Source organism: Protopterus annectens, chromosome 4.part0, assembly GCF_019279795.1.
Source record: "Protopterus annectens isolate FY-2018-M chromosome 4.part0, PAN1.0, whole genome shotgun sequence".
Classification (NCBI taxonomy): Eukaryota; Metazoa; Chordata; order Ceratodontiformes; family Protopteridae; genus Protopterus; species Protopterus annectens.
Window position 1 is genome coordinate 1,061,634,664 of NC_056733.1, and position 144,179 is coordinate 1,061,778,842.

The 144,179-nt window shown below is 44.4% G+C and overlaps 1 protein-coding gene across 3 annotated transcripts; it reads left to right on the forward strand.

Annotated features, from left to right (window-relative positions):
- The first annotated feature begins 4,787 nt into the window (after positions 1-4,787).
- On the forward strand, positions 4,788-71,941 carry MATR3 (matrin 3). 3 transcript variants are annotated; one of them, XM_044068993.1, is made up of 16 exons: positions 4,839-4,881; positions 12,931-13,031; positions 16,688-17,682; positions 20,433-20,494; positions 28,244-28,279; positions 28,401-28,540; positions 37,454-37,497; positions 37,811-37,936; positions 38,762-38,887; positions 39,293-39,436; positions 39,682-39,813; positions 40,568-40,608; positions 41,755-41,992; positions 51,079-51,265; positions 70,845-70,966; positions 71,596-71,941. In XM_044068993.1, exons 3-16 carry the CDS (start codon positions 16,855-16,857, stop codon positions 71,635-71,637), a joined length of 2,268 nt encoding a protein of 755 aa, XP_043924928.1. In that variant the 5' UTR covers positions 4,839-4,881; positions 12,931-13,031; positions 16,688-16,854; the 3' UTR covers positions 71,638-71,941. The 3 variants fall into 3 exon arrangements, with proteins under 3 accessions (XP_043924927.1, XP_043924929.1, XP_043924928.1); XM_044068992.1 differs by lacking the exon at positions 12,931-13,031 and having other exon boundaries at positions 4,788-4,881; XM_044068994.1 differs by lacking the exon at positions 12,931-13,031 and having other exon boundaries at positions 4,831-4,885.
- The last annotated feature ends 72,238 nt before the right edge of the window (positions 71,942-144,179 follow it).

Below are 144,179 nucleotides of genomic sequence, written 5' to 3' on the forward strand. Positions count from 1 at the left end.
ATCAGCTCCTTCTTTCCCAACTCCTGGTTATCCATTCCATATTATATCAACCTTCCTTCTGTCCTAAACTACACTCCTTGATCTCCTACTACACTTCTTCTAGGACTCTTTGAGGCTCAGGCCAAGACCTATTACAAATCCATCAACCTAATAATAAAACTGCCTGTGACCTTTACAGCTACAATCCAGCCAAATGATGGAACAAAAACTCCCACGGGAAATAACAACTCTCAACAATGTCAGAAAATGTAAATTGGCCACAAAGGAATACCTGTACAGTCAATGGTCCTGCCACTGTACCACCCACCATAACCTATTTACTATGCTATTCCTAGCATAGCACCCTTACCCACCTTATTACAGTAATTTAAACTTACTTACACATTAATCTCTTCCCACCCAGTCTAACCACACTCTTTACTCTAATGTCACTTCAGTCTACCATACCCTAGCTCTAATAACCATACTCTTACTGTCAGTCTCTTCTTTTTACTGTTATCTTATGGAGTCACCTTTGATCTAAATATCTCACATTTTGCTGTATAACAATCTCAGTACTAACTCTGATCACTTTTGTTCCTTGTGGTCATATTGAAAACTTAATTTTTAAAGTCTGTATTTTATTTAAATGCTACGCTGATCATTATAAATATGTTGCATTACTAATTTGTGGAGTTTTCTCTCCAAATGTTGTTTTTGTATTTTGTACCTTATGTACTCTTCTTACTGTAAAATGACTGTGGAGCTTTTCTCCCCGGGCCTCCGCTGAAAAGGGGCTATCAGCTCAGTCGGACAAACCCGGTCAACAAATGTAAAATAAATAAATAAATGGATAAATAACTTAATAAATGCCATAGCATCATGCAGTCGCAAAGCTAAACATACACAGTATTTCTTCCAAGGGAGACTGTCTCCCCACTTAAGACCCCCCCCCATTAAAGCAGATCGGCAATAATGGAGAGCACTGGACAGTGTGTAAGTGCAAATGCAGAATACCGTGTGATGTGGTTACGCAAGTCCAGTTATCACCATTACCACCCAAGACTGTTACTACAAATATGATAAAAGCAAAAAGTTTCCATTATCGCTAATCACATCTCCCAGGTTTCCTCTGTATTTTGGCTCAAACATTTGTTTACCTATGAACCTCTATAATTCATAATAAAACATCCTAATTCTGGTGCTTTAGGAAGAAAATGAGGTGGGTGCCAGTGCCCATGATTATTTCCCTGATTTTTGTGGTAAGAAAGAAGTTGAGAGATATTATCACCCAGAGATCTGATCTTGTGGTGTGTCTGTCATTAATATCCCTGACTTTGCCTTATTACAGTTAGCTATTAAGAGTTTCATACTTTTTTTAAAAGGTGTTGATGTTAAACCTGTTGTTCTGTTAACTTGTTTTTGTGACTTTAGAATAATTGAGTAAAAAACTGTGTAATTCTTCCCTTGGTACTTTTCTGTTAAACCCCTACCACGCGTCTCGCCATATTCTTGAAAAGCATAGCTATGTTATTGTTTCAACTGACCTGTTGCCTTTTCCAGTTGCTTTTTTACCTTTTACTATAATAGCGGACATTGCCTAGAACGTTTTGCAACAAAGTGTTGGTTTATGTTAAAAACGCAACCAACTAAAAAATGAGATTACATACTGCCTCTCGAGGTATAGTGCTAAGACAGCCATTGTTGACAGTAATTTTCTTTTAGGTTTTGAGGCAATTTCTGTACAAAGGTTTAATCACATATAGATCTGCCAGAGCTTTCTTTCCTAGTGAACTTTGTGTCACTTATGGTAAAAGTCGATTGCTTAAAAAAAAAAAAAAAAAAAATAGGTGAGCGTAATTTGTTTTGCTTTTCCCGAGGTGCCACTTTTATTGTTTGGTATCCGTAAACAGGTTTATGCATTTTAGGCACATGAATAAAAATGTGTATTGCTTTTTCTTTACGTTGATAAAGAAGTAAATCGCTTTCCCTTGTCCATTGCAAATATACATTTAATTTTGACAGTCTGTAGTATAAATATATTTTTTAAAATGTACACCTGGTGCCTGCGATTTGTGATATGAGTGAGGGAGAGCTATGATCAACTCTTCAAACTCTGAGGATGTTATAAGATCTGACTGATAATTGTAAATCATTTGAACTGCCTTACTTTTTCAGTTATACAAAGACACAAATTAAGGCATGTTTCGCGATATTGTGCTTGGTCTTGGTGTGCTTAGTTTGAACAGTTCTAATGTACATACAGATTGTTTTCTTTCCCATTTGATATTAGTCATTGTAGCTGTTCTGTTCATGTCAGTGGAGGATAATGATGCTACTAGTTTTTAATATATCAGGGTGGTTCACAGTCAGAGAGAGAAATGTAAAAAGCACAATACAATTCTGTGGTAAACTGCATTACAACCCAGAAGAAAAGCTGCCACTTCTATCTTACGAGAAGCTACACTTTTCTGCATTTGCTAGAACAAACAGTAGTACACCACTGAAGCAACACCAACTTATTTTGGAGGACCTTTTGAAAGGCTACCCATCTTAGTCTGTTACGGACCTTTCAGTCTTCGTTGGCCTCGACGAAAACGGCGAGACGTGTGATAGGGGTTTAACGGAAAAGTACCCTTCCATTTTCCATTCATTATTTTTGGCTTTGTCCCTGCTTCCGCCCTTATTTTTAGCTTTGTCCATGTTTCTTTAGCAAGGACGTCAAGAGCTAAGGACTAGAAGGTGTGCAGCAGCTCCTAAATGCTGCGCAACTGCCGTAATGTTCTGAGAGTTACACAAAACACTGGTGGGGTCTAATGTTCTCCATATCGCCAAATGACCTATTGCTCTGCTTCAGATTCAAGCAGAATCGTAGCAGTGGATTTAAGGGGGCGGCGGCGGCACCCCTTCTTACACGAAGTTTCTCATATTTTTTAATTAAAATACATAGTTATGACTACTATGATGTTATGTTTTGCAGTCTGTTCCCTCGATCTCTTAGTATAAGAAATCTGGACAAACCTCAAATAATGGGGTGGGGGGAGATTTTAAACATTACTCATAATTTTTGAAAATTGTTGGACTAACATGATTTGTGTTAGGACACATTTTCTGAAGGATATGAAATGGAAGACTGAAATGTATGCCGTTATTTAGTACCTTCAGTTCTGAGTATTTTTTCAGGAAAAAAAACTCAAATTTTATGAGGAAGATGCCAAAAATCTGGCCACTGCGAAAATCTGGGCAATTGAGAGGCATGAGTCTGTTTGATATCTACCAAACTCCTAACCAACATCCAATCTTCCCTTAAAACAAAACTTTCCTCCTGTTACAATAAAATTGCTAAATTCGCTACCAGCCATAAATCTTCTACCCACCATTGCTCTTCACTCCATAAATTAAAATGGCTTGAACTTCCTAACCAACTTATCTATTCTCCACTTACTCTTGCTCATAAGCTCATTTTCAAACCTGACCTCTGTCCATCTCTTTCTTCTGCATTTAAATTTCACCTTCCCAGTAGGGTACTTAGATCTAACAACCAAAATCTAATTGAATTGTATAAGCCAAATCGTCCCCCTGGTAAAAATCTCCTACACTTTAGCTTTGCACGACTCTGGAACTCCCTACCTCCTGCCATTCGCACCACTTTCAACCACCTTACATTCAAAAAATCTCTTCACTCTCATCTACTTTCCCAGTGGGAATGCTCATGCTCACATCATTCATGATCCATACTGACTTGACACTTTCCACTTTCCTCCTAAAAAAAAAAAAAAAAAAAAAAGAATTTTTGTACACTACATTGTCTGCTCTGTTGCAATTGTTTCTTACTTTCTAAATTGAAATGCTTACCTTCTCTAGCCTGTATCATCTAAAATGTTTACCACCAGTTGTTCTTCCTAAAAGTGTTTGCTCTAACTGTAATGTGAACAGTACTCTGTCTACCACATATTGTATACTATATTTGTAAAATTCTTGTAATTATTGTAATATGATGTAAATCCTACTGTAACCTTACTCCAACAGTGGTTAAGCGCTTTCATCTGAATCCCTCAGACTTCATCAGTTGGAGTATAATATGTTTTTACAATAAACCTGTGTTTTACTGATATCGGAGTATTTTTCCCTGACATCGGAGTTTGTTTGAAAATTGGAAGACATTGATTTTCCTTTCCTGTTCGAGCTGAGGACCTGAAACTCTGCTATTTCTCTGTGGTTTGGTGAATTGTTTCATTTTTTACGTTCTACTGTAACCTTATTTGGAGCTTTTCTCCCCAGGACTCCATTGAAAATGGGTTCATTTGGCCCAATGGACTATCCTAGTAAAACAACTGCAAATAAAATAAATAAATAAATAAATAAATACACGTCCCATGACCTCTCCGGAGACCAAAAAAAAACATGACTGCATCTTCTAGGGTACTGAAAACACAGGGGACATTTTAAAATAATTCAGGATTCAAAAATCAAGGAGGACATTGTTTTAATGGTTCTTTCAATTCCCATAAAAGTTACTAGTTAAACCAAAATAACAATGCCCAACTTCTAATTTTTCACAAGTACCAAGCAAAGGCCGAGTGGAGCTATTACAGTTCCAGCTACCACGGACCAGGACAGCGACACGATAAAGATTTTTCGGTTTAACAAATAACAAGCTTGCATCAGATAGGCTTGCGGGGTATCTTACAAATGTTGAATTTCGGTAAAAAATGTAAAGAGAAAAACATACGATCAGAAAAGCAATATCCAACTCACACTTTAGGATTTTATGGCTCCGCCCCTAGAAACTTAAGGGAAGGGGGACATAGCTGCAGATTTGAACGGAAGTGACGTTGTTTTTGTTCTTTCTGCTGTCTTTTCAGACGGCGTGTAGCTCTGTAGAGGTCTTTCTCTGTTTAGGTAGGTAAGAATTGCTTGTTTCATTAAATAGAATAGCTTTTTTTTTCTTTTGTTGTATGATCATTTATTTTATGGGGTTGACTAATGATTTTTGAGGAAATGGTTTTGCAAATAACGGCGTTATGTTTAGTTGCGTGTTGTTAGCCAAACGTTCTTTTTTCCGTTTTTGTGTTGCGGCGCCATTTTGGTTTTCTGATGGCGTTGAAATAATAAAAAATATCAAATTATTTTGAACTACTGATTTTTTTTCTGCAGTAAAAACGTCATGTTTAAATTTTAGACCAGCCTAATGCGGCGTTGGCTTTAATCTGTAAGATTTGCTTATGCGGCGCACGTGTGGGATTTACAGTCATTGGTTGTACTGGCCCAGTCACAAACTTCTTTCATTTGGTGCATGATTGGTTGGATTTGATTGTGCAAGTGTTATTAGGCACGACATTTGTCAATTTAACCTGCATGCACAGAGTAGTGCTAAGATTATATTTTTTGCTTTGTATGAGTGCATTTAGCCAGAAAGGCCTATGCATGAATTTTATTGCTTTTGTCGGTTACCGCCATTTTGTTGCATTTTTAAGCCTTTGTATGGATGGGAATTAGTTTTCCACGGGTTTTGTTCCGAATTTGGCTGTTAATGGTGACTGACGTGTTCTGTAACTTGGGACGCGCATAAAGATTAGGCGTCCCATATGTGTAGTAAAAAGGGGGTAAATGGGTGTACATGGACGTAGTAATGTGACTGGGGGAGATATGCTGCCATTGTGTTCATGTACATTTAAAACTTGCCGATTTTGTGGACTACTTGCAGTCTAAACGGAGGCGTTGAATGTTTAAACATGCAAGGCCCGTTAGCACATGGGGTGAACTTCCTATTGTATAGAGCAGTAATACGGTCACTTACTGGAGAACGTGTAGTTTTCTTGGCATTATCGTGTTAGGAGGACAACACAAGTTTTATTTACGATCATTTTAAAGGAATCGACGGGAGTTACTTGCTAATGTCCAATAGTGACACGTTGATCATTCAGATTTGCAAATTGAGGCGCTCGTGTGCAAGGCTACTTTTGAGGTTGAGTTGCCGTCCATTCTTAAGGGTACGGGATACGCTTCTGTTTTGGGAGAACGTTCAACCATGTCGATTTCGCACTACTTGGGGCTGGTTTTCGTTGACTGAGGCGAAGAACTCTTTTTAACCGGCAACGCGGAGAAGCTTTATTTGGTCGTGTGGTATTTTGACGTCTACGCGTTATAACGCGCATGTCACGCTAGCAAACCCTTGTGTGTTGTAGTAGTGCATGCCTAGGGGTGTTCGATGCCCTATGTTGAATGGGTGGTCTATATCATGTATAACAATAGCTGAACAAAATCGGTGCTTTACGAGCGTAAAATAACAATGACCGTTTTTTTCCAGACCGGACTCCACGGCACTAAGGGAAAGCTATCATTAGGTTTCTTTTCTGCCCAAGATATTGCTGTACCAGAAAACCTGCTTGTAGTTTAAAACTGGTATTTCCTTGCATTTGAGTCAAAGGAAGAGAAAGCCCTCCTTGTTTTAAATTCAACTTCTCATATACTTTGCAGGGAAAGCCCACCTACTTGTTTTTAAATTCAACTTCTCATACTTTGCAGAGAAATTAATCTCCACCTGCAATCTTAGATCGGTAATTAGTCCTGCTAATGTCAGAAATACAGCAGCTGATATAAAAAAAAACTGTGGAATTGTTCACTGTTTTTATTGCAGATGGGAGGAACACTCCCCTTTCATAGCAAAGCAATTAGATCAGAGGTGTTAAAGGCAATTAACTCTTCTGACATTTACATATGTAGCAACACAGTATTGAAATTATTAGCTTTAAATAAATGTTTAATAGTTTGTGTTTAAGCTAACATAAGAGTAGTAGCTAAGATTTCTTGTACAGTATAAATGAATTTACCTTTTCAAGCCACGTATACAGACCAGAAGTGCAGAAAGTCTCTACTAGGTGCACTGGTGTTGCTTCGTGTGACATCCTTCCAGAGAGGGATTCGCATCTGATACACGCAGATCCATTGTAAGAGAATCCCACTGCCTGAGTCAGTCCTTGCATTGCCAGAGCAACCACAATATAAAGCCGAATTTACTTTGCATTGCCAGAGCAACCACAATATAAAGCCGAATTTACTTTGCTCTTGTATTAACATTAAGAAAAGGAAATTCGAAGTAATTGTTCAAATGCGCACCCACACACTTCTGTACACATGCATACTATCTATCATATATATATGTATGTTTACAATAAGCAACATAGTATTACACACTGGTTACCAAAGTATAAATAAGGAGGGGGAACATGACAAACAATTAAGGAACTACTAAATCACATTAAGTCTCTTCGCTTTAAAGTGCGTCAGACCTTGAGACTTGTCCCTATTGGGAACATTACTAAACTATTGTTCAAAACACATTGCCTTATATTTTCTAATGTATCCAACGTGTGTAATCTTTGTAGTATTGCCTATTGGAGCTTTTCTCCCCGGGCCTCCGCTGAAAATGGACATGTATCCAGTCGGACTGTCCCGGTAAACAAATGTAAAACAAAATAAGTCTCCCATCATTCATGAGAGAAATCCTCCCACTGAAGGCATTGGGAAGTAGCAGAAAAGTGCAAGAAAATAAGATCCCGTTACCAAGACGGGCCTCATCCGCAATTTTGAGAGAAACTCATTTAAAATTGTGAAATACGCACTTGGGAGTGATTTTTTTGAGGCATTTCATAGCGGCCGTGAAGCTGCTGACTCGTTTCTCAGGGGACATTTATCTGTGAGTTAGACGCGTAGGTGCGGATCCAGGTATGTCCTTTGGGGGGTGTAATTTATTACCCCACGTGCAGTGTCAAAGCTCGTACCCCGATGTTTCACGTACCTGTCAACCTCCTAGCACTAGATGACGGACATTGAATGTGACTTCAAAATTTGAATGTTTAGAATTTTATTGTGCATCTTCTGAAGTATGCGAAAGCTATTAACTCTTCGGTTTGTGCAGGAATGGGCGTGGCCTGTTTTGACAAGGCAGCGGGGCAGAGTTTCAATATGTAAATACACCATGATTCTCCTTGGGGGGGGGGGGGGCACGTCTTGTGCAATGGTGCTGGTACTGCAAACAATTTCAGACGTTAATTACTGTATCGTTTAGAGAAACTGTTTTGTGGTGTGAACTCTGCCCGATTGATTGAAATGTGATGTACAAGAGGAATTTTAGTTTTATGCTCCTAGTAAAAACTTTCTTTTTTGGTAGCGAATGTCTACAATAATAGTGGGTTGCTTTCGGCACATATGCTGAATATTAATTACCTTGCAATGCGTCAGGCGGGGTTTGCTACTGCGCATCTGGTGAGTTAGCACACTTCATCACCGAATTTACTACCTGTCACTTGTGGATTTGTCTTCCGTAGTCTATACAAAGTCAATACAAAATTGAAGTACCTCGCAGGATCCGCAGTAGCAAGTCCCGCCCTAACCATGGCGACAGTTTGGGGGCTGTTGAGTCTGACTTCATTCCTGTGCTCAAAAATATTGCTAAATATGTTCTTTTGACGCAACGGGAGCACAAGAACTGTGATTGAAATATAACCAATGGTAGCAGGATGTAAAATATCCAGGCCGCTTAAACCCAATCTAAACCGATGTCTGACCAAAAATTTGAAAGCGCAGTCTTTGAGACAAAGCACGGAATGCTGGAAATGAGCTCCACCTCCATAACACAGGCTGTATTCTGCCAAACTTAAGCAGCAGTACAGATTCATAGGTTTATACTAGGCTATTTATAAGCCTAGCCCAGAGTTTTGTGGCTTACGCCACCCCTTATGTTAAAAAAATACTGTGCCCATTAGTTTGTTGTGCCTCTGTCCCGCAGTGACACAGAGATGATTCCCGGGGTAAACCTACGATCTCCCATCCACCGGTCAAGATTTCTCTTGAACAGAGCCAACGAGGTGCTCTGCCTCACATGGACCGGGATTTTATTCCACAACATAGGGAGTCTCTGGGTGACAAATCTATCCCTCCAGCATGTTCTATTTGTATCCGTGCTAAGGTTTAAGTCGCTTGCTCTAGTGGATCTGGTAGATTTGGATTTTTTGAGGTGGAGCATGTCCATTAATTCCGGTTGGACATGGCCTTGTATGTCGGGCACAGGTCACCTCATAACAGACTGTATAGAGCTGGAGTTTCTTCAGTCTGGCAGCATATGACAGATTTTTGGAGTCACTTTATCCTTTTGGTGATAAACTTTTGGGGTGTCTCCAATTGCTGCAGGTGTCGGGTGAGATGCATTCCGAATGGGGCATTTTATCATTGGTCTGATTACAGGGGAACAATGACCTCACTTGATCTGGATGTGAATTCCTTCATGATCAGGTGGGCAATGTAGAAGGTCTTTCTAACCACCTTAGCAATGTGTGTCAAAAGAAAGGCCACTGTCAACCTGGGTCCCTGATGACCTCTTCTGTGCTTAGTGGATTGCCACCAATATGGTAGCTTGGGGTTAACTTGTTTTTCCCCGAAGGGTATGACTATACATTTTTTGGCATTTAACTTCAGGCTCTGGCACCAGCTATCAGTTTCCGTGAGACACCTCTGAAGGATATCTGTGTCCGATGTACTTTCCACTATGGCGCCCAGTTTGCAGTCATCTGCAAACTTTGTCAGCCATAGTCCTCCTATGTTTGCCTGTACTTCTGAGAAGTAGATGCCGAACAACAGATAGAGTAGGTATGGATTTAGGGTACATAAGCAACCCTATAGATTCGGGTGAACGAATAAATCAAAACATGCTTCATTAATAGATGTCTTGCGTATTTGGATTTTTTAAGACTGTCTCTTCTGATTTGCAGAGTGATGTTTCTTTTGTAATTTTAGAGGCTAGAAAGATGATTTCTGTGACTTGTGTAATAACGTGATTACCTGGCTTTAATTTTCTGTAGTTCAGTAGTGTAAAAGTGCAAATGGTTGAGAAGCCCCACCATGATCACTCCGTCAATCAAGGCAGGTTACACATGTCTTTATCACAAAGAAACATTAAAATCTGCGCCAAGAAGGGTACTCAATTACACAGTAACGAAAGGATGAATGTCCTTAATTGCAGTGGTTTGAATTATTTTTTTTACTTCTGGAACTGCCCGCCACTTAGCGAGCGTTTAAGTTAAGGTATGTAGAATGTAACGTTTACTTACTTTGGATAGTAAGTTGACATTGTGCTAATGAAACCAGTCACATTTTGGCAATTTGAGTCTAGTTACCGTGTACTCTGTGTAAGGTACCACATTGAGATGTTTTGAATTGGAGCAGAGAGTCCTTTTCTTTCTGGTGTCATTGTTTATTTTTGTTCAGAAGTTGGGGGGGGGGCTTCTTGGGCTCCAAGTATCTGACTTGAACAGCAAGGTGCTTATTGCCTGCTTTCTCCCTAATGGGAGAACACTGTCTGCATTATAGGGTTACTTGAAATATGAGGACACCCAAGCTTAGAAGTTGCAAGATTTCTTTAGTGTCCCATGAAGGTAAAACTGTCACTGTCTTCATGCATGTCCAAATCTCCCAAACTATTGCAACATTCATTATGGTGTGAAAAATGTCTTTGCAAAAGGCCTGGAGCCATGACTGAAAGGGTGGGGGATATTTAGATTAGGTCTTTCATTTTTTTTCACGTTGATATACACAAAAATTAAAGAAGCTCAAGAAAAGGCAGTTGTGGTATGGTATGTCAGCATAGCAGTCTCAGTGAGATGTAATGTCCGTTTGCAAGACCTGGTGAACCTTGTACCAGTCTTCACATTTTAATGCAAAGGCTTGCTGTAGGGGGTGCTAACATTGATTGTTGAACTTATTCATGCTTGGTTATGATTTGTAGTAATGTTACAGCTCGGGGAATCTTCCCTGCCAATTAAGTAGTTATCCCTTGGCACAGTTTAGGGGGAGCTGCTTAGTTTTGCTAATGGCAGTCCTTTTAATGACACCGCGTATTTGATTTATGTAGGTAGTGGGAGGCCAGGGATTTGTTACATGGTTTCTTAATGAGAGCATACCCAGTCTTTAGATCACCACATACGTGGTGCTGGAATGTCAACTAGCAGCTACATATGTTATGAAAAATCAACTTTAAATATGGAATAGATATCAAAACTGTACAGCCAGTAATGTTTTCATCAAATGCTAATTATAATGCAGGCAAACCCAGGGTAAAAGTGTATTTTACTAAGCTTTCCCAGGTTCGTATGTTCATACTAGGCTATCTGCCCTAGGGCATTTATAAGCCTAGCCGGAATGTGTTTGGCTTTCGCCACCCATTTTAAATTTATTTTGCTATGCCCTTTTTCGAGGTTAGTATACTGTGCCTCTGTCTAACAGTGACACAGAAGTGATACCCGGGGTAAACCTAAGATCTCCCATCCACTCATCAAGATTCCTCTTGAAGAGAGTCAATGAGGGACTCTGCCTAACCTGGAATGGGATTTTATTCCAGAGTGAAGGGAGCCTCTGGGTTATGAATCTGTCCCTCCAGCATGTCCTATTTATTTCAGTGCTGATGTTCAAGTCTCTCGAGCGCATAGCTCGATGGGATTTGGATTTTCTGAGGTGCAGCGTGTCCATTAATTCCGGGTCGGACATGGCTTTATACGTCAGGCACAGATCGCCTCTGAACAGGCGGTATGCCACTGAGTAGAGCTGGAGTTTCTTTAACCGGGCAGCATATGGCATGTGTTTGAGCCCTTTGATCCTCTTGGTGAGGTACTTTTGGGGTCTTTCCAGTTGCTGCAGGTGTCTGGTAAGGTACATCCCAAAAGGGGCATTGTGATTATGGGCCTGATGAGGGATGAGTAAAGAGGCACTGTGACGTGGTTGTCAAGAGAGATTGCTATCAACTTGGGTCCCCAGGTCCCTAATTACTTCTGTACTTAATGGATTATCACCTATGTGGTAATTTGTAGGCACTTTGTTTTTGTCAAAGGGGATGACTATACACTTTTTGGCATTTAGCTTGAGGCTATGGCCCTGGCGCCAGTTGTCTGTTTCTATGAGGCCCTTTTGGAGGATGCTTGTGTCAGCTGGAGAGTCGATTATAGCACCCAGTTTGCAGTCATCTGCGAACTTGGTCAGCCACAATCCTTCCGTGTTGGCCTGTACCTCTGAGAAATATATACCGAACAAGAGAGGTCCCAGGACTGAGCCTTGTGGGACACCACTTGTAACTGGTTTGGAGTCTGACATGGCTCCAGCTATTCTAACCATGTGGGTTCTGTCCTTGAGCCAGTTTGCAATCCATCTAGTGACATAGGAGTTTATATTTAAGCTGGTGAGCTTGTCTATAATGCCCGAGTGGGGTATTGTATCGAAGGCTTTTGCGAGGTCCAGGTAGGCTGTGTGGACCACCTTCCCCTCGTCAGTGGCCAAGTAGTCATGCTTGGGTTGTAATTTCCAAGTTATGTCCGATAAATTTATATTACACTATTCAATAATTTGACTGAACTTTTATCTTAAGTGCATGTTAAAGTATTTGCAAAACAAATATGAAAATGTATGTTAGTGTAAATGAGTTTTTCAGTCTTTAGATTTTCACCCGCTGCTACACAATGGAAGTAATCATCACCGATAATGGTACAAATGGCAGTGTCCTAGTATGGCATTTCACGTCATGTACTCTTCAATAGCTTGTGGATTTTAGTTCTCAAAATATTCACAAATGTGAATTGCAAATAACTTTATTAATGTACCACAGCAGAAAAAATAAACATTGGCAATATTAGTGCTACTTGTCAAGTTCTTTTCCTATCTAATTTTATTAGCTGATAAATTGCTTGGTTAAAGTTGGACCAAAATGCATGGATGCCATAAGGAGCTGTGTTTTAGGCATGGGTTTGTTAAATTTGCTTTAAACAACATTAAAAACCATTTAACAGTTTACCAAAATGTTTTGCAGTGCCTTGGGTATTTGGTATGTTTTATTATTTGATGTTCACTGCTGTGCATTTGTTTGATTTTAATGTTGTGAAGAATTAACCTTTAAGTGTCATCATTTAGGAATTCATTGTTTACTTTGAAGAATGGCAATGCCTGTACTTTAAAGTCTTTTCAAGTTCAACAGACGCTCCTTCAGAGGTTTGAGAAGCACCTGTACTGAGGTATTTCACCAGTCCTGCTTTTCCTTTTGTTTCTCAGTTTCTATCCATGACTTGCCTTTAAATGTTCATCTTGTGTGGCTAGTGCTTGTCATCTCTGCCAAATTGTTTAAACTGCTTTTCAGTAATAGGAAGTTCTGTTTTTATTTTCAGTTCTTCATTCAGCTGATTTTCCTCTCCGTTTTCTTCCTCTGTTAGCTCTTGCCTTTCTACTGCTGCAGTCTTTTGTTCAGCCATTTTCATTGACTGTTTATCAGGACACCTGTTTGTCTAATTGTAACATTCATTTTTATATGCAAGATTCATTCAAAGTAGGTAACTATTCACTTCTACTTAAAATGTATTCTAGAACTTGTTAGTTACATTTATAGTGTAGTTCATATTTACATAATGTCCTTGTAGCTTTTTTGGAAGGAGTTGGTTGGAGCTGTTGGCAGATCTTTTTATTCTATAGAGAAACTCATTTGGGGTTATCAGGTTTTTTTAGAGTAGGGTAAACGCCATTACAACTGAAATGCATCTTACACCAGTGACTAGATGTTTGCATCAGTCATGTAAACTCTTGGAACATTCCATCTGTGGTATGCAGGTATGAGGCTGCAGAGCAGACATAAATGGGAGGTGGTGTTTTTTGTAAGTGGATGATGTCACTTGTATTTTTATAGCATATTTTGAGGGATTCCTGTTGGACTTGGTGATATTTTAGGGTTGGATCACTTAAGGTTAGGACATCAGTTTGTCCTTTAGCAGGTGTAACTTAGATGGGCAGACAATGGCTATGAGTAGTCCTCACTAAAACTGGTTTGGAGTGTATTGTTGCTTCCTCTGAATGGCTATTCTATTTGGTACAGCCACCTCTCATGACAGTTGGATGCTTGAATATTCTGTATAATAAATGCATTGGGTGGTTTAGTTTGTCAAACAGGAGAACTTTAAGGTAGTCTTGGGTGGAAGAGGAAGCTGTGCCGAACGAAGGCTGATGTTGCCCTTTTTTAACTCTACTAAAATATCCAGTCACCGTTGTCTCTTAGCAACTGTTAAAAGTCATTGATTTTTGCCACAAGTTATTCCCAGCATTATTGCCTGCACTAACAGCAGCCCCTAGGATTTAATGTCCAAGCTTACTAGACCACCCCTTTAGCACCACCTTGGTTCATAATTCTGACCAGGGCACTACCTCCCCACGCCTGTCTGGCAGATGTCTAAAGCTGTCTAAAGATGTTAATTGATTGTAAATTAAGTTATTTTTGACTTAAAAAGGCAGACTTGAGAGGACTGCCCTGCAGCTGATGTGATGGAAGTAAATTGCTTAATTGCTGTCTGCTTTTCTTCAGTAGCAAGTCCTCTGCATTTGTCTTGCCACCTTTTGTATTCTATAGTTGACCATGCAAGAAAGTCTTGGGTTTTAGGTGGTCAAGCTTTAGGCAAAGTGCCTCATGCAAGTTTCTGGGTGTGGGTTTAGTGCATTTGGAGTAATGCTGTTTTACACACTGAGATTGAGAAGCAGATCTGTACAAGATAAAATTTTTTGCCGATTTAATGTTCAAAAAATGCAGTTGTGTATTAGTTGTGCACAGGGATTAAGTAGCCTTTATTCCTGCAACATGCATTTTGAAGACAATTGTCCACTGGAGCTGTAATGCCTGAGAAGGTGATGTGACAGCTGATGTGTGCAAGTGCATTTGTCTGGGGAAACTGTGATCATACGTAGGAGACTGCTTTAATATGAAAGGGAGTGTAATAGAGGAAAGGCCGTTCAAAAGATCTTGTCCAGCAAATTTAAAAGGGGCACATTTTATTAGTGCTGGTTGGAACCTGACATACAAAAGAATCAGAGGTGGGAAGGGGGTTTGGAAGCTGGTTGAATTTACATTCTGTGTAGCCACATGTCAGACAATTGCATAACGGTTAAGCTGTGGACATGGTTTAACTGAAGGCTGGAATCTTGGATTCAAATGAATTTGGGTGTACTGTTTTCTTGTTCCTTCTCCGTACAAAGGTACTACTAAGAACAAGACTGGTTGATCTTCTGATTTCTGCCGAGTATATCTGGTTAGGCACCTGTCCTGTCTTTAGTGTCTGTGTAGCGTAGATTTAGGATTTGGGCGAGCGTCATCCCTGTAGTCTAATATTGCCAATCTGGAGTAGCTAAGGGTACTTGTGTCCCATGGTGCTTGTTGAGGAAAAGTTGAAGCTTCTTGTTTTTTGTTCTTGGTGAGGTACATATCAAAGGGTCCTTGTGATCCATGATTGGCATGTTACAATGTGTTTGCGCATGGAAGGACTTTGCAACCATAGAGGCAGTCTGTTATGGCAGATTAAGTAGACTTTTTGGTAAGCAGAAGTAATGCCAAAGTAACCAAGAAACCGTTTTTGGTAAACACACTTGATGCCCTGCTTTTGTTTGGTCTTGCTCCTTGGATATCAAAATGAGATTTGCTAATGTCCCTAAAGGGAATCCAGAGCCCTGGGGGGGGCACAGTTGATTCTCCCCTAGGGCAAGTGCCAATTTAACTTTGGCAGGGCTTGTACCTCTCCGTCCAGTGAATTGTGCAGTTATCAATGTTGAGATGAAAGTCCTGTAAACTAGTGGGGGGGGGGGGTAGTTCTGGTCATCTTGGCAAGATTGTGTAAGGAGGTAGTGTGTGTCTTGGGTCTTTAAAAAAAAATTCAGCTTAGGTTTTAAGTCTTGCTTGTTTTTAAGCTAGACTGGTGTACATCCAGAGATTCAATATCCTTTGTGTTTACTTTTGGGAAGGATATGGACTAAATTAGTGGAGTGGGTTCCTACGTAGGACTTGGCACTCAATAGCACGAGTTCAGAGATGTTGGGAACCATATAACTGATGTGTTTTAAAGATATATCCAAATGGATTTAGTGTGTGAACAGATTTACACTTGTGCATTAGATGTGGAAGAAATTGATACATTGGACTGGTCAGTTATGCAAATCTAGTTTTGTGCAGTTTGATCTGTAGCGTTTGGTTTAATTTGGTGGGTGGAGGGAAATTTACAGTGCTATCTTTAATACCAATGAGGCTCTGTCTTAGCTTGAGCACTGCTGTACAGTGATTGAATTGGTGGTAGTGGATCATACTTACAAGTTGGCATTAAGTCTACAGAAGGGTAATATTTTAAAGTATGTAGGTTTGCTGCAGACTGGTAAAAACTTTGTTCTTCATGGAGTATCCAAATCTTTTTTTTTACTTTTTACTTCAGTGCCAAGTTGTATGTGTGCTTCATGGAGTGTCTCTCTCTTACTTCAGAACCAATTTGTGTGAGACATCTGCTAATCTCCACTTCAAACTCGTCCCTGTCAGGTTTTGCAGTCTTTGGGCTTCCTGAAGTAGGCACAGCTTGTTTGCATTGCAGCCTTCATAGTCATAATGTTGAATCAGACTTTTCTGGTATTTAAATTAGTACAGGTTTAGTGATTGTGTCAGTATATTGACACGTTCTATTGCATGCTATTAAGATTTCAGCAGCTTTTAATTGACTGTACATCTGAATTTAATGTAGCATTTTGCTTTTTTCTGCTTTTGCAAGTTCTTCCACCAAAGTATTTGTTGGTGCATTTTTTTTTTTTTTTAAAGTATACTGCATCTCATCTTGTTTTTATAAAGTGGTAAATGACTAAATGAAATTGCTTTTTTCTACAGAATTTTTCGTGCTTCTCAACTTGAAGAAGATTTCTACTGATCTCTTTCCATTCTCGGGGTTAAACAGCTGATTGACATTCTACCTTGATTCTTTGAAATCCTCTTACTGGCAATCTTCTGGTCCTTTTGGACCAAAGTACATCAATTTTTTTCTAGTAAACACAACCATGTCAAAGTCTTATCAGCAGTCTTCCCTTGGTAGAGATCGTGACTCGGCAGGAGTAGGGCTTCTATCTCCTCCCCAATCTTTCAATTTGCCTGCTGCACTTGGAAGGATGAGCCAGGGTACTGCAAGGCTTGCAAATCTGATGAACCTTGGAACAGCCTTGAATCAGCAAGGATTGTCTAACACTGGTGGCACCTCACATGCTTTAAATACCTTACTAAATATGGGAGGTAGGGGTCAGTCCTCCATGTCTTCTCAACACCGTGGGGAGCCAGAGCGTGCCACTAATATTTTAGCCAGCTTTGGTCTTTCGGCTAGAGACTTGGATGAACTGAGTCGCTATCCAGAGGACAAAATAACTCCTGAAAATTTGCCCCAGGTCCTTATGCAGCTTAAAAGGAGGCGTGCTGAAGAAGGCACTCTGGGTTTTGATAGATCCTCTAAAGAGGACCAGAGCTACAGATCATCTAGGGATGATTGGGACGACATCAGGCGCTTTAGAAGAGAGGGGTTTAGTGAACGTAGTTCCACTCTCAACCCAGTGGTGGAATACGATCATGGAAAAGAGTCTAGTTCTAGGTATTTTGACAGAATGGACTATGATGAAGACAGAGTAGACAGGCGTAAAGATGATCTTCGTTACTCAGAGTCTCGTAGTTACTTACCTGAACGTGAAAGGATGGGTCCTGGCCCAATGCAAGAACGGTCTCTCTTTGAGAGAAAGAGGGGATCCCCTCCATCTAACAGCATTGAGGATTTCCATGGATTAATGCCAAAGATGTTTCCCCATTCATGCTCTCTGTGTGATATGCCTGTTCACTCTGCCAAGGTGAGTTGCACACTTAACGCATTTTTTTTACATTTCTTAGACAGTTCTATTCCCATATTCATGGGTATACTTGGTAGTGATCATTCTTTCTGTAGTGATGTGCTTCTGTGGAACTTAAGTATGCACATCAAAACCAGGGCTATACATTAACTTGCAACTTTGATCTTGTCTATCTTCATGGGTGGTACTTAAGAATTGCTTTAAATTCTGGATGTCTGACTTGGTATTGTTCACATTGTTCTCTTAGATTGATCAAACTTTCCAAATTGATGCCCAACTCTAATGCCTCTAATTACAGTGGATTCTAAAGACACTGTTTACATTACACTACCAAGGGGCAGAGTTAATGTGGAGCCCTGGAAAATTTCTGAGTTACATTTTTTTGCACAGTTGACTTCTGAACAGTCATTTATTGCCAAGATTTGCTTTGCATTTTAGTGATTCCCAGGTGTTCTTATTCATTACTTGTACTTCAGCCTTCTAGATGCATTTTCTCTCCTTATTCTATACAGTACATTGTTAATAGTGTGAATGTCTTGTTTCATTTCAATATGTTCTCTAACTTTAATGGTAAGTCTTCTATGCTTTGAAAGAAGCTGATTTAGATATCTGTAATGGAATTTATTGGATTGGATTCATGTTGCTAGTCCAGAATTTGCAGATCCAGTTACAATTTCCGCCTGATATTCTGACCCTCTGGAACATGCAGTGAAGGGCTGTTGTAGGTGAACAGTCTCGTCTAAATATTTTAGACGTCTGGTATTGCTAAAGTTGGGGTGCAGCAGGCCTCTTGGTTTTGGGCATATATTTTCTGGAGCTGTTGCGGTCTCCTCGTTCACATGAAAGTGTTTAAGTTGTCTTGGCGAGTATTTTTGCATGACCAACCTTGGTAGAGATCGTGTCCGGCTTCATGTGGCGTTAATTTTAATGGGCTTGGCCTCCACCGTGACTTGCTACTAAAATTTCTCCCCCCATTTGGGGGGGGGTGGACTTGTTATACAGGTCCTATTTGTAGACACTAGGCTTGTGCATTAAACCAGTTGTATGACATAGTTGTAGTATTTCCCAGGTTCATAATTAGTTGAACCTGGGAAATACAAAAAGCTGGTAGTGCATTGTGGTACTTTAGCTGTTAATCCCAATAGCTGCAGTAATCCCCCACCCCCGTGATTTTAATGAGATGAAATAGAAACTGTGGGGCCACTTGGTGATATGAGGGTTAAAGTTGTGGAAATGGTGAGGGATGTTTTCCTGGTGGAATGCTTTTTACTCTTATACAGACTTGGCTTGGGGGGAGTACTTCACTCTTCAGGGGTGCTACTTTTGCTAGGGCTGTTTTGGCTGCAGATTGGAAGCTTGCATTTGTAGTCTTTCTGACTAAAGCTTTGATATGGCTTGTGGCCAGATGAAAAGGGAGAAACAAATCTGCAGTCCCACATACTTTAGATTGTTTACGACCGATTTGTTGCTAAAGCTTGGGCTTGGAAAAGTGCTCAGCTGATTGTTACAGTGGAACATTACAATAGTGAAGCGGATAGTCTGCACCATATTTGAACATTTACTAGTTGGCAATCTTGGTACGTGGTGCTTGCTTTTAATATTGCCTTTGCCCATTCAGCTGTGCATGTTTAACAACATGTAACATCTGCTTGAATTTTTATGAATCTACAATCACTGTGCTTTGGTCAGCAAATGGGGTTGTTGCAAAAGAGACTTTGCAGGCTGTATTAGCACTAACCCGAGTCATTTGTCTGCTGGATGTCTCTCATTGATTAGACTTTGACAGCGTTGCTTTTTACGGCTTTAATTCTGCAGGTTGTATGTATCCAGAGGGTCGCATATTAAATCTTCAAGAGGGAGAGGGTGCTGCATTTTAATGGAAAAGTAACATAATCACACTAGACATTTTACCAAAATTTAAATGCTTCACTTCATGCGCTACTTTAAGTTTGTACAAGTCTTTGGTCTAGAAAATGTTCTTGTGTTAATTCTTTGCAGTTCTTTGTTCCATACTTTTTTTTTTTGTTTTTACACTCTGACAAAAGTTTCATCAGGGTTGTGGTTGTGGCAAAATGTTCAAACTTAAATGAAGTTGAGGTCTCAGGAATTTTCATTTTGTTTGTTCTTGTCATTTCTTCCTCCCTTCCCTTGTACAGTCATTTAAAATATCCCTTCCCATAAACTATCCTTTTGGGGTAGCGGGGCAAGTGAGTAGAAATCCCATTTTGTAAAAACACCTTTCTGCTGGGCTGACTTACAGCTTCTAGCTTGGGCCGTCTGGTGTGATAAATGCCACTTCTTGTTGACCAGTCAAAATCTTAAAATTTGGTTGCAGACTGGCTAACACTTTTTTTTGACCCTCTGCCATTATTTCGGCCAGATGGTTTACTGGTTCTTATTGTACAACTTTCCTTACTAATGTTCCCTTTCACTTCTCTTCATGTTTAACCTAGTTGTCTTTGTTCCTAACAACAGAAAATGCTGTTGGCTCCATGTTCTTGTTCTGGTGCCCTTTTATGCCTTAAGATTGTGGCTTTTCTCTTCAGCTTAAAGTGCCACATGTTTCCACTTGTGCTATTACTTTACTACCTTTAACATCTGTCTTTCCTTCCCATTAATGCTGTTTTTTATACTTGATTCAGCAGAGTTATAGATCAGGAACTGGGTTGGGATGTAGAGTAGATCATGTTGACAGTTTTTGACGTAAATGCTTTTGCTAACTTTTTTTTCTTTTTTTCTTTTTTTTTAAGGAGTGGAACCAGCATTTAAATGGACCTGTTCACAGAAGACGCTGTCAGCTTCTACTTGAATTGTAAGATGTATTCTATGCAAAATTTTATAAATGACTTTGCATGTATATTGTACTGACTGCTTGTGCAGCAACACTTCCTAAAAAGGAATGTGCTTTTGTTTGATGCCAGTTTTGTTGCTAGTTGGGTGTTTGTGGTCTTGCCTGAATTAAAGGAGGACAAAATTGCACCTTCAACATTTGCTACCCACCTGAGGCAAACATCTCTGCTTAGGTGTGTAGGCAAAACAAATAAGCCACCCAGCGAGAGTGTTGCATACTGAGGAACCATACAGATGTCTCTTCAGTAACAGACTTTCATGGAAAACAGGCACACAAATCTGCAGGGGGGTGGGGGTAGTGCTCCCTGCAAAGCAGTATTCTGCTATTGTGAGCTGATAAACTTGGGATTATAACCTTAAACTGTATGCCCTAAAGCTAAAATCTGCAAAACAATTTTGCTACTGAGTAGTCTGTATAGGATCATTGAGACTTATAAACTTTTTCCCCCTCTAGTCTTGTGTTGGGTAGATCTAGCAGCCCATTTGCTGGGTCCATCTTTTGCTAGTAACTGCTGTATTTGGGTTGGCACTTGAATCCTTGCCTGTGATGTGGCTCTAATCTTGGGGGGGGGGGGTGTAGATTAGTGAATAGAGTCCAACGGAAAACTTTAAAGCTGTCTTTCTCAAATGCAGAGTTTGCCTGATGCCAATTTATGCTCAAGGTCACTTTGATCAGATTTTTACTACGTGTGTGTGGTTGATGCAAGGAAATTATGTATGTATGCTATATTCATAGGCATGGTGCATACACCTACCAAGTTGTTTTGCTGTCCCACATTCTACTCTGGCTTTTGCTAGGTATGTGATATTTTCAATTTAAGGAGAGTTCAACTTGACAGTTTAGTGCTGGAATGAATGTACAAAACTGCAGACAGTGGTGTTGGGGGGGGGATTTGTCCATTTATGCATCGTGTGTCAAATGCTGGCACTTGGAGGGTCTGGTAAAACATTGGTGTTTAAGTTGGGGTTCATAAACTATTATCTCAGATGGTCGAATCTGATATTTTACTACCAGGTTGCTATATCCATAGTGCTAGTCCAGTTTAGTTTTGAGATGTTTGTTCTGCTGTCATGCATCATACCGAGAGTTATTTGTGTTGTCCCAAAGGCTGTTTAGATGCTTCCCTTATCAGGCTGTTGGAGGGGTTACAGTAGGACTTGAACATGCCTCACATTCCTTTTTAAAAGCTGGTCGTCTCGTAAACACATGGTCAGGGTAGCCATTGTGAAGGGTGCTATGCATCCACCCAAGTAGCCTAATTGGGGTGTACTGGTATTAATGAAAATATGAATCTGTAAAGAGAGCTTGCAGATCTACACCAGTAACTGTGGGTCCAGCTACTGGGAGACTGACAGGAGCAGCCAAAGCTTGGGCAACTGTTTCCTCTTGCTGCAGAGGGAAAGGTAATGTTTGGGTAGAAGTTTAGATGAACCATAGCTGTCTTGCAAAGTGGCTCAAGGGGCCCATTTGCCTCCCCTTTTTGAAATGGCACATTGCTACCCATGCATACTTGAGACCTTGTATGAAACTCTTTGGGAGAAGATGGCTGATACTGTGCCCATAAGTCTTAGACTAGTTCTGTGTGCTCATTTCTAACGTTGCATGAGAAGGTACAGCATTCCATTCTCATTTTACAGTGGATGTAAAAAGTGTACACACCCCTGTTGAAATGCCAGGTTTTTGTGATCTAAAAAGGGTACAAAAAACTTTCCACAGCATTGGATATACCATGGAAATGCAGTGAAAACAATCCTCCAGTGGAGAAAATGTGGGACAACAGTAACATTGCAAAAAACTGGGCATCCCTCCAAAATTGTTGAAAATATGAGATGAAAACTGGTTGGGGAGGCTGCCAAGAGACCTACAGCAACACTGAAGGAGCTGCAGGAATTTCTGGCAAGTACTGGGTGTCCTTCAAGAATGCAACTGCAGTCCTGACATATGGGTTGTCCTGCCTCAGGCAGCCCTTCGGTCGGCCGGATTCCAAAGTCTGGGTCTGGCGTCGGCTGATGTCGCCTCCTCTCCGGCGTCAGAGCGGCTGGGGTATAAAGGCATCCGCCAGTGCCATCTTCAGTCTTTCTTGCTGCGCGGTGCCCGAAGCAGAAGCAGTTCGCAAGTGCCGGTCGGTCAGCTCTTGTGTTTTCAGTTACCGAAGTAATCTAAAAGCTGCTTACCCCGTTGGGGAACACTTTTCTTGCCTCAGCTGATGTCAGAAAAAATTGAAAAAGTTAATAATTGTCTTGTGGTAAACAAATACCTCCATAAGGACTTCCATTCTTACTGCCTCCCCTGCCTGGGCCCAGACCACGACGTCTCTGCCTGTGCTCGCTTTAATAAGCGCACACTCAGGCACCGGGCAGATTTTGCCGAAGACTTTGATGATACTTTCGCTTATATCATGCCGTCGGAACAACCGACAGCACATATTAACAAAAACCGCAAGGACTGGGACCGACATCCTTGGCCCGTGCGTCCACCGATACCACACCCACGCCCTCAGAGTGCATTGGTCTCTTCGGAAGCGGTACTTCAACCGCTCCAGAGAAACGACACCGCTTTAGCGCGTACTTCGGTCCCGGAGATTTCACCGGTGCCGGTTGTTTTTCCTCCCGAAACCGAAGCTCTGGATTTACCTGACACCATACCAGTGGATAAAGTTACCCCTGCACGTGGGGCAGCTAGGCCTCCGGTCTCCATGTCCATCAAGGCCTTCACACGTGCTAAGGCGGCCAGCCAGGCCAAGGCCCATCCAAAATCTATTTCCCAGGGCCCCTCTAGCTGCAGATCTAATCTCTCTTATCAGAGGTTCTCAGCTGCATCCAGACAGAGGTTCTCAACCGCCTGCTGATAATAGGCCTAGAACTGAGCAGACAGACACCCTCTCTTCGGATGAAGCCTCTGGGGATTCAGAGCACTCAGATACCCAGGAAGAATCCTTCCAGGCCTACGAGGACTCTGACGCTGAGGAATCTATTCCTTCTGCCTCTCCTCCAGAGGATATTTATTTTGGTGAAGTTCTCCATTCCATGAGGGAACATTTTCAGTGGCAGGGTCAGGAATTTTCTGACACCAGGAAGAGGCTACGTACCTTCCTTAAGTTACCCCAGCACAGGCCTTTAGCTCTTCCTCCAGTGTTGGATGTTCTGGATGATGTATTCTCAGACTCCAGTGCTTGTCCTGATTCTCTCCCTCCAGCTCCTGTCAAGCCAGACAGATATTACAGGGTTCCTGAAACTCATAAGCATCTCTAGGCCCACTCTGTGGATCTAGAAACTATTTCACAGGGGCCTAAAGGAGTGGCTACCTTCTCGGCCAAAAACCCTCTGCCCACGGACAGGGAAGCTAGGTCCCTGGAGAGATGGGGCAACAAGGTTTATACCACTTCCACCCTTGCCATGAGGTCTCAACTGCCTTTTTCATATGTTTCAGTACCAGGATTACTTGATGGATGAGTTGCAGAAAAAATTGGCCTCTGCTGAACCTATAGATAGAAAGGCATTGCAGGATTTGGTTCATAACACCCAGCAGGTTAGCAATCATTTTCTTCAGTGTGGTTATGATGCATTGGAAGCTTCGTGTAGGGCAGCTATGACAGGGGCCGTTATACGTAGACATGCTTGGCTGAAAGAACAGCCTTTGCCAGACCATGTTAAAGTAAAGCTCCTGGATGCACCTCTGGAAAAACAGAAGCTTTTTGGTGCTAATGCTCAGGATGTGTTAGTCTATTGAGGAAAGGCAAAATCAGTACAGACAGTCAAGGATTTCCTCCAGGTTCAGCCACCCAGATTCAGAAGGAATTGGTCCTTTCCAGACACTGACAAGTTTTCAAAGGGGGGAAAAACAGGTGTGCTCGAGGTAGAGGGCAATACCGAGGCTCCTACAGGGGCCGCCAGTGGCAACCACCAAATCAGAGAAGTGGTGCAGGGAGTTAAGCACCACAGGGGCAATCACAATGACTTGACTTCCACACCGCCGACCAGGGCTCAGAGAAGCACCTCTAGGCGGAAAATTATCCTTATTCTCAAAGAACTGGCACGGACAAATGGATTCTGGACATAGTAGACAAAGGGTTACAGGTTCCACTTCCATACTCTACCAACGAGACAAGGCATGCCAAACCTGTGTCACAATCAAAGGGCAGAGGCACTCATACAAGTTTCAAAACTGTTACAAATAAAAGCAATAGAAAAGGTTCCTCCTCAGGAACAAGGCCAGGGATTCTACTCAAGACTGTTTCTTGTTCCAAGGAAAGAAAAACAATGGAGGCCTATACTGGACTTGTCCGCTCTAAACACTTTTCTCATTGTGCCAAAAGTCAAAATGCTGACGTTACAGCAACTCCTTCCCATGCTGGGCAAGGGGTCTTGGCTGGTTACTCTGGACCTCAAGAAGGCATACCTGCATGTCCCAGTCAGACACAGTTGCAGAAGATACCTCAGATTTCTTGCAGGGACAGAGCATTATCAATTCTCAGCATTGCCGTTTGGCTTATCTACTACGTCCAGAGTATTCACGAAATGCCTGGCATCAGTAGTTGCACATTGCAGGCTCCAGGGGATTCAAATATACCCTTACCTGGACGACTGCCTTATACAAGCAGACGGCAAACAAACCTTTGAGAAACTTGGATTATGTCATTCAATTGTTACAGGCTTTGGGATACACAGTCAACATTCAAAAGTAAAGACTACTGCCATCTCAACAGATTGTGTGTCCAGTTTTGCTCCTAGAAAAATAATCACAAATGGCTTTCCTCACAGAGGAGAAACAAGAGCATTTACCAGATTATTTCAAAAGCCTGGCAAAGCTTACCCAGCTGACCGCAAGGAAGACCCTGCAGGCCCTGGGGTTCATGGCATCTTGCATTCTTCTGATCCCTCTGGCAAGACTACACATGAGAAAGCTACAATGGTACCTAAAGCTTATGGTCTCAACACAGCCACAACCTAGAAGACATAATACCACTCATTCCATGCCTGCAAAGGGAATTTTTGTGGTGGGCTCAAGCAAGTCATGTAAACGAAGGCATGTCTTTCAACAAGGCTCAAGCAAGTCAAACCATTACAACAGACGCCTCAGATCATGGATGGGGGGCACACATGGAGGGCAGATGCATTCAAGGGCAATGGACTCCCATGGAAATGCATCTGCACATAAATCAAAGATGCACATAAATCAAAGATGTTGGCAGTGATGCATGCAATAGAGGCCTTTGGAAAATCTCTTCAAGGACATCTGCTAATAAGGACAGACAACACCACTGTCATGTGGTATATAAACAAGCAAGGAGGCACTCATTCGTATCCTCTCTGCAGACTAACAATGACTCTTAGGGCTCTGCATGGGACCTCAATTATGTCTTGGAAAAATTAACTCTTCCTCCTTTCGAACCAGCAGCATCTTCAGAAATGCAATTTCTCTCCTGGAAAACTGTTTTTCTGTTGGCAGTTACCTCAGCAAGAAGAGTCTCTGAGATACAGGCCCTCATGGCAGTACCTCCCTTTCTCATTTTCCATCAGGACAGAGTTTCTCTAAGGACCAATCCTTCATGCCAAAAGTGATATCCAGGGTGTCTCTAAATCAAGCAATTCACCTGCCTACTTTCTTTCCCAATCCTCAAAATAAGGGGGAAAAGCTGCTGCACACTTTGGATATACACGGACAATTAAGCTACTACTTGGACAGAACAAAGACCACCCGGAAGTCTGACCAACTATTTGTAGCCTATGCTGCTGGAGTGCAAGGAAAGGCAATCTCCAAACAAACCATTTCAAAATGGATTGGACACTGCATCAGATTCTGTTACTCTTTCCATGGAAAAGGTGTGCCAGCCAATATTAGGTCACACTCCACCAGAGCTATAGCCACTTCCACAGCCTTTCTAAGAGGAGTGGCTACAAAGGACATTCTAGAGGCTGCTACATGGAGCTCTGTGCATACATTTACCAAACACTACAACCTGCCTTTATACTCCAGATCCCGAGCAGGCTTTGCTTCGGCAGTCCTGCAGGGCCTTTTTAGCTACACCATCCCTTTCTTAGAACCTACCACCCCCAGCTTGGCTATGGTATTCAACCCATATGTCAGGACTGCAGTTGCATTCTTGAAGGACATAGTACAGTTTTGTACCTACCATAAATGTAGATGTCCGATAGATATGCAACTGCAGTCAGGTTTTCCCTCCCTCCTACCCCTCTGCATTATTCCTTTTGGGTCCATTTCCCCCTTTTCCTCTTTTAGCTGGGGATATCTGTTATGGTGTATCTGTTTATTACTGCTGTGCGTGTCTGGAATTTATCCATTCACAAAATTTAGCCTTCCTTGGAGGGCACCTGGCATCTGGGGCAAGAAACACTGAAGAAGATGACGCCGGCGGATGCCTTTATACCCCAGCCGCTCTGACGTCTGGGAGGAGGTGACATCAGCAGACACCGGACCCAGACTTTGGAATCCGGCCGACCGAAGGGCTGTTTGAGGCAGGACAACCCATGTGTCAGGGTATCGGACATCTACACTTATGGTAGGTACAAAACTGTACTTTGTACTACATGTGACCACCATCTCCTGTATTCTCCGTCTGGGGAAGGGGTGCAAGACGCAAGTCTTTTCTTACACAAACATCAGGCTTGGCTAAAATTTGCAAAACATAGTCTCCCAAAAGCATTTGGGGAAAAATGTGTTACGGTCTGAGACGAAAGTTGAACTTTATGGCCACTATTCCAAAAGGTACATTTGGCACACAAACATTTTGCATCACCCAAAGAACACACACCCATGGTGAAGCATGGTGGTTGCAGTATCATACTTTGGGGTTGCTTTTCTTCAGCTGGAACTGGGGCTTTAAGGTGGGGGGAATTATGAACAGTTCCAAATACCAGTCACCTTTGGACCAAAACCTTCAGGCGTCTGCTAGAATGCTGAAGAATTTCACTTTTCAACAGGACACCCAAACATGCATCAAGTCAACAAAAGAATGGGTTCGCCAGAAGAAAAGGAATGGCCCATGCAGAGCCCAGAACTAAATCTGATAGAAAATCTGTGAGGTGACCTGAAGAGGGCTGTGCACAAGAGATGCCTTCACAATCTGTCAGGTTAGGAGCCCTTTTCCAAGGAAGAGTGGGCAGATACTGCCAAGTCATCTTATTCTGCTGATAAGACTCCTACCCAAGAAAACAATACTGTAAATCAAATATCTGGTCTGAGTTTTGTTGAGGGCAGCCCAAGCAGTGAGACAGGATGTTCATATACTCAGATGGTCCTTGTGTGCTGGGAAGAGGTATGGCTGGAGAGCTGGTAGTAGTTCAGTTAGTCATGCAGTGCTTGTAGACAATATAAATGTTTTAGGAGATGCCACTTTTTGTCAGAAGGGAGCCACTTGGTCCTTCCCCACGCCTTAATCATGTGAGGTGGTTTACCCAGGTATTGATATGCCTGTGGTGGCAATGCAAATAAGGCTGGTCAAATGCAAGGCCATAATGGTCTTGTGCACAATGTGTAAACTTGCAGTTTCCTTTAGGATATTCATTTTTTTCTTAATAGCTTAAAAACTAATGGTTAAGGCACTTAAGCTCATTATAGGTGAATATCCTGAGTGGAAAGTTGCATTACGTTCTGTTGATTCAAGGCTAGAAAGTGAAATTTGGTTCTCTGTGCAGGGAGTGAGTGGTTTCTGTAATGCACAATCTCATTATGATTTGTGTCTGTTTTTAGATATCCAGAATGGAATCCAGACATGGGACCATCAATGTAAGTAACTCTGAGGTGGTGTCTTCTTAACCAGTCAAACATTTTGCAGTACCATTCACCTTTGAATATTAGAAGTTTTTCCATTGATTGAACTGCAGCATTTGTACACCTTTCTCTGTAGGTTTGAGCCTGGGTTTCTACAGTCTACAAACCCTGCTCCAGGGATTCTTGGACCACCACCGGCTCCACTGCATTTTGGCGGACCACCACCACCAATGGGCCCACCACCTATGGGCCCCCCACCTATGGGACCGCCACCAGGTATAGTATGGCTACCATTATAGATTATGTATTGAATCTTTGCCTTTTGGGAGTGTCTGTCAAGCATTTTTAGCAATTTTGCCTGTGTTTAGGATTAATGTGAGGTTTTGGGGTGCAACACTGACTTAAAGCCAAGTGGGTATGCAAAGTAGTAGAATTTCTTGTTCCCCTTTCTTTTCAACTGAGTGATATTCGTAGACTGAATTCTTGCCTTAGCTGTCAAGTTTGAGAACCTTACCAAAGGTGAGGGTATAGGATTAAAAATAAAAGGCTTTTAAATGCCAACAGATCCACTACATTAGAACTTAAAGGACAACCGCGCCCTCAGACTCAAACATATTAATTTCATCATGGTTTGATGTTTCCTACATTTTAATAGCACTCAGACTATTTTGAGCTTTTTAGATGCAATTTCTGACTCTGACCACATGGGGTCTGGCATATTGAAAAAATTCAGACTGTTTACACTGCCTCAAATAATGCAATTTAATGCATCAGATCTGCCACGTTTTGCCTTAAGCTGCTGTCACTTCATTGACTTAACAGGCATTCACTGCAGTCTTAAAATCCCCTACTTTTGGTTAAAATGTTATCCTTTTTCAATGACCACTAAAAACACAAGCAGTGCAAATGCTACAGAGCAGAACTGAAAGGTGCATTTTCTAGCCCTATTCATCTTAGAAATGCTAAATTGCTTTCTTTTGTGAAGGCTGAAATCTAGTTCTTCAAGGAATCTCCCCTCCCACTTCACACCTACCTTCCCTAGCTGTCAGAGCCAAGGGTAATTTGACCCATTATCTGTATGTGATTGACAGCTCGTCACAGCAGGTGACCAGAGTAATGTACTGTTTGCTTGTCAGCCTTTTCCTCCTTACACTGGGAGACTTTTTTTTGTTGCACTACTCCTGTCAAATTTAAAACCAAGCTACATAGCACTGGCAATAATCCCTGCTTTGCAAAGCAGTCTGCCACTTATTTTCCCTTCCTGTTTAAATAGCTAACAAATGATGCACTATAAACTTGAAATATTTTAGACTTGCATGACAGCACCCACATGCTTTTTTGAGTCAATATTTTAAAAAAATTATGGTAGTGCAGACACACGCACACACACACACTGCTTTACTTCTACAATGATTTAGATTTTTACATTTTATAGCAGTGTACTAACCAAGCAGAGAAATCTGGTTCAAAAGCAAGGATAAATTGATGAACCTCAGCGCAAGAAATTAGGACAAAGCCATACATAGAAGTGGGACAAAGGCACAAATGGAAAAGCGCAGTCTGGGTCTGAACTGTCTGCAAACAGCTACAGTTAACTTTGAGTATGTGTCTACCTGTTTGAGCCAATATTCATTTTCCCCTGGAGAGCACTCTGCTTTGGCTTGTAAGCAGCCCCCCCCCCCACCACACACACACATTCCACTTTCTCTTATTCCCTTCTGTTAGCAAATAGTATCCGCCATAACTCATCAAGCATTAAACATAACTGGGGAAATATAAACCCTGGATCAAAATGAAAATAAGTAGGCTAAGCTAAAAATGCAGCTGTGAAAGGGAAGCATGTGGCACCCTTACGAACAGAAAAAGATTAACTCCACTAATGTGCAATTAAAAACTTGGGAGGACACAATATCAGGTCTAGGGAGGCATAGAAACAGGGACAAATTACATTTAGGATACACTATTAAGAAGTAATAAGACTTACCTTACTTATGAAGTAGCAAAACGCTGGTGAAGAAGTGCTTCACATGAATAGAGTCGACCAGATTTGCTAACACAGAAAAGGAGTTCCACACAGCACCTAGTCCATTTATTAGGTTAACAGTGTGCTGGGAAAGGCAGTGTTGACATCACAATGTGGGAGGATCACAGGGATTCTGTACAGCATGCAAATAAGGCAGTGTTTACATCACTTTGGGGGAGGAAACCTCCCAGGATCTTCAGCAAGAGCTATGGCAGATGTGACATCATTATTTAAGAGACGACTAGACAGTTTTCATCTTGGTTTTAAAACTGAAAGTCAAACAGTACGGAAAAGTATGAAGCCTAAGCAGTAAAAGAGAATAGTGGAATTTTTTTTTAAAGCTGCGGTTATTTTTTTTTTGAGGCTGTATCACATAACAGGATTTTAGGGAGACATCAGGTAGAGATATTTGATTTGATATCCCATTGTTTTCCTTTAAGGGACAAAATTCTCTCAAAGCTGTAAATCTCCCCAAGTGGGAGGACTGACATAAGCCACATACCAAACTGTTGGGATGTCCACTTAGACTCGTGTCCCATTAAGTGTGGCATAACTTTTGAAAAATGGTATGTGTATTTTAATAGAAAGCAATACACTTTGTATCCTGGCTAAACTATTTTTTTTATTTACTTTTTGTAGTAAGCTTACAAATAAGAGAGATGCACTCCATCTTAAATTCTATCGAGCAACTCCCTCCTGATGTGATGTTTAGAAGAAAAAATATTACTTTTGAAATTTAGTATTAGCATTAAGTAGGTTTGTGAACCCTTCAGCTAACTTAATTCCGAGTATTGGCATTAAGTAGGTTTGTGAACCCTTCAGCTAACTTAATTCCGAGTATTGGCATTAAGTAGGTTTGTGAACCCTTCAGCTAACTTAATTCCGAGTATTGGCATTAAGTAGGTTTGTGAACCCTTCAGCTAACTTAATTCCGAGTATTGGCATTAAGTAGGTTTGTGAACCCTTCAGCTAACTTAATTCCGAGTATTGGCATTAAGTAGGTTTGTGAACCCTTCAGCTAACTTAATTCAGTATTGGCATTAAGTAGGTTTGTGAACCCTTCAGCTAACTTAATTCAGTATTGGCATTAAGTAGGTTTGTGAACCCTTCAGCTAACTTAATTCAGTATTGGCATTAAGTAGGTTTGTGAACCCTTCAGCTAACTTAATTCAGTATTGGCATTAAGTAGGTTTGTGAACCCTTCAGCTAACTTAATTCCGGTATTGGCATTAAGTAGGTTTGAGAACCCTTCAGCTAACTTAATTCCCAGTATTGGCATTAAGTAGGTTTGTGAACCCTTCTGCTATCTTAATTCCGGCTATTGGCATTAAGTAGGTTTGTGAACCCTTCAGCTAACTTAATTCCGAGTATTGGCATTAAGTAGGTTTGTGAACCCTTCAGCTAACTTAATTCCGAGTATTGGCATTAAGTAGGTTTGTGAACCCTTCAGCTAACTTAATTCCGAGTATTGGCATTAAGTAGGTTTGTGAACCCTTCAGCTAACTTAATTCCGTATTGGCATTAAGTAGGTTTGTGAACCCTTCAGCTAACTTAATTCAGTATTGGCATTAAGTAGGTTTGTGAACCCTTCAGCTAACTTAATTCAGTATTGGCATTAAGTAGGTTTGTGAACCCTTCAGCTAACTTAATTCCGGTATTGGCATTAAGTAGGTTTGTGAACCCTTCAGCTAACTTAATTCAGTATTGGCATTAAGTAGGTTTGTGAACCCTTCAGCTAACTTAATTCAGTATTGGCATTAAGTAGGTTTGTGAACCCTTCAGCTAACTTAATTCCGAGTATTGGCATTAAGTAGGTTTGTGAACCCTTCAGCTCACTTAATTCCGTGTATTGGCATTAAGTAGGTTTGTGAACCCTTCAGCTAACTTAATTCAGTATTGGCATTAAGTAGGTTTGTGAACCCTTCAGCTAACTTAATTCCGAGTATTGGCATTAAGTAGGTTTGTGAACCCTTCAGCTAACTTAATTCCGAGTATTGGCATTAAGTAGGTTTGTGAACCCTTCAGCTAACTTAATTCCGAGTATTGGCATTAAGTAGGTTTGTGAACCCTTCAGCTAACTTGTTAATTCGAGTGACTCCTCCAGGTGCGTCTGCATTAACTCCTACTGACTGACACCTCTAAGTGTCAAATATTGCCTCATACTTGCATCAATAATTTGAAAGTTGTCAGCTAGATGAAGAATAAAATGCTGATGAGTTTATAACTTATTACAAATGTAGTAACTGTTTACTGTGACTTAGAAAAATTCAGTTGAAGACATAAAATCTAAAAATGCTAACATTGTAAATGTAGTTTGTGCTGTAACCCACATGGTTCTGGAAATTAAAAACCTTTGAAGTATGACAACATAATATGATTCTGTCATTGGGGTCCAGCCATTGAAAGTTGGTGTAAACTTCCAGAGCTCCAGTGGAGTGAGGTACATGAGCTGTTAACGGCATGTTTGCTTTTTATGAAGTGACTGGTTGTTGGGAGGAGCCTGGACTGTGTATAAAGATGCCCACTGTAAGGGTAAGACGGCACTAATTAGCAGCTCCATCTAAACCCTTTGTGGCCTTTTGGTACCTACCTGCAGAATCTGAGGATATGCCACTTTCTTTGCAGTTTGTGCAGAAATCAAGGCATTTAACCTGGGTGGCACACAGTAGAAGCTAGTGGTTTCAGTATGAAAATATTAGACATGGTTCAGGTAACTGAGGCTTCTGGCTGCTGCTTACTTGTAGTCAGTTGTAACTTTTTTTTTTTTTTATATATATAAGTATCATGTGCTTAATTACCCTAAACAGGATAGGTCATACATGCCCCTTAAAGCTTAAGCAGGTGGATTGTGAGACATTTGGGCATAATACTTGGTCCCTTCAAGTGTTGCAGTGTGGGTGGTGTCAACATGGTGCAAACCTGACCTTCCAAAAGGTTAGCAGGCCCAGAGGCTTTTCTCTTGGCCAGTAACTAATTTCTTTCAGAGGTGCACTGTCAAAGGATTTGACCCCCCCCCCCATGCATGTGCTTTAAATGTTCCCCAAGGCATTACTCTATTCCTGTTAGCTTGGTTTCTGGACTGCATTTCAAGTTCTGGGTAACGCTTCCAAAATGTTCTGCATGTGAAGTAAACAAGATTTTGCTGGCCATACATTATGCAAGCTGAACAGAGTTGGTAACTAGTCCCCCTCTGGTATGACTGGTAGGTAGGTATTTTGTCTTTTTCCCCAAAGCTCTTGCTTCCTTTTGTCTTGACTTGGTTTTTGCGTACAGTTCTAAGAACTGTTGTCTAATGAACTTTTTAAGTATTGTAGTGAAGCTTTTTGCAGCTGTCTAAAGGCAAGTTGAGGCCTGCTGATGAGCAAACTAGTTTCTCTGGGTGCCCTCTTTTCTTAACCTTTTTGGGTTCTCACAGCAGGTATGTTCCAGTTGGAATGTTTTGAGATGTTTAAAGTGGGTCCCTGCCTCCAAGGTGCAGGATCCTCCTGGGCTGCAGTGGCCAATGGGGTAGTCTCCACTTCTCTATTTCGTATCTGCTTGACAGAACTTAAAGCAAACTCTCCTGTAATGACATTATCTCACTTTTGATTTTCTCATGAGTTCGTTGGTTGCGCTTAACCAAGATGTTAAGCCAACCAATAGTACAGGAAAGTGACACTTGTTTCCACTCATTGTACAAATCTGTTTCTTCTTCAGTGAATGGTGTCGCTGGCAGTTTTTCAATCCGCAAACGAGGAGTGATGTTTAAGCTGATATATTTCTCAAGCAAACGAGTGTCAAAATATAAGGCTATTTCCTTGGACATTAATTTGGTGAGTTCAAGAAAACGCTCAGCAGCATCATTACCTCCAATATTCCATGGATCCAAATTGGAATACCTTCTGTCACGTTCGGTGAAGAAATCAGTAAACAAGAATGTATCAACTGAACCGCTCCGTTCAGAGCTTGTATTCCGAAGCGACATGGTTATAAATAACAATGTCTAAATTACTGAACAGGTGAGAATAAGACTGAGTAACGAGTTCCAGAAAGCAAAAACATACGAAAAGTCAGCAATTCTGCCCAATACACACCAAAGCAGTCAATATTCCACCAAAGTTCTTTATTCCATCAACGATCTGGTACCTCGGCAATTCGCCTTCAAAGGATCACAATTCAACATTCAAAATAGGCTCATTTTATACTATTTCATTAATTAGCCAATTAATAAATTTAGTTCAATTAGACTTGAAAAGTTCAAATTAAAGTGACCTTTGCTTAATTTAATATTTAGACATCTAATATATATTTAAATGCTTGAATCTTGCTTAAAAATAAGGTTTATATTTTTATACATACGTGCACACATTATAAAACATATATGTATATGTGTTAAGTCCACTTTTTTATACGTTTTATACATTTTTTCATATATATAACACAGCTGAATTTATTATGAATGTATAATATGGTTTAAGCATTTAAATATATATTAGATGTCTAAATATTAAATTTTATGCAAAGGTCACTTTAATTTGAACTTTTTAAGTTTAATTGAACTAAATTTAATTGGCGAATGAAATAGTATAAAATGAGCCTATTTTGAATGTTGAATTGTGATCCTTTGAAGGCGAATTGCCGAGGTACCAGATCGTTGATGGAATAAAGAACTTTGGTGGAATATTGACTGCTTTGGTGTGTATTGGGCAGAATTGCTGACTTTTCGTATGTTTTTGCCTTGTGTGTGGAGTCTGCATATCCTCCCTGTGGTAGAGTGATGTTTAGAAGACATGCGTGGAATGGGCATGCCTTTGAAAGTTGGGTGCTAACCTGGCACCTGTTTAAAAAAAAAAACACCCTGCCAATCATTAGCGGGAGTTCACTGTGGCGACCCCTAACCAGGAAAAGCCGAAAGAAAAACAATTTTGCAGATTCTTGTCTGTGGAATCTCACTTTTACACAAGCTTGGATTCAAAGAGAACATTTGTTAAGGTGTCAGCAAGACACCAAGTTCAGAGCTTTTTTCCATAAGAAAAAGTAGATCTAAAGAGCTATATCCAAAGCGTCCCACACAGACGTGGGCCACTGCGTGGTACTTCAATTTTAGGTCTTGTGGCATCTGATTCTAATGATACTTGTGGCAGGACTCACCTGAATTCTCTCATCCCAGATTTGGCATCCCTTTACAAATCCAGTGCTGGGTTTTCAGAGAAATCACTTGGGGGGGGGGGGGGCAGCAGCAGCCGCCACCACCACCACCACCACCACCACCACCACCACCACCTTCCTAACCTCTCTTGCCTGTGCTCCAATGCAGTCAGTCATCCTTGTAACATGTTGAGATCCAGGGGGCCAGACAACGGTCATGTGATCAGTAAGCAAGGGGGGAGCGGGTCTTGCCACCTTTGCAGACTAGTCTTGTTAGCTTGGGATATAGCTTCACAGTACAATCTCTCTACAGGTGTCAGTTTTCTGACCGAATAAAATTGTGGCAGAAGCTGAGCAGGACAAGGCTACTCTATCAGGAGTGGTTTCAGTATTTGACCCATTTATTTGGGCAGGGGGGGGGGGTTCTTTCCTGCTCTCCAACATTCATCTGGTGAGTTTTTGCTCCAGGACTCCATGGAACGCTTGAAAGGCTGCCTTCTTTCTCGACAGGAATGTTCCCTTAAGCTTTTTAACTCTTTCCACTGGTGCGGGGATTAGGTCATTGTGGTGACTTCTCAACCAATTGTCTTGACATTCAGAATGAGCAGGGACATTGCCACAGTCTTACTCTAAAAATCTACTCAAAAAAGGGTGTTTGTTACACCCTGCCATCAGACCCCATTTGACTGCCAGGTTGATAGGTTCCTAAAAGGAATTTAAGACCCTGTTTTTAGCAGGTATTGATGGGGAAAAATGTTTTCTTGATGCCTACAAAACCTGTCCCCACTCTAGGCTAGTTCTATGGTTAATCTGTGCAAGTTAATGTCCTATAGCCTTTTTTAATATTCCAAGGTTCATTTTGACCAGTGTTTTCCAGTTTGAATGTGCTAGTGTCATTTTTTCTCCCCCTTTGGAAATGGGGGGGGGGGGTCAAAGACTTCAAGAAAAAAGTAGCACCTCCTTGTTGTGATCTTGTCCATTTGAACCAGCTAATTCTGTTGGAGGTTAACTGGGAGAACTTGCCGCTCGGAGGAAGTAATGTTGACTCACCACAAGTCTGCAACTCTTTCCACAGAAAAATTTTTTTAGTCTTTTGTACTGAAGTGGCTTCTTGAGTTCAATTCAAATGTTTGTCGCAATCTTAAACATGAAACTTGAGGGGAATAGGATACTTCATGCCTTGGATGTACACATACGGCTCTCATAGTATATTGACCGACTTAAGTACATCAGATGCTTGGATCCATTTATTTTTTGTGAAGGTAAAGGGAAACCCTGTCCAAGCGGACCATTTCTATTTTTTTTCTCGAGCCATTTCTTTTTTTTTTTTTTCTCCAGAAAAATATTCCAGGCAGGGTTAAGACCTGCTCTGGGGCCCCTGCTTCATCTGGGGCTTTTTTGGAAAGGGTTGGATTCTAGTGTTTTAGAAGTAGCAACATGGTCCTCACAAACTCCTTACCTAGGTCTGGATCGGGCTTTTCTAGCCCCATTCTCCAGGGGCTTCTGGACCCTTCCACATCCCATTGTTTATGTAGGATAGTGTTATCAAAAGTGCAGTTGTGCAAATAAACCTACCAGAGCAGTAGATGGTCCCTCCATTCCCCTTTGTTTCCTTAGTGTTTGGCAGGGTCGTATTGTGGTGGTTTAGAATGTGGCTCTTATCCTTGTAAGATGCCCCCGTTTAACAAGTAGTAGTACTACATCAGCAATCATGGTAAGGTTACTTATAAAACTGCACCGTTGACAACTTCTGTCCAAGGGCCTATAGATTGGCGTTGTGGGAGCATGGCCAGGTTGAACTCTGTGCAGTTTCTCTCACTTCAAGATAAGTATTTGGAACAGCTCCCAGCTCCCATTTGTTTTTGTTCCCGTGTGGTCCTGCATAGATACTAGATTGAATGTTTCTGCTGTTAACATTGTAAAGTACTATTTCAGTGACATTCATAACTAACTTGGTTTGCGCATAGGTTAAATCTTTGTATTCAACTTTGGAAGCAGGTGTTGCTCAGTATTAAACATGCTCAATGTTTTTCCTCCAGGTATGGGTGGAGACATGCACGGGATGATGAGGCCCAATAGAAAGGTAAGTCTATGCTTGGCTATTTAAATTTTCAGACTTCAATTTTGTAGTGTTGCTATGTAAATGCTGGTAGGGCTCTTTCTTTACGGACCATGTTAATGTTTTGTTTTAGCACTATTGGCAGTTGCAACTGATTTACACTTTACTTTGGTTTTACGAAGGCTATGATGGTACTACAACCTTGGTGGGGGTTAACAGAAAACAGCAGTCTTTAGTAGCTTAGGTTTGTTTTTCTCTCTAGGCTCGTTAAGTTAGCTTAGAAGTTTTTAGATACTTGTAAAATGTGCTTTTTTTTTTTTTTTTGTCTAATTCACAGGAGGCTGGCAGAGTGGTTCACATCATGGATTTTCAGAGAGGGAAGAATCTGAGACAACAATTGCTTCAGTTGGTTGAACCTTTTGGGGCTGTTAATAACTTCCTGATTCTGAACAATATTAATGAGGTAATCACTAATTCTCCAGTATTGGATAACGTTTTTCTACTGTTTAATGCTTAATTTTCTATGATCAGGGGTGAAATAACTTAAAATTGTCTGTAAAGCATACTGCTGAAATCAACACTTACAGGAATCCCACACTGTTTCAGATCAAATTACATGTCTTGTGTGGTTAAAAATGTAACTGCACACTTTTAAAACCAGAAAAAAAAAGTGGACTTTATAGTGGGCTTATTGTTTTTGAGATGTTTTGCCAACTCTGGTACCTGAATTGTTCGGCATGGCTTTAGAGTAAATTTAACTTAGAAGCAGTGTATAACTGGAAGGAGTTTCTAAACTGAGGTATAAATGAGCTAAAGTGCAAGTCTGAAATTGTTTCAGGATATAAGATTGTTCTTTTTTTCTTTGTGTTGGTGGAACATTTCTCCAAAATGTTCTGCTTGCAGAAGCTAAGCAGATTTTGTCCCAAGTTTAGTGGTCGAGCCCATTCTGCTTAAACTACCGGCAGTAAGTCTTCTGATAACATTTGTGAAGGCTACCAGTCTGCACTGCCATAAGACCAGATTTGTACAACTTGGGGTGGTTTGTATTTGCTTCAAATGTCAGTTTGGAATATTTTAACTATAATCGCAATGGTTAATGGGTAATGTACGTTTCCCTTTCTGATTTGGAACATGCAACATTTGGATAAATTGCTTGTCCAGTCTGATCTTGATCTGGTTTTTATGTACTGGACACTGGGTAGTAAATTCCTGCTCATTAGTACTTGGCAGAGGTGAGCAGCTGAAAGACTTATGTAATTGAGTTCTGCATTCTTTTTTTGTTTCTTAGGCATTTATTGAAATGACCACACCTGAAGAAGCCCAAGCAGTAGTTGAGTTTTACTGGGCTAGACCAGCTTTCATTTTTGGCAAGCCAGTGAGGGTCCACCTATCCCAGAAATACAAAAGGATAAAGGTATGACTGATAAATCTTACAGCACATTTGTGTTGTGCATTACCATGACTCTCTTCACTGCATTAGTGAACTGTATAGTAAAGTATGATGCTGAGGTGCCTTTTCTGCAGAGTCAGCATGTCTTCTCTTTGTCCTGGTGGGTTGTCTGTGGGTGCTCCATTCCAAACACCTGGCATAGGTGGGTTTGGCCATAGGGGTGGGTGTGTGTATGTGGTGTGGAAGAAAAGCAAAGGCACAGCTGGCCACCCCGTAGTGAGCCTTTGCTCTAGATTCTTACTGAAGTGACACCAGGACCCTCTGTGTAAACACTGGGCACAGAGGTTGTAAGTGCATATTTTGTGTAACTGCAAGTCTAGCAGTATGTGAACTTTCAAAGAGGCTGTAATGAATATGCTCTCTTTACAGAGACCAGAACAGAAGCAGGAGCTTGGCAGAGTGGTGCATCTTAGTAACTTGCCAAGTATGCAGTACTCGGATTCAGAGTTGCTAGACCTTATTGAACCGTTTGGAAAAGTGAAGAACTACATTCTTATGAGATTAAAGCATCAGGTACGTGTGTCGCTACAAGCACCTGGGAACATTCAGTTTATATACTTCTGATAAGTTTCAGGAGATGTGAGAAATTAAGTTAGTCTAGAGTTGCAGCTGATCTGCAGTGTTCAATATTTAAATTACCATCGGTGTTCAATACTTTAATGACCTTGTAAGCGGAAAGGCTAATTAGTACTTTACAACTGGGTTTTAAATTGCATGTTTGTATTTGAAATATGGGCTGACTTTATTTCTATCTGTAGGCTTTCTTGGAAATGGAGACGAGAGGGGAAGCTATAGCTTTGGTTGACAGCTGCAGGAAGAAGCCACTGCTGTTTAATGGTAAACCGATAAAAGTGGACTTGTCCGAAAAGTACAAAAAACTGATTTTGAGGGTATGTTTGCAGTCACTTCACTAGAAATTTTAAATTACAAACGTGCAACCTATGATACTGTCTTGTACCAATCTGTTTTGATAGTAATGTGCCCCCCCCCCCCCCCAAAATTTGTTTTTTGGGATTCTTTATTTCTAGAAATAAGTACTCTAACTCAAGTCGGTACTGGTCCCCCCCAGTACTGAGCATGAATGAGTAATGTATGGAAATGTGTCTGCACTGTACTTTTTTAATCTTAAAAGCCACCTTGTTAAACCCAAGGTTTTCCTCAACTTTAAGGTGATGGCTGGCCTACAAAGTTGCACACTAGTTGTAATACAAATACAAGATGAGCAGTCTAAATCTACAACATGGGACTAGGTTTGGCCTCTTGCCAAACTTATCTTATACTTCATATGCTCATCTTTACAGGAATGTCTGGCAGTGTTCTGTAAAGGCAGGGTATGTCTCAGAATAAACTCCTGTGCCTGAACTACACATCCATAATGAAGCATCTTGCAGCAGTTTTGATACGTAAATTCTGTGTCTGGCTTGTTTAACTGCGTTCTGAGAAGTAGTAGGAAGACCTTTCAAGGGCAGATCAGGGCAAAGGTGCACACACGCACTTGGTGGCCTTCCCATAACTGCATATTTATTGCAAGTGGCCCTGTGAACCCCCCCCCCCTCATTCCAGTGTGGTCCTATGAACCCTGAAAGCTAAAATTTTTGAAGTTTTACATGTTTGAATTGCAAGCTTTTTTTCTTGTCTTTTTAGATACCAAATAAAGGGGATTCTGAGCAGCAGAAGGATAACAGGTAATTGCATATTGTGCTTATGTGGTACGTTTTCTCTTAAGTATGTTGAGTAGGTTGTCATGAGTTGCGTGTATTGAGTACTTCATCCAGGAGAAAGATTTGTGCCAAGAGGTTAGTATAGGTCTCTTGGACCCCCACTCATTTTTGGAAGTGCTTCAGGTTATGTATTTTGCAGCCAGTCTGAAGTTCTAGAAGGCTGATACTTCCCTGTCTTCTCTCTCAATGTGCCCCTCAAAGACAAACTTACAGATGTCATGTCAACATGGTAAGCTTCTTGCAGCTTGTGTATATTAAGAGTATTGGGACAGTCTCAAAATGGTTGGTTAGATGCATATTAATGCTAGCTTTTTGTTACTTTTGTGAACATTTAAAACCAAAGAAAACCCATTTCTTGTACAGAGCACACACCTGTCATTATGTTTGCTCCACCAGGTGCATATCTGGGTGGTTTTCACTGCCGTAACATTTTAGGGGAAATTCTACTACATCAATACCCAAGCTTAGCAGCTTGGTGTGATTGACTGGAGATATGATTGTATAGATGGTGATATCTCGAGTGTAGTTCTTTGCCTCCCCATGAACAGACTACTTCCACAATTTTGTGACATGTGTCCCTCGCACACTCTGGTCTGGAAGATGGGTGCCCTTCCATCCCTTGGAAGGGGATGTTTCTGCATGCATTCCCCCCTTCCGATAATTCCAAAGTTCTGTTCAGCATTCAGCAGGACAAGAAAAAATCTTGCAGATAACGTTTTGGCTAAGACAGCATTAGTTCACTGGTGGCCATTGTTCAGAGAGAGATCCCATTTTGAAGCATCTGCTCGTGGGACTGAGTTGGGTGTTTGCCGCAATCTTGGTTGGGTGGGGATGTGCAGTGCCTGGGGTATCGCCTGATATTGGGCTGACAGCTCTCTCGTTAACTACAACAGAGAGGGATCTCTCATTACAGTCTCACTATTGGGTGGTCCTGTTGGTAAGACTACACTTGCATTCTTTGATTGCTGGCCTTTGAATGAAATGGGGCACAAGAATACATTTGATAGTATTTGTACCTGGTAAGATGAGTAAACCCTACTTGTAGAGTAGCTTTGTAGGGAGCCCTTCACTGGTTAAGTAAACTTAAAAAATGTATTTGATTTATTAAAGGAAGCGAGCTCACTCTCCAGAAGGCAAAGTGTCTGCAGGCGAGAAGAAGAAGAAAACTGAGGGGGAGACTCAAAAAGATGATGCAGAATTGGAATCTGACGATGAGGTGGTGAATGAAGAGGAGGCAGCAGAGATGCTTGAAAGTGCCAGCTCTGGTGATGAGGCAAAAGATGGAGATGACAAGAAATCCAAAGCTAAGAAAGCTGCACAAGCTGCTTCAAAGAAGAAGCTCCGAAAGGTAAGTCCCCCCCCCCCCCCTGCCGTTGTACTGTTAACGATTGAATACACTTTTTGTCACAAGATGACATTTCTGTTATTGCCTCAAGTTACTTCTGCACACCAGTTCAGCATCTGGTCCCCAATTTATTAGGGTTATGTCATCCAGTTTCAAGGAAGCTGCACTAACATTCTGTTTGGCCTTTCTCGGGTGTTTCATTGAATAGTGTCCCCTTTGGGGCATGTATCTAGTTACTCGCTTAAGTTGGCATGTCCAAAGGTTTCACCAGGAGAATTCTGGGCATAAGTACTGCCCTACACTGACTTGCTCTCAAGGCTGTCTGTATATAGTCTCCTACAGGGAATCTTTGCCTGGCGTGCAGGGCTTCCTCAGGCCCAGCCCTGACTTCTGTTGCACTTGCACAAAACAGCACCAGAAACACAGGGGCCAAGGCTCTGACCTTGTGACAGTGCTGGAGAGATGTCCCAAAAGATCCCAACACTGGAATAGGCTTCCCATCTGTGTAAAATTGAGTCTGACGAAACTGACAACTGGACAAAAAAATCAAGTTTACGTCCTTGACTAGTATGGTCAGTAACACCGTGTTACACGTCCTTACCTCCCTAATGGCCCCCCATTGATAGTGATGCTGTGGGGGGCGCAAGTGATTTAAGGTGCCTGGCTAGGTTCCCTTGGTGGGCATTAGCCTCGTAAAATCCTGTTTGGGTTTTAGTGCTAATGGGGTGGGGCAGGAGGGTGTTTTAACATGTCATCTTCAGTTTCAAGCACCATGGGAGGTTCTGAAGGCCAGTGGTTTTGGATAGAATAGACTTTGGCTATGTAGTGTAAACTGATCAGCCTTCATACCTGGATAGAGCCTGTTTTCTTTGCCATTCTATCTTTTTCCTAGAAAGTACAGCAGGACCCAGTGATTGCTCTGGTGTTCTGCCAGGTCGGTCTGTTTTGGGGAGGAGGTGGTCTGAAGATGACAAATGGCTTACTGCCACTTGTCCTGCAGAAAATTGATGCCAAAAAGAAGGGAGATTCTGCTTACTCTTGCTATTTCTTGCTGTCCATGGGCAACTGATACTAATTGGACAATTTTCCTGCAGGCAACCTGATTAGCTGATGTCATATTCCAATGTTTCAGTATTCTGCATATGGGTTTACTTTTCTCTTGCGTATGGCCAGTATACAAAAGATTTCAGTACCTTTTGAGGTGTGTGACCTCTGTGGCTGAGAACAAGGGTCATAAAAGTGACCTTGTTAATGCACCAGCCCTCAGAACTTTTCAGCTGCCAGTCGTATGCCAGGTGCTACTGCTGATGTTGGATTCAAGTAAGTGCCCCTCTGGGAACCTTTTCAGTCAGTCCTTTAAAATTGTATTGCCTGTTCGTTGTCCAGAAAGGAAGCATCAGTGCTGCTGCCAGATTCCTCACAAGAATGACCACACAAGTGCCTTTTCTGTTTTGGATGGTCATATGACCACAAGGCCTGCCCCATTTGCCAGAAGTTTGTACCCAAGACCCTGTGTAACCACTTGTATGCGTTAAACCTTTTACTTAGAAAATCGCCTTAAGCAGATTACCTTGGGAATGGAGGGCTCCTCAGACTTCAGAACTGCCAAAAAAGGCCAAGATGCTACAGCCTTCATCTAGTGCTGAGCCTTTTCCATCCGATTCTCAGCTTGTGTCATCGGCCTGTTAGAGGGAACCGGATCCGCTGCATCAGAGCAGGTACCACCACTGATGCCGCACAATCCTTAGACGAGAGCATGCCTGCTGTGGCTATACCGGCACTGATTTCCACTGGGGGTACCAGCGTTTTCTGAAGGCCCATCTGATTCCTTAGTCTCCAGATTCCAGGAATCACCTGCTAGGCCCCTTAAAAGAAAGGGGAGGGGGGAGCATATTTCTTCCTTTCCCGAAGGTATGCCCATTTAACAGGCTTTTTAGTCAAAGTATTTTTACATGGCCTTGAGGCTTACCTCCTAATGTTGGTGTTTACACATCCCCCTCGGCACCAGAGTCCTAGGTCTCGGACCTCAAACCCCATCTCTAGGGAAGAGGAAGACTTCTCTGATTCTTCAGAGGAATCCCTATCTTCACAGATTTCTTCCCCCCTTTGGGGTATGGCTCCCCTGAGGAATCTGTTAATCCAGATTGCCCAACAGAAGACTTGACATTTGGAAAATCCATCTCCAGGATGATGGAACACTTCCTCTGAAATGACTGGGATCCAAAAAAAATATGACCTCATTCAGGTGGGTTCTCCAAGCCCTTCTGCTGCTGCTGTTCCTATACTGCCTGTCTCAGCATCTATTAACCCAGACTGCCAACCTCCTGCTCCATGCAGACCAAACGGTCTTTACAAGGTGCCGGACACTGCTAAGCATCTTGTCCACCTGCTGATCAGCCACCATCTCTACATACAAGGCCTCTAAACTTCTGCCCACTACCACTATTCTGCCAGCTGATGGCCTGCAAAACAGTGGAGGGGGCTCTGTTAGTTTATACTTCTGCTACGTAGTCCTTCAGAGCGGCTAAGTACCAAACGTGCATGGCCAAGTATGCGTCCTCTATCTTGAGTAAACTCCTGGTGGATATTCCAGACTCTTCTGTCAAAGTATCTCTGTTTCTCTTCCTTCAAGGCCTAGGAAGCCCACCAGGAAACTGCCATCTACAGCTAGAGCATCTCTCTTCTAGCCAGAGACTGCCTTTTCAAGATGGGTCAGGTAGCATCTGACTACCTGCACCCCACATCACTGTCAGCCTGCCCCTTTCTACATCCCTGTGGCCAACCTCCCCTCGGACAAGTGTCCTGTCCATATTACAAAACAGTTTAATGTCCCGGATCACCCCTCCAAAAAAGTATCCCACAACCAGTTGCACCTTTTGCAACCGGTAGTGCAGACTCTGCTAGCTCAGGGCACCATCAAACTAGTCCCCTTGGCTGCAAAAGGAAGAGGAATCTAATCCAGGATCTTCCTGGTCCCCAATAAAGATGGACCCTGGAGACTTGTATTAAATCTCTCATCTCAGCCTTTTCTTAAAGGTCCCTACCTTCAGAACGCTGACTTTTTCCAGCCCTATTTCTTCTAGATTCCCCCAAGGGTTCATGGCAACATTCGACGTAAAGGATGTTTACCCCCCACATCCCAGTAAAACCAGCTTACAGGAAGTACCCAAGGTTCTTGGTGGTTCTCACTTTAGTTCTCTGCCTTGCCTTTTGGGCTGTCGACCGCTCCCAAAGTCTTCAAAATGCTTGGTCCCAGTGATGGCTTTTTGCAGGACAAAGGGGATAAAGCTTTTTCCTTAACTGGGCAACATGTTGATCCAGGCTGCCAGCCAAGAGACCCCTCCAAACTGCATATCCACATTGTAGTGGCCCTTCTGCAGTCGCTGGGATTCCAGCTTAACTTCCAAAATCCCATCGCCAGCCCAAGACATTGTCTTCTCCAGTGCAGGTTATGCTCTGATCTCCTGGAAGCATATCTACCACCCTTCAAAGTGATCTTGATGGAACATCATCTGGCCCTTCACTCCAGAGTTTGACAACAAAGCAGTTCCTCAGACTGCTGGACTACATGGCAGCCACCATCCCCATGCTACCTTTAACAAGACTGCATGAGAAAGTTGTAATTATATTCGATCAGTCTAGACACCGCTCCCATTCTCTGGAGCACAGGATGCCTCTTTCCTTGCGTGAAAAAAAATACAATGGTGGTTTTGGCACAAGTGCAATGCAACCCAGGTCTGCCCGTCCAACCACATCAGCCCACACAGGTTATGCAAACAGGCACCTCAGACTTGGGCTGGGGAGCAACTATGGCCCATCGAAGAGTGCAGGGACTGTGGACAAATCCTTACAAACTGGAACACACATACCCGATAGAGCAGCAATTCTTCTGGCCCTCTAGGCGTTTCTACCTTTTCTCCAGCAGGGCTTATTGAAGATTTGCACAGAACACCACTGTTGCGTTCTCAAGCAGGGAGAGACTGTCTTATTTGCTCTGTGGACTAGTCCTAGTTTGGAAATTTGCCACTTCACTGAGAATCACTTTACAGGTGGCCTAAATTTCCTCTACACAACTCCCAGGCAGTTTATCTGAGCAGAACTATCTCAAACTACCACAAATGGATGTTTCACAGAGATGTCTTAGATCTGGTCCACAGGTGTGTTATACCTCAAAAAGACATGTTTACCACCTCCAACAGGTAACTTCCTGGCTTTTGCACCAAGACACCAAAACCCCAGGCATTGGCAACAGATCCATTCTCAATCTCCTGGAAAGGGAAAATATCTGCATGCCCCCCCCCCCACTAAGTACCACAAAATTCATCAGGACACTCCAAAAAGTCTTGCTGGTGACTTACTGGCCCAGGCAGCACTACAGTTGTCCAAGGGCAATCGCCACAAGTTGCCCTCTGAGTGGACCTTCTCACACAACACAAGGGGTCACTGGTCCACCCATAGTGGCAGCTTCTACAACTCGCCCTGTGGCTGGTAAGATTCTGATTCCCCTTTGTACACCTGTACAATGAGGGTGTGCTGAATGCCCTGCAGAAGGCCAGGAAACCAAATAAAGTCTTATCTAAGTGGGAAAAGATTGACTTTTTGTTGTCGCAAGACAGCTGGACCAGCTCTCTAGCAAAAACTCCCTCTTACCTGTGAGTGATTGCAGCCTGGCTTGTCTTATCTGTCAAAGCTCACCTGTCTGCAATTTCAGAAGTCTTCCTCTGGATCCACCCTTGGCATCTGGGCTTTCTTCTAAGCTCTTCCTTAAGGGTGTACTTCCTGGTCCTCCCAGGAAACCCTCCCCTCCTGCTTGGGATCTTAAATACGTGCTTGAGAAACTTACACTCCCCACCCTTTGAGCCAGTAGATAACCCTTCTCTAAAACATTGCACATGGGAAAACTGTACTGCTAGTAGCCCTGACCTCAGCCAGAAGCGTATCAGAACTACAAGCCGTTATGGCTATTCCTCCCTTTCTAGTTTTTCACTAGGGCTACCCTTGGAACTAATCCGTCCTTCATGCCCAAGGTGGTGAATGACATATCCCTTAAACCAGGCCATACACTTGCCTGTTTTTGCCCAACCCAAAGTGGGACAAAGTACTGCGCTTCCTGGATGTGCATAGACAAATCTGTTTTTTACCTGCATAAACCACGTCCATCAGGCAGGCTGAACAACTCTTTTTATATCCTTCCACTCTAGAGCCCTGGGAAGGCAATGTCCAAGCAGACCATCTCTACTTGAATTTCGAAGGCCATCAATTTCTGCTACCAATTCCATGGCAAGTCTCTGCAAGGGCAGTTAAAGCACATCCCACCAGAGCATTTAAGGGTCTGGACACCTACTATCCTGGAGGCAGCTACTTGGTGGTCTGTTCACACCTTCACCATACACTACAAACTTGACCATTTCTAGATCCAGGCCAGGGTATCCTCCATGGTGCTCTCCTATTGCAGTGAGCTCTGGCACTTTTCCTTATGCGGAATACTGCAACATGTGAATGGAAGGACATAAAAAAAAGCAGTGTAAAATCTTACTGTAACCATAGATGTTCTCTTCCATGTTGCAGTATTCCTGTTGGGCTACGTTTCCCTGTCTGGGTGGCACAGGACTGGCTCAGACTGAGCCTCTCCGTTCTGAGGGCTGGTGCGTGCTGACTTCACTTATGGCCCTTGTTCCCTCTGCTACGTCAGATGTCACATGCACCGTAGTGGGACTGAACTCTTGTATTACTGGCTATACGTACGTGACGAGTAAACCCGTATGCAAAATAACTGCAGCACGGAATAAAAGGACATCTATGGTTATGGTAAGATTTTACACTACTTTTCTTTCTCATCTGCGAAGATAAAGAACTGTTCAAAACTAGTGCTAGATGGTTCTCTTGCTATTTGTTACACAAGGCACTTCAGGCAGGGGTAGGACCCATTCCTCTAGTGTTCTGGCTTTGGTGCCTTTCTGGAAAGGACTAATCTCTCTTATTTGAGGCATCAACTTAGCCCTCCATATTACTGCAAACTGGATTTCTTTTCTGGGTCCAGAAAAAATATTTTGTTCAGGATTTTGTCTTCTCCATTAGCTTTTTAAACGAGGAGACCAAATCCTTAAACTAAGAAACAAAACCTGGAATACATAGCGTAATACCAAGTCCCCCCTCGACCGCATTAAATTCCAACAGCAAAGAAATCTGACCAAAAAAACAATAACCCTAGACAAAAAAAATTACTACTGCCAACTACAAAACAAACACCAAAACAATCCCCAAAAATTCTGGGCCAGTTTAAACAATCTACTCCACCCAGGTAAAAGCTCAACTCCTACCCCAGAAAAACTATCAGATAAGAGCCCAGAGGAAGTAGCCAATTCCTTTAATTCCTTCTTCACGGACACAATACAATCCCTTGCCAATCAACTATCTACCAATTGCCCCCAGTTAACAGATATCCCCCAAATGTCCATACCTATCTTTAAATTTCAACCTGTCCCCACTGCCTATATTTGCTCACTACTGAAGAAACTTAAACCAACCACTCTCTCTGCCGACCTTCTCCCATCCGAATATCTACAAAAAGCTGCTGATGTCATAGCTTACCCTATCTCTATTCTTATCAATCGTACCTTGACTGAAGCCAAACTTCCCTCAAACTTCCCTCAATATGGAAAATATTCTATGTGATACCACTCCATAAAGGAGGCTCATCGACGGAACTATCAAATTACAGGCCCATAGCCATATTGTCACCTTTCTCCAAAATCATGGAGAAATGTGTGCATCGACAGCTCCTTTACTATCTAACCCAAAACAACCTACTCCAGTTCTCAACATGGCTTTAGGCCACACCATAGTACAACCACTGCTCTCCTCTCGTTTATTGAAACAATTAATCTCAACCGGAATAACAAAAAAATATCGTCAGCTCTCTTTTTGGACCTATCAAAGGCCTTTGATATGGTGAACCATCAACTACTACACAATACCCTAAAAAATCTCCATCTAGACAACATAACCCTAGATTGGTTTCAAGCCTAAGATAGACAGCAAGCTGTACTCTGGCAGAACAGGCTCTCTAGCCTCCTATCTAATACCATAGGAGTTCCTCAAGGTTCCATACTGGGACCTCTCCTCTTTACTGTTTTTATTAATGACCTCTATAAAGCCATCCCAGATGCCACATGCATTCAATATGCTGACAATTCGACGTTAGTCTGTTCTGATTCATCCCCAGTTAATTTACTATCAAAAACCCAATCATGCTTTACAGCAGTTGAAAATTGGTTACTAGGACATCGACTTATTCTAAATCCAAATAAAACCAAACTGTTAATCTTCTACCCCACTCACAAGATCATACCCACACCCTTCCATATCCAATCCAAAAATGGGACAATCATCTCCCCTGACTCCCACACTAAACTTCTGGGAGTGACCATTGACAATAAACTTAAATTTGATATCCATATTAATCAAACTGTTAAAACCGTTAACAAAAAACTTGATCGCTCTATCGAATAAAATCCTTTCTTACCCCAATAGCAAAAATAACCACTGCCCGCTCCCATCTCCTCTCCACCCTCTTATATGCTTCCCCTATTTTCACAAATCTTAACACTACTGAATTAAACAAACTTACATGTTGTTATAAGCATATTGCAAGATTTGCAACTGGCACACCCTATAGAACCCATCATTGTATCAACCTACAAAGCCTGGGTTGGATCGAATTCCCCAACCTTCTACAGCAGAGCCAACTCTTTAGTAGCATTTAAAATTCTTAATCTGACAAAACCCCTGCACTGAAACTTAATCAAACCTTACAACAATCTCAATAGTTTACGCTCTTCAAACAAACTACTAGCTCAAATGGTAAAATCCAACAACTCAGGGGGTGATGCCCTCTTTGCCAATGCCATAGGAAAAATCTGGAACTCCCTTCCATCCAGCCTCACCACCATTTCCTCCATAAAACTCTTCAAAAAGAGACTAAATAACTACCTTCAGATACACTGGCTATGCCAATGTATAAGCCCAGTCTGACTTCAACTAAACAAGAATTTTTCCTCCTCCCTTTAGGACCAATGACGGTACCACTACCACTTCTCTCTTCTGTCTTCCCTCTTATCCTCTTCTATATAATTTCCCTAGTCCTATTATCCTATTTAATTCCTGCTACTACTATCCGAAAGGTCTACCTAAAAGGAAAAAGTCTGTTAAGTTTTTGTGTTCTTTTTTGAATATTTTTTTCATTATATGTCTTGAGCAATGAGTAGAAATATTCTAAAATGTCTCATTCTTGTGTAAAATACTTAAGTGAACATACTGTATTATATCAACATAGTGTATTCTTATTTGCTTATACGTGGAGCTTTTCTCCCCGGGCCTCCGCTGAAAATGGACATGTATCCAGTCGGACTCTCCCGGTTAACAAATGTAAAATAAAATAAAAAATAAAATAAATAAAATAAATTAACTCTTGGTCTATTCAGCCCAAATAAAGTTTGCATGGCTTATTTTGCAAGGGTTTTTCATCTTTAGTGCATTTCATCACAACTTGGTGATTTCTAGCTTGGATAACCTAAAGGTATTTGGTGCCAGAAATCAATTTCCTTAGGATAGGGAACCTCCACTTGTAGGAGCTGTTCACCATGGGGATGTAAAAGAAGGTTACCCTCCCCAAGGAGAAGGTTGATTACTGTAGTCGAGGGAGCACCACTCGCTTGGTGCTTATAGGTGTTTCCTCCATGTGGGACTAGTGATGCAGCAGTTGCAACCTAGCTCCGCTATGGAAAGTATGGTTTTAAAAATGGACTGACTACCAACATGGCTGCTTAGGATTGGGGTAGGATGTGGGGTTTTACTCTTGTATTTACCACAATACAGCACTAGGGCACAATCCCAAGAAAAGGCCGACAATCGAAAGAATGTCTACATGCTAAGTATATGGGTTGGGTTATTTTCTCAATGTTTGGGGGGTTATTTTCTCAATGTTTGGGAAAACACCTTGGGAAAACTGGGTGTTAACTAACACTATGTATACTAAAGTTGTATTTCTAATCAAGCATAATGTTGGGTTACTCTGTGCCCCTTTCTAGACTAAACGTGGAAGCTTTCCAGGGCACATGGATGACTTTGTTACACTTGATGAAGTTGGAGATGATGAAGAGGCTAAAGCTGTATTGACTGAAGAGGAAAGAGCAGCTCAAGGTCTTTCAGAAGCGGAAGAGGGTGAAGATGAAATGGAGTGCAGCATTGGACCATACCAACCCAGTGTTTCTGTTGGTAAGCTTTCTGCCTTTCTTTTGAGGACCTATCAGCACTTTTTCTTAGATGTGTGTTGCCCTTTTAATTTTTCAAAAATCTAAATGGACACATTTAGGGATATTTTGTGCATAGGTCCCAACACTTGAACGTAATGTGCTAGTTATTTGCCAATTTCTTGTTGCCTGCATGGTTGTCATTCCTCTGAGTGCAGATACTGTATTCAGTTAAGTGGTTCCTAGATATGTAGCCTACGAGACTATTGACCAAATTTCCAGTTGCCCCAACATGTCTTGACTTAAGGTTGCACAGTATGCATATGAAGGCTGTGGAAATGGTGTATTGGAGGAACTAGCTTGCTAATTTTGTAGCCTTAACTTGGTCTGAGAAAGCTTCCACGTTCTGTTGTATTCAGGGCCTTGAGTAAATATTGCAGCAGTGCTGTGTGCAGGGTATGGTATAAACGCAATCAGGATGTGATGTCACTCATTCTTAGACTATGGGTTTCTGATCTGACTTGGCCATTCTCCGAGCTGAAGAATTGAAGCTTGAGCTCCTGCTATCCTACCCATAATGCCTTCTTCCCCAGTCTACCTCCTGTTTGTAGAGTTAGCTTAAAGGCTTCATCGCTCCAGAGCTCTTTCGGTGTTTGATTCTCTTGTCAGAGTGTGAGTTTAGCTAGCATTAGTTACTTATTGCTATTTTCTTTCCTACTCTGACTCGTGTGATCATAGTTTGTCCGAGATTGGTAACAGGTCTTACCTGCCTTTAAAGTTGTGATCAAATACCTTACCTTGCCATTGATGCCAACAGAATGGTCATTGCATGTTTACATAAAACATTCAACATAATCATTTTAATTTCTTTTAATGATCCGTATCAACCATTGAGCCATATTCAAAACCAGCTCATAACGTTGTCATTCCATGGCACTGTTAATGTATGCATCAAGGTTGCATGCCTTAAAGTCAGGGTTACCACGAGCTGCATATTCGATAAAAACACAAACCTCAGATGGATTAAATGGCCACAGCCATGTGTTTGTTGCCATTTACTGCCATTTACTGCCAATGACCTTTTTCTAATGGAAGCCAATTGTTATGAGATGTGTTCAAGGCAGGAACGTTGCGGAGATAATTGTGCATTCCCCTAACCTACAGGACAACAGACAGCACTGTCTATATCCAGCCCTTCTGATTCAACATACCGCATTGTAACCTTTTTCATTTTCACAATCTGTTCCTCTGGGCCGTCTTACAATCTGCCAAGGAGCCATTGCCGGGCTGGCACATCCACTGGCAACAATCCCTTGGGGGCTGTCTGGCCTGTGGAAGGTCCAGCTAAAGTCCTGGGATGCACGTGGACGCACAACCTTGGCCTCTTACCTTTTTGTCCTCGGCTTGCATAACTGACAATCTAGCCTAACTTTTCTCTTAGCCAGAGGAGATGAAAACCTGAAAAAACAGGAAATTCCTTCACTACCCCTTGTGCGATCTCCTTTGCAGGTCACCGGGTTCAAGTACCTTACCTGGCCCTAAACTGGCAACTACACCCCAGCTTTTAAGGGGGGGGGTGAGGCAAGCTGCCAAGGTAGAGCTCAAGACTGATTTGCTTTACCAGCCCTTTCAAGCCTCCTGGACAGCCCAGCCCTCCTACCTATTCTGATCCTCCCTCTTCTCTGCCTCCCCCCACTGAAACCAGAGACCGAGCTGACCTGCCTTGGACAAATGACCTGCTTGCTGCTATTTGGCTTGCCAGCCATTGTTCGGCAACAATCCCTTGGGGCTGTCTGCCCTGTGGAGGGTCCTGCTAAGAGTCCTGTGACCCCCCCCCCCCTTGCCTTTCCTGTCATCTGTCACCGAAGGGAGGATATTCCTCCTGTCAGCACATCTCATCCTATTCTATGTGAATGCCCTTCAAAGCTAAACCTGCTTGCAGTTCCTTATAAGACCCCCCCAAACCTTTTTCAGATTAATGAAACCCAGTCCTTACTATACCTGTCTGGCCACCAGACCCGAACGTTGGGGTGAGGAATGTGCAACCCATTAATGTCCTGTAACCTTTTCCATAAGATTTGTCATTCTTTCTACAGCTTTAATGGACCTAGCCCCTTTACATTTTTTCTCTATCCCTTCTGACCAACAAATAGCTTGTGGCCAGCATTCATATATGCAGTATACCTCTTGTACCATCAAACCAATTAGATCTTTTATTGGATGTTGACAAAATCATTACCCCCTAGCTGCAGGAGATTTACTGGTTCTTGTTGCTTGTAGAACTGCCCTAAGATGGTGCCACTGCATTCCTGATGCACCAAACTGCTTTGCCAGAAGCTCTTTTTCCTCTCTGGAAGGAGAAACCCCTCCTGCCTTGGACTCGAAACCCCTCCTGCCTTGGACCCAGCAGTGGAGTCTCTGAATAAATGAATGATCCACTACCCAGATGCATTTCCGATCCAATGATGTGTGAGCTGAAATACGAAGTTAAAGATGTTTATACCTTGATGTGTGAGCTGAAATACGAAGTTAAAGCTATTTATACCTTGCATAGCTTTTATAGGCATTGGACTTCCACCTGCCCATTCTCATAATGTTGGCCTGTGAAGCCCCCATTGCATGTGCATATGGGGCTGCACCTATTTGAAAGAATGTAATGTATATTTGTCTAGGCCACTCAACTAATTGCCTCCTTTAAAACTGCTCTCACCTGATAACTGTCAGGTTCACCTTGTTGACTAAAAGAATGGACCATCCAACCTACCCCTATGTTTGCTGTACTCTAGTAGCATTTTAGCAGTGTCACATTCTAAACCCTTTGGGGTAACCACTCTTGCCCACTGACCTTTGCCTTCTTGATCCATTTTGGGTTTAGCCACATAAACCCAAGTGACCTCCCCAAGCAAATGTACATGTGCCAGTGGTAAAACTGTCCATTGACCGACCTTCTTGTTTGGACAATTTTAGACCATCTAAATGCCCCACAAAAATCCCACCCCTGAATAATGCTACCTCGTAAGAAGAAAAACTTTTGAAACCCCAATCCACAGTTTACGTAATACAGCTGGACTTTCTTATCAATCCTTTAGGGTGTTTGTTTCCACCATCCCTTAAACATTGTCCGTACTTGAAATGTGTTAAATCCTTCAAACCCACAGCCTGATGAAACCAATTAAAGGCTGACAATATGCTTCTCACACTTCCCAAAGTCAATAGTCTTTCTTTCATTACCAAAATGTAGGCCCTGATTTTGGTAAGGTGGAAATTGCCATACTTGTTTCCAGCCTCTCTAATTTGGTCTGCAAAAATTGCTGTATGCATTTAGTGTACCTTACTCTTGTCCTCCACTGAGTGCATTCTAAATTAGCTACCAATCTCGTCTGCTCATAAAGCCCATAAATGGCACTTGAACCGGAGAAAGTTTCGCATTTAGAACCAGGAACCGGATCCACTGCAAACGAGAGGGAGTCAGCTAATGAGTTAATGCCTGGAATGTGTTGTGCCTTCATCGTGGCACTTTACCACACCTTTACCCCCAGCTGATTATTGAGTATGTGTACGCTATTGTCTGAGTGAAGCCAACCCACTCATTTGCACACTCCATATTTCCAATGCAACCACTACTGCCACTACAATTTGAAGTGTTTAACCTACTTTTTTTTACCTGAGATGGCCATGCAACACTGAGCCACTGACCTTGAAAATAATCCCTAAAGCCAATTTCCCCCCTGCTGCATCTGTAAGCAACTGAAGGGATAGTTGGTTGTCTCCTGCCAAATTGCTGTCCCATTGTAATCTGAAAAACTCAACCACACTAAATCCTTAGTGCCCTGTGACCACCTAATCCGGTTGTGTGGCTTTGTGCACCCCGACCCTTTAGCAGCCAAACTCCTCATAAATCGCATGCCCCACACATCACTTTGCGTGCAAAGTTCATCAGCCCTACTAATTCTTGGTCCTGTGTACCACTTAAAGGGACGTGGCAAGCAAAAGTTTATTCTGTGGGGGGGGGGGGATGAGAAATGAAACTTGCCTTGGTTGCGCAGTTTGTCTTCCGGATGCCATGCACTGATGCCTAAAATTACATTGTAATTGGTTCCAGTAATGGCCAGGTGGGTTAACTTACCGAAATTAAGTGTGCATACATATACACGTATGTCCATACACACACAAACACAAAGCTATTTAATATATGCATACATATATAAATATATACAGAAATATCCATAACATATGTACATATTTTGCCACACACAAGCACACACCATATTCATATCTATACATATATTGCAAATATATAATGCATGTATGTACACCTACGTAGCTATACACACATAGGTAGGTACTGGGTTATCGGCCCTAGGGCCCATACAAGCCTAGCCAAAAAATGTACCCTGGCTTTCGCCACCCAAGAAAATTATTTTCCTGTGCCCCTGTCGAGCAGAGCCACAGAAGTGATCCCCGGGGTGCATTTCCCATCCAATCAAGATTTTTCTTGAGTGCTAATGAGGAGTTCTGTTTGACATGGGTAGTCTGTTCCAGAGTATACTCTGGGACAGGAATCTGTCCCTCCAGCATATTCTGTTTATTGTGGTGACAAGGTTTAGGTCCCTAGAGCGTGTAGCTCTGAGGGATTGGGATTTCTTTAAGTGGAGCATGTCCAACAGCTCTGGGTTTGACATAGCTTTGTATGTTAGGCAGAGATCGCCCCTGAGTAGGCGATATGCGATGGAGTAAAGCTGTAGGTTTTTGGGACTGTCTGCATAGGGCATCTGTTTTAGGCCAGTAATCCTCTTTGTGAGGTATTTCTGTGGTCTTTCCAGTTGTTGTAGAGGTCTTGAGGTACATGCCAAAAATGGTGTTTTACTCTAATGGGTCTGAGTGATTAGTAGAGGGGAACAATGACAACTTTTTTTTTTCTGCACAAGAATCCTTTTGTGATGAGATGAGCCACATAGGATGTCCTGACCACTGTGGCGATGTGATTATCAAAGATGAGACTACTGTCCACCTGTGTCCCAAGGTCTCTGTACAAATATCTATACCTGTATAAATACACACCTGCGCAAATATCTGTACACCTGTATAAATACACGTGTCTGTCAAACTTCTTGTATCAACATATCACCCCAGATGGGACTCAAACCTACAATCCCTGGCTTATGCCTTGAGTATTACTGCATACTTTGAGTCACCTGTGACTTCTTGCAAAATGAGATACAAAGCAGGGAGATAAAAGAAAGGTGCTCAGAACTGGTATAGCCAGCACACCATAACTTTCTATCACCAGATCCTGTGACAGTGTAGATATTTATAAAATCTTGCAAATGCTCCCAGAACTATTGCCACAACCTGTAAAGCATTTGTGCCCCCTTTTGTGAGATACTAACCCCTGGTGTCTGCTGCCTAAAAAAAATGGATCCTCAACAAATATCCGACAGCACCACATGGTGGCACTATATCTCCGTACAAACTTGCAAATAAACTATTAATGTTCTTTGTGTTTCACTGTTGCAGTCATCACACTTGGTTATCTGCCTGCAGGTAGCCCTCAGTCTGCCCAAGTACCAGAGTCTTGGGATTTTTGCATCAGATGCTGTTGCTTCTTCCATGACGTCAGGTATAAAACATGCAGCCGGCACCATTGCATCAGCTTTTTTTGCTGTGCGGGAGCCTGAAAATACTGGTCGGCCGCTACCTGAAATTTTCATTTTTCGAGTTTCAAACCTGAAGTCTTCTAAAGCGAAGTACCCCATTGGGATTCTTTTTTTTTCTTGCTCTAACAGATGTCGGAAAATTAACAATTGTCCATGCCTGTGGAAAGCAAATACCTCAAACTTTCATTTTTACTGCGTCGCCTGTTTAGGCCAAGACCATGACGTTCCTTGCTGTCTGTTTTGTGCCTTGTTTAATGCCCGTGTCATCTGGCTATCTTAGTTGCTAAATTCTTTCTCAGTATTCCTAAATGGCTTCAGTAAGCCACCCGACCACCGATCTTTGGGGAAAAAAACCTAATAAAGACAGACCGCATAGGTCCAAAGCTGCTGCTGATGCTTTCGTTAAGCTAGTCGCCAGTCTGCTGGTCCTCTGTGAGGTGCCTCTGCTGAGACCCATTTGGAGTCTGGTATGCTGCGAGATGCTTCTTCGATTATGGAACTTGTGGATGTCTACCTTGGATGGATCTGGAGCTGCTGTGCAGGCACCAGCTTCTGAGGACTTCCTTTCAGACTAAAACGACAGTTTCTCAGCCCCAGAGTTTGCACTACACCTAGAAAGCACATGCTCAAGCTCCCATGCCACAGAAACAAATGCTTAGAATGGCTAAAGACCTTATAACTGTAAGCCTTCCCCATTTCCCTTCTGATTCAACAGACCATAAGTCCGATGACTGATCCCTCTGATTACCAGGACATACCCTTATCTACCTATGAGGATTTAGATACAGAGGATTCCATTCCCTCTGCCTCCCCTCCAGAGGACTTTTCTTTTGGTGAAACCTTGCATACCTTAAGAGCATTTCTGCTGGGAATGCCAGGACTACCCACAGTCCAAAAAGAGACTGAGAATTTTTAGACTTGCCGCAGCACAGGCCTGTAGCTTGCCCCCCCTGTCCTGGATCTTCATGGAATCTAGTCTTTCTCCTGATACTTTACCAGCAGCTCCTAGAAAACCTGACTGGTACTACAGGGTACCTGACTTTCACAAATTTCTCTAGGTCCCTGGGAAATTGTCTCTGGATCCACAGTGGGATTCTTAAAGGTATGGCTACTACAGCCAAAAATCCTATACCCCTTCAGACAGGGATTCGAGGGCTTTTAGACAGAAAATTAACAAGTTAATGCATTCTGCAAACCCAAGTCAGTAAACATACTTTGCAGTGTGGTTTTGATGCCTTGGAAACATCTTACAGGGCAGCTGTCACTGGGTCTGTACTGAAGACATGCCTGACTGAAGGAACAAATCTTGCCAGACCATGTCGAAGCAAAATTATCAGAAGCTCCATTAAACCAGGAATGTTTGGCACAAAAGCAAAAGAGGTTCTTAAAAGACGGAGGAAAAAGCTTAATCTATGCAAACTTAAGATTTCTTACAGGTACAGCCACCTAGATTCAGTAGGTATTGGACTTCAAAAAACTGATCATTTCCAGTCCCTACCAGGTGGTCTTATCCCAAGCCTAAGGGCAACAGACCACAAAGGCTACAGTCTCCTAGTACGTAAAGATCTAAACAATGGAGTGCTTCCCCCCTCAAAGACTGGGATTGGTAAGCCACCACCTTATGGAAAAAAATTCACAATGACACTTCATCATCCTTCTCGCCCATGCCCAAGTACTTGCACCCCTATGAGGAAAACTTGCCCTGCATGTAAAAAAATGGATGTCCATTACCCAGGACCAATGGGTCAAACATGGTGTCCCAGGGATACAGATTCTACTTCCACTCACTGTCAACCCCAAGTGGGTTGCCAGACCTTTCTCCAAACCAGTGGGCAGAGGCTCACAAGTATTTTCTCCTCTGTATTGGGGCTATTCATCCTGTTCAGTAGAGCAAGGAGGACGGTGTTTCACTGTTCCTGGTGCCCAAAAAAGATGGCTCTTGGCGCCCTGTCCTGGACTTGTCTATTCTCAACACCTTCCTGATGGTCCCAAAATTCAAAATGCTTGCACTACAACAGATGGTTCCTATGCTAGCCAAGGACTCCTGGCTAGTCACCCTAGACCTAAAAGAAGCTTATCTGCACATCCCACAAGGGAATCTTGCAGGAAATATCTATGTTTCGGGGAAGGCTCTGTGCACTCAGTTCTCTGCACTTCGTTTTGGTTTATCTACTGTGCCCAGGGTATTCACAAAGTGCTTGGCTCCAGCCATTGCATACTGCAGGCACGGATTTTGAAATTTATCCGTACTTGCCTTATTCAGGCGGACAGTCAGGAATTGCTACTTCAGCACATGGCATTTGTAAAGAGACTCCTAACTTTTCTGGGGTACACCAACAAAAAATCTGATCTGGTGCCCAGCCAAAAGATTGTATTCCTGGGAGCAAACTTTAACAACTTCCCAGGTGGCATTCCTTACTCCAGAAAAGCAGGTTTATTTGACAAACTAGCTATCTACAAGAAAAATACTGCAAGCTCTAGGGTTCATGGCCTCATGCATTCTACTAATTCTATATGCAAGACTGCATATGAGGAAACTTCAGTTGTACTTGGTCTCTGGTGCCAACGTTCTTGGGACCTGGAAATTATTCCTATCATTCCTTGTCTAGGGACAAAGTTCCTTTGGTGGGTAGAGGCTTGCAACCACCACAAGGGACTCCTTTCACTCAACCCCTTGCCACCCAAACCCTAACAGACTATGCCTGAGGGGCTCACATGGTTGGCAAATGCATTCAAGGCAAATTGAGCCCAGGACATATTCACCTACATATCTATTAAAAAGAAATGTTAGCTGTACAGAATGCTCTGACAGCCTTCAAATGCCTTATCCTTCCAGGACAACTATTGATACAGGCACCACAATTATGTGGTACATAAACAAGCAGGGGGAACTCATTCAACCCACTCTGCAGTTTAGCCATGGCCCTGTGGAACACAGCCTTGAGTAACCAAGTGCACCTGCAAGCTCAATTCCTGCCAGGCAAACACAATTCACTGGCAGACTTGCATAAATCTACTGGAACCAAACTCATTCAAACTTCTAACCCACAGGCGGGGGACACCAGAGGTGGACCTCTTTGCCACCCCCTTCCCCAAAACCATCAAATGAGCAAAATTTGCACCAGAAATCCCCACAATTACAATCCTTTATTGCACCGGATTGGCCCTGCCAGCCCTGGTAACCACTCTTATGCAGTCTGGCAGCAGTGCCACCCTGGCACCTACATCAGACCCCCCCCCACCTTCCTGCTGCCCCAGTAGGAGGGGCAGATTTTACATCCTTTGCTGTAAACCCTAAACCTTGCAGCCTGGCTTATTTCCTGAATACATCACCAGCAAAGCTCCGCAGACAGGTGCTCTACGTCATCTTTGAGGCCAGAAGGCCTAGTATTCTGAAATCCTATTCAGAAAAATGAAAAAGATACTGTTCTTGGAGCCAGTCTCGAGGAAAGGACACAGCCGTGCCCCACCTTGCCTTAAATCCTAGATTACCTAGCAGAGCTGCTCTACAAAGGCCCATTCTCTTCTATTAAGGTTCATGCCTCGGCAGTGTCTGCTCATAATACTGAGCCACCTCTATTTATTTTTTCTCACCCTCTTGTCAAAACAGTTAGAGAGGAGCTAACAATTTAAGACCCCCAAGGAGAGCTCCCACCCCGAGCTTCTTTGTACTAAAGCTCACGCACGCCCCCCCTTGAGCCTGCTGCAGCAGCACAATTAAATTTCCTCTGTTGTAAAACAGCCTTGTTTCTAGCCATCACTTCAGTGAGAGCTACCAGCACTAATGGCTGTGGAACCCTTTATTTTTCATGCGGACAGGGTTTCCCTCAGGACTAACCCATCTTTTTTTATGCCCAAGGTGGTGTCCAGTGTGGCTCTAAACCAATCCATCCATTTGCCAACCTTTTCCCCTACCTCAGAATAAAAGGGAAAGAATTCTGCACTCCTTGGACGTACAACTCTGGTTCTAACTTGACAGGACTACTAAGCCTTTCAGCAAATCTGACCAGATGTTAGTCAGATTTACTAAAGGGGCAGAGGGCAAGGCCATTTCAAAGAAAACAATTTCCAAATGGATAGCACATTTGCATCCATTTCTGCTACAAACACCATGGAAAACTTACCCCACAGGGGATCAGAACTCATTCCACTAGAGCTACCTCAACCTCTACAGCTTTTCTGAGGAGTCCCTACCAAGGACATCCTGGACGCTGCAACCTAGAGATCTGTACACACCTTCACCAAGCATTACCCCTTGCTTGTCTTTTCTAAATCCAGGGTTGGATTTGCCACAGCAGTCTTACAAGGCCTGCTAGCCAGCCCTATTACTTCACTGCCTCCACCCTTCCTTAGCTTTGGGAATCAACCCAACTGTGATGACTGCAACAGTGAAACACTAAGAGTATAGTACAGTTGTGTGTGCTTACCATAAATGTTGATATTAGAATGTATTCACTGTTTCAGTCCTGGCTTCCCTCCCTCCATCCCCCTGTTTTTTTTATATCCTTTCTACCCTCTTTTATGGCAATTTTATGGCAGGGGTATTTACTTTTTACTGGAGGTGTTCCACAGCAAGTAATAGCTTTGTATTTTGGGGGCTTCTGACATCTGGTGCAAGAAAAACTGGTGTGGCATCAGCTGCATGTTTTTATACCCCTGACGTCCTGGAAGAGGCGACAGAATCCCAAGACTTTGGTATTCAGGCTGAGGGCTACCTGCAGGCAGATGACCAGTGTGTGATGACTGCAACAGTGAATACACTCCTCCAACATCTACATTTATGGCAAGTGTACGCAACTATACGTCTCCACCAAACCTGCCCCTATAAAACCTAATTACACTGCTGGAAGTGGGGGGTGAGAACCCTCTTGCAGCAAATGCAAGCTAGTTTTTCTTTTGCAAACTTTACAGCCATGGGCTAAGATCCTAGCTTGAGTTAGCAGCTAAAATGAAACTTTTGTCCATTTAGAAATCCCACTTTCTCAAACAGGAAAATGCTTTTTAATGTTTTCTGTTCCACCAAGCCACTTTGCAGTGATGACTAAAAACCCAACTAAATATTACCAAAAAAATCAAAGCTTTGACCTCCTATGAAATGTATTTCAGCCTTTCCTGAAGAGATTCTGTGCACTGACTCACTACTCCCCCACCCACCTTTCTGCCCTTTTCTGCCCCTTTTTTTCCCCCCCTTAAAGTAACACTAAAATTAAATGGTTACAATATTTTGCTACTTGGCCACCGAATCCCAGCCAACCAGCAGCGCTTTACTCCAACAATGTTTAGTAATGTGTTGGCAGGTAAAATAAACAAATCCACAGGGTTTAGCAGGTAAAATAAATCCACATGGTTATCAAACGTAAGCATGGGCTTTGTGGTCCTGAACAAAAAGTTTTCACTTTTTGCCAAACCTTTCTAACCACAATTGCCCTTTTGTGTTAATTTACATCTTGCAAATGGCTGTAAATTCCATAAGACCTAGATTAACTTTAATGACCCACTCAGCTGAATTGTGTAGTATTTTTATTTTCATTTTATTTACTAAGAAATTAACCAGACGTGATTTACTTGCATTAAGCACAAGAAGTTGGAGAGCCAAACATGATTTATGTTGTATTAAGCAGGCCCCAACTCGCTAACCTTGCTGTGATTTTTCACTTACCCCATCCATCTAAGACCGCTTTTACTAAAACTTTTGCATCTCATCCCGAAACCCCAGGCCGCACTTAACCCCCCCAGGGCCGCACTTAACCCCCCCAGGGCCGCACTTAACCCCCCCAGGGCCGCACTTAACCCCCAGGGCGCACTTAACCCCCAGGGCCGCTTAACCCCCAGGGCCGCACTTAACCCCCCCAGGGCCGCACTTAACCCCCCCAGGGCCGCACTTAACCCCCCCTCCAGGGCCGCACTTAACCCCCAGGGCGCGCCCCAGGGGCACTTAACCCCCAGGGCGCACTTAACCCCCAGGGCTGCACTTAACCCCCAGGGCTGCACTTAACCCCCAGGGCTGCACTTAACCCCCAGGGCCGCACTTAACCCCCAGGGCACTTAACCCCCAGGGCCGCACTTAACCCCCAGGGCCGCACTTAACCCCCCCCAGGGCCGAACTTGGACATGGTGTGCATTTGTTTCCTGCCTTAAGTGAGCCTTAGTCCCATACTAAACCATACTTTATTATCTATTGTCATTTTAAATTTAGTCCGATACCTTCAAGTACATATTACTTAATTTATAAGTGATCAAATTCAAAAGTTTCTGGTGTCATTCAAAGGGGATCCAGTGTCTGCCTGGGATGACCTGCTCGAGCCGTGCTGCTTTGCTACAAACTAATTACACTTGGGCTTTCGAGTACTGGCCAAGGCTCTTGCCACCCCCTTGGTGCCTTTTTTAGGCAAGGCTCAAAAGACAAGCTCACTGCCGTAAATAGTGCAAAAAACTGAGGGTAATGCTACTCTATGCCAGAACTCAAAAACCTCAAACCTCAAAATGCACGCACTTGAGGCACTCCTTTAGTATGGAGAAAATCAATCTTGCAGTGACAGAAACCTGGTTTAAGGATCCGGAGAACATTGCAGCACTACCAGGCTACATCTCGTACCATACATTTTGGCCACAGAACCTGGACCAAAATAAAGCCAGGGTCATATCCATATTCATCAATGATACCCACACCTCCAGGTTAGTGGCACCGCACGATGCTTCCGAGATCATCCATGTGCAACTAGCAGGCATAACTGCAATTCAAAATTGTAGCTTGCTACAGATCACCCACCATGTCCCAGGACCCCCATTCCACGTTTCTGGTAACACTGGGGAACCTAAAGGTTCTACCAAACACCTTTTAATATTGGGTAATTTCAATTACTGGGAGAACTACTCAAATACTAACTCCCTTGACCAACATTTCCTAGAATTTATAAACTCAAAACTCCCTGGATCAGCTGTTCCTCATTCCCACCAGAGGTGACAATGTATTGGACCCTGGTCATCACCAACATGGCGACTGGTGTTCCAGAGGTCCAACCCCTCACTGGTTAGATCTGACCATAAACAAATCACTCTGGATATCCACATTCTGCCCCCACCCCCCAGTTAAGGAAACCACAGTGAAACTTTTTCAAAAGAAAATCTCACGTTAGATGGAGGTGAAAAGTTTCAACGCCCCCATGCTAAAGGATAACGCTGTCCAAGCTGCAAAATCCTTTATTGCATTCTATGGGCACCTACAAGAATGCATGTATTTTGTTATCCCAAGCAAAACCAAGACACTCCTCCAAAAAAGGAAACCAGTCTGGTGGACCCCTGCCATAAACAAGCTGTACAATAGGAGGAGGAAACTTTTACAAGAGTAAAATCCCAAGAAGGCAAGACCTCCCTGATCAGTGTCGGCTGATCCCTCAATCGTCCAAGGCTAGCTTCGAAAGAACAAAATTTGCCAAGGCCTCCAAAGATAACCACAAGGCATTCTTTAGCTATGTCAGAATGCAGAGTGGCACAAAGTACACTGAACTGACCGATATTGCCAACATCCTGGCAGATACTGGTTCAGTGCAAACTTCACCCCCAAAAGGGCCCATAACCATATCAGAAGAATGTAGAGCCCCTGAAATCAGATACTTGGCTTTGGAGAGGGCTGTTTTAACCCAAAAACACTCAGACTGGATGGTGTCCCAGGCTGTCCTACACTAGCTCAGACTAACCCCTCACCTAAACACACTGTTCAAACTCTGGCTCTCCACAGGCTACGTACCCATAGAGTGGCGCACAGCAACTGTTGTGGCTCTACCTTTGTGGAGCAGAACAAACCCAGGTGGACCGCATAGTCATGTAACTCATTCGAGCCATTGGAACCTCCAAACACTGGACCCTACCCAGTTCTGCTTTAAGGGCAGATCATGCCTCCTAAACCTGGAGGACGACTTTGTGACTTGTTACCAAGGCTATAGACGAGGGAAAGGTGTTGCACACAGCCTACCTGGACCTCGCAAAGGCCTTTGTCACCATTCCCCATTCTGGTATTATAGACAAGCTCACCAGCCTGAACATCCCTACTTCACAAGATGGGTTGCCAACTGGCTCACGGACAGAACCCACATGGTGAGAGTTGCAGGAGCTAGGTCCGACTCTAAACTGGTTACAAATGGTGTTCCCCTGGGCTCAGTCCTGGGACCCCCTCCTGTTCAGCATATACTTAGAGGTGCAGGCAAACGCAGGAGGACTATGGCTGAGCAAGTTTGCAGACTATTGCAAACTAGGGGCTATATTTGAGACTCCGGCTGGCAGACATCTTCAATAAGGGTCTCACTGAGACTGATACCTGGTGTCAAAATCTTGGCCTCAAAATGCCAAAAAGTGCATAGTCATCCCCTTTGGAAGAAGCAAAGTACCCACAAACTAGATAGGTGGTAGTCCCCTAAATACAGAAGACTTAATAAGGGACCCAAGTAGATGGTAAATCTCTCCTTTGATAATCACATTGCCAAAGTGGTATGTAGCCCATTTTAATCACAAAAGGGTTTGCATCCAGATCGAGAGGTAATTGTGCCCCTCTACTCATCACTCATCAGACCCATAGAGTACAATGCCCCATTTGGGATGTACCTTACAAGACTTCTGCAACAGCTGGAAGGACCACAGAAGTACCTCACCAAGAGGATCACTGGCCTCCAACAGATGCCCTATGCAGCTCGACTGAAGAAACTCCGGCTGTACTCTGTTGCCTAATCAGAGGTTATCTCTGTCTGACATGCAAGGCCATGTCCAGCCCAGAGTTGGACATTCTCCATCTAAAGAAAGCCTTATCCCCTCACGCCACACACTCTAGGGATCTTAACCTCACCACAACAATAAATAGGACGTGCTGGGGGGATCACTGCGACTCCCCATGCTTTGGAACAAGATTCCAATCTACATTAGGCAGAGCTCCTCACTAATGCTCCAATGAAACTTTGAGTGGCTGGGAAACGAGTTTATCCCGGGGATCACTTCAGGACGGTCGCAGGGAACTAATCTAAGGGGTGGCGAAAGCCAACCCATTCTGGCTAGGCATGCCTAGTACGTACCTATGTTTTACCTTCTATCCTGTTTTGTAACCTGAAAATCTGCATACGTGCTCTTAAACCAAAAGGTTTTTAAATGTCAGCAGTAACCACTAGCCTTTTCTCTGTTACAAAATTGTTGTCCCATGTAAATAAAATAGATTAAGGCAAACTGCCCTTGAGTGCCCGCAATTATTTCTGATTCTCTCCAAAAGCTCTACCTTGTGGTTACTTTCCAGCCTTGGCTGCCAGGCCCTGCCATGTGGCTAACTGTAGCTCTCAGTTGCTTGCAACTAAGCCTCCACCATATCTCCCCTTTGTGTATACATTTTTTTTCTTTTTTAAAAGCTTGTAAATACTTCATGTGTCTCCTGTATAACCCCAGGCATTCCAAGGGGCATGTGCCCTAGTTATTTCTCTCTTAACTAATGCTTTTATTCAGTCAGTGCCAATCATTGGTTAACTACTTGCAAAACCCTTCTGGTGTTCTAATTTTCACTTGATACCTTACAAGTACAACCTTTAATTCCTACCCTTGCTTTAAGCATCGAAATACAGGCCTGCAAAACAGTCCAGTTATAACGCACCAAGTCAATTAAACATTACTCTGCTTAGCTGCTGAAAAACTGCTTTCATGCCGTTAAGCGTAATACCCTAAGCTTCCTACACTAACTAAACATAGTACAGGTTGTACAGGTAAATGCCACTAAAGCCTACGAGTTAAATCAAAAACAAACCAAGGCCCCAACCTTGTTCTTAGATCACCCACAACATAGTTGAACACAAACCAGTAATCCACAGATAAGCTAATCAGACACGCTGCCAAGGTAGAGATTGAAAAGACTGATTTGCTTTACCAGCCCTCTTAATCCTCCTGGACAGCCCACTCCACCTCAGCCCTCCTACCTATCCTGACTCTACCTGTTCTCCACCCACTGAAACCAGAGTCTGAGCTTATCTGCCTCGGACAAATGACTGCTTGCTGCTATTTAGCTTGCCAGCTATAGTTTCTTTTCCTGTTCTCCTTAACCCTTCCCATCTTCTCTTTGCTCTTATTCCGAGCTAAAATCTTATAGTTGTGGCAGAGCCCAAGTCCCAATTCCAAAAATGACAACCCCCTGGGGTTCAAAGACTTTTTGTGGGCACATATTTTGATGCCCATAGGGAGGGTGTCCTGTCTAGGGCCTGCTCATTTGACTAGCCTTTAATCCGTTGTCTGCATGCACTGGCAGATCAGAGGAATAAGTTGATTAAGGGCTTGCTTCCTTCTCTGTCCTCTCGTACTTTATCTGAGAACTACATGGATAGACTAGGACAGGTTCTTCAGGCACAGATTCAAATGGAGTTTCCCCACCTCCATCCCCCTTCAGATCTGATGGCAGAATTTCTTCTGTCCAGTTACTGCTCCTCCAATCCTACCTTCAGTTTCAGAGCTTGCTGGTGCTTTGGTCCCAAGATCAGAGGCGTTGGAACTGATGCAGCTTTGTAGTGTCAGAGGGGCTTATGTTGGCCTCTTGTTTTCAGAGCCTCAGCATTTCCAAGCTTGGCTTGGACTCCCTTTTCAGAGTGGAGGGTTCCTGGTGCTTGAGGGGCATCTGTTCTATTTGATCCAGAGGGACAATGCCCAGGTATTCCTGAGAGCCCCAGTTCCTTCTCCCTCTGCACTGCTGTCTGCCCCCTCCTGTGTATGAGGCCTCTCGTATATCACAGGGACAGCTTGTCCTGGGAAGCCTCTAGACTAGACTATTCCTTCAGTGAAACCCAGTTCTCTCCCCCCCCCCCCCAACACCTCCCTTGAGCAACCCACTGAGGAGGTTCCTTGGTGAGACTGTTCGAGGTACCTGGATTACCCCAGGAATCCTTCACTACTGTGCTGTTTTCAAGGAGGAAGAGCCCCCCCCCCCCCCCCCCAAGATCTCCACTGCAAGTTGTCTGCTTTACAGATATCCTAGAGGTACTCTCCCAAAGAAGTGGTTAGTCGGCCTGAAACCCCACCCCAGAGGAAATGGTGCTGTTGGAGGCTTTCAGGACCTGGTCCATTTACATCCTGGGTGAGCCTTCCCCCAGCATGTGTGCACATAAATGCCCTCATTCACCTTTTGTCTACCAGGGCATGGAAAGAACTGAACACTGGAGACCATTCCAGAGAGGGCAGACAACTGAGTGCACCTACTAGTAAAACACACTGGACTAAATGGATTCCAGCAGATGCCATGGTGGTTGTGGCAGCCACTAGGAAGAAGCTGGCTCAGTTCTTCTGTCCATCCCCCTAACAAGAAGTCTAGGGATGTGGGCAGGTTTCATCTTGGCATTGAACTACTTGTCTTATTTCACTAGACTGGAGAGGCTTTGTGGTAAAACTAGAGTTCTTTGTCTGTTCTTGCTTCCTGAGGATCAGAAGACCTTTTCTTCCAGAATGGCCACTCTACCTCGTGGACTCATTCAATATCGGATTATCTTCATGACATTTTGGTGTTTTGGATGTTCGTGTTTCCCTGTTCATTACATTTAGGTAATCTGCTGGCAGGTTGCCCTCAGTCGGCCTGATTAACAAAGTCTTGGGTCCTGCGAGTGTTGCTGTCCCTTCTTCCATGACGTCAGGGGTATAAAACATGCAGCAGACGCCATTTTTATCAGTCTGTCTGGCCGTGCCCGAAGCAGAGGCATTTCACAAGTGCCGGTCGGCCGACTCCTGAAATTTTCGTTTAGAGTTTCACAGTACCCTGTTGGAAACTTTTTTTTTTTTGCTCCTTACAAATGTCAGTAAAAGTTATAATTGTATTACTTATGGGAAGCAAATACTTAAGGATTTTCATTTGTACTGTATTCCTTGCCTAGGCCCTGACCACAACGTGCCTTGCTGTCTGTTTTGTGCTATATTTAGCCAATACACTAAGCATCTGTATATTTTTGCATCTAAATATTTTGGCTCAAGATTTAACTATCCTGAAGTGTCGTCCGTTAGCAAAGAAAGACAAACCGTAGAGGTCCAAAACCGAAGCTTCTAAGCCAGTTGCCAGTACTCGGAGTGCTTTTGCAGCCCCTGATACCCGCTACATTTTGATTTGCAGGCCTCTACAGAGACGCATTCTGAGTCCTGTATGCCGCGAGACACTAGTATTGAACCCGCGGGCATCTCTACCTTAGAGGGTCCGGAGCTGCTGAGCAGGCACTGGCTTCTGAGGGTGTTTTTCAGGCCTACAGATTTTTATATTAAAACGGACGCAATCTTCAAAACCAAGGCCAAAACTGACTTCTTTGTCTAAAAAAACGACACTTGGACAATGTTCATAGACCCCTATGCCTAATTATCAAAATGGCTTGAGGATTTAATTACCTTGATCAGGGGTTCCCAACCCCCTCTTAAGAGGCCTAGACAAGGCGCCGACTATGAATCTTCAGATCAGGTTTCCATTTCTTCTGATCAGGAGTTATCTATTCCACCTTATGAGGACTCTGATGCTGGAGAATCCATCCCTTCTGCTTCTCCTGAGGATTTTTCTTTTGGAGAAACTTTTCATACCTTAAGGGAACATTTTTCATTGGGAGAGTTAGGATTTTTCAGAATCCAAAAAGAGGCTTGGATTTCCTTCTTCCTCGGCATAGGCCTTTGGCTATACCTCTTGTTTTGGACATTGTTGGTTTGCATATATATTTTGCTCCCCATTTGGGGGGCACCTGACATCTGGGGAACTAAACTGAATGGCATCTGATGCATGTTTTATAACCCTGACGTCATGGAAGACGGGACAGCAACCGGCGGACCCAAGACTTTTAATCAGAGGGCAACCTGCCAGCAGATTACCCAAGTTTAATGACTGCAACAGTGAATACACTACATCTACATTTTATGGCAAGTGTACACAACTGTGCTTTTCGTCTCCTGAACAGACTCTGCCATTATAACAAACTTGCGCCAGCCAGAAGCTCGAGCTAGCACTACCTGTAGTGCGCCTCTTCCCTTCAAACCTTGTTTGGTGTGTAGAGTTTACGTCCCACGCACCTACAGCAACCAGGCTTAAGCTTATACGCTGATGTTGAGGTTGCCTGAGGTGGAGAATCCCACACTATGAATATTTCAACTGGAAGTGAAGGGCATCTAAAGATTTTGCTTGGACAGCTATGTTTATGGTAAGATTTTGCACAACTATTCTGATAATCCCCTTTACCCAGAGAGCACTGGCTGTCCATTCTCTGCAGCATGTCCAAATGACCATTCTCGAGCGGCCGTGGCAGATCTTCATGCTGCTACTTTTCCCAGAAAAGTTTTACAAATCTTTTGAAGCTAGACATTTTCAAATGGGGTAGGATTCTCTCTCTGGTGTATGTCCAACAAGCAACAGCTGCTACAAGCCAGCAGATTTCATTAATGTTTTATTCCCCCCCGCATCTCAAGCTGGAGCTTGCTACTTCCAGTGACTTCAAATTCTGTACTGTTGTAACTGCAGTTAAATTTCATCTGTACCACTTTTTCCTGTTTTTTATTCCCCACGAGATTAGTGTAGGTACTTCAGAAAAATGTGTATTAATTCATATATGCTCTGATTCTGTCAATGTTTTAAGTTAATAGCACTAATGTTTTGTCCCTGATTTTTTTTTCCTGACTTGTCCCTGATTCTGTTGAAATTTGTCCCAGATTGGTTGTGAGATCTGTTGTAGAGTACCAGAGTTAGCCTTTTGAGTGTCATTTAAATGTATGAGGAATGAATACAGTTTAGATGGCCTTTTACGTTTAGGTTACTGAATACTGAAATGCAGTAAGCAAGCTTAAGCATCTTTGTAGAAAAAAAAAGTAGTCTATTTGTTAGGACTGTGTACATTGAGGGCATTGCAGTTCCAAGTGTCTTGAATTTGTTGAGGTATATGACTTTCTCAATACTTACTGATTTCTCCATGCCTTTTCTTTTTCCAGGAGTTGAGTATGTGGTAGCAAAGTCTGGATTCTACTGTAGGCTCTGCTCAGTCTTTTTCACAAATGAAGATGCTGCAAAAAATGTACACTGCTGTAGTCTTCCTCATTACCAGAGGCTGAAGGTAACTTGCATTCTACTTTGTGACCGCTTTAACTTTGAGTTTGTCTTCACTGGTAGAGCCTTAGTGTGTAGAGCATTTGAATATAGCAGTAAGGTTTTTTGTTCTGTTTTGACACACACACACACACACACACACACACACACACACACACACACACACACACTTGCCTTTTATTTGATAAAATTTTTGTTAGTTTGAACTGACAGCCTCTTTCGTACTGGTGAGTTAATGGTATCTTTTTATGGGTTGGGACTAGCAAATTGTACTTGCCTAGTATACTGCATCAGTATTTCTCAAGTTACTTGGAAGGTTTTTGGGCCAAACTTTAAAGAAGAGTGTCTTGCACCCCTTACAACTTACTGGAAGGGTGGAGGAATCTCTGCATTTTAATGTGATTTGGAGTGTTTCCACACAGTTGTAAACTTCCTTTGCTGCTTTGTATGTTTTGATTTTACATGTCTCTCTAGTGGTGTCGAATATGTATATTCTGAGGGCTAAGCCACACAGTTAATCAGAGCAGATGCTTTGACTACACCTGCACATGTAAATTAAGACTAATTTTATGGAAGCTTATTCAACATTATATATTTGCTTGTTTTAAAAAAACTTTTCCTATAATCTCTCAACAGAGGCTGTTGATCCGAAAGGAACGTCAGGCAGAAGACTCGTGAAGCATTTAAAGCATTTTTAAATGTGGTTATTTGGATGTCTGTTTAGCTGGGGAAAATAGACAAACGTATGCTTTTCCTTGTGTTGTGAAGTCTAAGATATTGTGCGTTGTATCTGTTTTTAATGTCCAGTTTTTTATACATCAGGTTTTGTTCACTTTCTTTTAAAGTTTAGGGGAGAATTAATTGTATGTAGATAGCATAATGAAACTTTGTATGCCCTACCTTGTTTGTCATTGCTGAATTTATGTTGTGAGCTCAGTATTAAGTGCTATCTAAATTCAATAAAGGGCACTCCTGGAGTAAAGTTCTGCCTTTTTTTTAGGGGTATGAATTTTCTGTATCTGGAATCTAGCAGAGTAACTTGCCCCATTTTTAAATGATTTTGGAAGGACAGGCTGTGAAAATTGTCTTTTAAGCACGTTTTTTATAATGCAAGTCATAGTGTAAAGGAGTTATGGAAAGTGTCAGGTCAGTCCTGATGTTTGTATTCCCATGTTGCAGTATTCTACATGTGGGTTTACATTTCCAATTCGGCCAGGATTCCAAAGATTTTCAGTCCCTTTAGTTTTGTTGATGTTTGTGGCATGACGTTTGCATGCACCAACCCTCAAATTTTCAGCTGCCAGTTGTATGCCAGGTGCTCCTGCTTAGTGTGAATGTTGGATTAAGAAAAATTCAGATAAGTAACTTGTTGGGGATTCTTTCAGTCTTTGTTTTTATATGTATAGGTTCATGTCCTTCGGAAAGGGCAAGTGCTTCAGATTCCCCACAGACCAACATGACCAGTGCCTCTTTTGTTTAGGTAAGAACACTACCACAAAAACTACACTGTCAGGCATTCGTACTAAAGACCTTACATTGCCGTTTGCATGCTTTTAAATCTTTAGAAAACACGCGGTTAAAATAGTGTTGCGGATGGAAGCCACATCCAACACCCCGTCGGAACCGCTTAAGGCCAAGACCATGCGCCCTAGTTCTTTCTGCTGCGCCTCTGCCTGTACGTCAGCCTGTGGCAGACATCGGCCTGGCTGAGGATTCTGCGTCTGCCTGTCTGGAGAAAACTGGTATCTCCTGAGGAAGCCGCACAATCTTAAGCGGGTGGCATGTAAGGCTTTACCACAGTCTGCCTTTAACTCCGGTGGTGGGGGGGTGCTGTCTGTGGTACAGTGCGATTCCTACATCTGACTCTAGGCCTTCTCCCAGCCAGACACCAGCTAGGCTTCAAGAAAAAGCAAAAGACAAAACGTTTATCTTTCTGAAAGCATGCCCAATTGGCAGGATTTCAGCCAGTTTATTCAGTGCTTTTATGGCCCTACAGCCGACTACAACAGGAACCCCTAGCACTGCTCCTCCCAAAGTGCTAGCCATCTAGCTTCTGAAAGGAGGGCAGAAGTGGAAGAACTCCTTCCTCAGAAGATTCCCTCTCCTGCCCCTCACTGATTCCCCAGTGGAGTAGTTAGCCTATGGGGAAACTATTTGCAAAATGAAAGATCACAAGTGAGAATCCACTGACATGAATGAAGTGCAGAAGAGGTTTTATGACCTCCAATACAGATGGACTCTCCCAGTCCTTCTGCTGGCCCTCCTATTCTGCTGGCCTTCCTGGATGCTTTTTCCTCTGCATCCCTCACCCTTGACTCCTTCCAGCCCCATGCTGGGCTTGACATTGTACAAGGTCCCTGAAACAGAAAATTTTCTATCTCCATTTCCACTGATGGGGCTTAAACTACTACCAGTCTACGACCATTCTTCCTGCTGACAAGGACAGCAAGACAATGGAATGGCTTGGGCTGAAAATCTATACTTTGGCCACCCTATCCTTCAGGACCACTAACTAAAAGACTCTCATGACCAAGTACTTCTTAGCCCTGCTTGATAATGCCATTAAGGAATTGTCTTGCCTACCAGATTGTGTAGCCAAAGCTTCCTTGTCCTCTCTGCTAGCACTCAAACTCTTTTTGGTGAATAGATGTAGATGTCTTATTCCAATGTTGCAATATTCCAGTGTTGCAGTATTCACTAGTGGGTTTACCCTTCCCATCCGCTTGTTCGGCCAAGTTTCCAAAACTTTTCCAGTCCCTGTTGCTGCGTCCAACGTTTATGTAGGTTGGTCCATAAGTGACGTCTGTGTGCACCAGTCCTCTGAATTCGGTCACTAGCCATACAGCAGGTGTTCCTGCTACTCGTGGACATCCGATCTATTTCCCATTAAGATAAGTACCCCGTTGGGATTTTTTCAGTCCTTTGTAATTGATAGCTAATGTCCAGTAGGAGAAGTGAAACTGTGGTCGCTAGATTCCCCACAGACGCCCAAAACCAGTGCCCCTTTCTGTTTGGGTAGGGATCACTATTATAAAAACACCGCCATTTGTAAGTTGTCCCTAAGACTCTATTGCCTACACCAGGCCCTCTACCTATATCTCCAAAACCAGTGTCTTGGGCTGAATTGAATGGAAGATGCTAGTGATGCCCCACACAAACCACCTAGGAAGAGGGCCAAGCCCACGAGGCTGTTCACTGTGCCTCCCTCTGTAGATTCCCAGCCTGTAGCTACCGTTGGCTTGGCTGAGGAACCAGCATCCACACACTGGATAAAGCTGGTACCTACCAGGAGGCCAGAAAATCCAGAGTGGACGACACATCTGGGGATGATTTCTGAATGCATGATTCAGATGCCTGGGGGAACCAGCTTCAGAGATAGGCACTTTGGAGCAGGCCTCTGCTGATCCTGCTGTTTCTTCAAGACTACATCCAGACGCTGGTTAGGCCTGCAAAGAAAAGGCAAAGCATATAGCTTCAACCCCTGAGGCCTTGCCAAACTGGCAGGGCTTCAGTCAGTCTTTACAATGCCTTCCTGGCCCTTAGGCCTATGCCTGACCTCACTCTTGCACGCTGCTCCACCTCTTCTGAGTCACAGGCCTAGTCTGCCAGAGACTACCATTAGCCATTTTGCTGTGGAAGAAATGTCCGACGACTCAGAACTCCTTGTCCTATTCACATATCTTCCTCTCTGGGGTATGGATCCCCAGTAGAAGCATCTGCTGAGCCTGTTTCCCCGTGGAAGACCTCATCTTTGGGGACATGGTTAATCTTGAGGGAACATTTCAAATGGGACTTCTGAGACATGTCTGAGCAACAAAAAATATTCTGTGATTTGATCCATCGGAAAAGATTCTATGATTTGATCCAGAGGGAATCTCCTAACCCGGCCCCTACTCCTCTTATCCAGCCTGCCTTCCTGGATGCTTTTGCAGCAGCATGTTTAACCCCCTACTGCCAGCCACCTGCCCCATGAAGGGCAGACCGTTTTTTTGTATAGGGTACCTGATGCAGACACAATTCTTTTCAGATGCCCTCTAGCTGACCAAACATTTCCATTGGCACTGACAGGGCTACCAAACTTCTCCACTGCCACTGTCCTGCCTGCTGATTTTTAAAGACAGCAAGGCTATGGAGAGATGGGGGGAAGAAGATGCACTTCAGCTATTCTAGCCTTTAGGACTACATATTACCAGCCACACATGGCAAAGTACTCCTTGGCATTACTGGATAAAGCTTCTAAGGGTCTTAATGATATCCCCAGACTGCTCTGCAAAGGCATCCCTGGCTTCTTTGCTTGGGCTCATTTCCCAAGTCAGTAAGCATTCCCTAAGGTGTGCATATGATGCAGCAGAGGCCTTTGCCAGGTCAGCTGCATCTGCTTCTGTATTGAGGAGATGCTCCTGGATCTCCAGCCTTTACCAGATGACGAAGACCAAACTCTTGTATGCTCCTTTCGATCGCACTGCCATTTTTGGCTCCATGGTTGCTGATCTCTTGAGTCACTTCAACAAAAAGGGGAAGAGCTCCAGAATCTGAAGCTTCTGGTCTCTTATGCCAAAATTTCAGAGAAACTACCCAGCCAAAACAGTTGCCAACTTATAGGCCCTCTGCCCCCTCCAGATCCAGAAGACCACACAGTAGGCAGACTACTCAGCCTAGGACAACTGAAGCTTCCACCCAGAGGCCTCCTTTTCTACCTCCTCCCACCATACCATTATCCTGTTGCCTCACTGCCTCTCTTTATGGGCCCTAGTGACATCTGACAAATGGGTTTAGTCTATCCTGAAGGATTGTTTCATGTCCTGGATCCCCCCCCCCAAACTTCCTATCTCGCTACCTCCACGCTCTCAATGGTATCTCCTTCCCAAGGTCCTAAACCTGCTGCTCCAGGGCACCATAGAATTCATCCCCCCTCTGCTCCAAACTCTTTCTGGTGCCCAGAAAGGATGGACCATGGAGATCATCCTAGACCTTTCCCACCTAAGCCCATTCCTGAAGGTTCCTTCCTTCGGGATGATACTACCCATTCTCTCTCCCCTCATCCTTCCCCAGGTCTTCATGGTGACCTTGGACTTCAAAGATCGAAGATGCCTACCTACATTTTCCAATAAAACTGTCCTCCAGAAAATTCTTCAGATTCAAAGGCTCCCCTGCATTTTCAGATGGTCTTGTTTCACTGTTGCAGTCCTAACATTTGGATTATCTGCCTGCAGGTACCACTCAGCCAGCCTGAATACCAGAGTCTTGGATTCCTGCGTCAGATGCTGTCTCTTTCCATGTTGTCAGGGTCATAAAACATGCAACTGACACCATTACATAAGTCTTGCGTGCAGTGCCTGAAGCAGAAGCAGTTCGCAGGTGCCGGTTGGCTAACTCCTGAAATTTTAGTTTCAGAACCGAAGTCTTCAAAAAAGCTAACAATTGTCTTACCTGTGGAAGGCAAATGCCTCATTTTCATTCATATTGCATTTCCCTGCGTAGGCCCAAACCACGACATCCCTTGCTGTCTGTCTTGTGCCTATTTCGCAGCAACTTATTTTGGTACTCTTGTTTACCAAAGCCATTTCTGGATAGTTAAACAGACTACCGATTTTTATTCTGAAAAAACATAAGACCGCATGGGTCCAAAACTGCTGAAGCTTCCGTTAAGCTAGTCGCCAGTTTGCCGGTACTCAGGTGCTTTTGCAGCCCCTGATACCCGCTACTTCAGATTCGCAGGCTGCTACTGAGACCCATTCAGAGTCCGGTATCATGTAAAATGCTTAGAATATCGAACCTGTGGATATCTCTACCTTGGATGGGTCCAGAGCAGCTTTGCATGCACTGGCTCCCGAGTGTATTCTGGCCTACAGATTTACATTTCAAACAGACACCATCTTCATCAAGGCCGAAAACTTGACTACCCTCGCCTCCTGGTCATATGGCTAAAAAATAAAAAGAATGGCTGAAGATCTTATTACTTTAATTAGGGGAAGCCAGATTTTCCTTCAGATTCTTCTGATCGGGATTCTGAAATTTGTTTCTTCAGATTACCAGGATTTCCCCTCATCTACCTATGAGTATTTTGGTGCAGAGGATTCCATTCCCTCTGCTTCCCCTCCAGAAGAGTTTTCTTTTGATGAAACCTTGCACACTTTTGGAGGACTTCCACTAGGAAAGCCAGGATTACTGACTTCAAAAAGACGCTTGGGGAATTCTTACTCCTCCCTCGACACAGGCCTTTAGCTGTCCCTCCTGTTCTGGACATTGTACAGGACTTCTTGGAATCTAGCCTGGCCCCAGACACTCTAACCCAGCTCCCAGAAAACTGGTATTAAATTACCTGACTCAAGTTCCTCTTCTGAATCCTACTGCGGATCCAGAGACCATTTCCCAAGGACCAAAAGGCATTAAGGCTACTGCTGCCAAAAACCCTACTCCCTCATAGAGATTCCAGGGCCTTGGGCAGATGGGGTAAGAAGGTATACACTGCTACTTTGGCCATTAGGGCCTTTAAATTGCCAGTTTCATATGTTAAAGTATCAGCGGCATATTATGGGACTAGACTCATTGCATCAGGGTGACTCCTCCAGGTGCATCTGCACTTAACTCCTACTGCCGCCTCTAGGTGTCAAATATTGCTTGTTCATATTTGCATCAATAATTCCAAAACCATGTTATGTACAAGGTTTTAAAAGATTTCATCTTAGAACTTGTACAATAGCAAAAACTGTTTTTGTCTAATTTATATAGATAAAATGTTCACATTTTTTAAAAATCTAACAACCAGGTAAAACAACTCCTTAGCCTCACATTAAAAGTCTCAGCTAGATGAATAAAATGCTGCTGACTGCATGTGTGTAGCTTGAGTGATTGCCAAGCTGTTGTAATTTTTACAAAATATTACAAATGTAATAGTTACTATGTTTACTGTGACTTATAAAATTCAGTTTAAGACTTTAAAACCTAAAGAATACAAGCACTATAAAAATAGTTTGTGCTGAAGAGTTTTCCATTTATACTTTATTTATGGTTCCAGAGATGAGCATTTGTTTGAAATGTGAGGACATAGTTTGATTCTGTGGAAAGGCTTAGGCTCCACCCATTGGAAGCTAGCTCCATTGGAGTGAATGAATTAAACAGAATGTTGTGTCTTACGGCTTTTCCCGGTTGGGGGTCGCCACAGTGGAGCTCCGGTCCGCTAATGATTGGCAGTAGATTTTTACGTGCAGTCTTGCCAGGCCCGACGCACAACCTTCAACGAAGGAACGCCCGTTCACACATGTCGCCACACAAGTTCTGAGAATCGAACGGGGCAACGTCTTACTGTGAGGCGACAATGCTACCGCAGCACCACCACCGCAGTTGAAAGAGTTAAACAGAATACGATATTGATTCCTGACTGTGCTGAACATAAAGAATTACAGGATTTAATGCATTCTGCTGAACAAGTTGGTAAACCTACTTTGCAACGTCATTTTGACTCTCGAAGCATCTTGCAGGGCAGCTGTCACTGGGTCTGTACTTGGAAGGCATGCTTGGCTTAAGGAGCAAAACTTGCCAGATCATGTTGCAGCTAAATTACTGGATGCTCCCTTAAACCAAGACCGCCTGTTTGGCAGCAAATCAGAAGTCCTTAAGCTGGAGGAAAAAGCTAAATGTACAGCCTCACTGATTTTAGTAGGCATTGGCCTTCTAAGAATTGGTCCTTTCCAGTCTGTTCCAGGCCTTCAGTCCAAACCCAGAAACAGCAGACCACCTAGGCTCCAGTCTCAGGCTACACACAGGCCTAAGCAGTGGGGGAGCTCACTTCCAAAGATGGAAGTATTAAGACGCCCACCTATGGAAAAATGTCACAATGACTTAACCTTAATCCTCCCAAGCCCTGCTCAACTGCCTTCTCCCTTGGGAGGAAAGCTCGCCGTGCATGCAAAAAAATGGTAACTAGTTACCCAGGGCAAATGGGTTTTAAATAGTTTCCAAGGATACAGGTTCCACTTCCACACCTTACCAACCCCAAATGGTTGGCCAGACCTACCCCCAAGTTAATGGGCAGAGGCTCAGCAGCAGGTTCTCAACTATCGGGGCTATTCAACCTGTCCCAGTAGAAACGGGACAAGATTTTTTACTCAAGACTTTTCCTGGTACCCAGAAAAGACAGCTCCTGGCATCCTATCCTGGACCTCTCTATTCTAAACACCTTTTTGGTAATCCCAAAATTCAAAATGCTAACACTTCAACAGCTGCTTCCTATGCTAGGCAAAGATGCCTGGTTGGCAACCTTAGACTTGTTACCTGCACATTCCAATAAGGGAATCTTGCAGGAAATACCTACGCTTCAGAGCAGGCTCCATGCACCATCTCTGCGCTTCTCTTTGGCTTATCTTCTGCGCCCAGGGTATTCGGTGTCTAGCTCCAGCCATTGCATTGTGCAGGCTGAGAAATATTCCCTTACCTGGACAATTTGTCTGATTTCAGGCAGAAAGCGAGGACATGCTGTTAAAACATCTGGCAAACTCCTAACCTTGCTGGGGTACACCATAGAAGTAGGAATCTCATCTAGTACCCTACCAACAGATTGTATTCCTTGGAGCAAGCTTGAATACAACTTCCCAGATGGCTTACCTCATGCCAGAGAAACAAGTTTGACAGCCTACTACAAACTACTGTCCACAAAGACCCGGCTATCTGCAAGGAAAATCTTGAAAGCCCTGAGGTTCATGGCCTCTTGCATTCTACTAATTCCATATGCAAGACTGCATATGTGGAAACTACAGTGGTATCTAAAGCCTGTCGTGTCAACATTCTCTGGACCTGCAATCAATTATTCCTATCATTCCTTGTACCAGCTACCAAGTTCCTTTGGTGGGCAGAAGCCTGCCACCTCAAGGGGCTCCCTCTCAATCTACCCCCCTGCCCCCCAGATCTTTACTACAGACGCATCAGACTGTGCATGGGGGGGGGGCTCAGTTGGTAGGGCGGTGCATTCAGGGCAAATGGTACCAGAGTCGGATGCACCTGCATGTCAATCAAAAATGTTAGCTGTACAGAATTCCCTGACAGCCTTCAAGGACCACATCCTTCCAGGACAATTCTTGGTAAAGACATACCACAGTTGTGGTACATAAGCAGGGGGAACCCACTCGTATCCTCTCTGCAGACTAGCCAAGGCTCTGTGGGACAGACTTGAGCTACCAATTGCACCTACAAGCTCAATTCCTGCCAGGCAAGCTAAATTCACTGGCAGGCAACCTAAGCAGAAATGTCATGGACCCACAAGAATGAAAATTGCGACCAAAAATATTCAACCTCCTGAACAAATGGGGGACTACAGAGATGGACCTGTCCCCCCCCCCCCCCCGAACTACTAATTGGACAAATTCTGCACAAGGACTCCCCACAGTCAAGCTTGGTAAGTGGATGCCCTGTCATTTACCTGGGAAAGCCTCTGTTTATGCCTTCCTCTCTGCCTCTCCTCCTTTAAGGTTCTGCTAAAGATCAAACAGGACACACCAAGGACAAGTCTTATTGCACCAGATTGGCCTCTCCAGCACTGGTACCCCCTCTTGCGCAGCATGATGCTGCTGGATCTTTGGTACCTACCTTCAAAAACACACCACGAAATAAGCAGTCAGAGGGTGGGACAAAGAGAAGCGACTTTAATCCATCAGTCCTGTCCTGGTACCTCGGCAATTGCCGAGGTACCAGGACAGGACTGATGGATTAAAGTCGCTTCTCTTTGTTCCACCCTCTGACTGCTTATTTCGTGGTGTGTTTTTGAAGATTTGATGATTGTGCTGTTTTCAGTATCTTTGGTACCTTCCTCAGACATTCCCTGCTGTCCCAGCAGGTGGGCCAGATGCTGCACCCTCTGCTTCAAACAATGAAACTGGCAGCCTGGCTAATTCTTCAGCTCTCCAATACCATCACTCATTAAGCAGGTGCTAGAGGTCCTTCTGGAAGCAAGGAGACCTAGTAGTAGAAAATTGTATGCTGAAAAGTGGAAAAGATACTGTTCCTGGAGCCAGACCCAGGATATGGGCACTATAGTTTCCAGTACTCCTCAGAAGTGATCCACAAGGACCTATCCTCATCGGTTAAAATTCATGCCTCTGCAATTTCAGCACATACTGAACTTTCTCCATTTGAGCCAGCTGCAACTGCAGAGTTAAAATTCCTTTCTTGGAAGACAGCCTTCCTTCTAGCCATCACTTCAGCAAGAAGTATCTGAATTACAGGTGCTCATGGCAGTGGAGCCCTTCATTATCTTCCATGTAGACAGGGTTTCCCTCAGGACCATTGGAATCGGGCTTTATTGGAAAGGCTCACCCAGACTCTGCTACACTTTGCTATGAGGGAAAGGTTGGTTTGCTTTTTATTTGTTGTATTTTGTATTAGTTTATTGCCTTTTTATATTTTGAGTGCTGTGATTTGTTTTCTTTAACTTGTGTTTTGCTTTTAACTGCATATTAAAACTTCAAAAAACACCACAGCTCTGTCTCGAGTCTGGCAGAAATTTTTCCCCACCCTGTCACTGTAGTGTTTGTAAATACCACTGTCTTTCTAGTTGCCTGCCTCTTATGTTAATTTGACCATATATCTCATTTCCTCTCTTTCACCAACTTGTGTGAGTAAGCACAAAATTCTTTGAAATCACTCCTTTCAACTATTTAAATTTATTGGCCATTCTACTGTATTTCATAGTACTGGAATACAAAAGTGATCACCCCCTTTCAATCTGTCTTGCTGTTTTAAAAATAGTGTCACTCCAGTAAAACTACTTTTTAGACTGGTAAAACTTACCTACTTTCACATCTTAAGTTCTCTACTGCACACTGCAGTGTTTAGGATAAACCATTTTTTTCGTCTTATCTTTAAGCGTCCCTGTGGCTAGCACTTGCTCTAATACCTGCTGGAAAGCACTAGGAAGCCTTAAACTGATTACAAGCACTCGCCTCTCCTTATTAATAAGGAGAAATCGATCATAGGCACTAAACTGCCTATAATTGCAAAGTTGCCTTGCTAATGTAAGGAAAAACTGTTCTGTACTTTTCAAAAACCAGCACCAAACCAGGCATGTCCAAGGGTTAGCTTCCTATGATTTCTCCTGTCCACCTGGTGAATCTGGGCATACTGGGGCAATGCAGCAGTTGCCTTGTGTACACAGACAACCCTGTCCTCCCAACCAACACTACAACCTGTGAGATTCACTTACATAGCCAAACTGGAAGCAAAGCTCTCTCCATCCAAGATTGTGCTAGACGGTCAAGAGGAGAAGGTTAACACCTGCACTGCACCTCAAGCAACACACAGCCCTTCTAAATGCAACCCACCAACACCCACACATGGCAACACTAAATCCACATATGCAGAGGCCCTTAACTGTAACCTGCCCAAGCAACAAAGGACCTCAGAAGCTGAAACTCAAACTAGCACCAATCACAACCAAAGTGTCATAGCTCACAACACCAGTGTGCCATCCAGCAACAGCCCCCAAGGCAAGACAATATACTTAACACTAGTCATAGGTGACTATAGTCAGGCACACTGTCCCACTCACCAGGCTGAACAAGGAGAGAATTAGTGAGCTGCCTGTTGGGCGCCAGGATCCACCACACAACTCAGTAACTCAAGTTACTCCAAGTACAAATATGACTGTCATTGTCCATGTTGGAGTGAATGACTCGAGAAGTACCTCCCTTGACTACAACATGGAAGAGCTCTCTGATCATGTGGCCCAGGCAGGTATGGCCCTAGCCCAGAGTAGCATCCTGCCTTCGCCCAGACTGATGCCACAATATAAGGACAAAATGATCGACTTCCAACAATTGGCTAAGCTTCTGGTGTTATTCAAAGGAGATCCAATATTTGCCTGGGATGACATGATAGATGGACCATGATGCTTTGCCAGAGATGGTCTGCACCTCTCACCCCTGGGATTCAGGTTACTGGCTAAGGCTCTTGCCATCCCTATAGTGCCTTTTTTAGGCAGAGTTCAAAAGACTAATCCACCGCCATGACATGTACAAGCATGCAAAATCTGAAGGTAATGCTACTGTGCTAGAAGTCTAAACCTCAACATGCACTCTCTCGAGGCAGTCCTAAAAATGGAGAACATAGATTATCTGTGCAGTAACTGAGAACCTGGTTCAAGGCACCAGAGAGCACACCTGCCGTACCAGACCAACTCTTACCACATTTTTTGGCCACCAAACCAGGGTCTAAATAATAAAGGTGTCTATATTCACCAATGATATTCACACCACCAGGTTAGTTGCCCAACACAGTGCATCTGAAATTCTCCAGGTGCAGCTAACACTAGGTAAGACTGCAATCCAAATTGTAGCTTGCTACAGATCCTTCACCATGCCCCAAAATTCTCACTACACCTTTCTAAACATACTGGAAAGTATTGATATACAACTAAACACTCTAATACTGGGTGATTTCAACTACTCAGGACAGCTGTTTAATCTTAGCCTTACCTCAGGATACGTACCCAAGGAGTGGCGCACGGCGACTGTGGTCCCACTTCATAAGGGCAGTGCCTCCACCGCCCCTGGAAATTACCGCCCCATTAGCTTGACTAGCCTTATCTGCAAAGCCATGGAGAGGATCATAATGGAACTCGTAAATAGACACAGGGAACTTGCAAACTTTGGATCCAACCCAGTTTGGCTTTGTCAAAGGCAGATCCTGCCTCTTAAACTTGGTTGACTTTTTCGAGACGGTCACCAAGGCCATTGATGAGGGAAAGGCAGTCAATACAGCCTACCTCGACCTGGCAAAGGCCTTCGACACAATACCCCACTCGGGTATCATCGAAAAACTCATCAGCTTGAATGTAAACCCATACATCACAAGATGAGTTGCAAACTGGCTAAGTGACAGGACCCACAGGGTCAGTTGCTGGAGCCATGTCAGACTCTTAAGCCTGTCACAAGTGGTGTCCCACGGGGCTCAGTCCTGGGTCCACTCTTGTTCGGCATCTACTTTTCTGAAGTACAAGCAAACACAGGAGGGTTATGGCTGAAAGTTTGCAGATGACTGTAAACTGGGCGCCATAGTCGGAAAACACATCTGACACAGATATCCTTCAGAAGGGCTTCACAGAAACAGATAACTGGTGCCAGAGCCATGGCCTAAAGTTAAACGCCAAGAAATGCATAGTCATACCCTTCAGGAAAAACAAGGTTACCCCTAGCTACCATATAGGTGGCAATCCACTGAGCACAGAAGTCATCAGGGATCTGGGGACCCAGGTTGACAGTAGCCTTTCGTTTGACACTCATGTTGCTAGAGTAGTTAGGAAAACCTTCTATATTGCCCACCTGATCATGAAGGGATTCACATCCAGATCATGGGAGGTCATCGTCCCCTTGTACTAGTCACTCGTTAGACCTATGATCGAGTACAATGCCCCATTCGGAATGTATCTGACCCGACACCTGCTGCAGTTTGAAAGGCCCCAAAAGTTCCTCACCAAAAGGATAAAGGGTCTCAAAAATATGTCTTATGCTGCCCGACTGAAAGAACTCCAGCTCTATTCAGTCTCATACCGCTTGCTCAGAGGTGACCTGTGCCTGACATATAAAGGCCATGTCAAACCCAGATTTGATGAATATGCTTCACCTCAAAAAATCTAGATCCCTCAGAACCACAAGGGCGGGAGACTTAAACCTTGACACAGTTATAAAATAGAATGTGCTGGAGGGACAGATTCATCACCCAGAGACTCCCTATGCTGGGGAACAAAATCCCGGTACACGTGAGGCAGAGCACCTCGCTGGCCTTGTTCAAGAGGAATCTTGACCAATGGATGGGAGATCGCAGATATACCCCAGGGATTACTTCAGTGTCACTGCTTGACAGAGGCACAGCAAAATAATAGGCATAGTTTTTATTCAAACTAAAGGGGTGGCGAAAGCCGCATAACTATGGGCTAGGCTTATAAATGCCCTTGGGCAGATAGCCTAGTATGAACCTATGAAACTACTCTGCCATTAACTTCCTACTCGTGTACCAACACCTTTGTCCAACGGTTCTTGGAATTCATAAATTCCAGTGCCCTGGATCAGCTAATCTGTAGTCCCACCAGGCATGTCCTAGACCTGGTCATTACCAGCACGGGGAAATAGATTCTCCACACCTATGGTCACCCCTCGTTGGTCAGGTCTGACCATAAGCTAATCACCCTTAACATCCCACCCCCAGTAAGGAAACCTCAAACTTCTCCGAAGCCAACTTCATGCTGCTCAAGTCAGAAGTTGCAAACTTCATGACACCCATGCAGACTGGAACTGAAAGTTCAACTGCTGAATCCTACACTAAGGCACTGTAGGAGCACATCCACTATGCATGAGTCTTGCCATCCCAAATAGAACCAAGATGTTCTCCAAAAAAGGAAGCCAATCTGATGGTCCCCCGCCATAAACAAACTTTACAACAAAAGGAAAAAAACTGTTGCAGAAAAGAAGAAAATTCCAGGATGTAAACTCCCTTACCAGTCTCTGTAAGAAGCTGAGATTCCTCAAAATCCTCCAAAGCTAGTTACGAAAATAAAATTGACAAGATTCCAAAGACCACCACAAGGCTTTATTTATTTATTTATTTTTTAAAACTATATTAAGAATCTAAATGGCAATGCTCAGGTCTGCTCTGAGTTACAACCGAATGGCATTAAATATACTGATTCCAAGGATATTGACAATATCCTGGCAGATTCAGTGCTAACTTCACCCCTAAATGGCCCATCTCAATACCAGAAGCTTGCCAAATTCCGATAATGGCCACACAGGTAAAACGCACTCTCCAAAGCTGAGTACAGCATCCATTGGACCAGATGGCATCCCGGGCTGTGTACTACATGAACTACAAAATAAACTGGCACCTCACCCAAGTGTCATTTTAATCATACCCTCACCTCAGGCTTCATGCCCAATGAGTGGCGCACTGCTGCAATTATCCCACTTCGTAAGGGGGGGGGGGATCAACCTTGGATCCCAGGAACTACTGCTCAATCAGTCTGACTAGCTTGGTCTGCAAGGCCATGGAACATATGGAACTTGACATTGGCAACCTTAAAACACTGGACCCCACCCAGTTTGGGTTGATGAAGGGCAGATCTTGTCTCCTGAACCTGATTGACTTTGAATCAGTCTCCAGAGCCGTGGACAAGGGGTAAGACTATCCACACAGCCTATCTGGACCTTGCCAAGGCCTTTGACACCATCTCCCACTCTGGAATCGGATAAACTTACTAAGCTGGGCATAAATTCCTATGTCACTTGATGGGTTGCCAACTGGCTTACTGACAGAACCCACACTGTAAAAGTAGCTGACTCCAAATCCAGCTCCAGACAAGTGGAGTGCCTCAGGGTTCAGTCCTGGGACTTCTCTTGTTTGTCATCTACTTCTCTGACGTACAGGCCAACCTTAAGGGGCTCTGACATAGTTTGCAGGTGACTGCAAACTGGAGGCCATTATTGAATCCCCAAATGATGTTGATACTCTACAAAAGGGCCTTACAGAAACAGATGCTTGGTGCCAGAGCCATGGGCCCAAGCTCAATGCCAAGAAATGTGTAGTTATCCCCTTTGGGGAAAAAAACGTACCCATGAATTACCACATAGGTGGCAGTACACTAAACACCAAAAGGTTATAAGAGACTTAGGGACACAGGTGGACAGTGGCCTCTCCTTCAATAACCATATCACCACAACAGTCAGGAAATCCTATGTGGCACACCTCATCACGAAGGGCTTTTCATAAAAGGTAGTCATTGTCCCACTGTACTCATCCCTCATTAGACCCATTATAGATTACAATGCCCCATTTGGTGTATGTACCTCTCAAGACATCTGCAACAAGTGGAAAAGCTGCAGAAATACCTCATTAAAGAATCACAGGCCTAAAGCAGTTGCCCTGTGCTGACCACCTTAAACTCCAGCTATACTGTCGCATATAGTCTACTCTGTGGCTATCTCTGCTTAACATACAAGGCCATGTCAAACCCAGAGCTGTTGGACATGCTACACTTAAAGAAACCCCATTCCCTCAAGAGCCACACACTCCAAGGTTTGAAAGCTTGTCACAGTGAACATGCTGGAGGGATAGGTTCCTGACCCAGAGACTCCCCAGACTCTGGAATAGATTGCCCATACACGTCAAGCAGAGTGCCTCTTTGGCCCTCTTCAAAAGGAACCGTGATTGGATGGGAGAAAGGAAATTCACTCCTGGGGGGGGGGGTATCATGTCTGTCTCCCTGCTAGACAGGGGTCCAGGGAATTAGTGTGGGAACAAATAGCCAGGGAATTATGGCTAGGCTTGTATAGGCCCTAGGACCGATAGCCTAGTACCAATCTATGAACCAATCCTTTATGCCCAAGATGGTGTCTAGTGTGGCCCTAAATGAGTCCATTCATTTGCCTACCTTTTTCCCTAATCCACAAAACAAAGAATGAATCCTGCACTCTTTGGATGTGCACAGACATCTTCGATTTTATTTGGACAGGACTAAGCCTCTCAAAAGCTGAGCAGCTGCTAGTTGGCTTTGCTACCGGGTCAGAGGGGAAGGCCATTTCCAAGCAAACCATTGCTAAATGGATAGCCCATTGCATTCAATAAGCACCATGGAAAACATACCCCACAGGGGGATAAGATCACATTCCAGAAGGGCTGCATCTACCTTTACAGCCTTTCTCAGAGGAGTCCCTATCAGGGACATCCTAGAAGCTGCTGCCTGGAGCACTGATAACCTTCAGAAAGCATTACGACATGCCCATTTTTTTTTTTTTTTTTTAATCTGGAGCTGGTTTTGCCACAGTATTGCAGGGCTTAATAGCGGATTCTAATGCTTTCTAAATTTCCTCCTCCTTTCCTTAGCTTTGGGAATCTGCCCAAATGTAATGGCTGCAACAATGAAACACTAAGAACATAGTACAGTTGTGTACACTTTCCATAAATGTAGATGTTAGTGTATTCACTGTTGCAGTCCTGGTTACCCTCCCTCTAGCCCCGACTTCTCTTGGCTCTACCTTTCCTTCTTGTTGGGTGTATTTGAGCTTTCTGGTGTGTTTACTTTTTGTTGAGGTGTAACAACATATAATTGCTCCCCATTATGGGGGCACCTGACATCTGTGGCAAGAAAAACGGATGTAATTACATTGGCTGCATGTTTTATACCAGTGACAACTTGACGTCATGGAAGAAGACAGCATCCGACGCAGGAATCAGACTGGTATTCAGGCCTTCTGAGGGCTACCTGCAGGCAGATAATCCAAATGTAATGATTGCAACAGTGAGTACACTCTAACATCTATATTTAAAGTGTACACAACTGTACGTTTTGTGCCTTGCACTTTAGACTGTCCACAGTTCCAAGGGTATTTACAAAATGCCTAGCCCCAGTCAATGTTTACTGCAGAACAAGTTAGGCAAATTTTCCCATTCCTAGACTATCTGCTAATCCAAGCAGAAGATGGACAAATCCTGCTAGCAAAGCCAATCTAAATCCTCCACAAAACAGTCAACAGACCTCAGGATCGTTGATTACCTCAGGAAAAGTACTTTCCGTGGCCCAATTCCTTGAATCTGGTTTTCTTATACCTGCCCTGACAGCGAGGGAATTTCTGAAATTTCACTGCCACATGGCCGCCACTGGCAAGATTACATGCGAGAAAGATGCAGTGGTATCTGCACTCAGTACAGACCCAGCTTTCTCGCCCCCTAGAGTTCAGAATCCCACTCCCCTGCCTCCAAGCGCTAGTGTTGGAGGGCCCAGATGAGACTAAATTCGGGTCTTCCTCTAGAATTCCCACCCACTTTCTAAGGTCATGCACACACACTCCTCATATCTGGGTTGGGGAGCAACATTAGACACAAGGAAAGTGCAAGGTTTGTGGAAAAACAATGGCATATCCACATCAGAAATTCAGCCATACATCTGGGCCTGCACCTTTCGTCAGACAGGGTATCCTGAAAATCTTCGCAGACCACACCACAGTGATGTACTTGAGCAAGCAAGGAGGGACCAAGTCCTACCTCCTCTGCAGACTGGCCCTTCAGGTGTAAGAGATCTAGCAGTCTCCCAGGGCATCACTCTACGGGCAGCCTACATCCTTGTCCCAACAAATATGCCAGGCAGATTCCTTAAGCAGAACCACCTCGGACATTCACGAATAGATGCTGTGAAGGGAGGTATTCCTGCAGTCACAGGTGGGTATTTCACAGACCGGTTCACCTCTTCCACAAACAGGCAACTACAGAGCTACAGCTCCAGAACGTATGACCCTAAGGCTCTTGAAACATGCCTTGATGTCCTGGAAGGGGAAATGCCTGTACACCTTTCCCACTCTGATCCTGACTCACCAGAAATCTTGTTGGTGACACCCTTTTGGCTAAGGCAGCACTGGTTCTCCCCTACTTTTATCCAAGGCCCCCTTCAATAGATGTAGTCAGCACCAGGGGAACAGATTCGGGCGCAGTGGAGATTCCTATATCTCTGTGGTCGATAGGATTCTGATTCTCTTCAGGCACCTATATAATGAGGATGATGTTAGTGTTTCACTGTTGCAGTCATTACTCTTGGGTTATCCTGCTAGCAGGCTACCCGTAGTCTGCCTTAATTCCAAAGTCCTGGACCGGCGTCAGTTGCTGTCGCCTCTTCCCTGACGTCAGTGCGCCAGGGGTATAAAAGATGCAGCAGACACCATTTTCTTCAGTCTTTCTTGCCGCGTGGTGCCCGACGCAAAAGCAGTTCACAAGTGCCGGTCGGCCGACTCCTAAGATTTTCAAATCCAAATTTCCGAACCGAAGTTTTAAACCCAGGTACCCCGTTGGGGAAACTTTTCTTGCTCCAGACCAATGTCAGAAAAAGTTAATTGTATTTCTTGTGGGAAGCAAATACCTCATAAGGGTTTTCACTCGTACTGTATTCCTTGCCTAGGCCCTGAACGTTGCTAGTTGTCAGTTTTGTGCTAGATTTAACCAACTCACTAAGTGTCTGTTCGATTTTGCATTTTATTACTTGGCCAAAAATTTAATTACATAATACGACCGGAGTTTACAAAACACGCAAGGACAAGGAAAAGGTTAGGCATCTGAGGTCCAAAACCTTAGACGAGGCCTCAGTTAGGCCAGCCGCCGGTTCTCGGTGAGGCACTTTCGCAGCTCCTGGCACCCGCTACCTCAGAGCCACAGGCCGCTTCCGACTCTAGCGTGGAGTCGACTGGGCCTCTGGATACTCAAGGTATTGGACACTAGGAAATCATTCCCTCAGATGGGTCTGGAGCCGCTGAGCAGGCATCTGCTTCTGAGGGTGTCTTCAGACCTATACAGCTATATGTTAAACCATCTTCAGCTTCAAAGATTAAAACCGCCCTAAAGACAACGAACCCAAGTACAGCATTCTCCTACTCAGACTTCCATGCCTAAAAAACAGATGCTTAAAATGGCCGAAGACCTAATTACTTTGATCAGGGGTTCCCATCCTCCTTAAGAGGCCTAGGCAAGAGACAGAATATGATTGTTCTGATCATGTTTCTATTTCTTCTGATTCCTCTTCTGAACAGGATTATTCTTTGCCTCCCTATGAGGACTCTGATGCTGAAGAATCCATTCCTTCAGTCTCTCTCCCTGAGAATTATTCTTTTGGGGAAACCCTGCATACCATGAGGGAGCATTTCCACTGGGAGAGCCAAGATTACTCTGAATCCAAGAAAAGGCTCAGACTTTCTTCTTCCTCAGCACAGGTCCCTTGCTATTCCACCTGTTCTAGACATTGTAGATTATGTATTTTCAGAGTCCGGCCTGTCCCCTGACTCTTTACCCTGTCCCGTGACTCTTTACCCCCTGCACCTGCTAAGCCAGACAGATACTACAGGGTCCCGGGTTCTCAAACTCCTATATAAAAACCCTGCTGCTGACCCAGAAACTGTTTCTCAGGGTCCCAAAGGGGTCGAAGCTTCCACTGCAAAAAAAAAACCTGTCCCCTCTGATAGGGATTCTAGGTCACTGGACAGATGGGGGGAAAAAGTTTACACTTCTGCTACCTTGGCTGCAAGGGCTTTAAATTGTCAGTTTCATATGCTTAAATATCAGCAATACTTGATCTCACTGCTTAAACAGAAATTGTTGACAAATACTGAATGTTCAGAGAACAAAGAAATGCAAGATGTTATGTAATCCTATCTGGTTCGGAGCCGATCCTTGGCTCCGACTCGGCACGCTATGCAATAGAGCGAAGTCTCTAATTGGCTGAGCTATTCTATATCCCAGGATGCACCACCACCAATTCCCCAGATCTCGTTTGCCGCTTACAAAGCAAAGACGTGGTCTCGAACTTGGCTGAGCTAAGTGCTTTCTTTCTTAGAATTTTTTGTCAGGAATTTTCTTAAACTTGACCAAAAAGCTGTTTTAACAGCTATCGTTGTGTATGAGTGAGTTTTCTGAACTTTTTTGTGGTAAAAAATTGTTTTTTCAGGGAAGGGTTTCCGTTTAAGTTAGAGGGGCCTTCCCCTCGTGCGTGAGTAGCCTTTTTGTATAGTGTTTGTGAGGTGATCAAGTTCCCGTTTTTAGTTAGAGGGTTCTTGGCCCTCCTGTTGTGTGACCAATACCCTTTGGTTAACTTATATTTTGCTGTAAGTGTGTTCTGATTATTCTGTTTTCCTGTGTTTTTTTCTGTTTGGCATTGTCAAAAGAGCACAGACCCTCTGGATTTAAAAAATGCACTAGATGCAATTACAAAATGTCTATAACGGACGATCACTCCCTTTGCGTGTACTGTTTAGGACCCAAACACCTTCAGGAGTCTTGTAGTGTGTGTCATGGTTTTTCCTCTCGAGTCCTCCAAGAGAGGAAAAATAAATTGATTTTAAAAGGACTTATTAAGCCTACTTTTGAAGAGGCCTTATCTTCCGCTTCTTCCTCTAAGAAAAAGAAATCGTTGGCTCCGACCAGCCCGTCGGAACCGACCACTAAGAAATCTAGGCAGGCTTCTCCATCGGCTCCATGGACTTGAGCCGAGGGCGGAACGGTCTGCCTCGATGCCTCCAGCCTCGACTCCTCTGGCTTCGGAGCCGATGGCTGGAGCTTCGAGAGGCGGATCACCTTCATCGACTCCACTGATTTCGGAGCTGATGAGGGTTGTTCACTCAGACTCTTCCCCTTCGGCGCCGAAGTCCTCTTCGGCACCGAGGGAAATTACAATAGAGTCTCCGGCACCGATTTTGATAGAGACAATTCGGAGCTGGTTCCCCAGTCCTTCGGAGCCGGTGGAGAAGTCTAGTCGGACCCGTTCGATCTCCTCCCGATCTTCCAAGATGTCAGATTCTGACATTGACAGGGTGCTCCAAAGGCTGTTTCAGTCTCCAGTCTTCAAAAAGTTAGTTTCGGCTCCAGCCCAGTCTGCTTCGGAGCCGATGGTCGGCCCTTTAGCCTTGGTTCCTCCTCCAACAGCCTCTGTACCGTTGGCGTCAGTGCTGGTGGAGCCGATGGAGGTGTCCAGGTCGGCTCCGACCCTTACTCCTACTCCGGCCTTTGGGTCGGAGTTCGGTACACGGACCTCTTCGGTCGGCCCCGGGGGTGACGCTTCGGGACCGATGTTTTCTGTTCTGAGCCCCTCTCTCGGTGTGTCTGCTGCGGGAGTGCCGTCTGCTGTTATGGCTTTGGGGGTCGGACCTTCCCAGGATTCTGGGGGTCCGGCCTTTAGAGCCATGAGGACTGCCTTGGCCAAATTTTCTTTGGCTACCTCCACAGTCTCCCCGGCACCTTCCCTAGGCATGGAGACTGGGTCCTTCGTAGTCCCCCTGTCTCGAGACAGCGGAGCCCTGGGGCCTGAGGTCACCCCCATTGGGGGTCCCCCTCTTCCTGGAGGTCCCTCTGAAGAGTCTTCGGAGGAACCCCCAAGAAAAAAACAGTGCGAGAGGAAGCACGTCGACTCCCCTGACGAGTCTGTCACCTCCGACACCGATCTTGATGATGCGGAAGGGTCCCCCAAGTCGTCCTCGGATGATGTCTCCTTTGCGGACATCCTGGAAGTCCTCAAGCAACGAGGCGGCTGGCAGACCAAACCCCCTTCCTCTGACGAATCGGTGTTCCTCAAGGCCTTCGGGGCTCAGCCCTCCACCTCCTGGGTGTCTCCGCCCTTCGATGAGCTCCTGGATTTGATCTCTCGGATTCTGTGGAACCGGTGCCTGCTCGCCCTAACAAATTTTTGTCAGCGCCCCCGGAAAAGGAATTTCTCACCAAGGGTGTGGCTGTAGATGCTATGGTGGTGGCATCTGCTACCCAGCAAGATGTGGCAGAGGCTTCGACGTCCGTCCATCCCCCTAATAAGGAGTCTAGGAGCATGGACCGGTACGGGAAGCGCACCCTTTCTTCAGCGGCCTTTACATTAAGGTCTTTGAATTACCTCACGCACTTCACTAGACTTCAGAGGGACCTGATCAAGGAACTCTGATACCCTCTCTGGTAACCTGCCTGAGCAGTTAGCCCAGACAGTTGGCTACCCTGTCGTCGATATCGAACTCATCCATGAGGCTCATTTCGTATGCAGCCGAGGAGGTGAGTAGAGCGGCGGGCACGGGTGTTGCTCTACGGAGACCAGCCTGGCTCCGCCTGTGTCATTTTGCGGAGGCCTTCAAGTCTTCCTTTGTCGACGCTCCCTTTGATGGGTCCTCTTTGTTCGGACCCAAGGTAAAAGGACACCTTGACCCGCTGTGAGTAAGAGGGTAAAACTTTGACTGCCGTAGGAGCACGGTTTTCCTCTCCCTTTCGGCCTTATCCCAAGGCTAAAAGAGGAGGGAAAATGTGGTTCCGTAAATCTCAGAAGAATTACCCCTCACAGCAGGATGATCCCCCCTCTAGAGGCAGAAAAGGGGGAAATTTTTCTGGAAGACGCCGTCCCAGTGGTGGCAGAAGCCCCCGCAACACTGGAGACCGCGAGTCCTTTCGTGGCTCTTCAACCTCTCAGCATCCCTGAAGGATTGCCCGACTGTGCAGCTCCGGAGCCAGTTGGGGGTCGTTTTTCGAGGCACCTAAAGGCCTGGGAGAGTATCACTCAGGACCAATGGGTGCTCCGAATCATCGCCGGAGGTTACGTCATCCCCTTTTCACACCCCCCCTCCATCCAGGAAAATCCCGGACCCCCCACCCAGTCAACAGGATATTGCAGCCATCGAAATTTCAAAGCTGCTTCAAAAAGGAGTCCTCCAGCCGGTCCCCGTAGACCAGACCGGATTAGGGACCAACTCAAAATTCTTTTTAGTGCCAAAAAAGACCGGGGACTTGAGGTCCATTTTGGATCTCAGCAACCTGAATCGATCAGTCAAGTCCAAGCTCCGGATGGTCACCTTACAATCCATTCTCCTGCTACTGGAGCAAGGTGTTTGGATGTGCTCCATAGATCTCAAGGACGCCTATTATCACATTCTGGTAGATCAGGTGTCCAGGAGACATCTGCGCTTCAGCCTGGGAGACTGTCATTTCCAGTTCTGCGCACTGCCCTTTGGTCTCACCACAGCCCCCAGGGTGTTCACCAAATGTTTGGCGGTGGTGACTGCTCACCTGAGGAGTCTAGGATTCCAGGTGTTTCCGTATCTAGACGACTGGCTCCTAACTGCCACCACCAGGCATCTACTATTACAGAACCTAGCAGCCACTATATCTCTAGGAACCTCCCTAGGAATCACCTTCAGTTGGGCAAAGTCTGTGTTGCTGCCATCTCAGCTTATACGGTTTATCGGGGTAGACATAGACTCAAGGCAAATGTGGGTCTATCTTCCTACAGAGAGAATAGAAACGTTACAATCTCAAGTCCGAGCATTGCTCCTCAAACACAGAGCCCCAGCAAGGATGGTCCTACAACTGTTGGGTTCCATGTCGGCTACCGTTCTCCTGGTCCCCTTAGCAAGATTACACATGAGGATTCTCCAGTGGCTCCTGTCGGTCCAGTGGTCGTATCAGGAACTTCCTCTCAGCCACCAAATTATAATTACGGAGACGTGCAAACAGGACCTCCGTTGGTGGCTTACCTCATCCAACCTGGATCAGGGGCGACCTTTCGTTCCTCCTCCTCCTCCAGTGGCCACTTTGACTACGGACGCCTCCCAGACGGGGTGGGGGGGGGGCATTACCTGGGCAGGTCAGTTCAAGGCAAGTGGCACCCCGGCGAGACTTCCCTACACATCAACATACTGGAAATGAGGGCAGTGCTTCTGTCGCTTCAAGCACTACACTGCTACCTCCCCCAAGGTATGATTGCCGTTCAGTCCGACAACATGTCAGTAATCTGGTACCTAAACAAGCAGGGAGGGACCAGGTCCTACCCTCTTTGCAGAGAGGCCATGAGAGTATGAAATTGGGCTGTTGCAACCAGCCGTTTCTTGGTAGCAACACATATTCCGGGGAGATCCAGAGTGATAGCCGACAGACTGAGCAGAACCATTCTCTCCCCGCATGAGTGGTCTCTGAACGACAGAGTATTCTCAGCTCTTCAGAAGATGGGGAACTCCTTGTTGTGACCTCTTTGCAACTCCCCTCAACACGAAATGTCTACGGTTCTTTTCTCTTACCCCGAGTCTGGGGAGGTTTCCCAAGGACGCCCTAGTCCAAGCTTGGCCCACCGGCCTTTCCTCCGGTTCCCCTTCTCCCCAGGGTGATCCAGAAGGCGATTCACTTGCAGTGCAAGATGATTTTAGTTGCCCCATACTGGCCTCGTCAAGTCTGGCTGCCATTTCTTCGGAAATACGCACTGGACGGTCCATGGTTCCTGGACCAGGTTCCAGATCTCTTGATCCACCAGTCGGGACAGCTTCACCAGTCCCTTCACTCACTGAAGTTAACAGCTTGGCTCCACCACTTCCGACTATAGTCAGGAACCAGGTTTTAGACTCAGAAGTTATACATATCTTGTCCTCAGCCCACAAGAATTCGACTAAAGAAAATGTATAATAGTAAATGGAAGAGATTCGCCATTTGGGCCCAACTCCGAGGTTTAGATCCCATTACTGCACCGGTGGCGGACGTTTTGAAATTCTTAGCTTCCCTATTCAATCAGGGTTCTTCAGTTTCTACCATTAAAGTTCAATTAGCAGCTATTTCTAATTTTCATGCAAGTATAGACCCACCTTTGATGAGCAATAAGTTGTTGTAAAGCCTTCATAAAAGGTGCTGGGCTGCTATGTCCTCCAGTTTCTCATCCTGCTCCACCATGGGATCTCAATTTCGTATTAGGTGCCTTGACCTCTTCCCCCTTCGAACCGGCAGCAACTTCTGACTTGTAATTTCTTTCCTGGAAGACCGCTTTTTTGGTGGCAGTTACATCAGCCAGAAGAGTTTCGGAACTCCAAGCCCTATGTGTCAACCCGCCGTACCTGGTTTTTCACAAGGATAGAGTATCCCTTAGGCCTAATCGATCTTTTGTTCCCAAAGTTTGTTCGAGTTTCTGTCTTCAACAGTCTTTGGAACTTCCAGTTTTCTTCCCCAATTACTCAGACAGACCAGAATACATCTTCCATTCATTGGATGTCCACAGACAATTGCGTTTCTACTTAGGACGCACCAAACACGAAAAACAGATCAGTTGTTTGTCTTTTTCAGACAATAAATTGGGCAAAGCCGTCACGAAGGTCACTATTGCCAAGTGGATCAGAGACTGTATCAGTCATATTTATTTTCTTTCTAATAGAGAGCTTACAACCACTGTGAAAGCTCATTTTACAAGGGCTATGGCTACTTCAACAGCATTTCATGCTAAGCTTGCCATTAGTGACATTTGTGCTGCGGCTACCTGGTCCTCTCCTCACACCTTTATTTCTCATTACAAATTGGATGTGGCATCTCGGGGGCGAGCTTCCTTCGGTTCCACAGTTCTCAGGAGTGTTTTCCAGTGAGCCACCCAGGAATTCGGTGCTAGGGACGCTGTCCCATCAGTACAGAATGTAGGTGAGATAGGATCACATAACATCTTTTAGTTATGTACTTACCATAACTTTAGATGTTTGGGATCCATCTCGCCTACATTCCTAATACCCACCCTCCTACCCCCTGCCTTGGAGATCAGAAGAGACCGGACGGTTCGAGTTCGACCGTTTCATCTTGAAACATCTGGCAATGTTATATCAGCAGTGCATGTGTGGGTGCATGTGTGCGGACAAACAAGATCTGGGGAATTGGTGGTGGTGCATCCTGGGGTATAGAATAGCTCAGCCAGTTAGAGACTTCGCTCTATTGCATAGCGTGCCGAGTCGGAGCCGAGGATCGGCTCCGAACCCATCAGTACAGAATGTAGGCAAGATGGATCCCAAACATCTAAAGTTATGGTAAGTACATAACTAAAAGATTTATTGCATGCAGCTGAACAAGTGGGAAAGCATACTTTGCAATGTGGTTATGATTCACTGGAGGCCTTTTGCAGGGCTGCTGTTACAGGTTCTGTTATTAGAAGGCATGCTTGGTTAAAGGAACAGAATCTGCCTGATCATGTTGAAGCAAAATTATTAGATGCCCCATTATAGCATGATACTTTTGTGCTAAAGCAGGAAGAGGTGTTGAAGAAAATGGAGGATAAAGCGAAATCCATGCAGTTAAGGATTTCTTACAGGTACAGCCACCCAGATTTAGCAGGAATTGGCCTTCTAAAAATTGGTCCTTTCCAGTGTCAGACTACAAAGAGGCAGATACAGACCTCCCAGAGGCAGATCTCTGCCCCAAGGCTCATACAGGCCTAAACATTGGGGTGCTGCTACCTCCAAAAGCAGAGAAGACAAATCACAACCTTACAGGAAACTGTCCCAATGACTTTCCTCTGCCAGATCCAAGCACTTTTCTTTTGGCAGCCCCCTTAGGGGGAAAACTAGCACTTTTCTCATCAAATTGGCAAATGGTTACCCAAGACAAATGGGTCCTGAACATAGTGTCCCAAGGCTACAGGTTCCATTTTCACACCCTACCAAAGGCAAAAGGAATGCCAGACCTGCCACGCAATCAATGAGCAGAGGCAGAAAAGCAAATTACAGCTCTCATAGATTTATACTAGGCTATCTGCCCCAAGGCATTTATAAGCCTAGCCCGAATTTTTGTGGCTTACGCCACCCCTTATATGAAAAAATACTGTACCCATTAGTTTGTTGTGCCTCTGTCCAGCAGTGACACAGAGATGATTCCCGGGGTAAACTACGATCTCCCATCCACAGGTCAAGATTTCTCTTGAACAGAGCCAGCGAGGTGCTCTGCCTCACGTGGACCGGGACTCTATTCCACAGCATAGGGAGTCTCTGAGTGATAAATCTATCCCTCCAGCACGTCCTATTTATATCCGTGCTAAGGTTTAAGTCGCTTGCTCTAGTGGTTTTGGTGGATTTGGATTTTTTGAGGTGGAGCATGTCCATTAATTCCGGGTTGGACATGGCCTTGTATGTCAGGCACATGTCACCTCTGAGCAGACGGTATGCGACTGAATAGAGTTGGAGTTTCTTCAATCTGGCAGCATATGACAGATTTTGGAGTCCCTTTATCCTTTTGGTGAGAAACTTTTGGGGTCTCTCCAATTGCTGCAGATATCGGGCGAGATACATCCCGAATGGGGCATTGTACTCTATCATTGGTCTGATAAGTGAAGAGTACAGGGGAACAGTGACCTCACTAGATCTGGATGTGAATCCCTTCATGATCAGGTGGGCAATGTAGAAGGTCTTTCTAACCACTTTCAACGTGAGTGTCAAAAGAAAGGCCACTGTCAACCTGGGTCCCCAGGTCCCTGATAACCTCTTCTGTGCTTAGTGGATTGCCACCTATATGGTAGCTTGGGGTTACCTTGTTTTTCCCGAAGGGTATGACTATACATTTTTTGGCGTTTAACTTCAGGCCATGGCTCTGGCACCAGCTATCTGTTTCCGTGAGTCCCTTCTGAAGGATATCCGTGTCCGATGCACTTTCCACTATGGCGCCCAGTTTGCAGTCGTCTGCAAACTTTGTCAGCCAAAGACCTCCCATGTTGGCCTGTACTTCTGAGAAGTAGATGCCGAACAATAGGGGGCCAAGGACCGAGCCCTGTGGGACACCACTTGTGACCGGCTTGGAGTCTGACATAGCGCCAGCAACTCTAACCCTGTGGGTTCTGTCCTTAAGCCAGTTTGCAATCCATCTTGTGACATGGGTTTACATTTAAGCTGGTAAGTTTTTCTACAATACCAGAGTGGGGTATTGTGTCGAAAGCCTTTGCAAGGTCAAGGTAGGCTGTATGGACTGCCTTTCCCTCATCAATGGCCTTGGTGACTGTTTCGAAGAAGTCGACTAAGTTCAAAAGGCATGATCTGCCCTTGACGAAGCCAAACTGGGTCGGTTCCAATGTCTGCAAGTCCCCTATATCTTTGTTTATGAGCTCCATTATGATCCTCTCCATAGCTTTGCAGACTAGACTAGACTTAAGCTTATGGGGCGGTAATTACCAGGGTCCGTAGAGGCACCACCTTTGTGGAGTGGGACCACAGTTGCCATACGCCACTCCTTCGGCATGTATCCTGTGGTAAGGCTGAGATTAAACAGCTGCCTTTCGTGTAGCACACAGCCGGGGACACCATCCGGTCCCATTGATGCTGTGTTTTTAGCTTTAGAGAGAGCAGCTTTCACCTGCGCATTTGAGATGTCTGGGAGGCTACACTCTGCTGGGATAGTTATCTCTCCTTTGGGGGGGGGGTGAAGTTTGCACTGAACCTGTCTGCCAGTATGTTGGCAATGTCTGTGGGTTCAGTGATTTTTGTATCATTTTGGTCTAATTCTGAGCATGTCTGGGAGTTTCCACCCAGGTTCCTAACATAGCTGAAAAAGGCCTTATGATTGTCCTTTGAATCCATGGCAATTTTTCTCTCAAAATTGGCCTTAGTTGATTTTGAGTGCTCGTATTTTTTTACTAATAATGATCAGGGGTGACTTCCCTTTTATGGATTTTGTTCTATCATGTAATAGCTTTCTCCTCTTATTGTAAAGTTTGTTAATGGCTGGGGTCCACCAGACTGGACGTTTGCCCTTTGTGAAAAGAGTCTTGGTTTTATTTGGGATTGCCTGATCCTTGCAGTCCTGGAGGTGTTCATAGAAGGCATTTGTAAGGGCTTCCGCAGCTTGGGTTGTGGTTTCCACTGTCTCAGGAGCCTTGAAGGATACCACACCAGTCTTGAGTAGTGTGAAGTTTGCTTTAGAGAAGTTCTTCACTGTGGTCTTTTTTTGTTTGGGGTGGGGGGGGGATGTGGATTTCCAGTGAGATTAGTTTATGATCAGATCTCACCAATGAGGGATATACTTCCGGTGTGGAGCATTTTGTCCCCATGTTTGTGATAATGAGATCTAGTATATTTTCTCCTCTCGTGGGAACAGTGACTAGCTGTACCATGGCATTTGAATTTATGAACTCCAGGAACCGTTGGGCTAGAAAGTTAGGGCTTGAGTAATGTTCCCAGTCTATATTCGGGTAGTTGAAGTCACCCAATATGATGGTGTTTGGAGATACATTTATACCCTCCAGTGTCTTCAGGAAGGCTGTGTGGTGTTCCTGAGTTTGAGAGGGTGGCCTGTAGCATGCTACAATTTGTAGAGCAGTTTTGCCTATGGTTAGTTGCACCTGGATGGTTTCCGAAGCTTTGTGCGTTGCCACCAACCTGGAGGTGTGGGTATCCTTTATGAATATGGATACACCCCCTCCTTTTGTGGTGTGGTCCGGGTTTTGGGGCCGGAATGCATGATATGAGGTAAAATCTAATAGTGTCATGGACATGAGGGCCATTCAGCAAGTACCACAACAAGAGCAGGGGCAAGGTTTTTACTCCAGACTTTTCTTAGTGCCCAAAAAGGACAAAATCTGGAGACCAATATTGGACCTGTCTATACTAAACGCGTTTCTGGAGGTTCCAAAATTCAAGATGTTGACTCTACAGCAACTACTGCCCATGCTGGGCAAAAAGGCTTTGCTTGTAACTTTGGACCTAAGAGGCATACTGCATGGACAATCAGACAATCTTGCAGAAGATACCTCAGATTCATAGCTGGCTCAATGCACTACCAATTCTCTACACTGCCCTTTGGCTTATCTACTGCGCCCAGGGTCTTCACAAAATGCCTGGCACCCGTAATTGCATTTTGCAGACGGAGGAATTCAGATATATCCCTACTTGGACGACTGCCTTATTCAAGCAGAGAACAAAGACATTCTAAAGCATCTGGCGTTTGTAATAAGATTACTAATTTGCCTAGGGTACACCAGTAAACAAAAATAATTCAAAACTAGTACCCTCTCAAGAGATAATATTTCTGGGTGCAAGCTTAAATACAGCTGCCCAGATGGCTTATCTCACGCCAGACAAAAGCAACTGGTTTCTTACTTCAATAAATTGGCAACAAAGACCCAGTTACCTGCAAGGAAAATCCTGCAGGCCTTGGGTTTCATGGCATCCTGCATTCTCTTAATTCCATATGCCAGACTGCATATGAGGAAACTACAATGGTATCTAAAAAGTGTTTAGACTCTGCATTGCCACAGCCTGGAGACAGTAATTACCCTCATTCCCTGCCTGCAACAGGAGTTTCGGTGGTGGGCAGAGAACTGTCACCACCACAAGGGTCTGCCATTCACTGTACCCACAGCCAGACACACTGACAATGGATGCATCAGGTTATGCCTGGGGGGCCCGTATGGCAGGAAAATGTATTCAGGGTGCATGGCCTGCAAGCCAGATGCTTCTTCACATCAATCAAAAAGAGATGCTAGCTGTTCAGAATGCCCTGACAGCTTTCAAGGATCTGCTTCATCCAGGATAGCTACTGATAAAGACAGACAATACTACAGTCATGTGGTACAGAAACAAGCAGGGAGGTACACATTCTTACCCCCTCTGCAGACAAGCAATGATCTTATGGGACACAGCATTGACTTATCAAGTTCACCTACAAGCACAATTCCTGCCAGGAAAAACAAATACTCTGGCAGATGAACTAAGCAGAAACCTCATGGATCCCCACAAGTGGAAACTAGATCCACAAGTCTTCAGCATGATAACAAGGAAATGGGGATGCCCAGACATAGATCTATTTGCCTCCCCTCACAACTGCCAATTGCAGAGATTTTGCACAAGGATTTATCACAAACAAGCATGGAGAGTGGACGCCCTAACAGTATATGCCTTTTCCTCCACTGCCTCTCCTTCCCGGGGTACTCCTAAAGGTCATACTAGAGAAGCCAAAAATGATACTGATTGCACCAGACTGGCCACGCCAGCACTGGTACCCAATCCTAAAGAGGTTGTCTCAAGGTTCAGCATGGATATTGCCTCAAACTTCTCATTTGCTGACCCAACAAAACAATCAGATCCTGCACAGCCAGCTCAGGACCATAAATCTGGCAGCATGGCGGATAATGTAGCCGTTCAGAACACTCTTCTTTCAAAAGCTGTTAGGGATGTTATCTTGGAGGCCAGGAGGCCCAGTACCAGAAAATCTTATGCAGAAAAGTGGAAGAGATTATGTGCATGGAACCAGGAACAAGGCATTGACATGTATGTACCAAATATCCCTCAGATTTTACAATACCTAATTGAGATGCTGGACAAAGGCCTTTCTTTTTCATTAATCAAGATTTATGCCTCTGCCATTTCTGCCCATTACAATACGGAACCACCTATCTTTTCTCATCCTTTAATAAGGCAGTACCTCAGAGAGACCAAAAACATCAGGCCTCCAAGGAGAGCACCAATTCCGGCATGGGACCTCAATTATGTCTTGGAAAAACTCACACTGCCTCCTTTTGAGCCAGCCTCAACAGCGGATATAAAATTCTTTTCCTGGAAAACAGCTCTGCTCCTAGCAATAACCTCTGCAAGACGAGTCTCTGAGTTACAAGCACTCATGGCTGTGGAACCTTTTATCATTTTTCATCCAGACAGGGTTTATCTGAGGACAAACCCAACATTTATGCCTAAGGTGGTGTCCAGTGTGGCCCTCAACCAAACCACTCACTTGCGTACCTTTTATCCAAATCCACAGAACAAAGGTTAGAAAATTCTGCATTCTTTGGACATACACAGGCAGCTAAGCTTCTACTTGGACAGAACTAAAGCTTTCAGAAAGACTGCGCAACTTTGTGTCATATGCTGCAGGATTACAAGGAAAGGCTATCTCAAAACAGGCTATTTCTAAATGGATGGGCCACTGCATCCGATGTTCTTCATCTCACATTGCTGCAGTCCTGACACTTGGGTAGTCCGCTGTCCACGGTCGGCCCGAATATCAAAGTATAAGGCTGACGTCGGTCATGGCGCACTTAACTGACGTCAGGACGTCAGGGTACAAATGCGCATGACCGGCGTCATATCCTCAGTCTTTTTTGCCGCATGGTCCGATGCAGAAGCAGCATTGCAAGTGCCGGTTGGCGTTCTGAGATTTTTCTATTTAGAAGTTTCAGACCGAGTTCAAAGTTGGCTAAGTACCCCGTTGGGGAATATTTTTGTTTTTTCTTGCCTCAGTCATTTACCGGATGTCAGAAAAAGTTAATAATTGCGTTTCTTGTGGGAAACAGATACTGCATAGAGATTATCATACTTTGTGTATTCCTTGCTTAGGGCCTGAGCACGACGTTGTTGGCTGTCGCTCTTGTGCTAGATTTAATAAACGCACTATAAAGAGAAGGTTGGATTGTGCTAGGTTAGTCTTTGGGAAGCGGTGCAATTATAAAATGCCGTCGGATGCTCCGACGCCCGCTTCCTCGAAGAAGCGCAAGGACAAGACAGTTAAGCCTCAGCTAGAAGAGCCGTCTGTACCGGACGCCGGTTCTTTGGAGGTGTCGGTGGAGCCGGTGGCTCCACCGGAGATTTCTTTATGTTCACAGGGTGAAACTTTATTATTGCAAGATGTGGCCTCTCAGGAGGCAAGTCAGGCTGAGGGGGCTTCTCAGGTTACTATACTCCCCTCCCTTCCTAAGGTAGTTAGGCCCTCTCCTTCTGTTACTAAGGCTTCTCCCAGGGGCAGGCCAGGTTTAGCTTCAGTTGGTATTACCCCTAGCTCTTCAGGTACTATGCCCAAGAAGCATATGCTTAAAATGGCAGAAGATTTAATTACTTTGATTAGGGGTTCTATGCCCCCTCCTGTTAAGAGACCTAGGGTGGAGCCTGAGCTGGGGGGTTTTGAGCAAGCTTCAGATGTTTCAGAGTCTTCGGCTGATGACTTGCAGGAGTATTCTCCTTATTCTGATTCTGATGTGGATGATTCTACTCCTTCTGCTACTCCTCCTGAGGATTTTTCTTTTTCAGAAACTCTTCATTCCATGAGGGAGCATTTTAAGTGGGAGGGTCAGGACTTCTCTGATTCCAGGAAACGGCTTAGGGAATTTCTGGTTTTACCCCAGCATAGGCCTTTGGCTATACCTCCTGTTTTGGATGTAGTAGAAGATGTTTTTACTGAGGCTTCTCTTAATCCTGATTCTTTGCCTCCTGCTCCTGTTAAACCGGATAGGTATTACAGGGTGCCTGAAGCTCATAAGTATCTTTTTAAGAGTCCTAGGGCAGACCCAGAAACCATTAGCCAGGGCCCTAAGGGTGTTAAGGCTTCTGTTGTTAAGAATCCGGTTCCTACAGACAAGGAGGCTAGGGCCTTGGATAGATGGGGAAAGAAAGTTTATACTTCTTCCACTCTTGCTATGAGGGCTCTGAATTGCCAGTTTCACATGTTGAAATACCAAAACTATCTCCTTTTACAATTGAAGTCTAAGGTTGATGCTCTGGCAGTGGGTATTGATTGTAAAGAGTTGCAAGATTTAGTGCATGTTTCTGAACAGGTGGGTAAGCATTCTTTGCAATGTGGTTTTGATGCTGTACAGGCCTCGTCTAGAGTGGCTGCCACTGGGACTGTTCTTCAGGCACGCCTGGCTGAGGGATCAGAATTTGTCTGAACATATTAAAACAAGGATTTTAGATGCTCCTTTACAATCTGACGTGTTGTTTGGTTCTCCTGTTGAGACAGTCTTGAAGAAAATGGAAGACAAGGCTAAGTCTATGCAGACTGTTAAAGATTTTTTGCAGGTCCAGCCTCCAAAGTTTAGTAGAAATTGGCCTACTAAGGTGTGGACGTATCCTTCTTATGATCCCCATTCTAGGGGTAGATCTAGACGTGGTAAGGGCAGAGCTCAGGGCTCTTTCAGGCCTAGGACAGGGAGTTCTCCTGCACAGGCTTCAGGTGAGGGCAGGGGTCAGTCCTTTCGTAAGCAGACCCAATGACCTACCTTTTCAGCTGCCAGAGCCTGCTCGTCTGGCAGCACCTTTGGGGGGAAGGTTGGCACTTTTCAGAGAAAATTGGAGTTTAATTACCCAGGACAGATGGGTATTGGATATCATACACCACGGCTACAGGTTTTATTTCCATACCTTAACTCCTTTCAAAGGCATGCCAGACGTTCCTCCTCAACAAAGAATAGAGGCTCACAAACAAGTTTCTCTGTTGCTCCAACTAGGGGCCATACAGCCGGTCCCTCTGCCAGAAGTGGGCCTAGGATTTTATTCTCGCCTGTTCCTAGTACCAAAGAAGGGGAACACGTGGAGACCAATTTTGGATTTATCTATCCTCAACACTTATCTGGACATTCCCAAGTTCAAAATGTTGACGTTGCAGCAGCTTTTACCTCTGCTGGGCAAAGATCATTGGATGGTAACTTTAGATCTCAAGGAGGCTTACCTTCATGTTCCTATCAGACTCAGTTGCAGAAAGTATCTGCGTTTTCGAGCTGGGACTTCTCACTATCAGTTCTCTGCATTGCCCTTTGGCTTATCTACTGCGCCCAGAGTGTTCACGAAAGTTCTGGCTCCAGTGATAGCTTTCTTCAGACTAAAAGGAATACAGATCTATCCTTATTTGGACGACTGCCTAATTCTGGCTCAAGGAAGGGAAGTGCTTCTTCATCATTTGGAATATGTGATAGCAGTGCTAAGATGCCTAGGGTATTCTGTGAACGAAATAAAGTCCAGTCTAGTACCCTCTCAAGACATGTGCTTTCTGGGTGTGAGACTTAATACAGCAGCCCAGATGGCCTTTTTAACCCCGGACAAACAAAAGTGTCTATCCCTTTACTTCCATCAACTATCTCATCAGTCCGGGCTGACTGCAAGGACAGTCCTTCAAGCCTTAGGGTTCATGGCATCTTGTATTCTGGTGCTTCCCAATGCCAAACTGCATATGAGGAAGCTACAATGGTATCTCAAAAATGTATGGACACAGCACTGCCAGGATCTGGACACTGTCATTCAAATAATACCTTGCATTCAGAAGGAATTTTTGTGGTGGGCTCAGGAATGTCACCTAAACAAGGGACTCTCTGTGACCCGGCCAGAGGCAAGTCAGATTTTAACGACAGATGCCTCGGACAAAGCTTGGGGAGCTCATCTAAATGGAAAGTGGATACAAAACAAGTGGCCTGTCAGACTACAACATCTACATATCAACATGAAGGAGATGTTAGCAGTCCAGTTTGCATTAATAGCTTTCAAGGAATTCCTTCTTCCAGGACAGGTGTTGATTCTAACAGACAACACAACTGTCATGTGGTACATCAACAAGCAAGGGGAACGATTCTTATCCTCTATGCAGGCAAGCAATGATTTTGTGGGAGACTGCTCTCAGTTTACAGCTCAATCTTCAGGCAAGGTTTCTGCCAGGAGCACAGAACTCCTTAGCAGATGTGTTGAGCAGACGGATTATGGATCCCCACGAGTGGAAATTGGATCCTCATGTATTTCAGGAATTGACAGTGTCATGGGGAACTCCAGACATAGATCTGTTCGCTTCTCCACTGAACCATCAGCTGCCAAAGTTTTGCACAAAAAGGTTTCATCCCACAGCTTGGAGAGTGGATGCTCTTTCTTTCAATTGGAGCAATCTTCATGTGTATGCCTTTCCACCTCTGCCTCTCCTCCCAAAGGTACTTCTGAAGGTCAGACAGGACAAGCCAAGGATGATTTTAATAGCTCCAGATTGGCCTCGACAGCACTGGTACCCATTACTAAGAAGTCTAGTACGGAAGCCTCCATGGCCTTTGCCTTGATTCCACACCTGTTGTCACAGGTGGACAGCCATTTGCTCAATGTCAAGCTTCACTCTCTGCACCTAACGGCCTGGCATATTCTGTTTTGAACCATAATGGGCCTCCACTTCCTCAACAAGTTTTGAATGTTATTTTGGAAGCTAGAAGGCCTAGTACCAGGAAAGTGTACGCTGATAAATGGAAGAGATTTTTATTTTGGAGTGCAGCAAAAGATTTTGATGTTTCTGAGCCTAATTTGTGTGTGGCTCTACAATATCTTACTGAGTTACTAGACAAAGGTTTGTCTTTCTCTTCTATTAAAGTTCATGCTGCAGCAATTTCAGCTCACTATGATTGCGACCGCCTTTGTTTTCTCATCCTTTGTTCAAGCAATTTCTTAGAGCGGCAAAGAATATAAGACCCCCAAGAAGAGCTCCTACTCCTGCTTGGGATCTCAATTTTGTGTTGGAGAAACTCACTCTACAACCTTTTGAGCCTGCAGCTACTGCTGAGTTGAAATATTTATCATGGAAGACTGCTTTTTGTTGGCCATTACCTCTGCAAGATGGGTTTCTGAATTACAGGCCCTTATGGCAGTTGAGCCTTTCTTGATTTTCCATAAGGATAGGGTATCATTATGTACTAATCCTTCCTTTATGCCTAAGGTGGTTTCTAGTGTGGCTCTAAACCAGACTATTCATTTGCCTACTTTTTATGCAAATCCCCAAAATAAGGGGGAAAAGATTTTGCACACTTTGGATGTACACAGGCAGTTGCGTTATTATTTGGACAGAACTAAAGGGTTCAGGCAGTCTCAGCAGTTGTTTGTTTCTTTTGCTTTGAGTTCTCAGGGCAAGCCTGTGTCAAAACAAACTATTTCTAAGTGGATTGGGTTTTGCATTGCTTTCTGTTATTCCCATCATGGCAAGGAAGTTCCAGCTGGGATTAGGCCTCATTCCACTAGGGCTACTGCCACTTCAACAGCTTTTTGAGGGAGTGGCAACCAAGGATATTTTGGAGGCAGCTACTTGGAGTTCTGTGCATACTTTCTCTAAGCATTATCACCTGCCACTTTACTCTAAGTCCAGGGCTGGTTTTGCCACTGTGGTTTTGCAGGGCATTTTGGCAGCTCCTGCTTCCTTATAGTTAGCCATCCTCCCTTACCTCTGCTTTGGGATTCTACCCAAGTGTTAGGACTGCAGCAATGTGAGATGAAGAACATAGTACAGTTTTGTACCTACCATAAATGTAGATGTTCGAAGATCCACATTGCTGCAGTCCCATTTACCCTCCCTCCTTCCCCTCTGTAGTTGGAGGTGGTTGTGTGGGTTGGGTTGTACATATTTTGTATAATGTATATGTATTATACATATGGTTAGTGCAAGGGTGGTTGGTTATTTGTTTACTGTCTTTTAGTTTTGACCTTTGTTTTTAAGGTCTTCTGACATCTGGGGCAAGAAAAGACTGAGGATATGACGCCGGTCATGCGCATTTGTACCCTGACGTCAGTTAAGTGCGCCATGACCGACATCAGCCTTATACTTTGATATTCGGGCCGACCGTGGACAGTGGACTACCCAAGTGTCAGGACTGCAGCAATGTGGATCTTCGAACATCTACATTTATGGTAGGTACAAAACTGTACTTTTCTGCTATTCTCAGCATGGCAAATCAGTGCCCAAGGGCATTAGGCCTCATTGTACCAGAGCAGCAGCCACTTCAGCAGCCTTCCTCAGGGGAGTACCAACCAAATACATCTTAGAGTCTGTAACCTAGAGTTCAGTGCACACTTTTACAAAGCACTACCACTTACCTCTTTACTCTAAATCCAGAGCAGGCTTTGCCACTGCAGTTCTGCGGGGCCTCATAGCCTCTCCTAATCCTATTTAGCCCAGCCACCCATCCTCCGCTTTGGGATTCAACCCAAGAGTAATGACTGCAACAGTGAAACATGATGAACAGAGTACAGTTGTGTACCTACCATAAATGTAGATGTTCGAGTGTATTCACTGTTGCAGTCCAGGTTACCCTCCCACCATCCCCCTTTCTTTTGCTGGGATTTATCCGTACTTCTCTATTTGCTTGTAGATGAAGGAAATGTTTCTTTACTGCATGTATGTTTATTGGCTTAGTATATTTAGCCTACCCTTTTGGGGGCACCTGACATCTGGGGCAAGAAAAACTGAAGAAAATGGCGTCGGCTGCATCTTTTATACCCCTGGCACAGTGACGTCAGGGAAGAGGCGGCAGCAACCGACACCGGACCAGGACTTTGGAATTCAGGCTGACTGCGGGTAGCCTGCCAGCAGGATAACCCAAGAGTAATGACTGCAACAGTGAATACACTCGAACATCTACATGTATGGTAGGTACGCAACTGTACTTTACTTCCTATGCTAGGCAAAGATGCCTGGTTGGCAACACTAGATTTAAAAGAAGCATACCTGCACATCCCAATCAGGGAATCTTGCAGAAGATGCCTACACTTAAATGCAGATGTTCTTCGTGCTTCACTGTTGCAGTCATTACTTTTGAGTAATCTGCTGGCAGGTTGCCCTCAGTCGGCCTGAATATCAAAGTCTTGGGTCCTGCGTCGGTTGCTGTCTCCTCTTCCATGATGTCAGGTCGTCAGGGGTATAAAACAGGCAGCCGATGCCATTTTCTTTAGTCTTTCTTGCGCGATGCCCGAAGCAGAAGCAGTTCGCAAGTGCCGGTCGGCCAACTCCTGAAATTTTCGAATTCGAGTTTTAGAACCGAAGTCTTCAATTAAAGCTAAGCACCCCATTGGGGAAACTTTTTCTTGCGCTCCATACCGATGTCAGTAAAAGTTAATAATTGCATTACTTGTGGGAAGCAAATACCTCAAGTATTTTCATTTGTACTGTATTCCTTGCCTAGGCCCAGATCATAATATGCCTTGCTGTTGGTTTTGTGCTAGATTCAACTAACGCACTATTAAGCGTCTGTATATCTTTGCTTCAAAATATTTTGGAAACAGATTTAACTACCCTGAAATGTCGTCTGATAGCAATCCGACTACCGGAGTTCACAAAAAAATGCAAAGAAAAGGGCAGAGACAGACTGTCGAGGTCCAGAACAGATGAAGCTTCTCCTAACCCAGTCGCCGGTACTCAGGAGCTTTTGCAGCTCCTGGTACCTGCTACTTTCGAGTCGCAGGCCTCTACCGAGACCCATGTGGAGTCTGGCCCACCTCAAGATTCTCAAAGTATTGTACCCGCGGATGTCTCTCCCTCGGATGGGTCCGGAGCCGCTGAGCAGGCACCGGCTTCTGAAGGTGTCTTCAGGCCTCAATATTTCTATGTAAAACTGATGCCAGCTTCAAAAACAGACAAAAGTAACTTCTAAGGCTAAAAAAATGACGCATGAGCCACATGTTCAGGCCTCTATGCCCAAAAAGCAGATTATTAAAATGGCTGAAGACCTGATTACCTTGATCAGGGGTTCCTAACCCCTCCCGATAAGAGGGCTAGGCAAGACACTTGATTATGAATCTTCAGATCAGGTTTCTATTTCTTCTGATCAGGAATTTTCTATACCACCCTGTGAGGATTCAGATGCAGAGGAATCAATCCCATCTGCATCTCCTCCTGAAGATGATTCCTTTGGAGAGAAACCTTGCATACTATGTGGGAACATTTTCATTGGGAGAGTCAAGATTTCTCAGAATCAAAAACGAGGCTTAGGGATTTTCTTCTCCCTCAGCATAGGCCTTTAGCCGTACCTCCTGTATTAGACATTGTTGATGTGTTCTCGGAATTGAGCATGACTCCAAATTCCTTACCTCCGACTCCTAGCAAGCCAGACATATATTATAGGATTCCAGACACACAAATTTTTATTCAAAAACCATGCTGCTGACCCTGAAACCATCTCACGGGGTCCCAAAGGTGTAAAGGTCTCAACAGCTAAAAATCCTACCCCCTCTGATAGAGATTCCAGGGTGCTGGATAGATGGGCAAAGAAGGTTTATACGTCTGCAACCTTGGCAATTAGGGCCTTAAACTGTCAGTTTCATATGCTTAAATATCAACAGCATGTTATGGGATTATTGAAACAGAAAATTATGTTGATTTCTAAATGTGTGGAAAATAAAGAATTACAGGAATTATTGCATGCAGAACAAGTTGGAAAGCATACTTTGCAATGTGGTTTTGATTCCTTGGAGGCCTCCTGCAGGGCCGCAGTTACTGGATCTGCGATTAGAAGGCATGCCTGTCTAAAGGAGCAAAATTTGCCTGATCATGTTAAAGCTAAATTGTTGGATGCACCTTTACAGCATGATACTCTGTTAATAAGGCAGAAGAGGTTTTAAAGAAAATGGAAGACAAAGCTAAGTCGATGTAAAAAGTCTTTTATAGTTTGCAAGTGCAGTCACCAAGATTCAGTAGACATTGGTGTACAAAACGTTGGTCCTTTCCTGTGTCTGGCAGAGCTTCACTGGGCAAATCCAGGCGCTCAAAGGGCTCTAGATACCAATCACAGGATTCTTACAGGTCAAAGCAATGGGGTGCCTCTACCGCCAAATCTGGAGGAGATAAAGCGCAACCCTACAGTAAAGTGTCTCAATGACTTCCCTCTGCCATCACCAAGCACTTATCTTTTGGCAGCCCCCTTAGGGGGAAAACTAGCACCTCATGCTCAGAATTGGCAGTTAATAACCCAGGACAAGTGGGTATTAAACATAGTATCCCAGGGATACAGATTTCATTTCCACACACTACCAGTTCCAAACGGTTGGCCAGATCTGCCACAAAATCAATGGGCAGTGGCACAGAAACAAGTTGCGTCCCTCATGGATATGGGAGCTATTCAGCCAGTGCCAGAACAGGAAAGAGGACAAGGGATGTTATGTAATCCTATCTCGCCTACATTCTGTACTGATGGGCTCCGACTCGGCATGCTATACTATAGAGCGAAGTCTCTAATTGGCTGAGCTATCTCACATCCCAGGATGCACCACCACTACTTCCCCAGATCTCGTTTGCCGCTTGATAGCAATAGACGTGGTCTCGATTTGGCGGGGCTAAGTACTCTTTACTGACCAGTTTTCTGTCAGAATTTCTCTAATTTTTCACCCAAAAGCTGTTTTAACAGCTACTTATCACTTGTTGAGTGTTTTTTGTGAGGAAATTTGTGTGATTTTTCGTGGCGTTAGGTTCCCGCTTTAACTGGTAGGGGTTTCCTCGTGCTCTAGTTCAGGCTTTGTGTTGTTAAAATTGTTGTTAAATTTTTTGTGTGGTACTTGTTCCTCAAACATCTAGGTCCCGTTTTAGTTAGAGGGGCCTTGCCCTCGCGCTCTGTTAGAGCGTTGTTATAGTTTTACCTGTGTGTCTGTTTCTGAGCTTATAGGTCGATCCTGCTTAAGTTAGAGGGATTTGGCTCTCTGAGTGCTTAGTTTTTGTCCCTAGTTGGTTTTTGGGGTCTTTCTAGTGATGTCGAAAGAACATAGACTTTCGGGTTTTAAAAAATGTACCAAGTGTGGGTACAAGATGTCTATAACGGATGATCACTCTCTGTGTGTTTATTGCTTAGGGCCTAAGCACCTTCAAGAGTTGTGCAGTGTATGCCACGCCTTTTCTTCCCTTGTCCTCCAAGAGAGGAAAAACAAATTGATATTGAAAGGGATGATCACCCCTTCCTTTGAGGAGGCTTTATCTTCTTCCCCCTCTCCTTCCAGGAAGAAGTCGTCTTCGGCTCCGACCAGTCCGTCGGAGCCGACAGCAAAGAAATCAAGGCAGGCTTCTCTGTCGGCTCCACGGACTTTGGAGCCGAGGTCGGAACGGTCGGCCTCGGTGCCTCCAGCCTCGATTCCTCTGTCCTCGGAGCCGAGCGCTCGAGCATCGAGAGGTGGGTCACCTTCTTCGGCTCCAATGGTTTCGGAGCCGAGAAAGGTCGCACACTCAGACTCTTCTACATCGGCGCCGAAGTCCCCGTCGGCTCTGAGGGAAATTGCTGTGCTGGTGGAATCTCCCTCGGTGCCAATACTACTTGAGACTATTCGGAGCCGGTCCCCCAGTCTTTTCGGAACCGGCGGAGAAGTCAACTCGGGCCCGATCGGTCTCTTCTCGGTCCTCGAGGATGTCCGATTCGGATATTGACAGGGTGCTTCAAAGGCTGTTTCAGTCTCCAGTCTTCCAAAAGTTAGTCTCGGCTCCAGCCCAGTCGGCTCCAGAGCCGATTGTCCATGATGTTGTCTTGGTTCCTCCTCCAACAGCCTCGGCACCATTGGAGTCGGTGCTGGTGGAGCCGGTGGAGGTTTTCGGGTCGGCTCCGACCCTTACTCCAACCCTGACCTTCGGGTCGGAGATCGGTACACGGACCTCCTCGGTCGGCCCCGGGGGTGACGCTTCGGGTCCGATGCTTTCGGTTCCGAGCCTCCCTCTCGGTGCGTCGGCTGCGGGAGTGCCTTCTACTGTTGTGGCCTCGGGGGTCGGACCTTCCCAGGACTCGGGGGGGGGGGGGGGTCGGCCTTCAGGGCCATGAGGAGTGCTTTAGCCAAATCTTCCTTGGCCACCTCCACCATCTCTCCGGCACCTTCCCTTGGCATGGAGACTTGTTCCTTTGTTGTCCCCCTGTCTCAAGACAGCGGAACCCTGGGGCCTGAGGTCACCCCTATTGGGGATTCCTCCCTTCCTGGGGTCCTTCTGAGGCTTCTTCGGAGGAACCTCCCAGGAAGAGAGAGTGTAAGAGGAAGCACGTCGACTAGCCTGATGAGTCTCTCACCTCGGACACTGACCTCGATGATGCGGATGGGTCCCCCAAGTCGTCCTCAGATGATGTCTCCTTTGTGGACATCTTAGAAATCCTCAAGCAACGAGGCGACTGGCAGTCCAAACCCCCTTCCGCTGAGGAGTCGGTATTCCTCAAGGCCTTCGGGGCTCAGCCTTCCGCCTCCTGGGTGTCTCCGCCCTTCGATGAGCTCCTGGATTTGATCTCTCGAAGGGCGTGGGAGCACCCGGATTCTGTGGAACCGGTGCCAGCTTGCCCGAATAAATTTCTGTCAGCCCCCTCAGAAAAGGAATTCTTATCTAAAGGTGTGGCCGTAGATGCCCTGGTGGTGGCATCTGCTACCCAGCAAGATGTGGCAGAGGCTTCGACGTCCGTCCACCCTCCTAATAAAGAGTCCAGGAGTATGGATCGGCAGCGCACCCTTACTTCAGCAGCCTTTACTTTAAGGTCTCTGAATTACCCACGCACTTCACCAGACTTCAGAGGATCTGGTCAAGGAACTTTCAGATACCCTCTCTGGTAACCTACCTGAGCAGTTGGCCCAGACGGTTAGCTCTCAGTTGGCTACTCTATCATCAATATCGAACTCGTCCATGAGGCTCATTTCATATGCGGCCAAAGGGGCGAGTAGAGCGGCGGGTACAGGTGTTGCTCTACGGAGACAAGCCTGGCTCCGCCTGTGTCATTTTGCAGAGGCCTTCAAGTCTTCCTTTGCCGACGCTCCCTTTGATGGGTCCTCCTTGTTTGGACCCAAGGTAAAGGACACCTTGACCCGCTGTGAACAAGAGGGTAAGACTTTGACTGCCGTAGGGGCACGGTTTTCCACTCCCGGCCTTATCCCAAGGCTAGAAGAGGGGGGAAAATGTGGTTCCGCAAATCTCAAAAGACTTACCCCTCACAGCAGGATGATCCCCCTTCTAGAGGCAGAGGAGGGGGAAATTTTTCAGGAAGACGCCGTCCCAGAGGCGGCAGAGGCCCCCGCAACACTGGAGACCACGAGTCCTTTCGTGGCACTCAGGACCGATGGGTGCTCCGGATCATTGCCGGAGGTTACAACATCCTCTTTTCTCAGCCCCCCCCCCCCCACCATCCCGGAAAATCCTGGACCCACCACCCAGTCAACGGGATCTCGCAGCCATTGAAATTTCAAAGCTGCTTCAAAAAGGAGTCATCCAACCGGTCCCCGAAGACCAGACCGGATTAGGGACTTACTCAAGATTCTTTTTGGTGCCAAAAAAGACCGGGGACATGAGGCCCATCTTGGATCTCAGCAAACTCAACCGTTCTGTCAAGAAGTCCAAGTTCCGGATGGTCACCTTACAATCCATTCTCCCGCTGCTGGAGGAAGGTGTTTGGATGTGCTACATAGACCTCAAGGATGCCTATTATCATATCCTGATAGATCAGGCGTCCAGGAGACACTTGCACTTCAGCCTGGGAGACAGTCATTTCCAGTTCCGCACACTGCCCTTTGGTCTCACCACAGCCCCCAGGGTGTTCACCAAATGTTTGGCGGTGGTGACTGCTCACCTGAGAAGTTTAGGATTCCAGGTGTTTCCATATCTAGACGACTGGCTCCTAACTGCCACTTCCAGGCGTCTACTCTTACAGAACCTAGCAGCCACTATATCTCTAGGCAACTCCCTAGGAATCACCTTCAATTGGGAAAAGTCTGTGTTGCTGCCATCTCAGCGCATACGATTTATCGGAGTAGAGATAGACTCAAAGCAAATGCGGGTCTATCTTCCTACAGAGAGGATAGAAATTTTACAATCTCAAGTCCGAGCATTGCTCTTCAAACGCCGAGCCCCAGCCAGGATGGTCCTACAACTGTTGGGTTCCATGTCGGCTACCGTTCTCCTAGTTCCCTTAGCAAGATTGCATATGAGGATTCTCCAGTGGCTCCTGTCAGTCCAGTGGTCGTATCAGGATCTCCCTCTCAGTCACCTCATTATGATCACAGACACGTGCAAACAGGACCTCCGTTGGTGGCTTCTTTCCTCCAACCTGGATCAGGGGCAACCCTTCGTTCCTCCACCACCAGTGGCCACTTTGACTACGGACGTCTTCCAGACGGGGTGGGGGGACATTACCTGGGCAGGTCAGTCCAAGGCAAGTGGCACTCCGACGAGAGTTCCCTCCACATCAACATACTGGAAATGAGGGCGGTGCTTCTATCGCTACAAGCACTACACAGTTACCTCCCCCAGGGCATGATTGCCGTTCAGTCCGACACGTCAGTAGTCTGGTACCTGAACAAGCAGGGAGGGACCAGGTCCTACCCCCTTTGCAGAGAGGCCATGAAAGTATGGGATTGGGTGGTTGCAACCAACCGTTTCTTGGTAGCAACATACATTCCGGGGAGATCCAATGTGATAGCCGACAGACTGAGCAGAACTATTCTCTCCCTGCACGAGTGGTCTCTGAACGACAGAGTGGCAACTCAGATCTTCAGAAGATGGGGAACTCCTTGTTGCGACCTCTTTGCAACTCCTCTCAACACAAAATGTCTACAGTTCTTCTCTCTCGCCCTAGTACCGGGGGGGATTCCCAAGGACGCCCTAGTCCAAGCTTGGCCCACCTGCCTACTGTACGCCTTTCCACCGGTTCCCCTTCTTCCCAGGGTGATCCAGAAGGCGATTCACTTGCAGTGCAAGCTGATTTTAGTTGCCCCATACTGGCCTCGTCAAGTCTGGCTGCCTTTTCTTCGGAAATACGTACTGGACGGCCCATGGTTCCTGGACCAGGTTCCAGACCTCTTGATCCACCAGTCGGGACAGCTCCATCAGTCCCTTCACTCGTTAGGGTTAACAGCTTGGCTCCTCCACTTCTGACCATAGTCAGGAACCAGGTTTTGGACTCGGAAGTCATACATATCTTGTCCTTGGCCCACAAGAATTCGACTAAAAAAATGGATAACAGTAAATGGAAGAGATTCGCCATTTGGGCCCAACTCCGGGGGTTAGATCCCATTACTGCCCCGGTGTCAGAGGTTTTAAAATTTTTAGCTTCCTTATTCAATCAAGGTTCTTCGGTCTCTACCATTAAGGTTCAATTGGCAGCTATTTCTAATTTTCATGAAAGTGTAGACCCACCTTTGATGAGCAATAAGTTGTGTCAAGCCTTCATGAAAGGTGCTGGGCTGCTACGACCTCCGATTTCTCATCCCGCTCCATCGTGGGATCTTAATTTCGTATTAGGTGCTTTGACCTCTTCCCCCTTCGAACCGGCAGCAACTTGTGACTTGAAATTTCTTTCTTGGAAGACAGGTTTTTTGGTGGCAATTACATCAGCCAGAAGAGTTTCGGAACTTCAAGCCCTTTGTGTCAAACCACCGTACCTGGTTTTTCACAAGGATAGAGTATCCCTCAGGCCTAATCCATCCTTTGTTCCCAAAGTTTGTTCTAGTTTTTGTCTTCAACAGTCATTGGAACTCCCAGTTTTCTTCCCAAATTACTCAGACAGAGCAGAATACATCTTCCATTCATTGGATGTTCACAGGCAATTGCGTTTCTACCTAGATAGGACGCACCAAACACGGAAAACAGATCAGTTGTTTGTGTCCTTTTCGGACAATAAATTGGGCAAAGCCGTCACGAAGGTCACTATTGCCAAGTGGATCAGAGATTGTATCAGTCATTCTTACCTTCTTTCTAATAGAGAGCTTGCAACCACTGTGAAAGCTCATTCTACAAGGGCTATGGCTACTTCGACAGCCTTTCATTCCAAGCTTACCATTAGTGACATTTGTGCTGTGGCTACCTGGTCTTCTCCTCACACCTTCATTTCTCATTACAAGTTGGATGTGGCATCTCGGGGGCGAGCTTCCTTCGGTTCCACAGTTCTCAGGAGTGTTTTCCAGTGAGCCACCCAGGAATCAGGTGCTAGGGACGCTGTCCCATCAGTACAGAATGTAGGCGAGATAGGATCACATAACATCTTTTAGTTATGTACTTACCATAACTTTAGATGTTTGGGATCCATCTCGCCTACATTCCTAATAACCCACCCTCCTTCCCCCTGCCTTGGAGATCAGAAGAGACCGGACGGTTCAGTTTAGCCGTTTCATCTTGAAACACCTGGCAATGTTATTTCAACTGTCTGTGTGTGGGCATGTGTGCGGACAAACAAGATCTGGGGAAGTAGTGGTGGTGCATCCTGGGATGTGAGATAGCTCAGCCAATTAGAGACTTTGCTCTATAGTATAGCGTGCCGAGTCGGAGCCGAGGATCGGCTCCGAACCCATCAGTACAGAATGTAGGCGAGATGGATCCCAAACATCTAAAGTTATGGTAAGTACATAACTAAAAGTTTTACTCACGACCGTTCTTGGTACCCAGAAAAGAAAATGCCTGGCGCCCAATACTGGATTTATCAGTTTTTAACACATTCTTGGATATACCAAAAGTCAAAATGCTAACTTTGCAACAGCTTCTGCCCATGCTGGGCAAGAACGCTTGGCTAGTCACTCTAGACTTGAGGCATACCTGCATATCCCACTAAGGGAATAGTGCAGAAGATACCTAAGCTTCAAGGCTGGTTTTATGCATTACCAATTCGCTGCAGTGCCCTTTGGCTTATCTACTGCACCCAGGGTCTTTACAAAGTGCCTGGCACCAGTAATTGTATTTTGCAGGCAAAGAAGTATACAAATCTATCCTTACTTGGACGACTGTCTCATTCAAACAGGAAACAAGGACATTCTTCTTCAACATCTGGCATTTGTGAAAAGGCTTCTAACATGACTAGGGTACACAATAAATGAAAAGAAATCACAACTGGTACCCTCTCAAAAGATAACATTCCTGGGTGCAAGCTTGAATACAACTGCCCAGATGGCTTACCTTACGCCAGACAAAGGCAACTGACTATTTACTTCAAACAGATGGTAACAAAAACCCAGTTATCTGCAAGGCAAATTTCAGAAGGCTTTGGGGTTCATGGCATCCTGCATTCTACTGATTCCATATGCAAGACTGCATATGAGGAAACTATAGTGGTGCCTAAAAAGTTTATGGAGTCAACATTGTCACAGTCTGGAAACAATGATTCCTCTCATTCCCTGCCTACAACAGGAGTTTCTTTGGTGGGCAGAGACTTGTCACCAGAACATGAGATGATCTTTCACTCTACCCCTTGCCATCTAAATCCTAACTACAGACGGATCAGACTATGCTTGGGGGGCCCACATGGCGGGGAGATGCATTCAGGGCATATGGAGCCCCAAACAAATGTATCTGCATATCAACCAGAGAGAGATGTTAGCTGTTCTGAATGCCCTGACAGCCTTCAAGGACTTACTTAATCCAGGACAAGTACTGATAGACTGACAACACCATGGTTATGTGGTACATAAGCAGGGGGGCGCACACTCCTAACACCTTTGCAGACCATCTATGGCATTGTGGGACACAGCCTTGACTTACCAGGTATATCTTCAAGCTCAATTCCTGACAGGAAAACAAAATACTCTGGCAGACGACCTAAGCAGAAACCTTATTGACCCTCATGAGTGGAAATTGGATCCACAAGTCTTCAGCATGATAAAGAAATGGGGGAGCCCGGGCATACATCTATTTGCCTCTCCCCAGAATTATCAACTGGACAAATTCTGCACAAGGTCTTGTCACAGACAAGTTGGGAAAACCTATCAGTCTATGCCTATCCCCCTCTGCCTCTTCTTCCCAAGGTCCTACTAAAGGTCAGGCAAGAAAAAACAAAAATGATTCTGATTGCCCCGGACTGGCCTCGCCAACACTGGTACCCAATCCTGAGGAATATGTCTCAACTTCCTCCTTGGTACTTGCCTCAAATACCTTATCTACTGTCTCAGCAGAACAATCAGATCCTGCACAATCAGCTCCAAACTCTGAACTTGGCAGCATGGCTGATCATGTAGGTATTCAAACACCTCTCAGTAAATCTGTGATGGATGTCATTTTGGAAGCCAGAAGGCCTAGTACTAGAAAATCTTATGCTGATAAATGGAAGACATTCTGCGCTTGGAACCAAGCACAAGGAACTGACACAGCAAAGCCAAATATTCCTCGGATTTTACAGTACTTAACTGAGATGCTTGACAAGGGCCTATCTTTTTCATCAATAAAAAGCCATGCCTCTGCCATCTCAGCTGATGACAACACAGAGCCACAGATCTTTTCTCACCCTTTGCTAAAACAGAATCTTAGAGGGGCCAAAAATTTAAGACCTCCCAAAAGATCACCAATTCCTGCATGGGACCTCAATTTTTTGTTGGAAAAGCTCACCCTGCCTCAATTTGAACCAGCTGCTACTGCAGATATAAAGTTTTTGTCCTGGAAAACAGCTTTACTTCTGGCAATCACTTCAGCAAGAAGGGTTTCAGAGTTACAAGCCCTCATGGCTGTGGAACCCTTTATTATATTTTATCCAGACAGGGTGTCCCTCAGGACCATTCCTTCCTTTATGCCTAAGGTGTGGCATCCAGTGTGGCTCTTAACCAAACTATTCACCTGCCAACTTTCTATCCAAAATCCGCAGAACAAGGGGGAGCGGATTCTGCATTCCTTGGATGTGCACAGACAACTAAGATTCTACTTAAACAGGACCAAATCTCTAAGAAAGTCTGAGCAGCTACTGGTGGCATTTGCTGCAGGATCAGAAGGCTATTTCAAAGCAGTCTATTACAAAGTGGATAAGCCACTGCATTCGTTTCTGCTATTTGCACCATGGTAAGGGCATTAGGTCACATTCCACCAGGGCTTCATCTACATCAGCAGCTTTTCTCAGAGGGGTACCAACCAAAGATATTCTAGAAGCTGCTACTTGGAGTTCTGTTCATACTTTTACAAAGCATTATTCATTTGCCTCTTTTCTTTAAGTCCAGGGCAGGCTTTGCCACTGCAGTTCTGCAGGGCCTTATGGCTGCTCCTAATGCTATTTAGGTCCAGCCTCCCCTCCATTGCTTTGGGATTCTACCCAAATGTAATGACTGCAACAGTGAAATACGAAGAACATAGTACAGTTGTGTATACTTACCATAAATTTAGATGTTCGAGTGTATTCACTGTTGCAGTCCGGGTTACCCACCCGCCATCCCCCTTTATTCTGCAGCTTTTCTTTCTTTCACTATATTCTATAGCCTTTGTGGTGTATTTGCTTTTAGATGAAGGTAAAGTTTATGTTGCGACAATTGCTTGTATTTATAGTTTTATATATATATATGTATATATATATATATATTTTTTTTTTTGCTCCCCATTTGGGAGCACCTGACATCTGGGGCAAGAAAAACTAAAGAAAATGGCGTCTGCTGCCTGTTTTATACCCCTGATGACCTGATGTCATGTAAGAGGAGACAGCAACTGACACAGGACCCAAGACTTTGATATTCAGGCCGACTGAGGGCAACCTGCCAGCAGATTACCCAAATGTAATGACTGCAACAGTGACTGCACTCGAACATCTACATTTATGGTAAGTGTACACAACTGTACTTTCTCTGCAGTGCCCTTTGGCTTGTCTACTGTGCCCAGGATATTCACAAAGTGCCTGGCTCCAGTTATTGCATTTTGCAGGCAAAGAGGTATGCAGATATACCCATACCTGGACGATTGTCTAATTCAGGCAGAAAGCCAAGGCATACTTTTGAATCATCTGGCGTTTGTAAAAAAGGCTCTAACTTGTCTGGGGTACACCATAAACGAAAAGAAATCACAACTGGTACCCTGTCAACAAATTACATTCTTGGGAGCAAGCTTGAATACAACTGCCCAGATGGCTTACCTCACGCCAGAAAAGCAAATTCATTTAGTAACCTATTTCAAACAAGTGGCCACAAAAACCCTGCTATATCTGCAAGACAAATACTGCAGGCCTTGGGGTTTATGGCCTCCTGCATTCTTCTGTTTCCATATGCAAGACTGCATATGAGGAAACTTCAATGGTACCTAAAAAGTGTTTGGACTCAACATTGCCACAGCCTGGAAACTATGATTACTCTCATTCCCTGCCTGTAACAGGAGGTTCGATGGTGGGCAAAGGCTTGTCACCAAAACAAGGGACAGCCATTCACATTACTCCCAGCCAGGCAAACACTAACAACGGATGCATCAGATTATGCCTGGGGGGCCCACATGGCAGGAAGATGCATTCAGGGCAGATGGACCTCAAACCAAATGCATCTACATATCAGTCAAAAAGAGATGCTAGCAGTTCAAAATGCCCTGACAGTCTTCAAGGACTTACTTCATCCAGGACATCTACTGATATAGACGACACCACGGTCATGTGGTATATAAACAAGCAGGGGGGGCACATTCTTACCCCCTTTGCAGACTAGCCATGACTTTGTGGGACACAGCATTGACTTACCAAGTACATCTGCAGGCACAATTCCTACCAGGAAGGAAAAATACTCTGGCAGACGAACTAAGCAGAAACCTCATGGATCCCCACGAGTGGCACCTGGCTCCACAAGTCTTCAGCATGATAACAAAGAAATGGGGATGCCCGGACATAGATCTATTTGCCTCCTCTCACAACTACCAACTAAAAAGATTCTGCACAAGGATTTATTACAAACAAGCTTGGAAAGTGGAAGCCCTATCTTTCAGCTGGAAAAAGCTATAAGTATATGCATTTCCCCCTCCCCCTCTGCCTCTCCTCCCTAAGGTACTCCTAAAAGTCAGACAGGTGAAGCCAAAGATGATACTGATTGCCCCAGACTGGCCCCGCTAGTACTGGTATCCAATACTAAGGAGCTTGTCTCAATGCCAAGCTTGGACCTTACCTCAAATACCTCATCTACTGTCCCAGCAAAACAGTCAGATCCTGCACAGCCAACTCAGGACTTTAAACCTGACAGCATGGCAAATAATGTAGTCATACAAAACACACCTCTCAGTAAAGCTGTGATGGATTTCATTTTGGAAGCCAGAAGGCCTAGTACTAGAAAATCTTATGCTGGAAAATGGAAGAGATTATGTGCTTGGAACCAGGCGCAAGGAACTGATACAGCTGTGCCAGATATTCCTCAGATTTTGCAATACTTAACTGAGACGCTGGACAAAGGCCTATCTTTTTTATCTATTAAAATTTATGCCTCTGCCATTTCGGCTCATTACAATGTAGAGTCACCAATCTTTTCTCATCCCTTATTAAAGCAGTACTTCAGAGGAGCCAAAATTTTAAGACCTCCAAGGAGACCACCAATGCCTGCATGGGACCTCAACTCTGTCTTGGAAAAACTGTCCCTGCCGCCTTTCAAGGCAGCTGGTATTGCTGATATAAAGTTTTTATCTTGGAAAACAGCTCTGCTCCTAGCAATAACTTCTGCAAGACGAGTTTCTGAGCTACAGGCACTCATGGCTGTGGAACCTTTTATTTTTTATCCAGACAAGGTCTCTCTGAGGACAAACCGTACATTTATGCCCAAGGTGGTGTCCAGTGTGGCTCTCAAACAAACTATTCACCTGCCAACCTTCTATCCAAATCCACAGAACAAGGAGGAGAGAATTCTGCATTCTTTGGACGTACACAGACAGCTTAGATTCTGCTTGGACAGAACCAAAGTTTTCAGAAAGACAGAGCAATTACTAGTGATGTGCTGCAGGATCTCAAGGAAAGGCTATCTCAAAGGAGACTATTTTCAAAGTGGATAGGCCACTGCATTCATTTCTGCTATCTACACCATGGCAAGCCAGTAACTAAGGGCATTAGGCCACACTCAACCAGAGCTGCAGCCACTTCAGCAGCCTTTCTCAGGGAGTACCTACCAAGGACATTTTAGAGGCTGCTACTTGGAGTTCAGTGCACACCTTTACAGAGCACTATCATCTGCCATTACCAGGGCAGGCTTTGCCACTGCAGTTCTGCAGGGCATCATAGCCACTCCTAATGCTGTTTAGCTCCAGCCTCCCAACCTTAGCTTTGGGACTCTACCCAAATGTAATGACTACAACAGTGAAACACGAAGAACATAGTACAGTTGTGTACACTTAACATAAATGTAGATGTTCGAGTGTATTCACTGTTGCAGTCCAGGTTACCCACCCACCATCCCCCTTCTCTTCTGGTGGAACCTATCTTTTCTTCTCTGATTTATACAACCTATGTGGTGTATTTGCTTGTAGATGAAGGTAAATTTTATATTGGTGCATGTAATTATATATATAAATTTTGGCTACCCTTTTGGGGGGCACCTGACATCTGGGGCAAGAAAAACTAAAGAAAATGGTATTGGCTGCTTCTTTTATACCCCTGACGTCAGGGAAGGGGCGACAGCAGCCGATGCAGGACCCAAGACCTTGGAATTCAGACGGGCTGAGGGCAACCTGCCAGCAGGATTACCCCCAAATGTAATGACTGCAACAGTGAATACACTCGAACATCTACATTTAAGGTAAATGTACACAACTGTACTATTCAGTAGACACTGGCCTACAAAAAATGGTCCTTTCCTGTGTCGGACAGAGCTCAAAGGGGCAAATCCAGATGCCCTAAGGGTTCCAGGTACCAGGCTCAAGACTCATACAGGTCAAAGCAATGGGGCGCATCCACCTCCAAATCTGGAGGAGATAAAGCGCAAACCTTCAGAAAGCAATCCCAATTACTTCCCTCTGCTTACACCAAGCATTTATCTTTTGACAACACCCATAGGGGGAAAATTAGCAGTTTTTGCTCAGAATTGGCAGTTAATAGCCCAGGACAAGTGGGTACTGAACATCATATCACAGGGATACAAATTCCATTTCCATACTCTGCCCATGACAAAAGGTTGGCCAGACCTGCCAAAAAAAAAATGGACAGAGGCTCTGAAACAGGTTATGTCCCTCATGGATATGGGGGCCATTCAGACAGTACCAGAACAGGAAAATGGACAAGGTTTTTACTCAAGACTGTTCTTGATACCCAGAAAGGACAAGGCCTGGTGGCCAGTATTGGATTTAACGATTTTGAACACATACCTGGACATTCCAAAATTCAAAATGCTCACTTTGCAACAGCTTCTGCCCATGCTGGGGAAGAATGCTTGGCTGGTGACTTTAGACTTAAAAGAGGCATACCTGCATGTCCCAATAAGACAGTCGTGCAGAAGATCCCTCAGATTCAAGGCTGGCTTAATGCATTACCAATTCTCTGCACCGCCCTTTGGCTTATCTACTGCGCCCAGGGTCTTGACAAAGTGCCTGGCACCAGTAATTGCATTTTGCAGACAAAGAAGTATTCAAATATACCCTTACTTGGACGACTGTCTCATTCAAGCAGAAAACAAGGAGACACTTCTACGATACCTGGTGTTTGTGAAAGGGCTTCTAGCATGCCTAGGGTACACAATAAATGAAAAGAAATCACAACTAATATCCTCTCAAAAGATAACATTCCTGGGTGCAAGCTTGCATACAACTGCCCAAATGGCTTACCTCACGCCAGACAAACAAAGGCAACTGACTACTTACTTCAAACTGATGGCAACAAAAACCCAATCTTCTGCAAGACAAATTCTGCAGGCTCTGGGCTTCATGGCATCCTGCAACCTACTAATTCCATATGCAAGACTGCATATGAGGAAACTTCAATAGTACCCAAAAAGTTTATGGAGTCAACATTCACAGTTTGGAAACAATGATTCCTCTCAACCCCTGCCTGCAACAGGAGTTTCTATGGTGGGCAAAGGCCTGTCGCCAAAACATGGGACGGCCCTTCACTCTACCCCATGCCAGCCAAACCTTAACAACAGATGCATCAGATTATGCCTGGGGGGCCCACATGGCAGGAAGATGCATTCAGGGCATATGGGCCCCAAATCAAATGCATCTACATATCAACCAGAAAGAGATGCTAGATGTTCAAAATGTCCTAACAGCCTTCAAGGACTTACTTCATCCAGGACAACTACTGATAAAGATGGACAACACCACAGTCATGTGGTATATAAACAAGCAAGGGGGCACACACTCATACCTCCTTTGCAGATTATCCATGGCACTGTGGGGCACAGCTTTGACCTACCAAACAAATCTTCAAACTCAATTCCTGCCAGGAAAACAGAACACGCTGGCAGACGACTTACGCAGAAACCTTATGGATCCTCACAAATGGAAAATAAATCCACAAGTATTCAGCATGATAACAGAGAAATGGGGAGCCCAGACATAGATCTCTTTGCCTCTCCTCAAATTTATCAATTGAAAAGATTCTGCACAAAGACTTATCACAGACAAGCATGGAAAGTGGACGCCCTATCCTTCAGTTGGAAAAACCTGTCAGTTTACACCTTTCCTCTTCTGCCTCTTCTACCCAAGGTCCTCCTAAAAGTCAGGCTAGAGAAGCCAAAGATGATATTAATTGCCCCAGACTGGCCCCGCCAATACTGGTACCCAATCCTAAGGAACTTGTCTCAATACCCAACTTGGATTTTGCCTCAAAGACCACAACTACTGTCCCAGCAAAACAATCAGATCCTGCACAATCAACTCTGGCTGCATGGCTAATCATGTAATCATACTAACGACACCTCTCAGTAAAGCTGTGATGGATGTCATTTTGGAAGCCAGAAGGCCTAATACTAGAAAATCTTATGCTGACAAATGGAAGAGATTCTGTGCATGGAATCAAGCGCAAGGAACTGATACAGCAGAACCACATATTCCTCAGATATTACAGTACGTAACTGAGATGCTTGACAAAGGCTTATCTTTCTCATCAATGAAAATCCATGCCTCTGCCATTTCGGCTCATTGCAATACAGAGCCACCAATCTTTTCTCATCCTTTAATAAAGCAGTACCTTAGAGGAGCCAAAAACCTAAGGCCTCCTAGATCACTATTACCTGCATGGGACCTTAATTATTTGTTGGAAAAACTCATCCTGCTTCCATTTGAACTAGCTGCTACTGCTGATATAAAGTTCTTATCATGGAAGACAGCTCTGCTACTAGCAATTACTTCAGCAAAGAGTTTCAGAGCTACAGGCCCTCATGGCTATAGAGCCTTTTATCATATTTTACCCAGACAGGGTGTCTCCGAGGACAAATCCTTTTATGCCTAAGGTGGTTTCCACTGTGGCTCTTAACCAAACAATTCATCTGCCAACTTTTTATCCAAATCCACAGAACAAAGGGGAGAGAATTCTGCATTCCTTGGACGTGCACAGACAGCTAAGATTCTATTGGAGCAGGACAAAAGCTCTAAGAAAAACAGCAATTACTAGTGCCATATGCTGCAGGATCCGAAGGAAAGGCTATTTCAAAACTGACAATTTCAAAGTGGATAAGTCACTGCATCAGATGTTCATCGTGTTTCACTGTTGCAGTCATTACACTTGGGTTATCTTGCTGGCAGGCTACCCGCAGTCGGCCTGAATTCCAAAGTCCTGGTCCAGTGTTGGTTGCTGTCGCCTCTTCCCTGATGTCAGTGCGCCAGGGGTATAAAAGATGCAGCCGACGCCATTTTCTTCAGTCTTTCTTGCCGCACGGTGCCCGAAGCAAAAGCAGTTCGTAAGTGCCGGTCGGCCGACTCCTGAGATTTTCAAAATTGAATTTCACATCTGAAGTCTTCATTAAAGCTAAGTACCCCATTGGGGAAACTTTTTTCTTGCTCCAGTTCGATGTCAGAAAAAGTTAACAATTGTATTTCTTATGGGAAGCAAATACCTCATAAGGATTTTCACTCTTACTGTATTCCTTGCCTAGGCCCTGACCACGACGTTGCTAGTTGTCGGTTTTGTGCTAGATTTAACCAACGCACTATTAAGCGTCGGTACGATTTTGCCTTTCATTACTTTGGCCGAAGATTCAATTATATAATGCCGTCAGAACAGCTGATGACTGGAGTTTATAAAAAGTGCAAGGATAAAGAAAAGGACAGGCATCCGAGGTCCAAAACTGACGATGAGGCTAAGCTAGTCGCCGGTTCTCAGTGAGGCGCTTTCGCAGCCCCTGACACCCGCTACCTCAGAGCCACAGGCCGCTTTCGACTCCCACATGGAGTCGACTGGGCCTCTGGATACTCAAGGTATTGGAATGTCAGAAACTATCCCCTCAGATGGGTCCGGAGCCGCTGTGCAGGCATCGGCTTCTGAGGATGTTTTCAGACCTACACAGTTATATGTAAAGCCATCTTCAGCGGCAAAGACTAAAGCAGCTCTAAAGACAAAGAAACAAGTACAGCATTCTCCCGGACAGACTTCCATGCCTAAAAAACAGATGCTTAAAATGGCCGAAGACCTCATTACTTTGATCAGGGGTTCCCAACCCCCTCCTGATAAGAGGTCTAGGCAAGAGACAGAATATGTATCTTCAGATCAAGTTTCCATTTCCTCTGATTCCTCTTCTGAACAGGAATACTTTCTTCCTCCCTATGAGGATTCTGATGCTGAAGAATCTATTCCTTCAGCTTCTCCACCTGAGGATTACTCTTTTGGTGGAACCCTGCATACCACGAGGGAGCATTTTCATTGGGAGAGCCAAGATTATTCAGAATCTAAGAAAAGGCTCAGAGATTTTCTTTTACTACCTCAGCATAGGCCCCTTGTTATTTCCCCTGTTCTGCACATTGTAAATGATGTTTTTTCAGAGTCTGGCCTGTCTCCAGACTCTTTACCCCCTGCACCTGGTAAGCCAGACAGATACTACAGGGTCCCAGATTCCCATAAATTTCTATATAAAAACCCTGCTGCTGACCCAGAAACCATATCTCAGGGTCCCAAGGGAGTCAAGGCTTCCACTGCAAAAAACCCTGTCCCCTCTGATAGGGATTCAAGGGCACTGGATAGATGGGGGAAAAAAGTTTACACCTCTGCTACTTTGGCTGTAAGGGCTTTAAATTGTCAGTTTCATATGCTTAAATATCAGCAATACTTAATGTCACTGTTAAAACAGAAAATGTTGACTAATACAGAATGTTCAGAAAACAATGAAATGCAGGATTTATTACATGCAGCTGAACAAGTGGGAAAGCATACTTTGCAATGTGGTTTTGATTCTCTGGAGGCCTCTTGTAGGGCTGCTGTAACGGGTTCTGTCATTAGGAGGCATGCTTGGTTAAAGGAACAGAATCTGCCTAATTATGTTAAAGCAAAATTATTAGATGCTCCATTACAGCATGACACTTTGTTTGGTGTTAAGGCAGAAGAGATGTTGAAGAAAATGGAGGATAAAGCGAAATCTATGCAGACAGTTAAGGATTTCTTACAGGTACAGCCACCCAGATTTAGCAGGAACTGGCCTTCAAATAATTGGTCCTTTCCAGTGTCAGACAGGCCACAAAGAGGCAGATACAGATGCCCTTGAGGCATATCCCAGCCCCAAGGCTCATACAGGCCTAAACAATGGGGTGCTTCAACCTCCAAAGGCGGAGAAGACAAGTCACAGCCATATAGGAAACAGTCCCAATGACTTTCCTCTTCCAGTACCAAGCACTTATCTTTTGGCAGCCCCCTTAGGGGGAAAACTAGTGCTTTTTTCACAAAATTGGCACATGATCACCCAAGACAAATGGGTCCTGAATATAGTGTCTCAGGGTTACAGGTTCCACTTTTACACCCTGCCAAGGGCACAAGGCATGCCAGACCTGCCAGACAATCAATGGGCAGAGGCACTAAAGCAAGTTTCATCCCTCATGGACATGAGGGCCATTCAGCGAGTACCACAGCAAGAGCAGGGGCAAGGATTTTATTCCCGACTTTTCTTAGTACCCAGAAAGGACAAAGCCTAGAGACCAATACTGGACCTGTCTATTCTAAACACTTTTCTGGACATTCCAAAATTCAAAATGTTGACTCTGCAGCAGCTTCTGCCCATGCTGGGCAAGAAGGCTTGGCTTGTAACTTTGGACCTAAAAGAGGCATACCTGCATGTCCCAATCAGACAATCTTGCAGAATATACCTCAGATTCATAGCTGGCTCAATGCACTACCAATTCTCTGCACTGCCCTTTGGCTTATCTACTGCGCCCAGGGTCTTCACAAAATGCCTGGCACCAGTAATTGCTTTTTGCAGACAAAGAGGAATTCAAATATATCATTACTTGGACGACTGCCTTATTCAAGCAGAGAACAAGGACATCTACTAAAGCATCTAGCGCTTGTTAAAAGACTACTAATTTGCCTAGGGTACACAGTAAACAAAAAGAAATCAAAACTAGTACCCTCTCAAGAGAATATTCCTGGGTGCAAGCTTAAATACAACTGCCCAGATGGCTTATCTCACGCCAGACAAACAAAGGCAACTGACTTCTTACTTCGAAATGTTGGCAACAAAGACCCAATTATCTGCAAGAAAAATACTGCAGGCTTTGGGCTTCATGGCATCCCGCATTCTGTTAATTCCATATGCAAGACTACATATGAGGAGACCACAATGGTATCTAAAAGGCGTTTGGACTCAACATTGCCACAGCCTGGAAACATTAATTACCCTCATTCCCTGCCTGCAACAGGCATTTCAATGGTGGGCACAGGCCTGTCACCACAACAAGGGACAGCCATTCACTTTACCCACAGCCAGGCAGACACTAACAGATGCATCAGACTATGCCTGGGGGGGGGGCCCACATGGCAGGAAAATGTTTTCAGGGCACATGGCCCGCAAGCCAAATGCATCTTCATATCAATCTAAAAGAGATGCTAGCTGTTCAGAATGCCCTGACAGCCTTCAAGGATCTACTTCATCCAGGACAACTATTGATAAAGCTGGACAATACCACAGTCATGTGGAACATAAACAAGCAGGGAGGCACACATTCCTACCCCCTCTGCAGAGTAGCCATGACTCTGTGGGATACAGCATTGACTTGCCAAGTACATCTGCAAGCACAATTCCTGCCAGGAAAGATAAATACTCTGGCAGACGAACTAAGCAGAAACCTGATGGATCCCCACGAGTGGAAATTGGATCCACAAGTCTTCAGTATGATAACAAGGAACTGCGGATGCCCGGACATAGACCTGATGTCCTTCAAGAATGCAACTGCAGTCATAACATGTGGGTTGTCCTGCCTCAGGCAGCCCTCAGTCGGCCGGATTCCAAAGTCTGGGTCCGGCGGCTGATGTCATTTCTCCGACGTCAGAGCGGCTGGAGTACATAAGCATCAGCCGAAGCCATTTTCTTCAGTCTTTCTTGCCGCGCGGTGTCCGAAGCAGAAGCAGTTCGCAAGTGCCGGTCGGTCAGCTCCTGTATTCTACGATACCGAAGTCATCAAAAAAGCTAAGTACCCCGTTGGGGACCTTTTCTTGCCTCAGCCAATGTCAGAAATTACTGAAAAAGTTAACAATTGTCTTTCTTGTGGTAAACAAATACCTCATAAGGATTTCCACTCTTACTGTCTCCTTTGCCTGGGCCCAGACCACGACGTCTCGGCCTGTGTAGCCTGTGCTCGCTTCAACAAGCGCACTCTCAGGTGCCGGGCGGAGTTCGCTGAAGATTTTTTCGGCGATAATTTTGCTTACACCATGCCGTCGGATCTTCCGACATCGCAAACTCCCAAAAAGCGGAAAGACCGGGACCGACATCCTCGGCCCGCGTCTACCACCGACTCCACGCCAAAACCTAGCACGAGTGCTCCGGTTCCCTCTGAGACGGTCTCTCCACCGCTCCGAACCGAAGACACCACTTTACCGACGACTCCGATTCCAGACATTACTCCGACGCTAGTTATAGATTTTCCTTCGGATACCGAAACCGAGGAAATACCCGAGACCATTGCTTTAGACAAGGTCACTCCTGCACGTGGAGCTGCCAGGCCCCCTATGGCCATGTCTATTAAGGCCTACACTAGGGCTAAGGCAGCCAGCGAAACAAAGCATATTACTTCTAAATCCTTACCTCAGCCGACTCCAGAGACTCAAATTATGTCCATGGCTGCTGATTTAATTTCCATGATTAGAGGTTCACAGGCCCATCCTGAGAGAGGATCCCAGCCTCCTCCTGATAAAAGGCCCCGGGTTGAACCCTCTGACCCTACTCCTTCAGATGATGATTCTGAGGGCTCTGTCCACACTGATAGCCAGGAAGTGCTCTTCCAGACCTATGAGGACTCGGATGCAGAAGATTCCATCCCCTCGGCCTCCCCTCCTGAGGATATTTCTTTTGGGGAAGTTCTGCACACCATGAGGGAACATTTCAAGTGGCAAGGTCAGGATTATTCTGATTCTAGGAAACGCCTTAGGACTTTCCTTAAGAAGCCTCAGCACAGGCCCTTAGCTATTCCTCCTGTACTTGATGTTCTGGATGATTTGTATTCTGACTCTAGTGCTACCCCTGATTCTCTTCCTCCTGCTCCAGCCAAGCCAGACAGGTATTACAGGGTCCCCAAAACTCATTCCCATTTATTCAGGGCCCATACTGTTGATTTGGAAACTATCTCACGGGGCCTAAAGGAGTTTCAGCCTCCACCTCAAAAATCCTTTGCCCTCCAACAGGGAAGCTAGGTCATTAGAGAGATGGGGCAAAAGGTTTACACATCCACTACCTTATCTATGAGAGCTTTAAATTGCCTTTTCATATGTTACAATATCAGGATTATCTGTTAGAAGACTTACAAAAAACATTAGCCACTCCTGTTCCTTTAGACAGGAAGACTTTGCAGGAAGCTGTACATAACACTCAGCAAGTAAGCAATCACTTCCTGCAGTGTGGATATGATGCACTGGAAGCTTCATGTAGGGCAGCTATGACAGGGGCAGTCATTCGTAGACATGCTTGGTTAAAAGATCAACCTCTACCAGATCAGGTAAAGCAAAACTTCTGGATGCACCTTTGGAAAGAACAAGCTTTTGGTACAAATGCTAAGGATGTGTTAAAGACCATCGAAGAAAACGCAAAATCAGTTCAGACTGTGAAAGATTTCCTCCAGGTTCAACCCCCCAGGTTCAGTAGGAATTGGCCTTCAAAAAACTGGTCCTTTCCTAATCCAGAAAAGTTTCAAAGGGATAAGAACAGACGTGGCCGAGGAAGAGGCCAATACAGAGGCCCTTACAGGGGACGACAGTGGCAGCCAGGAAACCAAAAAAGTGACGCAGGGGTTTCACCTGCCCCACAACCACAATCTCAATGACTTTCCTCTACTACCGCCTACCAGGGAACAACTAGAAGCTCCCTTGGGCAGGAAATTATCTCTGTTTGCAGAAAACTGGCACAGACTGACAAAGGACAAATACATTTTGGACATTATAGACCGAGGGTACAGGTTTCACTTTCATACCTTACCAAGAAAACAAGGCATGCCAAACCTACCACAAAATCAGAGGGCAGAGGCTATCAAGCAAATCACTCTGCTGACTCGGATGAAAGCAATAGAAAGAGTTCCACAACAAGAACAAGACCAGGGGTTTTACTCAAGACTGTTCCTTGTTCCAAGAAAAGAATCTCAATGGAGACCAATACTGGACTTGTCCGCATTAAACACCTTTCTCATAGTACCAAAGTTCAAAATGCTGACTCTACAGCAACTCCTTCCCATGCTGGGCAAGGGGTCGTGGCTGATTACTCTGGACCTCAAGGAGGCATACCTGCATGTCCCCATCAGACACAGCTGCAGAAGATACCTCAGATTTCTTGCAGGGCCAGAGCATTATCAATTCTCAGCATTGCCATTTGGCTTATCTACTGCCCAGAGTATTTACAAAATGCCTGGCTTCAGTAATTGCTCATTGCAGGCTCCAGGGTATACAAATTTACCCTACCTGGACGACTGCCTCATACAAGTGGACGACAAATTGATGTTGACAAAAAACCTGGATTATGTCATACGATTACTTCAAGCTCTGGGATACACAGTCAACTTCCAAAAGTCAAGACTGCAGCCATCCCAGCAAATAATCTTCTTAGGAGCCAAACTAGACACAGCCTCTCAGATGGCTTACCTGACAGAAGACAAGCAAGTGAAGTTAACTCATTACTTCAAAGGTTTAGCAAAACTCACCCAGATGACTGCAAGGAGATTCCTACAGGCCCTGGGTTACATGGCATCCTGCATTCTCCTGGTCCCATTAGCAAAACTACACATGAGAAAGCTTCAATGGTACCTAAAAAGCATTTGGTCTCAACACAGCAACAACTTGGAGACAATCATACCACTCATTCCATGCCTACAAAAGGAATTCCTATGGTGGGCCTCGGTGAGCCAGGCAAACACAGGTATGTCATTCAAGAAACCACAGATAACACAGACCATGACTGCAGACGCCTCAGACCTTGGATGGGGGGCGCACATGGAAGGCAGGTGTATACAAGGACAATGGTCTCCAAAGGAAACACATCTGCATATAAACCAAAAGGAAATGCTGGCAGTAATGCATGCCATTGAGGCCTTTCAACACCAACTCCAGCAAGGCCATTTAATGATACGGACAGACAACACCACTGTGATGTGGTACATAAACAAGCAGGGGGGCACCCACTCTTACCCCCTTTGCAGACTGACAATGCAGCTTTGGGAGAAATCACTGAGCCTGAACATCCAGTTACAATCCCAGTTTGTTCCAGGAAAAGACAATGTGTTGGCGGACAGCCTAAGCAGGAATTTCACAGATCCACACGAGTGGAGGTTACATCCGAAGGCCTTCAGACAACTCACTTCGATATGGGGCAAGCCAGAAGTGGACCTATTTGCCTCTCACCTCAACCATCTTCTACCAAAATTTTGCACAAGGACATACCATCCAAAAGCTTGGAAAATAGATGCCCTCTCATTCAACTGGAACTCCCTAGCAATCTATGCATTCCCACCTCTGCCACTGATGACCTCAGTATTACTAAAGATCAAAGCAGAGAAACCCAAGGGAATCATAATAGCTCCGGACTGGCCAAGACAACACTGGTACCCACTACTACGGAGCATATGTCACACCAGGAGGTGGGCCCTTCCCCAGTGGCCTCTACTTTTGACTCAACACAATTTCGAAACACTGCATCCAAATCTTCAGACACTGCAGCTAACAGCCTGGGAGATCCCATAAATAACTTCAGCTTATCTTTCTCCAAGGAAGTTCAGCGGATATTAACAGAGGCTCGAAGACCATCCACCAGAAAGGTCTACTTAGCAAAGTGGAAAAGATTCAGCAATTGGAATACCAGCAAGGGGCATGATGCATCATTGTTGAACATCCCACTCATCTTGGAATATTTGGCAGATATGTTACAGAACGGCCTCTCATATTCATCCATAAAGATACATGCATCTGCTATTTCAGTTAGATACAACACTGATCCTCCTGTTTTTTCTCACCCCTTATTAAGGCAATTCCTCAGGGGAATCAAGAACATTAAGCCACCAAGGAAGGCCCCAGTGCCAGCCTGGGACCTCAATTTTGTCTTAGAAAAACTGACTCTACCTCCATTTGAGCCAGCAGCTTCAGTTGACTTGCAATTTCTCTCATGGAAGACAGCTTTCCTGTTGGCAATTACCTCAGCAAGAAGGGTTTTGGAGCTACAGGCCCTAATGGCAATACCACCCTTTATTATTTTTCACAGAGACAGGGTTTCATTAAGGACCAACCCTACTTTTATGCCAAAGGTGGTATCTAGGGTTTCTTTAAATCAAGCCATTCATCTGCCTGCTTTCTTCCCCAATCCTGAGAATAAGGGGAAAGACTGTTGCATACCTTGGACATTCACAGACAACTTCGATACTACCTGGACAGAACCAAGGCCAGTAGGAAGTCTGAACAACTTTTGTAGCTTACGCCTGCAGTACAAGGAAAAGCAATTTCAAAACAGACTATTTCTAAATGGATTGGACATTGCATCAGATTCTGTTATTCCTTTCATGGAAAGACTGTTCCAGCCAATGTCAGACCACATTCCACCAGAGCTACAGCCACCTCTACAGCATTCTTAAGAGGGGTGCCTACCAAGGACATTCTAGAAGCTGCTACATGGAGCTCCGTGCATACATTCTCCAAACACTACAATCTCCCTCTATACTCCAGATCCAGTGCAGGCTTTGCTTCGGCAGTCCTGCAGGGTTTGATTGCCACACCATCCTTTTCCTAGAGCATTCCTCCTCCCCCAGCTAAGCTATGGTATTCTGCCCAAATGTTATGACTGCAGTTGCATTCTTGAAGGACATAGTACAGTTTTGTACCTACCATAAATGTAGATGTCCGATAGACATGCAACTGCAGTCGGATTTTCCCTCCCTCCATACCCCTCTATGCCTAGGGTCCACTCCTATCCCTGTTTCTCTTAGCTGGGGATATCTGTTATGGTGTATTTGTTTTATTGCTCATTTATTTTTTTGGAATCCTGTTTTTGTCTTCCAGTTTGATTACAGCCTTCCTTGGAGGGCACCTGGCATCTGGGGCAAGAAACACTGAAGAAAATGGCGTCGGCTGATGCTTATGTACTCCGGCCGCTCTGACGTCGGAGAGAAATGCGACATCAGCCAACGTCGGACCCAGACTTTGGAATCCGGCCGACCGAGGGCTGCCTGAGGCAGGACAACCCACATGTTATGACTGCAGTTGCATGTCTATCGGACATCTACATTTATGGTAGGTGCAAAACTGTACTTTTGCCTCCCCACACAACTGCCAGCTACTGAAATTCTGCACAAAGACTTATCACAAGCAAGCATGGAAAGTGGATGCTCTATCTTTCAGCTGGAAAAAACCTAACAGTATATGCCTTTCCTCCACTGCCTCTCCTCCCTAAGGTACTCCTAAAGGTCAGACAAGAGAAGCCAAAAATGATATTAATTGCCCCAGACTGGCCCCGCCAGCACTGGTACCCAATCCTAAAGAGCTTGTCTCAATGCCCAGCCTGGACATTGCCTCAAATTCTTCACTTATTGACCCAACAAAACAGACAGATCCTGCACAACCAACTCAGGACCTTAAATCTGGCAGCATGGCAGATAATGTAACCATTCAGAACACACCTCTCTCTAAAGCAATTATGGATGTTATTTTGGAGGCCAGGAGGCCCAGCACCAGAAAATCTTATGCAGCAAAATGGAAGAGATTCTGTGCTTGGAGCCAGGCTCAGGGAATTGACATGCTTGTACCAAATATTCCTCAGATTTTACAATACCTAGCTGAGATGCTGGACAAAGGCCTATCCTTTTCATCAATTAAGATCCATGCCTCTGCCATTTCAGCTCATTACAACACAGACCCACCTATTTTTTCACATCCACTACTAAGGCAGTACCTCAGAGGGGCCAAAAACATAAGACCTCCAAGGAGAGCGCCAATACCTGCATAGGACCTCAGTTTTTTCTTGGAAAAACTCACATTGCCTCCTTTTGAGCCAGCCAATACAGCTGAGATAAAATTCTTATCATGGAAAACAGCTCTGCTCCTAGCAATAACTTCGGCAAGAAGAGTCTCAGAGTTACAGGCACTAATGGCTGTGGAACCTTTTATAATTTTCCATCCAGACAGGGTTTCTCTAAGGACAAACCCAACATTTATGCCTAAGGTGGTGTCCAGTGTGGCTCTCAACCAAACCATTCATTTGCCTACCTTTTATCCAAACCCACCGAACAAGGGGGAGAAACTTCTGCATTCTTTGGACATACACAGACAGCTACGCTTTTACTTGGACAGAACTAAAGCTTTCAGAAAGACTGAGCAACTTTTAGTGGCATATGCTGCAGGATCACAAGGAAAAGCCGTCTCAGGGCAGACTATTTCAAAATGGATAGGCCACTGCATTTGTTTCTGCTATTCACAACATGGCAAATCAGTGCCTAAAGGCATCACGCCACATTCAACCAGAGCAGCAGCCACTTCAGCAGCCTTCCTCAGAGGAGTACCAACCATGGACATTTTGGAGGCTGCAACTTGGACATCAGTGCACACTTTCACAAAGCACTACCACTTACCTCTTTACTCTAAATCCAGAGCAGGCTTTGCCACTGCAGTTCTGCAGGGCCTCATAGCCACTCCTAATTCTATTTAGGCCCAGCCACCCAACCTTGGCTTTGGGATTCAACCCAAGTGTAATGACTGCAACAGTGAAACACGATGAACATAGTACAGTTGTGTACCTACCATAAATGTAGATGTTCAAGTGTATTCACTGTTGCAGTCCAGGTTACCGTCCCACCATCCCCCTTTCATTGCTGGGACTAATCTGTACTTCTCTATTCTATACAACCAATGTGGTGTATTTGCATGTAGATGAAGGTAATGTTTATGTTAGTGCATGCTTTTTTATTGACATAATTTTTAGCCTACCCTCTTGGGGGTACCTGACATCTTGGGCAAGAAAAACTGAAGAAAATGGCATCGGCTGCATCTTTTATACCCCTGGCGCACTGACGTCAGGGAAGAAGCGACAGCAACCGACTCTGGACCAGGACTTTGGAATTCAGGCCAACTGCGGGTAGCCTGCCAGCAGGATAACCCAAGTGTAATGACTGCAACAGTGAATACACTCGAACATCTACATTTATGGTAGGTACACAACTGTACTTTAATTACCCAGGACAAGTGGGTATTAAACATAGTATCCCAGGCATACAGATTTCATTTCCATACTTTGCCAATTCCAAACGGATGGCCAGATCTGCCACAAAACCAGTGGGTAGAGGCCCAGAAACAAGTCATAGCCCCCATGGATATGGGGGCTATTCAACCGGTACCAGAAAAGGAAAAAGGACAAGGATTTTATTCAAGACTTTTCCTGGTACCCAGAAAGGACAAATCATGGCGTCCAATACTGGGCTTATCAATTCTGAACATATTCCTGGCCTTTCCAAAATTCAAAATGCTGTCTTTACAACAGCTACTGCCTAAGCTAGGCAAGAATGCCTGGTTGTAACTCTAGACTTAAAAGAGGCATACCTGCATATCCCAATAAGGGAATCTTGCAGAAGATACCTCTGCTTCAAAGCAGGTTTTTTGCATTACCAATTCTCTGCACTGCCCTTTGGCTTATCTACTGCGCCCAGGGTCTTTACAAAGTGCCTGGCACCAGTAATTGCATTCTGCAGACAAAGAAACATTCAAATTTATCCTTATCTGGACGATTGTCTCGTTCAGGCAGAAGACAAGAACACACTTCTTCAACATCTGGCGTTTGTAAAAAGGCTTCTAACATGCCTAGGGTACACCATAAACGAAACGAAACCACAACTGGTACCCTCTCTACTAATTACATTCCTGGGTGCAAGTTTGAATACAACTGCCCAGATGGCTTACCTCACACCAGACAAACAAATGCAATTGACAGCATACTTCAAACAAATGGCAACAGAAACCCAGTTATCTGCAAGACAAATTCTGCAGGCTTTGGGGTTCATGGCATCCTGCATTCTACTAATTCCATATGCGAGACTGCATATGAGGAAACTTCAGTGGTACCTAAAAAGTTTATGGAGTCAGCATTGTCACAGCCTGGAAGTAATGATTCCTCTCATTCCCTGCCTACAACAGGAGTTTCTTTGGTGGGCAGAGACATGTCACCAAAACAAGGGGCTGTCATTCACTCTACCCCCTGCCACCCAAACCCTAACTGCAGATGCATCAGTCTATGCTTGGAGGACCCACCTGGCAGGGAGATGCATTCAGGGCAAATGGAGCCCAAACCAAATGCATCTACATATCAACCAGAAAGAAATGCTAGCTGTTCAAAATGCTCTGACAGCCTTCAAAGACTTACTTCATCCAGGACAACTACTGATAAAGACGAACAACACCACAGTTATGTGGTACATAAACAATCAGGGGGTACCCATTCCTACCCCCTTTGCAGAATAGCCATGGCCTTGTGAAACACAGCCTTGACTTACCGAATATATCTTCAAGCTCAACTCCTGCCAGGAAAGCAAAATACTCTGGCAGACGACCTAAGCAGAAATCTTATGGACTCACGTGAATGGAAACTGGATCCACAAATCTTCAGCATGTTAACATAGAAATGGTGAAACCCAGACAGATCTATTTGCCTCTCCCCAAAACTATCAGTTGGACAAATTCTGCACAAGAACTCATCACAAAAAAGCATGGAAAGTGGATGCTCTATCCTTCAGCTGGAAAAACCTATCAGTCTATGCCTTTCCCCCTCTGCCTCTACTCTCCAAGGTCTTACTAAAAGTCAAACAGGACAAACCAAAAATGATTCTAATTGCTCCGGACTGGCCTCACCAACACTGGTACCCTCTTCTAAGGAATATGTCACACCTTCCTCCATGGTACTTGCCTAAACTATTGTCTCAGCAGAACTATCAGATTCTGCACACTCAGCTCCAAACTCTGAATCTTGCAGCATGGCTAATCAACTAATTATTCAAACCACATCTCTCAGTTAACCTGTGATGGATGTCATTTTGGAAGCCAGAAGGCCTAGTACTAGAAAATCTTATGCTGATAAAATGAAGAGATTCTGTGCTTGGAACCAAGCACAATGAATAGACACAGCAAAGCCCAATATTCCTCAGATTTTACAATACTTAACTGAGATGATTGACAAGGGCCTATCTTTTTCTTCAATAAAAATCCATGCCTTTGCCATCTCGGCTCATTACAACACAGATCCTCCCCTCTTTTCTCATCCACTGCTAAAACTGTATCTCAGAGGGGCCAAAAATGTAAGGCCTCCCAGGAGAGCGCCATCTCCTGCATGGGACATCCATTTTGTGCTGGAAAAAGTCACCCTGCCTCCTTTTAAAATAGCAGCTACTGCGGATATAAAAATTATTTCTTGGAAGACAGCTTTTCTTTTGGCAGTCACTTCAGCTAGAAGGGTTTCAGAACTACAGGCTCTCATGGCAGTGGAGCCTTTCATTATTTTTTACCCAGACAGGGTGGCCCTCAGGACCAATCATTCTTTTATGCCTAAGGTGGCATCCACTGTGGACCTTAACCAGACCATTCACCTGCCAGCTTTTTTCCCAAATCCGCAGAACAAGGGGGAGCGGATTCTGCATTCACTGGATGTACACAGACAACTAAGATTCTACTTAAACAGGACAAAATCTCTAAGTAAGTCTGAGCAACTACTGGTAGCATTTGCTGCAGGATCAGAGGGGAAGGCTATATCAAAGTCCTGCAGGGCCTTATAGCTGCTCCTAATGCTGTTTAGTTCCATCCTCCCATCCATAGCTTTGGGATTCTACCCAAATGTAATGACTGCAACAGTGAAACACGAAGAACATAGTACAGTTGTGTACACTTACCATAAATGTAGATGTTCGAGTGTATTCACTGTTGCAGTCCAGGTTACCCACCCGCCATCCCCCTTTCTTCTGATGGAACCTATCTTTCCTTCTCTGATTTTTACAATCTATGTTGCTTGTAGATGAAGGTAAAGTCTATATATATATATATATATATATATATATATATATATATATATATATATATATATATAAATTTTGGCTACCCTTTTAGGTTGCACCTGTCATCTGGGGCAAGAAAAACTAAAGAACATGGCATTGGCCGCATCTTTTATACCCCTGATGACCTGACGTCAGGGAAGGGGCAAAAGCAGCTGAGGCAGGACCCAGGACTTTGGAATTCAGGCCAACTGAGGGCAACCTGCCAGCAGGATTACCCAAATGTAATGACTGCAACAGTAAATACACTCAAACATCTACATTTATGGTAAGTGTACAAAATTGTACTTTTTTCATGGGGTTCCAGTTGCATATTTTTAGGTCATTTATAAAGCTGGAGTGGTTAAAGTGTTTTTTGTTTCTCTGGTCTTCTCACTTCTTGTTATCTGATATTTAACTGTTAACCTAGTGGGATTCCTCTGTACTTTAAGTGCTAGCCACAAAGTTTGAGAAATCATTTTATACTCAACTACTGAGAGACTTGCTTTGCTATAATCACCTTCATTAGAAGATGAAGTTAAGTACAAACTTGCAGTTTTAAAAGTACTGTTTTTTGATTTTTCTGTACCTAATTGTGTGTTTCACTGAATAGTGTCTGCTGTCTCTCTCCGTGCAGTTTGTCCCCATCCACCCTGTTCTTGTTTTGGTGATGTTCTTCATGTTTCACTGTTGCAGTCATTAAATTTGGGTAATCTGTTGGCAGGTAGCTCTCAGTCGGCCTGATTAACAAAGTCTTGGGTCCTGCATCGGTTGCTGTCCCTGCTTCCATGACGTCAGGTCGTCAGGGGTGTAAAACATGCAGCTGATGCCATTAGATCAGTCATTCTTGCCGTGCGGTGCCCGAAGCAGAAGCAGTTCGCAAGTGCCAGTCGGCCGACTCCTGAAATTTTCGTTTTCGAGATTCAGAACCGAAGTCTTCAACTAAAAAGCTTAGTACCCCGTTGGGGAAACTTTTTCTTGCTCCTTACCGATGTCAGTAAAAGTTAATAATTGCATTACTTGTGGGAAGCAAATACCTCATAAGGATTTTCATTTGTACTGTATTCCTTGCCTAGGCCCTGACCACAACGTACCTTGCTGTCGGTTTTGTGCTAAATTTAATCAACGCACTATTAAACGTAGGTATATTTTTGCTTCTAAATATTTTGTCTCACGCTTTAATTATCCAGAAATGTCGTCGGTTAGCAATCCGACTACCGGAATACCTATAAAAATGCAAAGAAAAAGACAGAGACAGGCCGTCGAGATCCAAAACTGACAACAATGCTTCTCCTAAGCCAGTCACAAGTTCGCCGGTACTCAGTGAGGCGCATTTGAAGCCCCTGATACCAGCTAATTGATTTGCAGGCCTTTACTGAGACTAATTCGGAGTCCGGTATGCCGCAAGATGCTTCAATAATGGAACCCGTGGATGTCTCTACTTTAGATGGGTCCGGAGCCGCTGTGCAGGCACGGGCTTCTGAGAGTGTTTTCAGGCCTACAGATTTGTATATTAGACCAATGGCATCTTCAATACTAAGGCCAAAATCTAAATCTATGTCTAAAAACCGATGCCTGGGCCACATGTGCAGGCCGCTATGCCTAAAAAACAAATGATCAAAATGGCTGAAGATTTACTTACTCTGATCAGGGGTAGCCAACCCCCCCCCCCTTCTAAGAGGCCTAGGCAAGACATTGATTATGAATCTTCTGAACAGGATTCTATGTCTTCTGACTCTTCTAATGAACAGGATTTGTCTATACCTACTTGCGAGGACTCAGATGCAGAAGATTCCGTTCCTTCTTCTCCATTCCTTATGCTTCTTCCCCTGAGGATTTTTCTTTTTGGGAAACTTTACATACCTTACTGGAACATTTCCACTGTGAAAGTCAGGATTTCTCTGAATCTAAAAAGAGACTTAGGGATTTTCTTCTTCTTCCTCAACATAAGCCTTTGGCTATACCTCCTGTCCTAGACCTTGTGGATGATGCTTTTTCAGAATCTAGTATGGCTCCTGATTCTCTGCCTCTGGCTCCTTGTAAGCCAGACAGATACTACAGGGTTCCTGACTCCCACAAATTCCTTTTCAAAAATCCTATTGCAGATCCTGAAACCATTTCTCATGGTCCCAAGGACATTAAGGCCTCTACTGCTAATAATCCTACCCCTTTTGATAGAGATTCCAGGGCGCTAGATAGATGGGGGTAAGAAGATTTACACTTCTGCAGCCTTGGCAATCAGGGCTTTAAACTGTCAATTTCATATGCTTAAATACCAGCAGCATATCATGGGACTGCTTAAACAGAGAATTATGTTAATATCTGACTGTGTGGAAAGTAAAGATTTTTAGGATTTACTGCATTCAGCTGAACAAGTTGGAAAACATACTTTGCAATGTGGTTTTGATTCTTTGGAGACCTCTTGCAGGCCCGCTATAACTGGCTCTGTGCTAAGAAGGCATGCTTGGCTCAAAGAGCAAACTCTGCCTGATCATGTTAAAGCAAAATTGTTGGATGCTCCTTTACAACAGGACCATCTCTTTAGTAATAAGGCTGAAAAAGTTTTAAAAAATATGGAAGATAAAGCTAAATCTATGCAAACTGTGAAAGCAAATTCTGCAAGCCTTGGAGTTCATGGCCTCTTTTCTTACAAGTTCAATTTCCAAGACTTAGTTGGCACTGGCCTACTAAGAACTGGTCCTTTCCAGTTCCTTCGAGAGCCACTCAAGTCAAACCCAGACATTCCAAAGGCTCCAGGTTTCAGTCACAAGGGACTTTTAGAACAAAACAAATGGGGTGCCCCCTCCTCCAAATCTGGAAACAACAAGGCACCTCCCTATGGTAAGCAGTCTCAATGACTTCCCTCTACACTTACCAAAGCACTTACCTTTCAGCCGCCCCTTTGGGGGGGGAAAACTGGCACTTCATGTATGAAACTGGCAATTTATAACCCAGGACTAATGGGTTTTAAATATAGTATCCCAGGAATACAGATTTCATTTCCACACATTGCCAATCCCAAACGGATGGCCAGACATGCCCCCAAATCTGTGGGCAGAGGCCCAGAAACAAGTACTGTCTCTCATGAACATGGGAGCTTTTCAACCAGTCCCAGAAGAGGAAAAGGGACAAGGTTTCTATTCAAGACTTTTCCTGGTACCCAGAAAAGACAAATCATGGTGTCCAATTCTGGACTTATC

What these genes read in the sequence shown, in the direction of transcription:
- MATR3 (XM_044068992.1), top strand. Translation starts at nt 16,855, where the DNA reads ATGTCAAAGTCTTATCAGCAGTCTTCCCTTGGTAGAGATCGTGACTCG. An exon ending in TGTCAGCTTCTACTTGAATT is followed by an intron (nt 20,495 to 28,243) that starts GTAAGATGTATT and finishes GTCTGTTTTTAG; the next exon opens with ATATCCAGAATGGAATCCAG. An exon ending in TGATGAGGCCCAATAGAAAG is followed by an intron (nt 37,498 to 37,810) that starts GTAAGTCTATGC and finishes TCTAATTCACAG; the next exon opens with GAGGCTGGCAGAGTGGTTCA.